The sequence below is a fragment of the Patagioenas fasciata genome, chromosome 5 (genome assembly GCF_037038585.1).
Source record: "Patagioenas fasciata isolate bPatFas1 chromosome 5, bPatFas1.hap1, whole genome shotgun sequence".
Classification (NCBI taxonomy): domain Eukaryota; kingdom Metazoa; phylum Chordata; class Aves; order Columbiformes; family Columbidae; genus Patagioenas; species Patagioenas fasciata.
Genome location: NC_092524.1, coordinates 497,881 through 602,206, shown reverse-complemented (window position 1 = coordinate 602,206; position 104,326 = coordinate 497,881). Strand labels below are relative to the sequence as shown.

The following is a 104,326-nucleotide window of genomic DNA, read 5'->3' as shown; positions in this document are numbered from 1 at the left end:
CGTTTTCTGTAATTAAAGCCCGTGCTGTGCCGGAGCCGCGGTGCAGCAGCCGGTGAACGAAGCTGTCCCGCAATCACAGCGGTTCTGGTTCAGAGGTCGCGTTGCTCTGGACTGTTCGCGGGGTCAGAGCAGCCCCGGCTCAAAGCAAAGAGCCAAACCCGCGGGCAGCGGCTGATCCAAGGCCTGGGACCAGGTGCCAGCCTGTCCCGCAGCGACATTCGCAGTTGTGGGACGTGGAGCTGAACCCCTGGAACAGTCACCCGGCAGCTCCGAGGAGCTTAAATTTAATTACCTTCAGGCAGCTAAATGCATCTAGAATTGGCTATCGGGGAGTGCACCGACACAGGAACGTCGGCTCATTCCCTGCGCACTCACCTGGGACGGCGGATGGGGTGACTGTCCCCGCCACGGTGCAGGGTCTGGGATGGCACCACGCTCAGGGGGTTTGGGGGCATTGAGCTCAGCCCCAAACTTCGCTCCCAGGAGCCTGCGGTTCACGAGCAGCCAGTGTCAGCCCCACGAGCCACCCCTGGGACTGGTTTAACTCGCAATGAGGCTTTTGAAATCCCAGAGCAGGACACAGGAGACCCGGGGCACCCGTGGGTACAGCCCCGGTGACCGGCCTCCCCACCTCCCTCCATCAGCAACTCACCTTGGCCAAGCCTGAGAACACCGAGTTTGCTGGTGCTCAGCAAAGCAAAATGCAGGTTCTGCCCTGGGGTGCACCATGCAGACACCCCAGACGCCGGGAGCTGGTGTCACCGGAGCTGGTGTCACCGGAGCTGGTGTCACCGGAGCTGGTGTCACCGGTGCTGGTTTCGCTGTTCCCCGACATCCCGCGGGCTGGTCCAGCCCTGGGAGCCCGTGCACCCCCCTGTGCCCGGCTGCCTTGTTTTTCTCCTTTCTTTCCTTTCCTTGTCCCCTCCCCTAGAGCCAGGGATTCGCTTTCCCGCAGGTTCAGGTGCAGGAGGTGGAGCAGCGGGAGGGGGCCCGGCCGAGCCCTCCCGCGGATCGGGGCGCGGAAGGGGCGGAACGGGACGGGAATAAACACGGCATTTAGAACACAGGGAAAATCAAGCACGGACCCGGCAGGTCGGGTCGGGTCGGGTCGGGTCGGCCCGGCCGGAGCGGCGCGGGAGGAGGCGGCTGCTGGGGTCCCGCGGCGCCGGGGGCGCTCCGCAGGTAACGCGGTTCTGCTCCGCTCCCCGTTACACTCGATGCCACCTTGAGCTCGCAGGGTTCCGGCAGGGTTTCGGTTCTGGCAGGGTTCTGGCAGGGTTTCTGCAGGGTTTCGGTTCTGATAGGGTTTCGGCAGGGTTCTGGCAGGGTTTCGGTTCCAGCAGGATTCTGGCAGGGTTTCTGCAAGGTTTCGGTTCCGGCAGGGTTCCGGCAGCGTTCTGGCAGGGTTTCTGCAGGGTTTCGGTTCCGGCAGGGTTTCGGCAGGGTTCTGGCAGGGTTTCGGTTCCAGCAGGGTTCTGGCAGGGTTTCCGCAGGGTTTCGGTTCTGGCAGGGTTCTGGCAGGGTTTCGGTTCTGGCAGGGTTTCGGTTCTGGCAGGGTTCTGGCAGGGTTTCGGTTCCAGCAGGGTTCCGGCAGGGTTCTGGCAGGGTTTCCGCAGGGTTTCGGTTCTGGCAGGGTTTCGGTTCTGGCAGAGTTTCGGCAGGGTTCCGGCAGGGTTCCGGCAGGGTTCTGGCAGGGTTTTGGTTCTGACAGGGTTCCGGCAGGGTTCCGGCAGGGTTCTGGCAGGGTTTCGGTTCCGGCAGGGTTCCGGCAGGGTTCCGGCAGGGTTCCAGCAGGGTTCTGGCAGGGTTTCGGTTCTGGCAGGGTTTCAGCCTCTCCCCACACGCATGCTGCTCCCCTCTGCTTCCCAGTCCCACTCAGCCTCCCAGAACCTCAACCTGCACCCCCCTGCCCTCCCCACCATCCCCATCCCCGGGGATGCTGCAGCCCAACCATCACCCACCACCGCCTGGTATCTGCACCATGCTCTGCTGCACTCGGAGTGACACAACCAGGGGGTCCCCAGCCCAGACATGCAGGAAGCGACACCCTCGGGCGCCCATCACCATTTTGTGCCCCGGAGCCTGCCCATGGCCAGCCCGCAGGCTGTCGGGGCTTCCTTATTTCCAACTGTCCAAATGAAATTACTTATGAGCAACCCCACCCGGGCAGGACCAAGTGTGCCCAGCGTGTCCCCACGGGCACAGACCCCTCACCACCCTGTGTCGCGTCTCCCATCCCTTCCCCTGTGAACGCTGTCTCATCCCCATCCCCTGCTCTCCTGTCCCTGCTGGGAGAAACCCAGTTAATACTTCAGGTGTAAATCCCTTCCAGCTGCTCAAGCGGAACGTGCTGTCAGCGGCCCCGCGTACCTTGACCCACAGTGTCACCCCACGCCTGGCACCGGGCGGCCGTGCCCAGTGGAGCGGCGTGTCCCCGCAGCCCAGCAGCGCTGGGACGTCCCTCCCGGTCACAGCAGCACCGGCGCGGTTCCTGCAGGGCCCGGCCGGCCCCGGCAGCTCCGCACCCACCCAAAACCAGTTAGCAGTGCAGAGCGCCACGAGGCAGCCGGAGAGGCTTTGAGCCCGGCCCAGCCGTTCTGCTGGATGTGTTCATGGTGGCGCTGCCTCTCGGGAGCACCGGGACCGTGACGTCCTTGTTGTTCCCACACCGTCCCCAGAGGACACAGCACCCGCACCGGGGGCTCTGCGGGTGCTGGGGGTGGAGGAGCCGCTTCGCCGTGTGCTCCCGCTGCCCCTTTCCACACTGCGGTTCCCCGGTGGGGTGCGGTGTCCTCCCGGGACCCCTCTTCCCGCGGGTATCACAGTGGCGTGGCCGATGGCACAATGCCAGCGGGGGAACAGTGCCGCCGGTCCCCCACACCATCCCCACGCTGAGTGTCCCAGCACGGAGCCCCACACCAGCCTGTGTCGCTATAAGTAAACCACCCCGCTGCTTAATTAGCGATGTCCAGGGGCAGGTGAGGCTGGGGGCAGCCCCACAGCCCCCACGAGTGCTGGCAGCATGAGGGGTCCCACTGAGCTCCCACAGGTGCTCACCACGGTGTCACCAGGAGCTGTCGCACCAAAACCCCCACGGCTGAGCTGTGACCGCAGCTCGTGTCCCCTCACTGGTCACTGGCTTGAGCCAAAGCCGCGGTTTTAATGGCCTACAGCCCCAGTTGGTCATTAATCGCCTCTGCTCGTAAATTCAAGGTGGGGGCAGCCAGGCTGCGAGCCGGCGCTTCATGGGGAGGGCAGGTGACACAGTGCCACCAAGCACAAGCAGGACACAGTGTGGCTTTACCCGGAGCAGCACCTGCTGTCCCCCAACCCGAGTGGCTGTGGGGAGCGATGCGGAGCGATGGGGAGCGGTGGGGACCCAGGGAGCCCGTGCCAGCCCAGCTGGGGCTCACAGAGCCGCCTGTGCCCTGTCCCAGGCCCAGCCCGGTGCAGAGGCGGGTGGACTTTGTCCCCGGAAGGCGCCGGGACGCGGGGCCCTCCCGAGTGCCCACGGTGGTGCCGGCAGCTCCCCGCTCACACCAGAGCCCGCCATGGCAGGTAAGCTGCAAACCCCAGACTTCCACCCGTTTCCAGCTGGGAAGGACCCAAAGCTCCAGTTCGCCCCACAGGGCGGGCGAGGGTCCGTCCCAGCCCCCAAAACCAGCTCAGCCTGCTGCAATCAGCCACTCGCTGCCAGACCCCCGCAGAGCTCGCTTTTCCGGGGAAGCCCGTCCGGCCGGGAGCTGGATCAGCTGCCCCAGCCGACCCCCTTCCCGCTGTGCCCCCAGACCTCTGCAGCGTGCCCCCCACGTTCCTCGTCCCGGCCACCAATGAGACGTGGGAGCTGGCGCTGGGGACGCAGGTGACGCTGAACTGCACGGTGCGCTGGGCCAGCGCCGAGCCCTGCGAGCCCGTGCCCGCCTGGAGCAAGGACGGGCAGTGGCTGGGCAGTGGCAGCAGCCAGGACAGCACCTGGTGAGGAGCCTGGCAAAGGTCTGTCTGTCCATCTGTCTGTCTGTCGAGGCAGATCACGGCATGGCCTGACCCATGGCCACCCCATCTCCCCCCAGGCTTGGACAAAACGCCTCAGAGCGGCTCCTGGCCAGCGTGCTGCAGCTCAACCTCACGCAGGACAGCGACTTCGGGGTGTTTGCCTGCTGGGTCAGCAACGCCACGGCCACCTTCACCCTGCGGCGAGCGGGTAGGGACGCGCTGGGGACAGAGACGGGACACCCGCTGCCCGGGGCACCAGTGGCAGCTCCGTGGGGACCGTCACTGCCTCCGGGCAGCGCATCGCGGTGCAGCCCTACCCCAAACCCACGAAACCTGTGCCATGGCCACAGGCCACACTCACCATCCCCCCGCGGTCCCGCAGGGGTGGCCGGGCACGTGTGGGCGGTGCTGGCCGCGCTCCTGGTCCTGGCGCTCCTGGTGCTCCTGGCCGAGCTCTACGTGCGGTGCCACCTAAGCGTGCGGCTCTGGTACCGCAACCGCTACGGCGAGCTGGAGCTCAACGGTGAGCAGGCAAGGGGGCTCAGAGGGGCGTCCCCCTCGGGAACAGCCTCCTCCCAGTGTCACACCCCTGTCCCCACGGCTGTCCCCAGACGGGAAGCTGTACGATGCCTACGTGTCCCACGCCGGCGCCCCGGATGACCGCAAGTTCGTCCACTTCATCATGAAGCCGCAGCTGGAGAACCGCTACGGCTACAAGCTGTTCCTGGACGAGCAAACCATCCTGCCCAATGCAGGTGGGGCTGGACCCAGGGGGTCAGATGGAGGGTGACACCAAAACCCTGACACCCTTTTGCTCGTAGAGCCCTCGGCGGACCTGATCATGAACGTGAGCCGGTGCCGGCGCCTGATCGTCGTCCTCTCGGTCGCGTACCTGGAGCAGGACTGGTGCAACAACAGCTTCAGGTGGGCGCAGCTCCCGCCCGCACCGGGAGAGGGGCCGCGGGCCGGTGCCAGCCCACCGTGTCCTTCCCTCGCAGGGAAGGGCTCTGGAGGCTGCTGGAGCTCTCCAGGAAACCCATCTTCATCGTCTTCGAGAGCCAGTACCGGGAGATCACCCACCCCGCCATCAGCCTGCTGCGGCAGCACCGCGGCGCCGTGACCCTGCTGGTGTGGCGAGCCGGCTCCATGGTGAGAGCTGAGCAAACCCTGTCCCGCTGGCACCCCCTTTCCATCCCAGCACCCCCAGTTCCAGCTCCAGCACCCCCTTTCCATCCCAGCATCCCCAGTTCCAGCTCCAGCACTTCCTTTACACCCCCAGCACCCCAGGTTGTCAGCCTCCCCGCAATGCGCTGGAGCTGCTCCTCATGCTCCTACAGAGCAGGCTGAGGCACTTGTCTTTAGGAGGCAATATTTTCAAAATCCAACCGAAACAGCCGTGGTTCTGGGTGCCCGCTCCCCAAACCCGCATGCCCAGGAGCCCCGGCCGAGCGGTGAAGCTTTGGCCCGTGGCTGCTCCGGCCATTTCGGGGCCGGGCGGGGAGCCGGAGCTCAGGAGCGTCCCGGCAGGTCGAGCCGGTTCCTCCGCCGGTGCACGGGCACGCTGCCACGGGCACGCTGCCACGGGCACGCTGCCATGCCGGGAGCGCTGCCCGAGCCTTGGCACAGAGCCCGGCGCTGGGGAGAGGCAGCTGAGACCCACAGAGCGCCCCCAGCCCCACTCGGCTGCCCGGGGTCCCCACGCGGCTCCTCGCCCCTGCAGATGCCCTCGTCAGGCTTCTGGAAGGAGCTGTGCCTGGCCCTGCCGCGCAAGGTGTCCTTCCTGGGGACCGTGGGGGACCCGCAGACGCAGCTGCAGGAGGACAAGGACCCCATGCTGATCCTGCACAGCAGCTACCTGGACAGCGCTGGGGACCTGCACCCAGATGGAGACCTTGGCACAGGTCCTTGTCCCCTGCGCCTTCTCCGGATGTGCGCAGGAGGTCACCTCTGGGCTCCGCGTCACCCTCCCGTGGCAGGCGGGACGGGTTCGCCCCCTCCCCAGCACTAAACCCGCCTCCCTGCTCCCCGCAGGCCTCCGAGGGTGGGGGTTCAGGAGCCCCAAGCCCCCCCGCATCGGCGGCCCCGGCGCTGCAGTGGCCGCGGCTGCCGGCGCAGCGGAGGACACGCAGCCCAAGGACAGCCAGAGACCCGAGATCGACGTCTCGGACCTGGGATCACGCAACTACGGCGCCCGCACAGACTTCTACTGCCTGGTGACAGAGGATGACGTCTGAGCGGGGCCAGGAAGGGCAGCGTCCCCGCGGGGCCGCGGGGCCGCAGGGACACAGGGCACGGCCAGAGGAGCCCGGGCGGTGCGGTGGGACCAAAGCCAGGGTCTCGGTGGAAGGACAGGAGCTGGCTCCTTGGAGCAGCTCGCTCTGCGCTGGAAAACCACCACCAGGGGACAGCCCGGCCCCTGGTGCCGGGGCACCCTGGGGTGCTGGCCCCCTCCCTCACCGTGGGCAGCAGGGACTCGTGTCCCGTCTGACGGACACATCTGGGATGGGGGATGCTCCCCGAGAAACACCGTGTTCCTGCCCCATCCCAGGGCTGGGAACCGCCCGGCGGGGCGGCTGCGGCACACTGTGCCCCCCAGAGCCCCCCAGCAATAAAACACTGCTGCACCCGGTGAGTCTGCTCCAGCTGCAGGGACCTGGGTGCCGCCGGTGGGTCTGTCCCCACCCTGGGCAGCGGGGCTGGCAGCGCTCTGCTGTGTCCTGTCCCCGGGCAAGTGTCCCTGTGCCGGTGTCCCCGCAGTGCTGGCCTGGAGCAGTGCCCAGTCACGGCGAGCGCGGTGTCACCGCAGTGTGAGCCCCACTGCACACCCGTGTCCCCTCCCGTGTGCCAGCTGAGCACGGGGACAGGTGGGCACGTTCAAGGCCTTTATTTCGGGGATGCTCAGGGAGTTTGTACACGGAGAGCTGGGGGACCAACCCACCATGACACCCCCATGCCGTCACACTGCAGGGGCCGCCCCAGCCCTGGATGCGGCCCCTCTGCCAGCGCTGCCTGGCGTCCCCCCACCCCCTCTAACTACTCAACCTCATTTCCCAAAAGGGCTGCGATGCCCCCAAGCACAGGGACGCCCCCCAGCACCAAATCCGCTGGCAAAGCGAAGCCACCCGCAGCCCCCCAGCCCCACTGCTGCCGTGCAGGGAGCGCACCGGGCACCAGGGACATCTCGCCACACGCTGGTGACACCACCCAGCACACACCAGCGCTGGCCCTGTCCCAGTCCCGCCCACGCAGCACTGGGGTCCCAGCCTGAGCCCCCCAACCGGGCTGCACAGGGACGGTCCCGCGGGGTGCAGGGTTGGGGACAGCGCAGCTCCGAGGTCCCCCGGCCCCTGGCAGCGGGGGCACAGCCTCAGCTCCCCCCTCACAGCCACCCTCCCCAGGCGTCCCACCCCCCGAGCTACGGCAGCCCTGTGCCCCCTGCACACCCGTGTGTGCAGGGACAGCCCACGGCGCACCCTGCACCCCCAGCACCCCGTGTGTGCAGTTCAGCGTGTCCCCAGCAGCACAGCTTTGCAGGACCCCCGCCGAGACAAGCCGAGCTTTGCAGCAGCTTCTAGGAACCCCTGAGTGCCACAGGGCTGTCCCCACCAACCGGGGTCGCAGCGGGTCCCCTGGCAGAGCCAAAAGCCGTTGCTGGGTTTGAGGCTGCGGCAGGAGCGTCCCCCACCAGGGACGGGGACGTGGCGCAGCGGGAGGCACAAGGGAGGCGGTAAGGACTACGCTATGGAGCGGGCTCAGCGGCGAGCGGTGTCCTGGGGCACGGCCGGCAGCAGCGCCCGGGGGTCAGGGCGGGCGGCCCGGGGGTGTCCTCACAGGCCGAGGAAGTCCTCCTTGCGGTACCCCTTCTGCAGGGAGACAGGCCACCGTCACACCAGGGACACCTGCACTGGCTCTCCCGCCCGAGGACATCCCCACCATGCTGGGCACTGGGAACGCCAACACAAACCCGCCCTGGTACAGACAGGGCCACGCTGTCCCCATTTTGGGCACGTGACTGTCCCCACCCCGCTGGCACAGGTGGATGATGCTCTGGGGACATCCCCAGCCCTCCAGGAGCGGGGCGTGTGGAGTCGGGGCACTTCTGGCAGCACTTGAGGGACGTGGCTGGCGGGGTGGAGCCCCTGGCCCTGACTCCTCTGGGATCCACCCTCGGGATCTACCCCGGGATCCACCCCGGGTCCCAGCGGCGGGGGAGCTCGGGGTACGCACCATCTTGAAGTCGCGGTGCAGCTTGGTGTACTGCCACATGTTGCCCAGGAGGCTGGCGGCTGCTCTGGAGGACTTCTCGTTGTCTGAGCTGGGACAGGGACGGCACAGTGAGGTTTGGGGGGTGCCCAAGGATGTCACCCAGAGGGGCCGGGAGGGTACACAGGGAGCTCCCACCTGTCCCTTCTCTTCTTGATGTAGAAGAGCTTCCTGAGGCCATCAAAGTAGACGATGTCGCGGGCGGCCATGGGACTCTCCACCACCAGGTTGTTGAGCACCGCGATGATGTTGACGATGACATCGGCGGGCGGTGCCTTGTCCCCCACGCTCCCCGGCAGCTTCTCGATCAGGTGGCTGACCACCTTGGTGGCTGGGGGGCAAAGGCATCACATCAGGGCTGGCGGCCAGAGCCAGGGGACAGGCAACAGCCTGGGGATGAACCTCACAGCCTCCTGGGGCAATGGGGGGACAGAGGGGGTCCTGGCGCTGCCCCCGCAGTCCCGGCCCCCCGGCACTCACACATCTCGTCCTTGTTGCGTGCATGGCGGGACAGGTTGCGGATGAGCCCGGTGAGGGAGCGGAGCTGGTGGTGGTCGGCGGTGCGGACGCGGTCCAGCACGGGGTTCAGGATGCGCTCCTGCTCCAGCGCCAGCCGGCTCAGCACACCTGCCCACTGCCAGGAGACACCCGCTTGGGGACACTGCTGGGACCACAGGCCACCTCCTCCCGCCCCATCCACCTCCTCCTCCTCGTCAGGGTGACCCAAGCCCATGACAGAGCCCAGGGAACGGCAGAAGATGTGCTTGGGGGGGTCAGTGGGACATGAGGCAAAGGCTCTTCCCCCAGAGGTGCTGGGCACTGAACAGGCTCCCAGGGAGGGGTCACGGCCCAACCTGACAGTGTTCAAGAAGAGACTGGACAACATCCTCAGACACACGGGGTGACCTGCGGGGTGTCCTGTGCAGGGACAGGGGCTGGACTCTATGACCCTTGTGGGTCCCTTCCAACTCAAGGCGCTCTATGACTCTCTGCCCAGATGGGGAGCAGCGCAACGGCCACGTCCCCACCCAGGGCAGGTTGGGACCAGCCCCCCCGGCACGGCTGTGCCTGCCCAGCTGGTGGGGACACCCGGAGGACAGGCCAAGGCCAGGGACGCCCCCTCACCCTGCGGTCCCCGGCGGTGATGTTCTGCAGGGCGCCCGAGGCCGCCTCGGTGGTGTGCTTGTTGAGCTCGCAGCGCTGCAGCAGCCGGTTGTAGATGCCGACGATCTGCGGGTTCCAGAGCCACTCCATGCCCTTGGGGTCCTTGGAGACCTCCGTGAAGGTGACGATGTCTGCGTTCAGGTAGTGCTGGGGTGGAGACAGCACGGTTAGGCTGGTCAGGGATGTTCCCTCTGCAGCACCCCTCGCTGCTGGTGTCCCCTCGTCCCCCCGTCCCTGGGCTCGGCGCTGGGCAGCTCCGGGCTGGCAGGGACCCAGCAGGTCACCCCGGCTGCGTCACACCCCGTGGCACAGCAAAGTGGGGTTCAGCACCCTGATTCACCCTCCGCTGAGCTCACCCGTGTGTCTCACCCATCAGCCGGGCCGGTGTCCACCTCCGCCCCAGCGTCACCTCCGCGCCAGCCGCTGCCCAACGCCAGCCCCACCCCGGTGACACGGCCGTGACGGTGCCCACCCCTCCCAGCTGCTCACCTCCCGCGCCTTCTTGCTCTGGGGGCTGAAGCAGCCCACCAGCTCGCCGGTCACCATGCCGCCGTTGCGCCGGTGGCCCTCCAGCCGCTGCAGGGAGGACGGGGGCATCTCGTCGTACAGGCGGTACGAGAGGTTGCGCAGGACGCAGACGGCGTTCTCCACGCTCTGCGGGGAAACGTGGGGCAGGGGTCAGTCCTTGTGCCGCCCGCCAGGGCATCTCCAGCTGGCGCGTCCCCTGGGGCTCTGCAACCAGAGCCACTCCAGTGACACCGGCGGTGGGTGCCCCACTGTGCCCAGTAAGCCCAGAAGGAGCCAGACTGGTTTTCCCACCGTCACCTCGAGATGTGCCTGTGCACCACGATGCTGCAGGAGGGAGGGAGCAGCACCCAGACCCCCAGCTCCCGGGCTCACCTTGTCCTCGGACTTGCCCACCTCCAGGGAGCTGTTGACGTAGTGGATCATGGCGTCCACCAGCCCGTGGCACTCGCGCATCTTCTGCCGGGTCTGCTGGCTGGCGGAGCTGAGGTTCCTATGTGGGCACATCATGGTGAGAAGGGGCTGCCCCACAGCCACCCCCTGCCCCTGGGCACCGCCACGGGGAACCCCTGTCCCATGGGGTCGAGCAGGCTTTGCCTTGGTGCACAAGTGCTGCAAGGGATGGGGACCCCAGAAACGAGCCCCGGGACCTCACTCCCCACATCTGCAGCACAGGGTGGGGTCTCTTCCTCCCCCCAGAACCTCACCCACAGCAGGAGGGCTGGTGCTGGCCCAGAGCAGGTACCTGAGGAAGCCCGTGGAGTTGTAGAAGATCTCCGCCTCCGAGGGGTTCTGCTGGATGACACCCGAGCCCCCCAGCCCAGAGAGGGGCACCAGGACCGTGTCCGTGAGCTGCTCCAGCGTGTCCCGGGCCAGGCGGTCCTTCAGGTTGTCACTGGAGGAGAGGTTCCACAGGATCCCTGCGCAGAGGGGATCCTCAGGCCCGGCAAGGTTGGGGGGCACATCCACCCCACTCACCTCACGGGGGGCTCGTGCTGACCCCCGCAGCCAGGAGCAGCCACGGGACAGGGTGAGTAACAAGGGCACAAAGAGCCCACCCCCATGGAGCGTCACCCCAGCTTTACTCATGGGGCGGGGGGACCAACGTGCCCCTCCTGGGGGAGGAGGACCCCTGCCCAGCCCGCCACCGTCCCCAACCTGTGACATTCTTGCGGAGCTCGTCATCGGGCTCCCGCAGCGTCCTCATGAGCTCGTAGATGCCGTTCTCCTCCACCAGCGCCAGCTTGTTCTCGGCGTTGTCGTAGATGAGGTTGCGCATGGCGCCGGTGGCATGGCGCTGCACCTCCTGGTTGGGGCTGTTGAACAGCTTCACCAGCTTGGGCATGGCCTGGAGGCTGCGGGCCTGGGGGGACAGCCCAGCGCGCTGGGAACCCGGCTGGGGCTCCTGCGCCTCCCGCGCCCCCCGGTGCTCCCCACGGCAGGGGGGCTGGGACAGCCCGTCCCCTCGCGCCGGCGCTCACCTGCTTCTTGGCGTTGCCGTCGCTGTAGCACTTGTGCTGGAGGTAGGCGGCACCGAGGACCTGCAGGTTGGGGTCGCTGGCGATCAGGTACTTCACCGCCGAGGGCAGGTCGATGTCGTCGAACCTGGGAGCCCGGGGAGGTGAGGGACAGCCCAGGCAGAGCCCCCCAGGGCTCCTCCACCACGTCCTGCCTCTCGAGGGGCCCCCCAACCCGCCTTCCTCCCCACCAGCACCCCTGGGGCACGGCACAACACACCCGGCTGAATCTTCTGCCCTCGTGCCCCAGGATGTGCCACAGGCCACATGCAGGACACGCTTGGGGGTCAACCCACACCATGGTCCATCGCTATGGGGCCAAATTGTGCCCGCTGTCTCACTCCTCCTCCCGCACCCCTTGCGGCAAGGGAACGCCAGACAAGAGATGGGGGTTCTGCCCTCAAACCGGTCAAGTGACCAAGGTGGGGACAAGGCCAGGCGGTGGCAGAGCAGCCCGGTGGCACTCACCCCCCTGCGTGGCGGCCGAGCAGCGTGCCGTGCCCGTTGTACAGCTCCATGGCGCGCTGGTCCTGCAGCCGCTGGCCCGACTCGGCCAGGCTGCGCACGGAGGGGGCGCGGGAGCTGCCGTGCTCCCCCAGCCCCAGGTAGGAGCCCCCCATGCCCGCCGCGGCGCTGCCGAAGGAGCCGGCGCTCAGCCGCGAGCGGTTGTTGCTCTGGAAGCGCTGCAGCGTGCGCATGGCGGGCGCGCGGATGGTGCGGCTCTGCGCCACCTCGCTGCCCTCCAGCCACTCCGACGGGGCCTTGGCGGCCGAGCCGGCGCTCAGCTGCCTCTCGAAGGTGTAGGAGCGGGCGAAGCCGCCGTTGCCTTGGCTTTTGTAGAGGGGCCGGTGCCCCAGCGGGTCCAGCTGCTCCGAGACGACGCTGTAGCGGTCGTCGGCCATGGCGGGGGGCGGCAGCGGCCCGTCGGCCAGGCGCAGCGAGCGCAGCGAGAGCGTGTCAAAGTTCTGCCGGGGCCGGTAGGCGCGCTCGTGGAAGGAGCTGGGCCGCGGGGAGGTGCTGGTGGCCGGGGACACGGCGTAGCCGGGGCCGTAGCCGCGGCCCTGTGCCAGCCCCCCGTTGCTGATGGTCGCCACCCGCTTATGCGAGGTGAGGTCCACGGCTGAGCGTGAGGACCAGCCGCCGCCCTTCAGGGTGCCAAAATCCTTCTTGGGCAGCGGCTGGTACAGCTGGGGGGAGAACACTGGGTTATGGGGTGCCCACAGCCCTGTTCCCGCTCCCCGCTGCAGGGAGAGGGATGGACGGAGCCAAGAGCCTCCCCTGGCACAACCAAGGCTGCAGGCAGCGGCTGCATCCCCGGCTGCCACGGCGATGGGCGCTGGGGCGGGGGACAACCCCCAGTACGCACCGAGGCTTTAGGGTCCAGGCCGTTGCTCTGGGAGCGGGAGCTGAAGGAGTGCAGGGCTGTGCCATACTGACCGCCTGCGGACCGAGACGGGGTCAACGTGAGACGGGGGGCAAGGGAACCCCTGGCTCATCCCCGGGGACCTGCTTTGGGAGCCATGGCGGTGTCAGTGGCACCCGGGGGACAAGGGAGCGGGAGGACGCTGCCTTCGCCTGCCCGCTGCCCACGGGAGCAGGAGCGGTGGCGGCCGAGCTGAGCAGTGGCCTCCCTGCCTTTCATCGTGCCCCGGCGGCGAGGCCACTAATTGCCACCTGGGCGGGGAGGTGGCGGCTCAGCCCGGTCCCCTCTGCCACAGCCGGATCGGCAGCCCAGGCACCCCCAGAACCGGACCCAGTTCCACCACCCGGGGACGGGAGCCCGGAAGGGACCTGGCCACCCCGCTGCGCCCCACGCCGCCCTCCCGAGGCCACCGACGGGGACAGCGAGGATGGGGACAGGGAGCGTGACCCACACCGGGCAGCCAGGGGTCTGGCAGCCGCGGCCAGGGAAGCGGCGCCGCAGCGGGCGAAGCGGCAGGGCGGAGGCCGTGAGCAGACGCTAAATGGAGGCGATTGGAGCCCGGCCAGCGGCGCCGCTCAAAGGCCGGGGAGACGGGGAGGGATCCGCCAGGCGGGAAAAACCTCCCCCCAGCCCAAAGCGGGGTGCAGGGACCCCATAGTGCAAATCACCCCCAGGGGCAGGGGGGAAACTGAGGCATGACCCTTGAGCGTGCTGAAACGAGCCCACGATGGGGTCGTGCCGCCCCGTCCCCAGCACTGGGGGTGCAGCAGGGGGCTCGGGGTCTCAGCCAGCGTGGGGGTGACCCCCCGGCCCCAAGCTGGGGCACAACCCAAACCCTGGTGCCAACCGAGGGCTCCCACCGCCCGTCCCGACACACGTGCCCGGGGCGCGGGGCGCTCACCTCTGGCGCAGTCGGCGTGGTCGGGGCCGTCGGGGCGGGCGGCCGCCTGTCCCCGCAGCATCATGCGGATGCGGACCTGCTCCTGGACGCGGGCGCTGCGCAGACGCTGGGCCTCGGCCGCCTCCCGGCCCCGGCCGTCCAGCTGCCGGTCCGAGGGCAAGGCCAGCGAGCAGACGCCGGCCTCGGGCTGCAGGGCCGAGAGCAGGAAGGGGTTGGTGGCGGCGGGGGGCTCCTGCATGGCTGCGGTGCGGCCCAGCCGGCGCGGCCGCCCTGCGCAGGTGAGCAGTGGCGGCTCCCTCGGCCCCAGGGAGGCTCCCGGCACGCCCCGCCGCCGCCACGCCTCGCCGGGAGGGAGGGGACCGCACCGAGCACCCGCCGACACCGTCACCAACACCACGACCGACACCGGCACCCGGGAGCGACCTCGCAGGGATGAGGGGGCGGGGGAGGCGGATGGCCCGGGGGCACCGGGGTGGTCGTACCTGCGGCGAGAGGCACCCCCAGGCAGCCTCCCCATTGCCCCCCAGAGTCCCAGGCAACCCCAGCAGTGAGCCCCAGATCTATACATGGCCACAGGGAAGAGCCCCAGACCCCGTGTTGTCCCTATGGCAAGACCCGGACCCCCAGCTGGTCCCCCAGCTGGTCCCCCAGAGCAGCCTTCTCACTGAGCCTCAGACCTCCACACTGTCCCTTCAATGGGCCCAAGACCCGCAAGCAACCTCCCAGGAGACCCCCAGATCCCCACATTGTCTGGCTAGAACTGGATCCCCACATGGTCCCCAGACCTCAACATTGTCTCTCTGGCAAGTTCCAGACCCCCACAAGGGCTCCCAGGAGAGCCCGGACCCCCAGGTGGCCCCACCACTGACCCCAGCCCCGGCACAGGGAGCCAGGCTGCCCAAGGGCCGGAGTGGGGGCTAATTGGTGGTAATTACTGGCCTGGCTTTCCCTGCTTTGCTTTTCAAATTAGCCGGAGAATTAAAAAACAACAACAGTAATAAGAAAGAAAAGGGGGTGGCTGAGCGCCGGCAGGAAGGAACGCGGGTGACTCAGCCCTGCCAAGGCACAGGTACTAATTAGGCTCGCCCTGCCCGCCCAGCCACCCCGGGCGACCCCGGCACGGCCGCGGTGCGGGACACCCCGTCCCCCAGCCCGCCGTGCTCAGGCCCGGCTCCCGCCATCCCCACGGTGCCGCCCGCACCGCTCCCCCAGCCCGGCTCGCCGTCCGAGCCGCTCGGTGCCGAGCCGAGCCGTGCCCGTCCCCACGCTGCCCGCGCTTGCCCGGCGGCTCGGAACCGCGACCGGGAGCCGGCCGTCTGAAGGCCAGCGTGGCGACGCGGCCCGGGCAGCGCGACCGGGCTCAGCGCCCAGCGTCACCGCTCAGCACCCGCCCGGCAGCCGCGTCACAGGCTTTGCCGCACGGGGTTTACAACACCCGGCGATGACAACGCCGGGATGGTGTTGACAGTGCCGGGACGTTGATGACAACGCCAGGGTGACTTTTGTGCTTGGTTAGGAGGTGAACAGGGCGGCTGTCCCCGCGGAATGTGCCGCCGTCAGCAGGAGCAGCGGCTGGTGCCAGGGCGGGGTGGCGAGAGCTGCGGGCGAGCGTTCTGGGGTGACCGGCCCCGCTTTGCTGGCCTCCCCGACCCCCGGGGGGCTGCAGACCTGGTGCCACTATCCCACCACACCTGGGGACCAATGCGGGGGGAACCCACCTCCCCACTTCCGGGGGTGTCCAAGAACATCACGGGTTTACCAGGAATGCCCCCTTAGCTTGGGGGTCACACCTGACCCCTTTGGGGTGCAGCACCCAGGGGTAACCCCGACGCTCCCCCTCTTCTCCCACCTCAGCACCCCCCCCGGAGCGTCGGCGGGTGCCCGGGTTTGGCAGCGCTCAGCGGGGCGCTCCCAGCCCGCATGAATCACGGGCTCCCCGCAGGAGCGGGCGGGGAGGGCGGTTCGCTCCCCGTGCAAGCCCGTGCCTGCCCCTTGTCCCCGTGCCAAACACCGAGGGGCGCGGGGACGGCCCCGGGAGCCCCTCTGTCCCCTCCGGGGCCCCCAAGCCCGCTGGCAGCCCCACTCCCCCAGGCTCTGCATCCCTTCCAAGCGCCCGGCCCCCAGCACGACACCACCCTGCAGCTTACAGATGAAAACTGGGGGGTCTTAGCAGAGTTTGGGGGGGTTCAGGCAGGTTTGAGGCTGAAACCGGCAGGACTTGCCTTCTACGTGGGTTGTTAATAGGGGAAGGGGTTGGGTGCAAGCAGGGACGCACCAGAATGCTTAAAAACCAGCAAAGCGTCACACACAAAAAACCCACAAACATCTGCAGCAAAACGGGGGGATTCCCCAGGGGTCTGGCCAGTCAGGGTGGCGCAGGGTTAAACAAACACGGCCTGGGGATCCGTAATGTAGCCACTGACTCCCCATCTCCCTCCGTGGGGTGACAGAGCCATGTCCCCAGGGAGACCCCAGCTCCTGGCTGCATGCTGTCCCCCCCCGCCCCTGCGCACCACCGAGTGCCTGGTCCCAAAACCGGGTCCCCAGGGCAGCCCGTGGCTGCCGCTGCCACCAGCGGTTCCAGCGGGGAGCGGCCGCGGCGGCACCGCACAGCCTGCCCACGGCGCACGTGCGCCAAGGGCCACGCCGGGGAAACTGAGGCACGATTTGAAACAGAGCGTTCGGACAAAGCTGCCGGACCCGCCACCCGCGCTGTCCCTCCCCACGCTGCACGGGGAGCGGTGGCAGTTCAGGTGCCACCAGGCTTCCCCGGGGACCCGCGCTGGGGACAGCTCCCCGATGGGCACATACCTGGCTGGGCGGCCCTGGGGGGCCGTTGCCCTGCAGCATCTCCGGGCAGGCGGGTGCACCCCTGGGTGCTGGCGGGTGCACCCCTGGGTGCTGGCGGTGCCCCGGCGCGGGGTGGGCGCTGGCGGCGGGGCGGGCGTGGGACCCGCCCCGGGACCTCGCCCCACCCGTCTCCTCCCCGGGGTGCGATGTGCGCTCCAACCCGCTCCCCTCGCAGCCACGCTCGGGATTTTGGGGCTCGGGGCGGCCCCGCCAAGCCCCTCAGCACGGCCGGGGTGTCGCGGGGGGCCTGGGGATCCTGCTGCCCTGCCCCGGGCAGCGCAGCCGCGTCTCAATCACCTCCGTGATGCTCAAAACCCCATCGGTCCCACCACCCCCACGGCCACAGTCCAACACGTCCCCCCCACTGCCTCCTCTGAGCCCCCCAGCACCCATGGGTGCAGCACAGAGGGTCTGGGGCTGCCGAAAGGAGCCGGCGGAGGGGAGGCAGGGCTGGGGGGGTAGGGATTTTGGAGCACGGGGGCTGCCCCGGGGGTTCGCAGGGAGCGTGTTTGGGTGCGTGGGACGGAGCAGGAGCCCTTTGAAGCCAGATAAGCTGAGAGGGAGCGTTTGGAACGGGCCAAACCAGTTTGGGGGCCGTTGCTTCCACCAGCACCGCAGCCCGGGCCCCACAGCGCACCCAAGGCTGGGGGGGCTGCCGGGAGGGGACCCCCACGGGAGATGACCTCCCAGCAGAGCCCAGTGTAGAGCAGGAGGCTGCCCAGGACTGGCGCTCTGAACGAGGGGACCTGCCTGCACCCCCTGCCACTTGGGGCTCCAACAACCGGCCCGAAGAGGGTCCTTGTGGTCCCCGCATGGTCCCTGTGGTCCCCACACAGGCCCCATGTGGTCCAACAACCACAGCTCAGCCGCTGCCAAAGAAACAAAACCCTCCGGCATTTTGCTGCCAGTGCTGCCCCAAGAGCCACCATCAGCCACCTCCAAATTGTCCCTGGGGTTTTGCAAGGAAACCCACCTGCCCGGGCTGGAGCAGCGTCCCCGGTGGGGACAGCACGGGTGGCAGCAGCTCCAGCAGCCCCTGCCAGCAGCCCCTCTGGCTGCGGCCGAGCCCGCTGCCCGCACCGGTGCCAGCGGCTGTGCCAGCTCAGCCGGATGGGAGCTGCCGGACACACGGTGCCTGAGGAGCGGCGGCTGCCGGGGTCCCAGCGCTGGCCCTGGGGACCGTGGGGCCACCCGCCCTGCCCGGCTCAGCCCAGCGCCAGCACAGCCCTCGCCCACAACAAAGCCATTCCAAAGTGCTGGAAATAACAGGCAGCGGGGCGAGGAGAGGAGAGGGAAAACACGCTGCCTGCCCTAAACTGTCCCCTCCCGGCAAATCCCGGGGCCAGAAGTACCAAATTTGGGGTAAAGAAATCCCCCGGAGCTGCAGATTATGGCTGTTCTCTGGTGACAAGCAGGCTGCTGAGCCTAGCAGCTCCATCTGCACCCCGCCAGCTCCATCTGCACCCCGCCAGCTCCACCCGCACCCCGCCAGCTCCACCCGCACCCCGCCAGCTCCATCTGCACCCCACCAGCTCCATCTGCACCCCACCAGCTCCACCCACACCCCAGCACCCAGAGGATGCTCAGACCGAGCCCGGCCGGTGCGGACGGGCAATAACACACTGCAGAGGAATCCCCGGGGCTGCTTCAGCTCCCCGCGCAGGGCAGCAAGGACGCGGTGGTGGCAGCCTGGGGGGGTCACAGGGACAAGGTGCCAGCTCAGGGCTCCCTGGCCCCAGGGGGTGTCAGGATGAGCCCCCCGCGGCGCGTGGGGCGCAGGCAGCTGCAGCACAGCCAGCTGTGGGGCGGAGGCTCAGCATCGCCTGCAAGCCCAGACCTGCATCTGCGCGTCCAACATCTGCCGCCGCCTCCTCACCGCACGGAGCGGCGAAGGGGCCCTTGCGACACCCAGGAGAGCGGATCCTCGTCCCGACCCGATATCCTCGTCCCACAGGGCTCTGACTTTCCCTCCCCGCTCATGGGGAGCGGCAAACACGTCCTGCCAGCCCGCACGGCCACCCGGCCCCGAGGGGCAGAGCCGACCCGGCTCGTCACGCCTGTGCTGCCGGGGACCGCGTCCCTGCCACGGCACGAGGTGATGGAGGGGAGCGAATCCCAGCCAAGACATCGATTTTATTTTTCAAGAATAAAAAAAAATCCCCAAACAGACAAAACTTCCTGAAAACAGCTTCCTACCTCATAATTTCACAGAAATTAGCTTGGAAACATCATTTGCTCTCCCCTGCTCCCGTACCGGCTCCGGGCTCTGCCCTTTCCCAGCCCACCCCAGTTTCCCCGGGCACAGGCAATGCCAGCCCGTCCCGCCCCGGGGCTCACAGAGTCACAGCAGCGTGTCCCCATGTCCCCATGGGGTCACAGCAGCGTGTCCCCGTGTCCCCGCGGGGTCACAGCAACGTGTCCCCGTGTCCCCATGGGGTCACAGCAGTGTGTCCCCGTGTCCCCGCGGGGCAGGGCAGAGCTGAACCCCTGCTCCCATCTGCAGGGGCTGCCTGGGAGGGGGCAGGAGGGTTTGGGCAGCCCCAGGGGCTCAGACCCCACAAAGGGCTCAGCGCCCGGCACAGGGACAGGGTGTGTTTGGGGGGTGACCCAACTGAAGGGCTGCAGAGCCAGCAGAATGCAGGCACCCCTCAGCCCTGGGACCACCACGGAGGCCTCACCCTCCGACCGCAGGATGCCCCTTGCCCTGCTGCTAATGAGTTAATAAATTCATTTCTGACTAAGAAATTAGACCCTTAAGAAAAAAATCACCACCCATTTTCACCCTCCCCGCTCCCCCCTCCCCAAAACGACCGCGGGTTGCGTACGGGCACCCTCCGTGCCGGCACCGAGCGTGGCGGCGGGGGTTGGGGACAACTGAGGACCGCGGTGACCTGGCTCCGGGCGCGGGGCGGTCAGTGGCCGGGCTCGGGGTGCTAGTCCTTGGGGGGCTTCTTGCTGCGGGCGTTCCACATGCCGCGCTTGGAGTGGTAGTAATGGTAGAAGTTCCTGAGACGCAAGCGCTCCACCTCCAGCCCGCTCTGCAGGACCCTGCGGCCAGATGGGGACACGCTGGGGGGACACGCTGGGGGGGACACGCTGGGGGGGACACGCTCGGGGGGCAGATGGGGGCCTCCTGAATCCCCCCCTCCCAGAGGGGCTTTGCCCCTTCGCCGCCCCAGCCATAAGCCAGCTGGAGGGAGGGGACAACGGCTGTCCCAGGGGATGTTCCCAAACCCACAGGACCAGCCCTGCCTGCCGGTTGGTGGTGCCAGGACCCCCAGCCTCACCCATCCAGGAGCTCCCAGTCCTCCCAGTCTCACTCATCCAGGAGCTCCCAGTCCTCCCAGTCCCACCCATCCAGGAGCTCCCAGTCCTCCCAGTCCCACCTGTCCAGGAGCTCCCAGTCCTCCCAGTCTCACCTGTCCAGGAGCTCCCAGTCCTCCCCGCCCCAGCGGTCCCGGAACTCCTCCGTGTTCATCCCTCCCACGCGGTCAAAGTCCGACTTGTAGATGCCGAAGAGGCCAAAGCCATTCACCTCCCAGTAGCCTGGGGGAAAGAGCAATGAGGCGAGGGGTGCGGGGGGACCCCAAGTCCCCAGGGTGTCCCCTCTGCCACAGCGGAGCCACAGGAATGCCCCGTCCCCATCCCGGTCCCATCACAGCTCCATCCCCATTGCTGCCGCCTCCATGGGGGTGCACCAGGTGACAGCCCAGTTTTGGGGACATCACACCCACCGCGCCTCAATCACTTTTGGGCTCAAATCCCATATCAGAGTAATGCTCATCCTCCTCCCTGCACAGCTGTGAACCAAACCACAGCCCCCTGCGGCAAGCGGGGACATGTCCAGCGGGACGGGCGTCGCGGCGAGGGGACGGGCGTCGCGGCGAGGGGACGGGCTCACCGTTGGGCTCCCTCGGGGAGCTGCCGCAGCCCAGGCGCATGACGATGGGCGCGTAGGCCAGCCGGCCCTCCACGCAGTGCTTGCGGATGCTGTCCAGGATGTTGGCGGGGAAGTGGATGTGCAGGTCACAGAGGAACACGATGCTGTGCCCGTCCTGCGCGAGGGGACAGACACCGGGAAGGGTCAGGGGGACGGGAGAGCCGCTGCGGCCAGGGCCGGGTCCTGCGCGCTCACCTCCACCGTGTCCACGCCAGCCTGCAGCCCGGCCGAGCGCTCGAAGTTCCCCGTGCGCCGCAGGTACTGGTACCTGGGGAGGGGACAGGGCGGTTGGTGCTGGTGACCAAGAGGGACATCACACCCACAAGGGGACAGGGACACCAGCGAGGACAGGAGACCTCCTCGGAAAGGGCTCAGGTGCTTACAGCTCCTGCCAAGGAGGTTTCTGCATCCCCAGCTCCTCCGTGTGGGAAACACATTTAAATCCCCAAAGAGGAGGAGAGGCATGGTGAGGTAGAGCACCACGTGGGAGCACCATGAGGACGGCACATCCCGCCAGGAGGACGGCACATCCCGCCAGGAGGACGGCACATCCCGCCACGAGGATGGAGCCCTGCAGACCCTGGGGGAGCAGGGTGAGACCAGAGCTCGTGGAGGGGTTACCGGGGCAGCCGGGCATCCCGCAGGGCCTTCTCAACGTCCATGTCGTCGCTGTCGAAGTCCACCAGGATGACGTTGAAGTTGGCGTCCTTGGTGGCCCCGTACAGGCGGGCCATGTCGGAGATGAACTGCTGGACCCAGCGGGCCTGGTTCTTCACTGCCAGACACAGCCAGAAACGTCCCTCAGGGGGTCCCAGAGCAGCCCCGTCCCCACCCAACCAACACCCCTCTGAGGAGAGGACCCTCAGCATCCCAATCACAGAATCATTTTGGTTGGAAGAGACCCTCAAGGTCATTGAGTCCAACCGTTAGCACCGCCAAGGCCACCTATAAAGCACGTCCCTGAGAACGTCATCTCCACGTAAAACCCCTCCGGGGACGGTGACTCCACCGTTGCCCTGGGCAGCCTGTTCCAGTGCTTCACAACCCTCTGCAGGAAGAAATTTCTCCTCACATCCAACCTAAACCTCCCCTGGCACAACTTGAGGCCATTTCCCCACGTCCTTATGAGCAGAGAGAACCTCACCCTCCAGGCCAGCCCAGGATCACCCTCCTCCCGCCGGAGGATGCCGAGGGCGGAGGGAGCAGCAGGGACGCGTCCTGCCGTCACCTACCGGGCACCACGAAGTGCACCGTGACGTCCTGCCGCCAGCTGAGCCGCAGGGGCCGGCACAGGACGGCTTTGCCGTAGGGGACGCTCCAGGTGCCGGGGGGTTGCTCGGTGGCCCCCGGGGCCGGCCCCTCGGCGTTGGCCTCGGCGCTGCTGTCCCGCTGGCCCTGGTGCAGGAGGACGTAGACGTACTCGGAGAGCCGCACCGTGCGCTGGCCCCGCTCCGCCAGCTCCAGCTCCAGCAGGTACCGGTTCCCCCGCGCCGTGTCCCGGCGCTTCTCCACGTTGACGATCCGCAGGAGGGTGTAGATGCTGTGGGGGAAGGAGAAGCACTTGGAGGCACCTCCACGGCAAGCGCTGCTCCCCACCACCCCGCTCACCCAGCCCCGAGGAGCCCAGCAGGCGAAGAAACGTCCCCCCAGCCTCCCACCCGTGTCCCCCTACCCGCCGTTCTTCTCGTTGAGCTTCTCCATGTACTGGGCCACCACGTCCACCACCTCGCTCTCGCTCAGCTGCAGGTTGCCCGAGACGTTGCAGCGCAGGTCGTTCCAGTCGGAGCGCAGGAGCTCGAAGTCCACCGAGCTGACGCTGAACGTCCTCTGCCAGTTGATGGAGTCCTCCAGCCAGCCCGGCTGCAGCTCCCCGGCCTCGTAGCTGTAGTCAGACACCTCCTCCTCCTCCCCTTCCTCCGGGCCCTTTCCCTCCTCCTGCTGGGACGCCGTCGTTTCCGACGTCTTCAGAAAGGACGTCACCCGCGTCCCCTCCGAGCGGGTGGCCTCAGAGGAGTTGTAATCGGTGGTGGCCGCTGTCCTGCCCGGGGCAGGCGTCGTGTCCTCGCGGGTCTCCCGGCTGAAGAGCCCCTCGGTGCCCAGGGCCAGGAGGCCGGGCAGCCCCCGCCGCTCCGTCGCCAGCCGGGACAGACGCTCCCACCTCCTGCCGCCCCGGCGCTGCGCAGCGTCCCTGTCCCTGGAGATGGTGCTGAGCAGCCAGGGTCTGCGGCGGCCAGGGGGGGCCCGGAGCTTGCTGGGGGCCACAGGGTGTTTCTGGGGGGCCCTGGAGCGGAGATGGACCTTCCTCAGAGCCTTGGGGTAGAGGAAGATGCCGGGGAAGGCTGGTTCCTGGGCCGGGGCTCTGCGCTTCCCTGGCTGCAGCCTGGTTACATAAACCTTTTCTGGGGCTTTCTGGGGCTTTTTGTCCTCCCTGGGTGCTGCAGCCTTGCTGGGACCCGGCGCTTTGGCTTTGCCACCGAAGATGGGAGCAGAGAGGTGGGGCTGGATGCTCAGCGCCCCGGCACGCTTGGGAGACGCCAGCAGCCCCAGCTCATCCTCCTCGCCCTTGCTGGGACCCTGCGGTAACCAGCTGAGCACCCGCCCATGGAGCTGCTCGGGCGCGGGGTCCGTGTCCCCCACGGGGACAGGCACGGTGACCGGGCTGGCGCTGGCCGGGCTCCACGCCCCCGCCTGCCCGGGTGTGCCGTCCTCGGCCCGGCCCTGCCGCTGCCCAAAGCTGTCGTAGTCCGGGTCGTCCCTGCCAGCCCCGGTGACCAGCGGCGCCTCCTTCCCCTTGGGTTCCGGCCCAAAGCTCTTCCTGGCGTGGGGAGCCAGGTCTGTGGGCTCCGGGCTGTCCGCTCCTTCCTCCTCCTCATCCTCATCCTCCAGGAAATCTTGGGAGTAAAGGCAGAGATAAACACCATAGAATCACAGAATTGTTTAGGTTGGAAGAGACCCTCAAGATCTTGAATCCAACCATAACCCCCTCTGTCCCTGCCCCATGTCCTGAGAACCTCCTGTCCGTCTGTCCAGCCCTCCAGGGATGGTGACTCCAGCACTGCCCTGGGCAGCCTGTTCCAGTGCCCCACAGCCCTTTGGGGAAGAAATTGTTCCTAAATCCAACCTCAACCCCCCCCGGCGCAACCTGAGGCTGTTTCCCCTTATCCTGTCACCCCAATGCTCTCCAGCAAGAGACGAACCTGCCGGAGGCTTCGGGGCTGAGCCAGTGGGAGTGCATGGGGCTGCTCGGGGACAAGCACAGCCCGGCCCCCCGAGCCCCCGGGCGGCTGGGGCCACCCTGGAGCCGCATCCCTGAGCGGGGGCTGCGGGCGGGATGCCGCGCTCAGCCCCTGCCAGCTGCAGGCAGAGCGGTGAGTGACTCACTGTCTGCGCCCAGGAACAGGAACGCTCGCTGGCGCGGATCCTCCTCCTCCTCATCCATCTTCATGTACTTGTAGAAACCAAACCTGGGAGACAGCGAGGAAAGATGAGGACCGCAGCTCAGGGAGGGGCCCGCACGGCGCGACGTGCCCGCACACACGCCAGCCTGCGTGTGCCGGGGAGGAACAGCTGCCCGGGCACAGCTGGATGCCGGAGCTGGGAGCGCTGCCAGGGCTCAGGCTGCTGCGTGCCCAGGAACGGGCCTGGAGCCAGCCCGGGTGGCCCTGCCGCGGGGACCGAGCTCGGGCACACGCGGCTGAGGACGCAGCACCACCTTTCAGCGCCCTGCGGACACTGCCCCTCCCGCCGCGCTGCGCCCCCACGCTCACTTCTCCAGGTAGAGGGGGGACTCCCGGTAGAAGCACTTGTTCTCCGTCTCCATGTGTGTGAGGCGCGTGAAGTCGTTGGGGTACACGAAGGAGAGGTAGACCTGGGGACAGGGGCAGGCTCGCTGTGGGGACACCACGAGCCGCGGACCCGTGGCCACCGGGGCGGCCCCTCAACGCCGAGGTGACCCCAGCGCCTCAAGCACCCCGCCGTGCATTAACCCAGCCCTTTGGGTCAAGCTGGGGAAGCTCAGCCTGATCCTCCACCCAGGGACGCTTTCCTCTGCATTTTAACCATTGGGGACCGGCCGTGCCCTGGGGCGGGGGCAGAGCGCTCGTGTCCCACTGCCACCCGCGGGAGCCTGACCCCGTCCCAGCTGACACTCACGAACTGCAGGCCCTGGTAGCGGGCGATGGGGAAATCCTTCACCACGTAGCTGGGGCTGTAGGCGCAGGGCACCAGCACGTTCTCCACGCGGGACGGCTCGATCGCCGGGGCTGGCGAGAGGCGGCGGTGGCTCAGCCCTGTCTGTCCCCTGCCACAGCCCAGCCTGTCCCCTGCCACCCCCACAGCCCAGCCTGTCCCCTGCCACCCCCACAGCCCAGCCTGTCCCCTGCCACCCCCACAGTCTGTCCCCTGCCACCCCCACAGCCCAGCCTGTCCCCTGCCACCCCCACAGTCTGTCCCCTGCCACAGCCCAGCCTGTCCCCTGCCACCCCCTCAGCCCAGCCTGTCCCCTGCCACCCCCACAGCCCAGCCTGTCCCCTGCTACCCCCACAGCCCAGCCTGGCCCCTGCCACAGCCCAGCCTGCCCCCTGCCACCCCCACAGCCCAGCCTGTCCCCTGCCACCCCCACAGCCCAGCCCACCTCACCCTTTGTGCCCAAACCGTCCCAACTTGTCCCCTGCAGTCCCCAGCAGAGGTGTCCGCCACCCCGGAGCTGGGTAGAAGGCAGGAGGGATGCTCGGGGTGCCTGTGACAACCAGGTCCTGCCTTCTTCCCTCCCAGATTTCCCCCGGACCGCGGCGGGACGCGGCCCCAGCCCCTTACTGAGGAAGAAGGTGTCCCTGGGGTCGGGTCTCAGCATGTCGGCCCCGTGCGCGTCCCAGGGGCGGCCGCCGCCGTGGCTGGCGGGGCTCTGCGGGATGTGCTCCACGTGGTTCATCTTCAGGGACGACTCGTCTGCGGGGGACGGGACAGGGCTGAGCCCCGGGGCACACGTTGTCCCAGAGCTCCCCTGAGGTGGCACCTCCAACCCCGCTGTCCCTCCTGGAGCCGCTCAGGATCGCGGGTTCCTCCTGCTCCCGGGGACACGGGCAGCCAATGCGTTTGCACAATGGCAGACCCCCTGGCTAATCAGCCTAACGGTGACTGCCATCAGCTAATGAGCACCAAGATTTCAAGGGTACAGCCATCTCAGCATCGCTCACCTCGCCCAGCGACAGGGCTGGGGGTTTTACCTCCCAAGGATACAGAACTGAGCCGCCAGCGCTCTCCCCGCGGAGGTGCAGGTGAACACGCATGAGCTGGGCTTGGCGGCTGCTCAGGGACGAGGGTGGCACAGCGGCCTTGGCCACCAGCCAGCCCCAGGCCCTCGCGAGGGAGGTCACCCTGCTCCGGTCACCGTGGCCGCACTCAGAGCCGCCTGTCCCAGCACCCACAGGTGCTCCTGCCCAGGGGCCGCGCGGGAGCCCCCTTTCCCAGCCCTGTGTTCTCCGCCTGCAGCAGGGAAAGGCTCCCCAGATGTCCCCAAAGCCGGGCTGCACCCCGGGAACGCCCAGGGAAAGGGAAGGGAAGGCGATGCTCATGCGCTGCTGGTGTCCCCCCGCCACGGGGATGGGGGCCCCACGAGGGAAGTGGCTTCGGCCCGGGATGCTGCTGTGCAAGTGGGAAAGAGAACTGGAAAGAGCTTCTCCAGCGCTGAGAGAGCGCGGTAGAATTTATCTGCACGTCACCCGTCTCACGGGCAGCTGCGTCAGCCAGCAACGCTCCTCCACCCCTGTCCTCCCAGCCATCCCGCGGCCGCCGGCCCCTCCCGGGTGTGTTTGATGGCCCCCCCGGCGCAGCGAGCGCGGGGGCAGGACCCATCTATCAAGCCCTATGTGCTGCCAGGGCCAGGGCAGGAAACAGAAGATCTATAGATTTAATTAAAGCCTGCGCCATCCATCCCCGCTCACACGACAGCTCCTCGTAGCTCAGGGCCGGCTGAGGGGCCGGGAGGAGGCCGGAGCACCAGGAGAGCTGTTTCTGCCACACGCCACCTCTGCATCGTGTTTTCAGAGGGGCACGGCACAGCCCCCATCGCAGCCCCGGCACCCCACGGCAGCGCTGGGGACTCGGGGTGCGGATTTCCCAGGATCTCGCCTGCCGCAGCGCCACGCGCGGCCCTTACCCGTGTACAGGGAGATGTAGGAGGAGTCGATCACCTCAAACTTCAAGCTGGGGAGGAAAACTCGCCACTGGAGAAAAATAAAAGGGGATGTAGGGTGAGTGGGAGCGGCAGAGGCTTGGGATGCAGCTGCCCCCCCAGCCCTTCAGCATCTCCAGCTCCAGAAAGGTGCCCGCGCTGATCGCAGCCCTGCACGGAGGGACAGGGAGCGGACAGACCCTGCGTGACACACGGTGACGGCAGACAGGGCCAGTTTGCATTGACTTGGGGGGTCTCACAGCCCCCACACCCATTTAACCACCCGCATTTTACACGCAGGTCTGGAGCCTTTGTCCTGACAAGCGCATCAACACCCGCGGGCAGAGACGCACCAGGGTCCGCTTTGTTGTTGTTTGTTTCTGCACATCTGAAAGGTTTCCCCCCTCCAGCAAAAACACATCTCCCCCATGGATTTGTTCTTCACGAAATGCAGATCTTATCTGGGCGATGGGAGATGGGATGGAGCAGGGCGAGGTGGGCGAGGAGGAGGAGGGGGGGCTGCCGATGGGAGATGGGATGGAGCAGGGCGAGGTGGGCGACGAGGAGGAGGGGGGGCTGCCGATGGGAGATGGGATGGAGCAGGGCGAGGTGGGCGACGAGGAGGAGGGGGGGCTGCCGATGGGAGATGGGATGGAGCAGGGCGAGGTGGGCGAGGAGGAGGAGGGGGGGCTGCCGATGGGAGATGGGATGGAGCAGGGCGAGGTGGGCGAGGAGGAGGAGGGGGGGCTGCCGATGGGAGGTGGGATGGAGCAGGGCGAGGTGGGCGAGGAGGAGGAGGGGGGGCTGCCGATGGGAGATGGGATGGAGCAGGGCGAGGTGGGCGACGAGGAGGAGGGGGGGCTGCCGATGGGAGATGGGATGGAGCAGGGCGAGGTGGGCGAGGAGGAGGAGGGGGGGCTGCCGATGGGAGATGGGATGGAGCAGGGCGAGGTGGGCGAGGAGGAGGAGGGGGGGCTGCCGATGGGAGATGGGATGGAGCAGGGCGAGGTGGGCGACGAGGAGGAGGGGGGGGGCTGCCGATGGGAGATGGGATGGAGCAGGGCGAGGTGGGCGAGGAGGAGGGGGGGGGCTGCCGATGGGAGAGGGGATGGAGCAGGGTGAGGTGGGTGAGGAGGAGGGGGGGGGCTGCCGATGGGAGGTGGGATGGAGCAGGGCGAGGTGGGCGAGGAGGAGGAGGGGGGGCTGCCGATGGGAGGTGGGATGGAGCAGGGCGAGGTGGGCGAGGAGGAGGGGGGGGGCTGCCGATGGGAGAGGGGATGGAGCAGGGTGAGGTGGGTGAGGAGGAGGAGGGGGGGCTGCCGATGGGAGATGGGATGGAGCAGGGCGAGGTGGGCGAGGAGGAGGGGGGGGGCTGCCGATGGGAGATGGGATGGAGCAGGGCGAGGTGGGCGAGGAGGAGGAGGGGGGGCTGCCGATGGGAGATGGGATGGAGCAGGGCGAGGTGGGCGAGGAGGAGGGGGGGGGCTGCCGATGGGAGATGGGATGGAGCAGGGCGAGGTGGGCGAGGAGGAGGAGGGGGGGCTGCCGATGGGAGATGGGATGGAGCAGGGCGAGGTGGGCGAGGAGGAGGAGGGGGGGCTGCCGATGGGAGGTGGGATGGAGCAGGGCGAGGTGGGCGAGGAGGAGGAGGGGGGGCTGCCGATGGGAGATGGGATGGAGCAGGGCGAGGTGGGCGAGGAGGAGGAGGGGGGGCTGCCGATGGGAGATGGGATGGAGCAGGGCGAGGTGGGCGAGGAGGAGGGGGGGGGCTGCCGATGGGAGATGGGATGGAGCAGGGCGAGGTGGGCGACGAGGAGGAGGGGGGGCTGCCGATGGGAGATGGGATGGAGCAGGGCGAGGTGGGCGAGGAGGAGGGGGGGGGCTGCCGATGGGAGATGGGATGGAGCAGGGCGAGGTGGGCGAGGAGGAGGAGGGGGGCTGCCGATGGGAGATGGGATGGAGCAGGGCGAGGTGGGCGACGAGGAGGAGGGGGGGCTGCCGATGGGAGATGGGATGGAGCAGGGCGAGGTGGGCGAGGAGGAGGAGGGGGGGCTGCCGATGGGAGGTGGGATGGAGCAGGGCGAGGTGGGCGAGGAGGAGGAGGGGGGGCTGCCGATGGGAGATGGGATGGAGCAGGGCGAGGTGGGCGAGGAGGAGGGGGGGGGGCTGCCGATGGGAGAGGGGATGGAGCAGGGCGAGGTGGGCGACGAGGAGGGGGGGGGCTGCCGATGGGAGAGGGGATGGAGCAGGGCAAGGTGGGTGAGGAGGAGGAGGGAGGGCGCTGGCAGCCCCGGCGCTCTGCTGGCACCAGTGCGGCTCCAGAGATTAATGAGCGCTTGGGAGAGAGGAAACCTTTGCTAAGGAGCCAACACCTTCCCCTCCCAGAGCCAGCCCAGCTCCAGAGCAGGCGGGTCCCATCTGAAACCAAGGGTGTCCCTGAGGGATAAGGAGAAAGGGACCCGCTCCATCATCCCGGCGTCCCTCCCACCCCAACACAGGGACACGAGCCAGCCAGGTGGCCAGGAAGCCCCGCTCTGCTCTGACACCTCCCGGCTCTCCTGGCCCAGGCAATGGGCTCCTCCAGGCAGGAGCCCCCAGGGGACATGTCCCCCTGTCCCCTCCGCCTGCTGCTCTGTAGGGGCCAGAGGGCAGAGGAGGGAGGAGACACGCAAAGCGTTTTAAGGTGCGTCAGGGAGGGCCCTGGCACCGGCTCCTGCCAGGACAAGCCTTGGACGGAGCCCGCGCTGGGGACATCCACTCACACCAACTTCCACGTGGTCCGAGCCTCGGTCGTCCTGTTTGTGGAGCAGCTCGAAGTAGTAACGTCTGGAGGCCATGAGGCTGCGGGGAGGGAAGGGGCCGGTTAGAAACCAGCGCTGAGCCATGGAGCTCCTGCCAGGGAACATCTCGGGGACCCTCTCTGTCCTGCTCACACACGGCTAAACCTTCCCTTCCCGGGGCGGCGTGATGGGGGCTCCGATTCCCCACCACTGCTGAGGAGCTTCGGGAGGCCGGGGGATCCCTGTCCCCACATGTCAGCTCAGAGTTGGCTGCGCCCCAGCGTCCCCAGCCCTGCGGACATGGGTGGTGCCGCTGCTGCCCAGCCCAGAGCCCCTTTGGGCAGGGAGGGTGACCGGGGTGTCCCCCAGGGAAGGGGGAACGGGGCTGCATGGGGCCAGCAGCTCCATCTCCCCCAACCCTGAGACGGGTCACGGGGAACCAGCAGCTCCATGTCCCCCATCTCCCCCCACCCAGGACACACTCACCGCAGGGGTTTGGACACCTGGGAGCTGAATTTGGTGAACTCCCCCGGCGCCGTCCACTCGGTGCCCAGCTGGGGAGGGAAGAGGGACTTGTGAGAGCACCGGGGACACCCGGGGCCAAGCGAACCACGGGCAAAGTCACGTAGGGACACTGCTCATCGCTTCCGAGAGCTGCTGCAGCACGGAGACTTGCAAAGAGGAGAACTTGCGGCAGCTGAAGAGCAGCCTTGGGTTTGGGACATGGTCAACGGGGCGCTGGGGACCCCAGGCGCACGCAGGTGGGTATCGGCACGCCGGGAGCGCGGCACCGAGCGGGACGCTCGCGGTGCGAGCCGGGCACCCATGGCTGGGGACGGGGGGGACGAGGACGGCGGGGGACGAGGACGGCACCTTGCCCACGAAGGCCGCCAGCCGCGCGCTGGACGGGCTCTCGTCCGAGCTGAGCCAGAACTCGGAGTTGTCATCCGATGCCACAGAAAACTGGAAATCCCCTGCGGAGCAAAGGAGAAGGTGACCAGGCAGGGACCCCGCAGCGCCGGGGACGCGGGCCCAGCCGCTGCCTCCTGTGGGACGGGAATCACGGACAGAGAGACAGGGGTGATGGGGCCACCTGGACCCCAAATGTGGCTCCGTCCTGACGGGATCAGGGCTTCGCCTCCCTTCGAAGCAACCAGGGAAAACGGCCTTTGCTCCAGGAAGCCCCTCCTAGTGGGAGCCAGGGCTCAGGGACTGTCCCCAAGAGCCGTTGTGTCCTCGTGTGGCCCCAGAAGGGGCAGGAGGCAGCTTCCCCACGCTGCCGCAGGAGAAGGGGCTCCAGCACTCACCATCCTTGAAGGGGTGGATGTAGCCAAAGATCCTCAGCCCGTAGTTCTTCCACTTGGGCGACACAGCCAGCTTCTTCACCGTGGTGCGGGTCTGCAGGGGACACGGGGACACGAAGAGTTCGTGCCCCGGCTCACAAGCACCAGTGTCACCGTCCCACGTCCTCCCGGTCACCCTGGGGTCTCCAGCACCAGAGGGAACAGGGAGGTCCCACCCCCACCCACCGCTCCCTCCAACCCCGCTCTGCTGGGAATCACCTGCCAGGGACTGAGCCCAGAGCCAGCGGGGACACACGGGGACCCACAGCACCCCTCAGGGACCCACAGCAAGTCATGGGGACAAACAGCACCCCTCAAGGACCCACAGCACCCCTCAGGGACCCACAGCACCCCTCAGGGACCCACAGCACCCTGCGAGCACCCACAGCAAGCCACGGGGACCCACAACGACCCACAGCACCTCACAGGGACCCACAGCACCCCATGGGTACCCACAGCACCCCGCGGGCACCCACAACAACCCACAGCACCCCACAGGGACCCACAGCACCCCACAGGGACCCACAGCACCCCACAGGGACCCGCTGGCTGGCACTCACGTGTGGGAAGAGCGGGAAGTGCAGGTTCTTGCGCAGGTGCCGGACGGCCCCCCCGCACCAGTCCTCGAACACGTGCAGGTTGGCCTTGCCCTTGTACTGCGGGGCGGGACGGGGCAGGGGTGCTCGCGCGTGCCCCCCAGGGACAGCGCCAGGGCAGGCGGACCGCGGGTGTCCCACCCACGGGTGTCACCTGCCCTGGCTCTCCCGCAGCGACACCCTGTGCCAGCCCCAGGACGCAGCCCTCCTGCTGCGGCGCACGGGGACAGGGGAGGTTGTCTGGGTACGGCACCAAAATCCTGACCCCGTCCTTCACCCATCCCACCAGCACCAGGATGGACCATCTGGAGGGGACACGCGGCCAGATGTCCCCTGTCCCCTCGCAGGCCCAGGAGGGGCTGACACCCTGACATGACCCCCAGGAGCTCATCCTCACGCACCCGGGACCAGGCAGAGCCCTGGGACGGTGACACAGAGCACGAGGGGGACGCTGGAGGCGGCTCTGGAGCTGCGGGGACACGGGGCGCCCACCGACGGGCGGGTGACTGCTCTGGGGACCCCCCTGCGCCGCCCCCCATCACCCACCTGCTGGCTCCAGGGCAGGGGCTGCCGGGTCAGGTTGAGGGGGCGCGGGGGGGCCCGGTCGGGGCCTCGGGCAAACCAGCCGTCCAGGTCCTGCCCCTCGCTCTGCGGGAACAGGGGGCGCGGGGTCGGGTCAGCCCGCGCCCCCACGGGGATCCCCGGATCCAAACGCCCTATGCCAGACCCCAAGCACCGCCGAACCCGGGGAACAGCGAGGGAAACGGGGCCGGGCAGGCAGGAGAGCCTGGGCAAGGCGTCCCGGGAGCAGCTCCCACATGTTCCAGCCAAACTCACTCCCCTTCCTCTGCTGAGGGGAGAAACCTCTCCAAAACAGTGACTTTTCTGTTCATCCAAAATGCTCAGCGCTCTGACAGGCGGCTGGAAATGGAACATCTTGGGCTCTGTCCCCAAAAGGGCAGGAGCGGTCGCTACATCTGCTCACGGGGGGATGCTGCTCTGCTCCCCGAGGGACAACACCGGTGTCCGTGGGTGAAGGGACAACACCGGTGTCTGTGGGCAAAGAGACAACACCGGTGTCCGTGGGTGAAGGGACAACACCGGTGTCCGTGGGTGAAGGGACAACACCGGTGTCTGTGGGCAAAGAGACAACACCGGTGTCCAGGGGCAAAGGGACAACACCGGTGTCCGTGGGCGAAGGGACAACACCGGTGTCCGTGGGCGAAGGGACAACACCGGTGTCCAGGGGCAAAGGGACAACACCGGTGTCCAGGGGCAAAGGGACAACACTGCCGGTGTCCGTGGGCAAAGGGACAACACCGCCGGTGTCCAGGGGCAAAGGGACAACACCGCCGGTGTCCGTGGGCAAAGGGACAACAGCACCGGTGTCCAGGGGCAAAGGGACAACACTGCCGGTGTCCGTGGGACACTGGGGAGTTTTTGATCCACCTGAGGGTCTCTGAGCAGAACCGGAGCTTGTGCCCCCTCCACCCCCGGAGCTGCTGTGGTGGCTGTGAGCTGGGCAGGGGACCAGGACCAGTGACCCCGGGTCCCTCCCTGTCCCCGTTACCATGGGCTCGTCCTCGCGGCTCTCGCTGGAGTCCTCAGCCCCACCGCGCCGTGCCGCTGCCTGCGCCGCCGGCCGCCTGCCCGCACCCGTCACCTCCCCGGGCCGCTCGCCATCTGCGGGGAGCGGGACGGGGTGACACCCACACACCACCCGCGTCCCCATCCCAGCGCTGCTGCCCTCACCTGGCACGGGGACACGCGGGTGCTGCCCCAGCCAGTGCTCCCGGCAGGGAGGGACCGAACCCGCGGACACATTGTCCCCAAAGCCCCGAGCCCCACACCAACGGCACCATCGCAGGCCGGGCTACCAGCCCCGCACACAACTTCGTTACCACGTGCTGTGTTAATTACCCGCAACCCCCGCTCCCCGCTGCAGCTCCCACCATCTCCTTGTGCTCCCGAGGGGCAGCTCGGTTGAAAACAAACTTCCTTCCCAGCGCTAAAATAACCAGCAGCCCCACCGGAACAGCGCACACTCAGAAAATGCACTCATTTTTTGGGGAGGGCGCAGCCCCTTTCTCTGCCACAGCAGCTGGGTCTCATGCTTTGGACGGACACCCCAAAACCAGGGCCAGACGGAGCCCCCGCCACACGCCTCCCGTGCCATCAGCATTCAGCGGCCACAACCAGCGCCACCTGGGACATGGCGGCACAGACCCCGTGTCCCCAGCGTGGGACAGGAAACTCAGCTCTGAAGCCCCTTCTGCAGCCCGGCAGCCCCGGCTGCTCCTGGCAGCTTCGGTTCCCCCTGCGCCCCTCCCCAGCTTCGCCTGCATCCCTCCATCCCACATCCCTCCATCCCTCCATCCTGCATCCCTGCATTCTGCATCCCGCATCCCTGCATCCTGCATCCCGCATCCCTCCAGCCCTCCATCCCTCATCCCTGCATCCCTCCATCCCGCATCCCTCCATCCCGCATCCCGCGTCCCTCCACCCCGCATCCCTCCATCCTGCATCCCTGCATCCTGCATCCCGCATCCCTCCAGCCCGCATCCCTCCAGCCCTCCATCCCTCATCCCTGCATCCCTCCATCCCGCATCCCTCCACTCCGCATCCCTCCATCCCTCCATCCACTGCCTGGCGCGGGGTGACGAGCTCTCCTTATCCCGGTCACACAACCCCCCCGTGCCACCCCTTCCCGAGCACAGAGAGCCTTTCAGCGGCTCCTCCTGCCTCCTCTGCCCTCCTCTTCCTCTCCCGCCCGCTGCCTCACCCGAACACAGCCCCTTTCTTCGGCGGAGCCGGGATCGCTCTGCAGCTCGCTGGAGCCGCTCCAAACCCTCAGCAGGCAGAGATGCCCCTCGCTCACGCTGCGTCTCCCAGCCCCTGCTAAGGAGCCCCCTCCGCAGCCGCTCGCTGTGACCTCGCTCTGCGCCCCCCTGCCACGTCCCAGACCTGCCCCCCGGGGACAGCCCAGACACGGTCCCCCCGACATGCTCTGCACATGGCACTGCGCGCTCCCGCCGGGCAGCGGCGGCTCTTGGCCAGCTCCATCACCCAGCCGTCTCCATCTCCCATCCGTGTCCAGCCAACACCCCTGGCTGCCGCCACTGCCAAACCAACCAGCCACCGACACCCCAAGGCGGCTGCTCGTCCCTGCCGTGGTCCCTCCGTGTCCCCTCCAGGACGCTCCCGAAGCTGCTGGGCTCCACCACGGCACGGCCGGGCTGCAGACGCACCAAGCAGCCGAGGGACCCAGCACCGAGGCCCCTTCCACACGGAGCTGCCTTGTCCCCAGCGCAGCAGGGTGACGGGTGACCCCGCTCGCGGCGGAGCATCGGCAGCTCTGCGGTTAACGGAGACTTCAAAAGAAGCCCCGAGAGGGGGAAAACAGCTCAGGAAATTAATTGACAGCAAATGCTCACATTAAAGGGGATGGAGAGTATTTTATCGGGTTGGTTTCTGTCTTTTTTTAGTGTTTTTAAAAGGACTTGAGCTGCCAGGTCCTGGAAGAGCCTCCGCGCTGGGGAGCGATGGGGGACGGGCGCTTTGCTCTCTGCTCCTTCTGCTGTCACCAGGGACACGAGTGCCAAAGCTGGCCCCCTGACCCATGTCCAGGGCTCCTCTGGGTTTTCGCTCTACTTCCAAGCCCTGCAGCTCCTACCTCCCATGGCTTCAAGGGACCTTTTTGGGGACCCCGGATGCCAGGGGGACGGGTGGCAGCCGGGCTGGGGACAGGTGCCACCACGAGGTGCTTCAAAGCCAAGTCATCCCTTTGAGGAGCCACATCTTTGCCTTTGCAGAACCCAAAGCAGCAGGGACGGGAGGGACAGAAAAGCAGCTCAGCCGCCCCACAAACCCGCTGCCCTTCCTCTTCAAAGGGCTCCTCCTCATCCTCGTCCCCACCTGCTCCAGCAGCCTTGACAAAAGGACAAGACCCTCTGTGGTTGCAGCGTTTCAGCATCCCAGTTAACAGCGAAGCGCCCATCTCAACCGCCCCGTCCCAAACGGGCGCTTCATCCCCCACCGCTCATGGGAAACGCGTCACCCCAAAGCTGCTCCCTCCTGCCAGACCCGAGGGACGGGTCCCCGGAGGGGGACGGGAAGGACACGGCTCTGCAGCAGCGACGGGCCGAGCCGAGCAAAGAGCATCGCACCCAACGGAGCCCGCAGCCCATCACTGCCGGGGCTCGCAGCGTTTTCGGGGGCGCTCGGACCCCAAAGGTCCCGCGCACCAGCGGTTCCTCTCCCAAAGCCCAGGGGTCACGCACACCCGACCGGGCAGCGCTGTGACCGCGGTACCGAGACGCCCCGCGGGGTTTGCTCCCGCTTTAGCCCCGAGTTGGCTTCGGCATCCTCCAGCGCCCCCGCTGCAAACCCCTCCCGAAATCTGCCTCCCGCCACCGGGAACACCCCCGGAGCCAAAGCACGGCCGCGGTGCGACGGCACCGGGAGCAGCACCAGCGCGCCCCGCTAGAGCCGCTCCAAAGTCGCACTGCCAGATTTTCCCCCTTCCTCCCTTTTTTACACCATTTCCCTCCCCACCTGGCACGCCAGCATTTCCGCCCCATTGACCCGGCGCGGTTTCCAGCCGGGAGAACACCGTAACGGCCTCATTATTTCAGATGAGGAATCCGTGTGTTCAATTAGGCAGAGAAGGGTAATTATCTACTTGTAGAAGATAAGAAAAGGGGGAGTTATTCTATCAGGGATGCAGCAACAGCGCGGTTCCCAGCCGAGTCCCCAGATGCTCCAGCTCCACGTGTGACGCTGGCTGGGCCGAGGGGACTTGGGTGGCCCCAAATAATGCCCTCCACATCCTCACTGAGCCCCCCAACCCCGGCAGACCCCGCCGGCGCTGCTTGGCTGGTCCTCCCCGCCTCACACCCCCCCGAGCTGCCAAAACCTTCGTGCCCTGCACCTTCAGGCTGCAGAAAGCCCATCTGCTTGGCGACACTGCCTTTAATGAGTAATTAACCTTTTCTTCATGCGTCCTGTGCCAGCTGACGCGAGCCGGGCAGCATCCTCAGAGCAGGTTCTGGTCAAAACCAAGAGTCCCCTGGGAACCTCAGACGCCTGCAGGAGCCGGACCCTGGCGGTGATGCCGCAGAGCCCCACATCCCCCAGCCACCCCGTCCCTCCGGGGACAAGCGTCCCCCTGTCCCCAGGGGACTCGGGGCCAGGACACACCAGAGGCCCCTCCAGCACAGCTCTGCTCAGCCCCAAACCCTTCCCTCCCTCCCCAAACCCTCACAAGCAGCTTTTTCTTGAATATGTATTTTTCTTCCTTGGATATGTATTTTTTTTTATTCCAGTATTTTTCCGACTGAAACAGCTCCTGGCTCCCCCACTCTGCTCTCTGCTGGGACCGGGGTCCATCCACGTGTGACCAGACCCCTCCGGCCTCCCCCAACCCCTCTGCATCACTGCCCTGCACAACCAAAACCAGCTGTCGGCAGGACCTGAACTCCAGCTCTGCCACAGGCTTGCTCAGGGTGACGGAAAATCCCCAAGCGAGGAGCAGCATCTCCTTGGAGTCCGGTCCTGGACAGCGGGGATGGGCAGGATCTGGCCAGCGAGGTCCAGCTTCCCGGGGAAGAGGCCCCTGGAGTAACCCCAAACCTCAGCAGAACCAGCAGAAAGTACCCCCGGGCCATCCTCAGCACCCCGATAACTGCGGGACACGGGGGCTGCTGGTGGGCAGCCTCCTGTAACTGGTGCCTTTTCCATTAAGCATCACCCTGCAGCCGGAGGGAAACCAAGCGGCACAGCCCCACACGCCCCCCACCAGGAGATGCAAAACCAGCCTCGCTTCCCGCTTCTCCCATTTGCATTATCCCCATTTCCCTGGTTTAACCATCAGGCCCAAAAAAGTGCAGGATCATGCTGCTGCTACAGCCAGAAACTTTGGGATTGCCGGCTGGGAGGCTTCGCCAGCCTCAGGAGCCGCTCTGACCCGCTCAGGAAAGCCGCTGCTTGCCTAAATAAGCACCAATCTTCATTTCTTTCCTATTTTTTTAGGACAAAAACCGCTAGGCGAGTTCAGTCCAACCTGAAATGTTACAGCTCAAGTTTCACCCGGCAAACATTTTGGGCGGTTTTGCACCACCCGAGCAGCCCAGCGAGGTCTGCAAGGGTAAAGCTGGGAGCAATTAACCCTAGAATCATAATTTTGGCTGGAAGAGACTCTCAAGATCATCGAGTCCAACCGTTACCCTAACAAACCATGAAGCCCCTAATTAACCATGAAGCTGAACCATAGGGTGATCACTGCCCCCCCGAGCACCCCGGATCGCTCCCCAGGCCCCAGCCCGGGCTGGCAGATGCAGGATTTGTCTCTGATGGAGAAACACGGGCTGAGAAAGTGTCAGGAAAGGACAGGAGGGCTGGGTTTGCCCCTTCCAAGCAGCGACAGTGGCTATAAATGGCCTTCTTTGTCACCGCAGCCAAGGCGGCGGGCAGAAAAACGAGGACAGAGGCGTTCACGGGGGGAGAATGGAAAACGCCCGACTGCTTCGGGGTCCCTCCCGGGGCTCCTCTGGTCACCCCAGTCCCGAAGGTGCATCGCCGGGGCCAGTGCCGAGGTGCCCGCCGCGGGGTCCCGCTGTCCCCAAACCCGCCCGGGTGATGGCGGCTGAAAGCTGCCGTTGGGACGGGGGTCCCTCCCGGGGGTCCCTGCCCCGCGGGCGCGGGGTGACGGCGGCGCTGGGGGATGCTCTGGAAGCCCAGAGCGGCGGGGGGCACCCACCACCCTTCGGGGGCCCAAACTCCACCGAGACCCCGTACCGCGGGGTGATGGGCCGGGAGGGGCCCCCCGGCGCTGCCCCCGGTTGACGGGGGGGTCGCCCGCCCCCCGCCCCGTTACCTCTGCCGTAGGCGAAGGGGAGGCGCAGGGCGCGGCCCTGGCGCACCAGGCTGATGTGGAGGTAGGTGAACCAGACGGCGAAGGTGAGCAGCACCAGCAGCAGCAGCAGCTTCAGCTGCTTCCGGAGCTTCTTCACCGGGAGCCGCGGCATCCTGCCGCCCGCATCGCCCCCGCCGCCGGCCTAGCCCCGGCCCATGGGGCCCCCCGCCCAGCCCGCTGGTTACGGGCCGGCTGCGAGGGCAGCGGGGCGGCGGCGCGGCTCGGCGCGGTGCCCCCCGGCCGCCCGGTGCATCGCCATGGCCATCGCCGCCGCCCCGGCGCGCCGGACCCGCGGGCGGGGGAATGAATGAACGGGGCTGCGGCGGCCCCGGCCCGCCACGCCCCTTGGCCCGAGCGACGGCACCGCCGGCCAATCACAGGGGGCTCCGCGCGGGCCAACCGCCAATGGGTGCCCCGCGGGGGAGGAGCCCGCAGAGGCGCCGCGCGTCTCCACGCCAACGGGCCGGCATCCCCGCCAGGCGCCGCGGGCGAGGCCATGCGGGGAGCGGGGGGTGACCGTGTCGCCGTCCCCGTCTTTGTCCCCGTCCCTGCGCGGCGGGAGGGCAGGGCGGCAGTGGGGCGACAGGGGAAGGGCTCTCCGTGCCGCGGGGCCCGGCGGGACGGGTGGCGGCCCCTCGGCGGGGCCCCACCCGACCTTGACCCCCGCGGCGGGAATGGTACGATCCCGCGCGGCCGCCGCACGGGCTGCGGGCCCGGTCCGGTGCGCCGGGATCCCACAGTGCGAGGATCCCTGATCCCGCCTGGCTGCGTGCAGGGATCTCCCTGCTCCCTCCTCGCTTCGGGCAGGGAATCCCACGGGAATAGATGCAGGGATCCCCGGATTCCCCTGGCTGGGTGCAGGAATCCCGCGGGGACTGAGATCCCGGGATCCCCCTGGCTGGGTGCAGGGATCCCGCGGGGACTGGGATCCCGGGATCCTTCTCGCTGGGTGCAGGGATCCCATGGAGTCTGGGATCCCAGGATCCCCCTGGCTGGGTTCAGGGATCCCGCGGGGACTGGGGATACCCGGGATGCCCCGGGGCCGAGGCCGCTTCTGCCCTCTAGAAGCCGGGAAGCCCAAAGGCTGCAGCTCGCCCTGCGCAAAGCCTAACAGTAATTAACAATAAGACTCAATTTTGCCATCAGCGAGCAGGGCCCCGAGGCCGGAGGGTCACGGACCGCAGTGGCAGGGCTGCTCCGCGGTGACAGCCCGGCGCTCCCGGGCCACACCGACACCGGCCACAACTCACTCCCCGCTGCTGGTTTCGGCCTCCGCACCGCGCTGGCCCGAACCTCCGGCTGTTTTCCTCCTTTCCCGCTCCACAAGCTGGGGCAGCAGCTCCTCCTCGCTGCGGCTTGGGGCTGGGACAAAAACACGCCGGAAGCCAGTTATTAGAGGAAAAAACACATTCACAGCTGGGGAAACTAGAGGGCACCAGTTCTCTGGTTTGCATTTCCCTCCACTCCGCTCCCTTACAGATGTGGAAGGTTAATCAGCTTCTAATTAAGCCCAATTAAGACAAACAGGTGGGGAAAGTGGCAGAGCAGGAAGCTCGGTCCCGGTTGGGAAACGAAGCCGCACGGAGCCCTGCAGCGGGAGGAGGAGGAGGAGGAGCAGGAGGAGCAGGCCGGGATGAAGGGGATCTCTGCACAAGGCTCTCCGTGCAGACACTGAAGATGCGTGTCTGGGGAAATCAAGCAGTTATTTCCCCAATTTTTGCAGCTGTCCAACGAAGGCTGCGGGTCCGGCACGGCTGTTTGCACAGCCTAAGGCCAGGGGACCGAAGTTCAGCCTGTCCCACCCCACCAGTGGCCCCGGGGGGCGGGAGCTTTGGGAACGCTGGCAGGGTATCCCGAATAAAATTCATGACTGGCTTGTGCCAGGGGAGGAGAGAGGCTGGGGCACAAAGTACAGCGGTACAAGAGCAAATATCCACGCACACGCGGTGTCCCAGCCCAAGCGGGCACCCCCAATGTGGCTTTACACGGGTTCTGAAACCCTTTAATCGTTCAGGTACATGGTAACTCCACCAATCATTTGCACCCTCACCACCAAGTACTAACCCTAGTAAAACTTTGCAAAGCAACCCTGTTTTTTCAACATTCTTGCTGTTTATCTATTAATCCAGCTGTCACTAGAGTCAGTCTTGATGGAGTTACTGATCTATGATGTCAGATAACGGCTTCAAACTTGTGTCAGGGGTTTAGGACGCTGGTGCTATCTTGGTTGTCCCTGCTATCTTTTGTCTTTCATGACAGCTTGAAGCTGCTGAGAAGCAATCCCCATCTTCCCAGGGCCGGGCTGTCCACTCCTTTGTTTCATTTCAGCATGAACAATCCCAGAGTTGCCAGTAAAATTTTATTACCTGATTATATTACAGTATATAATGTGATTTAAGACATATTAAGTTAATATACTGTCAGACACTGCCTGGTATAATAGGGAAGGCAATTTTCCTAAGGGGTCAGTGCCCTCGGGGAGCACAGGGAGCTGGCTCGGGGCTTTTCACGGGTCCCAATTGATGTCCCCAACAGGTGGCACCTTGCAGCCTCACGCCATATTTGTGGGCGACGAAGTCGGAGCCAGGCTTGTGCCCCGCTGCAAGAGCAGAATGCACTGCTGGGACCCCAGGGAGGGTGACAGAGCAGGGGGCCCGTCCCGCTGCTGACGAAGCCACTCTCCCCCCCAGCAGCGGGATTTTGGGGTTCCACAGGCCGGCCAAGCCCGAGCCCTTTGCCCGCCACCCCGCTGCGGTTCCGGGAAGGAAGCTCGTCCAGACCCTGCGGGAGCGGCGATGGCTGTGCCAGGGGCCGGCGCTGCCAGAGCCCTTCTCCCGCAGCCACAACCCGGCGGCCGGGCCGCGGCCCCTCCGCTCGCACCCCAAGTCCAGCCTGCGGGGAGGAAAAGGGGGTCCCAGTGCCTTGCGGGGGGGACCCTACTTCGAGTTTCCTCACCAAGCACCCCGAAACGCTCACGGCTGACCCCAGCCCGCCACCCGGGTGGGGGCGAAGAAGAGGACCGGGAACGGGGCAGGACAAGAAGGGGACAAAGCAGGGGACAAGGAGCGAGGGGAAGAAAAGAAGCGGGGGGGAGAATTGGGCAGAGGGAGGGCGGGGGCTCCCCCTGGGCACGGGGACCGGACGGGGCTGCTCCGCCCCCGGCACAGCCCGCTCCGGGGAAACGAAACCGGGACCGAGCTCCCGCCTCCCGCCCACCCTCCGCTCCGGCCGCCGGCATCATGGAGCGGTCGCTGTCGCTGGGGCCGCTGCTGCCGCCCTACGAGCCGCTGCCCGAGCCGGGGGAGGCGGAGGGGCTGCCCCCCAGCGTCGTCGTGCCCGTGGAGCCCCCGCCGCCCCCCCGCGACCACCTGGCCTGGTCGCTCTGCACCGCGCTCTACGGCAACGTCTGCTGCCTGGGCTTCCTGGCGCTCGTCTTCTCCGTCAAGGTGGGAGCACCGGGGGGAGCCCGGGGGGCACCTACACGGTGGGGGGGAGAGGTCCCGGGGACCCCACCGAGCCCCCGACCATGAGGTACTACATGGAGCCCCCAGAGCCCTGACCCTGGGGTGCCCAAAGCACCACCCAGAGCCCCTATGCACCCCCAGAGCCCCCACAGGGCTGGCAGAGCCCCCAACTCCAGCGAGACCCATGGATCTCCCAGCGTCCCAACCCTGGGATGTCACCTAGACCCTACAGAGCCCCCATGGAGCCCACAGAGCCACCAGCCCCAGGGAGACCCATGGACCCCATGGAGACCCTATCCTGGGGTGCCACATGGACCCCACAGAGCCCCCATGGACCACACAGAGCCCTCAGCCCCAGGGAGACCCATGGACCCCACAGAGCCTTGACCCTGGGGTGCCCAATAGCCCCTGCCAAGCCTACAGTGCACAGACCCCCAGCCCCCTGAGCCCTGGCTGGTAGCTCTGGGGAGGGTGGGGGTTTGGGACAGCGGGGGAACCTGGCACCCCAGGGTTCTCCTGGTGTTTTGGGGGGATCCCAGCCCTGCACAGCAGCTCAGGCTTGCACGGCCCCTCCAGCACCTCTCCCGCCCGGCCGGAGCCCCCCAGGGCGTCCCCCGACCGCACTGACTGTCCCCTCCACTTCCCCCAGTCCAGGGACCGCAAAGTCCTCAGTGACTACAGCGGGGCGCTCAGCTACGGCTCCACCGCCAAGTACCTGAACATCACCGCCCTGCTGCTCAACATCTTCCTCGTCATCCTCATCATCGCCCTGATGGCTACCGGCGCTTTTGCCACCATGAACTTCTACTACCACAAGCAAGAGCAACCAGAATCTGTCTTCGGCCCCACTTAGGCCTCCCCCTCACGTCTGCCAGCAGCCCCCGGCGCCCCTTGGAGCGGAGGGATGTCCTCCACGCACCCCCAGAGCCTGCGGGGTCCTGTCCCCCTTTCCTCGCTGCTCAGAGCCCTGCGGAGCCCTCTCTGGAACTGCTGGGGACACCCCCTGTGGCAGGAGCCGAGCACCCCAAAACTGGCTGTACCAAAGAGGAGGAGCTTTTCCACTTCCCGACTGTCCTGTAGCCCTAAGTGCCTCTAAGAATAATCCTAAGCACAAGTGCCTTGTTTGGAGAAAATCTGGTTCAAATAAAGGTTTCTTACACTTTTGCCCCTGGCTCAGTTTCGTTTTGACAGGGAGTTGTCTGGGGTCCCCGCACCCCGACTCGACCAGCTGAGAAATGGTGTCCGCCCTCGGGACACGCCTGGAGAGGGAAACTGTCCCTCCGCATGGAGTGTCACCGAGAGGATGCTCGGGGATGCGCCAGGACAGCGACCCCGGCTGCTCGAGGGGAGGGAGCATCGGTATGGGGTGCAAAATGCTTGCAAGGCTCACCCCAAGCACGGGGGTAGAACCTCATCTTTGGGGTGTCACCGGGAGCACCCCCGCCCTCAGCGACCCACAGGAGAGGGGCAGAGCAAGCAGAGCTGAAAGCAAACTGGATGTTTGCACAAAGGGCTGGAGCAGGACGAGCTCGAACATGACGGTGTGCAGCCACATGCGGGCAGGGGGCCGGAGAGCTTCCCGAGGGGGAGCTGTGGGTGGTGGGGATCCATCCCCAACCGCCTCGCTGCAGGAGAGAGCTGCACGGCTCAGCCCTGGCACCGCCGGTGATGGGGACAGCAGCTGGGTGATGGAGACATCCAGAGGGTGATGGGGACACCCACTGGGTGATGGGGACAGCAGCTGGGTGATGGGGACACCCAGAGGGTGATGGGGACACCCACTGGGTGATGGGGACAGCAGCTGGGTGATGGGGACACCCATGGGGTGATGGGGACACCCGCGGGGTGATGGGGACAGCAGCTGGGTGATGGGGACACCCATGGGGTGATGGGAACACCCACTGAGTGATGGGGACACCAGCCGGGCAGGGCAGCATTTAGGGTGAAGCAAGAGGGTGACCCCCCCTCTCCCACCCTCCAGAGGTTTTCCAGCACGAAGCCTGCACCCGTGCCCACGGGCAGCGCTCCGTGCCGCCGGCACCAGGCACCGGGCTGCGCACTCCCCAGGCACCCGGGCAGGACCTCGCGAGGAATCCGGCTGCAGCCCATCTGGCAGAGCCTCAAGTATGGAGCCGGGCTGGCCGCCCCCTCCCCGGCGTGCCGGAAGCCCGGGCGCTCCTCGTCCTTGGCCGGCTCGGGTCTTTGGGGCTGGGGCCCCGCAAGGATGGAGGAAATAAAAACGCGCCTTTTTTTCCTCTCCCCGAGAACATGAGGATCCTGCCAAGAAGCTGCACTCATGAGTAAGATGTCAGAAATCCCACCCGCAAAACACAACGGTTAATTGTTGCAGGATCCCTGGCACAAACCTCCTGGTGAATCATTTATTCCTCCGCCTCTTCCCGTAAGAGCAAGCAAGCACGTGTCCCCTCTCGCAACCGGGGCCGCTCGCTGCCCGCGGGCCCCCGCCGTGCCCGCCAGCGGGACACTGGGTCAAACGCCCCCTCCAGCTGTGGGGACGAGAGGTTTCCTAAAAGGACAGCGAACCCCTGCTCAAAAACATCGCCCTGACCTTTCCAACTCTTGGCCGCTGCGGCGCTGGCAAGAGCCGCGTCCCGTTACACAAGGGGCTGGCGGCGCGCCGGGGCTGCGCTGGCTCCCCCGCACGCTCCCCGCTCTGCCTGCCCCCGAGCACAGCACCGGCACCCGGCGTGCTCTGCACCGATCAGGATCCGGCGTGCTCTGCACCGATCAGGACCCAGCGTGCTCTGCACAGACCACCAGCACCCAGCGTGTCCTGTCCAGAGCCCTCGGGCACAGCGCTGCCCGGGGACACACTGCTCAGCGGGGCTGGCACAGGGGTGCGGGCGCACTGTCCACCCCCAGCAGCTCTCACCCCTCGTGCACCCGCCAACACACACAGAAAACCCCTGGACACATCTTCCCAGGGATGCTCTGCAGCCCGAAACCCGACAGGGTGGTCCCAGTCTGATATCCCTGTGCAAAGCAGGGTGGGGAGGGAGAAGCAACTCCCCACCCTCCGCACACCCCAAAGGGTTTTGGGATGGGGATGTCCCTCGATGCCGGGTGGGACGGCGGGCACAGGGGGGCTCTAAAGCTGGGAGAGCAAAGCCCTTTTTCTGGGGTAAATCCACCCGATTCGGGGGCTGCCACCCCACAGTGGGAGGGGCAGAGCCATGGTGCTCCGAGGATGCAAACAGCCTGTTTGTGCTCTTACGGCAATTGCTTCCGTCTGTTGGCAAGCGGCCACCCAGCCCTCGATCTCCTGGCCACGCTGCCAGAAGCCAGCACTCAGGCCGGTGCCAGCCCCTGGAGCTGTGTCACCCGTGTGTCACCCGTATGTCACCCCACGAGCCGCTCTCCCCCCAGCCGGTGAGACCCCACAGTCCCATGCTCGCCCTGCAGGCCCATGTTTCACCCCCGTGTTTCACCCGTGTTTCACCCCTGTGTTTCACCCGTGTTTCACCCGTGTTTCACTCCCGTGTTTCACCCCCGTGTTTCACCCCCGTGTTTCCCGCACCCTCCCTCTGGTGAGGGACCCAAATCCGCCACCAGCCACATCCCCGTCCCAAGCAGCCCTGGGGACCCGACCGCCTCCCCGAGGGGCACCTTCCAGCAGCAGCAGTGCAGGTTGGACTTTGTCTCTGCTTTCTGACATCTTGTTTGTTCGGCTGCAAGGGCAAATGCACAAAAAAGCTGGAAGCACAGTCAGGGGGTGGGAATTTCGGTGGGTGACACCGAGTGCAGGTCAGTGAGACGCGAGCTGTGATCCCGCCTGTGCTGGGGCTTTGCGGGAACCAGGATCCCCGAACAGGTGCTTGGAAATGATGGAACCAACCGGCTGTGCTGGGTCATTGTGGCTGCTGGTTGTCCCCAGCCAGGTTCCAACATCATGGTCCCTTTGTCTCCATGTGAGCCAGACAAGCCGGGAGTGTCCCATGGAGGGACCCTGCCACCCCAAAATGGGGACATCCCCACTGGGCTCCCACCAGCAGCTTTTTCAGCAGCACCATACACCAGGTGTTGGGGCTGGAGGGCAAACTCTCCCTCTAAATCCTCACCCAGCTCCACCCATCATCCATCCATCCATCCATTCATCCATCCACCCATCATCCATCCATCCATCCACCCATCCACCCATCCATCCACCAATCCATCCATCCATCCACCCATCCACCAATCCATCCACTCATCCACCCATCCACCCACCCATCCACCATCCATCCATCCACTCATCCACCCATCCACCCATCCACCCATCCATCCACCAATCCATCCATCCATCCATCCATCCACCCATCCACCCATCCACCCATCCACCCATCCATCCACCCATCCATCCATCCATCCATCCATCCATCCACCCATCCACCCATCCATCCACTCATCCACCCATCCACCCATCCATCCATCCACCCATGCATCCATCCACTCATCCACCCATCCATCCATCCACTCATCCACCCATCCATCCATCCATCCACCCATCCATCCACCAATCCATCCATCCATCCATCCATCCATCCATCCATCCATCCATCCATCCATCACCTTGCCCATTCCCACCAGCCTCCCTGCAGTGATTCCTTAATTATCACCATGGCCTAAGGAACCTCCTTAACCCAACAAGCAGCCCCACGCTGTCAGGGAAGTAGATGAGGAAAAAACAACAAATCTTTGATTGCCGTGGGCTGGGGACAGGTGGCGCTGGGGGCCGGGACTGCACACCCAAATCGCCGGGACAGCCGAAAACCCGCGCGGGTGACTGACACCCTTGTTCTCCTCCCGACACAACCTTCCGCTCTCCCTCAGTGGGAAAAAACACATTTCTCACAAAAGGTCAGGGCTGAGTTTCCTTTTCTCAGCCTCTTGCCCGGCCTCCAGGAGCCAGCCCCTGAACAGGAAGGATGTTGATGTTTGTAGCTCTGTGCCCCGGTTGTCTTTTTATGCGGATGGTTTTTACCTCCTTGCTGCTGCCCCAAAGCTTGTTTCTTTCATTTTCCACCCCATAACCTTATTTCGGCAACCAGAAGGCGCTGTCACAGCTGCAGGACCTCGTCGGGGGTGCTAAAACCAAAGATGGGGAAAACCCTGGAAACTCAACATGCAAACCCGGCAGCTGAGTGCCCCCCACTGCCCCACGGGCAGAGATTGAGCTCTCAGCGGGGATTGTGGCTGGGGAGAAAGTTTCGGGGGGCTGGTGGGGACAGTGCGTCCCCACTGTCCCCACTGTCCCCACACGTCCTCGCTGTGACTGAGTAACCGGAGCAGCTCGGCCCTGCCCCGACCTGCCCGCGGCAGAGATCGCTTCACAGCCCGAGAGCACAAAGAGAAGAGGAACGGGTGGGGCACCTGCCCCACGGCATCGCCCGCCCCACGGCATCGCCCGCCCCACGGCATCGCATCACCCGCCCGACCGCATCACCCGCTCCACAGCATCCCCGACCCACCGGCATCCCCCTCCGCCTGCCCCTCCAGCCACGCCCGGGGCTGCGGCTCTGCCCCCAGCCCGCCCGGAGCCCGCGGCCCATGCGGGGGAGCCCCCAGCCCGCCCGGAGCCGCCCCCCCGCAGCCCGCCCGGCAGCGCCGCAGAACCCGCCCCGGTGCGCTGTCAGTCGGGGGGGCCCCACCCCGGCAAACCCTTCGTCTCGCCTATAAGAAGCTCGGGTGCCCGTGCCCCCCCGCTCCTCCCCAGCAGGGCTGCCATGGAGAGCTACCCCCAGCCCGTCGGCATCAACATGCAGCCCTACGGCAAGAACGGGGCAGGGACCCCGGCCCCCGCCTACGGCCCCCCCGGCACCGCTGGAGAGCGGCCAGAGCCCGGCCCGCGGGACTTCGTGCTCTGGTCCCTCTTCAACACCCTCTTCTGCAACCCCTTCTGCCTGGGCTTCATCGCACTCGTCTTCTCTGTCAAGGTGAGGGGAACTCACCCTCAGTCCGCCACCCCCCGCCCGGCCGGCAGGTCCTGCCTGCCCTGCCAGGGCTCCCTGACCCCCCGTGTCCCACCCCGGCTCACCCTGTCCCACCCCACCAAATTCCATCCTGCCCCACCCCGGCTCACCCTGTCCCACCCCACCGAATCCCACCCTGTCCCACCCCACCGAATCCCACCCTGTCCCACTCCAGCTCACGCTGTCCCATCTTGCCCCGAGCTGCCCCCAATAGCCCCGTCCCCACCTGGCTCCCCATCCTTCTCCCATGAGATGTCCCTCCTGCCATGTCCAGCCCCACCATGCGGGTCCACACCCAATGTCCCCGGCAAAGCCACCACTTGAGGGCCACCTGTCCACTTGTTGCTTTGGGCAGGGGGACAGGGCAGAATGGTGGGTCTGTCTCTCCTTCCACTGACTCAAGTGAGCCCCAAACCATCCCCTGCCAGGGGGACAAGGTGGCAGCCGGCTCCTGGCCCCCTCCCGCCACAGTCCCCACGCCATCGCAAGGCTTCGCTCCTACCCAAGACAGAAACAGCTGCTCCCTGTGCACTCTTCCTTCCTTACCTCGAAAGCGAATCATTTTTAACGGGCGTCCTGGGAACGGTTGAGCAACACATGTCGGCACCGTGTTGAGTGCCATGTGGGCTCTCCCGAGCAGAGTCCCCTCCTCTGCCCGCCGCCCCGCACTGCCACCCGGCCCCAGCACCACTGGCAGCCTGTCGCCGGTGTAATTGCTTTTATAAAGCCATTAAGAAAGTGCTTTCAGGCTGCTGAGAGCTCTGTTTCTGTTGCCTTGGAGTGGGCTTGGGGGGGTGCAGTGCATCCTGGTGCCAGGCTTCGGGGAGGCCGGCTGCTGGATGGCAAGGGGCACCGGGATGTCCCATCGCCCCCACTGCCACCGCCCTGGCTCGTGCCATTTCACCGCCCGTCTCCCTCTCCACATCCGCAGGCCAGGGATAGGAAAATCGCGCAGGACCCGGCAGGTGCCGGCAGCTATGGGAGGAAGGCCAAGCAGCTGAACATCGTCGCGTTCTGCCTGGGCACCGTGGTCACCATCATCTGCCTCGTGTTTCTGGTTCAGAGCTACAAGATGATGTTGGAGTCAATGGAACACCACTGACCCCATCCCGCCGTGGGGCAGCGGCACCAGGGCCTCATTTTTCCTTCCTCTCCACCTCACTCATCCAAAACCCATCTGTCTTGTTCGTGGGGGACACAGGTGGCTCCCACGGGACCTCCCTCTTGCTGCCACCAAACGAGGGGGTGTCCTCAGGCACCCTGCTGCTGCACCCCGCCTGAGACAGCCCCCTCCTGCGTGAACCCGCGGCGTGAGCTCACAGCAAATAAAGCTCCTCCCTCACACTTCTCCGCGGAAATGTCGTGCTTTGTGCTTTTGGGAGGCATTATTCCCCCACCGTGGGCTGGGGAAACCCCCTAACTCAGGTGCGCTCATCTGAGGCAGAGTAGCAGGAAAGGGGCTCAGAAAGGGGTGCCGTGTTGGTGCTGTGAAAACACGCGGGCCCTCCCGGGCTCCTGCGGTGTTCAGACACTGTCCCCCAGCCCCTTTCCTGCGCTGCGTCCTGCCCGTGTCACCGACCGTCCCGGCGGAGCTGCCGCTGCGGGGCGGGCTGCACCCCGGCCGAGGGACCCGGGGCTCAGCGGCGGGGCCGGGGGTCCCACCTTCCCTTGCCCCCGCCTGCCCCTCATTCCAGCACCCTGAGACCATCTGCCAAACCCGCCCCCGGTGCTGCCCCCGCTCGCTGGCGAGGGAGCGGCTCCCCAAGGGAGAAACCGGGCTTCGGAGTCCCCCGCGTCCCCAGCGCTGCCCCCCAGCCGGCGGCGGAGCGATGACCCAGCGACACGGGTGGCGGTGCCGCCCACCGAGGAGGGGACAGACCCCGGGGTGGCCCCGTGCCGGAGCGGGGGTGTCCGGCCGCCCCCCCGCCCCGGACGGGCTCAGTTTCGGTTCGTCCCGCTGCTGCCGCGCCCGCTCCGGCCCCGCCGCGTCCCGGCCATGAAGCCCCGGCACGGCGAGGTGTCCATCCCGCTGCAGCCCCCCGGGCGGGGCGCGCCCCCCGCCGCCGGCCCCGCCGAGCAGCCCCGGGACTACGTGCTCTGGTCGCTCTTCAACGTGCTGGCGGGATATCTGCTGGCCTGCCTGGGCTGCCTCTGCTTCCCCGCGCTCGTCTTCTCCATCAAGGTGAGGGGGGAGCAGGGACCCCCACCCGCCGGGATCGGTGCCCCCGACGCGGCCCGACTCTCCAGCCAGCTCCTCCCGGGACCCCCAGCCCAGCCCGGGCCCCAGAGGCAACCCCGACCCGGGACCCCCAACCCAACCCCTGCCACACCACCCCTGCACTGAGACGCCCCCACCCTGCCCCGGGACCCCCAGCCCAGCCCCTGCCACACCAGCCCTGAGCTGAGGACCCCCCGACCCAGCCCCTTCCCTGGCCAGGCAGCGCCCGGGACCCCTAACCCACTCCAACCCAGACTGCTCCCACAGCTCGGAACCCCCTGAGCCCGTGCCCTCCCGGGCCCTCCCTGTGCGCCTCCCACCCCAGCTCGTCCCAGACCCCCCAATCGGGTCGCCCCCAACCCAACCTGGACCTCTCCACTAAGCCAGGTCCCCAGACCCAGTCTCCCCTGTCCCAGACACCCTCGATGCCACCGTGCCCTGGGACCCACCGATCCCCACAGTCCATCCCACCACAGGAGCTGGGACTGGGGTCAGGGGAGCAGGCAGTGTGGTGTCACCCCCTGCCCCGGATGTGTCCCTGAGGTCCCAGCACCATCCTGTGGCCACCCCCATGCCATGCCAAGGCTCCAACCGATTCCCTCCCTTGCTGAGCTCTCCCTGTCGCCCCCAGGCCCGTGACTGCAAGGTGCTGGGGGACCTGGAGGGTGCCCGGCGGCACGGCGCCCGTGCCAGGGTGCTGAACATCATCTGCTCCCTGCTGCTGGTGGCCGTCGTGGTGTTCACTGTCATCGCGGTCATCGTGGTCACCATCTCCGTCACCTGATGGCCACCTGGCCACCAGCCCGCTTGCTGCCCCCCCGCCAAGCATCCCCGCTGTGGGCGCGTGGTGCAGGGTCCCTGCTGCTGCACCGCGGGGTGTCCCAGCGCATGGAGGGGTGGGCCAGGCTGGGACGCGGGGCACAGCCCCCTCTTGTCTCTGCTGAGCTTCACGGAGGGGTGACACATGTATAGGTCACCGTTGCCACCAGTAAAGCTTGTCCTGCCAAAACCCCTCACCTGTCGCTTTATTCCCAGCGCGGGAGGAGAAGAGGGTCCTTGTGCAGCTCAGTGCCTCCATCCCCCCTGCGGTGCAGAGCGCTGCCAGCCCAGATCTCACACGAGCTTCTCCCTAAAAGCTAAGGCTTGGCAGAAGAAAGAAAGGAAGGAAGGAAGGATGATCTGCCCTGCTTTTCTGGCCACACACAGCCCCTCCACTTCCACTGCGGGAACCCCGTAGAAGTAGCGCTCCTACGTGTTGTTGCTCAGTTCCCGTTCAGTGCATCCAGCAGCCCCAACGCGCTGCAAACGAGGGATCCTCCCCGCCGAGGCCACCAGCAGGGACGGGGCTGGAGGTGTTGGTGCGAGCCAGCGCGGGGCAGACCCCGGTACCCGGGGGCCGCGTCTTGGTGACGGTCACTGGGTTTCACAGTCACCCGTGGCTCGGTCCTCCCGGCGCGCTCAGCCTCTCCCTCGGTGCCGGAGCCGCCTGTGCTCCTGGTGGTGAAGGGCTGGGCAGAAAAATCCCACAGGCTGGCAAACCCATTAGTTTCTCCAGCTCCCAGCCAAGCCCGCCTGACAACCGCAGCTCTGGAGGGCTGTAATTTCCCCGGGTTATATATAGAGGGGCCGAGGCCGTGCCACGGGCGAGCGCTATATAACGGGGCTGCCCCGCGCGCCCCAGCCAGGCTGGTGCGGCAGGAGAGCCGGGGGGTGCCGCTCTGCGTGGCCATGGACACCTCCTACCCGCGGGAGGACCACAAGCGGGGGTCGTCCCCTACCAACCCCGTTCCCCCACCGCCCCGCGACCACCTCGTCTGGTCCATCTTCAACACCATCTACATGAACTTCTGCTGCCTGGGCTTCGTGGCGCTCGCCTTCTCCGTCAAGGTACAGGCGCTGAGCGGGGTGGGGACCGCGGGGTTCCCGGTGGGGATGGGAGCGGGAACGTTTGGGGTCACCCGTGAGCCCTCCCCACACCGATGCCATGCCATGGACGTCCCGAGGAGTCATGGAGCAGCTGAAATGGAGGCACCGTCCTGAGCAGGCACACAGCACCCCACTCCTGGGAGGGGGGACAACAGCCCAACACCTTCCCAAGGTTGGTGGCAGGTGACACCATCTCCTGGCAAAGCTCCCATGCCTTCCCCACCACCCATCAGCAAGGCTGTGAGACCCCTCTAGCTGAGCATGGCCCCCTCAGTGCTGCCACCACCTGGGACCAACCCCATCTCCCCAGAAGATGCTGGGGGGCTGCGGTGGCCCCGGCCCCTCCACCTGCCCCTGGCAGGAGCAGCTCCGGCCGGACCGGAGTGAGCAGAGGGATGGGGAAGGTGAGGGCTGAGCCAGCGAGGATCCCGGAGCAGCAGGGAGGAGCAGAAGGGCAAAACCCAGCAGCTAAGACGTGGGGCTGGGTGAGCAGGGGCACGTGGAGCCAGCGGGTGGGCTGGGATGGACGGACAGAGGGCTGAGATGGACAAATGGCCACCCCCTTGCCTGGCAGGGAGCCGCTGGCCCCGTGGCACTAAGGGCTAAAGGCTGTGAGGATGCTGTGCTGAGGGAACACGGGGAGGGGACACAGGGAGGGGACACGGGCAGCCCGGTCACTGCCGCCCTTGCTCTCGGCTCTTGCAGGCGCGGGACCGCAGAGCAGCCGGGGACGTGGAAGCCGCTCGGCAGTTCAGCTCCAGGGCCCGGTGCTACAACGCGCTGGCCACGGCCGGGAGCGTGCTGCTGCCGCTGGCGCTGGCCGCGCTGGCCGTCACCGGCGTCATCCACCTGGCCCAGCTGGCACACGACTCCGTCGGCTTCTTCACCTACCAGCTCGGCGGGAGCGACGACGAGGACAAGTGAGCGCCGGGCCAAGGGCTTGCAGAAACTCCTCCGCGGGGCTGGGCCCCCCCAGAGCGGCCACTGGCCCAGCACGACCCACCCATGGCCACAAGCTCTGACACCCGCCGGGCAGCGTGGGTGGGGGGATGCAGCCCCCAGGCTTCTCCCACCCCCCCGCCGCGTTCCTGCACCCCCTGCCCCACGGTACCCGACACCCCCGGCTGCTTTGGGCAGCTGGATAATTGGTGTCTGCCCCAGGGTTTCACCTCCCTTTGTCCGGTGTGCAGCACAGCATCCTCAGATATTGAGCACAGCATCCCCAGGTGTGCAGCACGGCATCCCCAGATGTGCAGCACGGCATCCCCAGACGCGCAGCATGGCATCCCAGGTGTGCAGCACGGCATCCCCAGATGTGCAGCACGGCATCCCAGGTGTGCAACACGGCATTCCCAGATGTGCAGCACGGCATCCCCAGATACTGAGCACACCATCCCCAGATGTGCAGCACGGCATCCCCAGATGCGCAGCACGGCATCCCGCAGCCCTGGCGATTTCTATTTAAATCATTAAACCGTTTCACCTGCTGGATGTCTCCTCTATGTCTGTGCAGTGCAGCGGGTGCTAAGGGGACAATTTAAATACAGATTGTTTTGCTCTGATCGTGCTTTTTGCAGCCGGGAGAAGCAATAATCTCCTAAAACAGCCCCAGGCCCCCAGGGCCCTCCCACCCCTGTGCAGAGCAGCTTCTTGGCCCCATGGGGACACACTCGGGCAGATGAGATCTCATCCCCCAAGGGCAGCGGAAACCTGCAAACTCATTGCAGGAACGCAGAAGTGCCCCAGCAGGTCCCAGGCAAGGACAGAGGGGACAAGCAGGGGACACAACCCCCCTGTGCTGTGCTGGCCCTCCCCAGGCCAGAGCCGGCTCGTTTTGGCAACCGGACCAAAAGGGCGCCTTTTGGGGGGGAACACCATTTCATGCAGCCAGGGACCTGGCCCAGAGCCCGGCTTTATCCCCCAGTCCTGGTGCAGCCCCCAGGGCTGCTCTGGTGGGGCGAGGGGCCGGAGGGTCTGTCTGTCCTGCCCTGCTGCTGGGAAGCACTGCTAATTAGGGGTTTGACGAGGCTGCGGGGCAGCCAGAGTAATTATAAGGCAGGGGAGTTGCTCCGACTCCTTCCCTAAGTGTTCCCACATGCTGCCGGCCACGGGCTTTTTATAAACTGCGGGGATCCCGCCCAAATTCCTGGGGTTTGCCGGGGGGACAGGGAACGCCTTGGACCCCCCTGTGCTGCCACCCAGGGCTGTTCTGGCAGGGGCAGTGGGGAAAGGAGGCACCAAACGGCCCCGGAGGGGACACAGCAGGGGATGCTGCGGGGTGCAACACCACCTGCTGCGGGGTGCAGCACCACCTGCTGCGGGGTGCAACACCACCTGCTGCGGGGTGCAACACCACCTGCTGCGGGGTGCAGAGCTGGGTGTGGGTACTGCATGCTGTGGGGTGTAGGGCTGGGTGTGGATACCGCATGCTGCGGGGGGCAGAGCTGGATTTGGGCAGCACATGCTGCGGGGTGCAGAGTTGGGTGTGGGTACCACGTGCCCCATTTGCAGGTGTGCGTGGGCACCAAAACCGCCGTAAGAGGACACAAGGCATGGCTCTTGCTGCCGAGCTGGAGGGGGCTCGGACCCCAGAGAAACACTGCACTTGGCAGCGTGTGGTGACGCTAATGACAACCGGTGCCAGGGCTGCCTGCCAGAAGGGCCTTCACTGCAGACTGCTTGGAAAGACAGAAGATAACGTCGATGAGGGGGTAAAACAACGATCGGGATGTTATGCATCAAATAACCCAAAAGACAAAGAGCACACAGAGTCCCATGGGGTGGGCGGCTCGTGGCACCGCCCGGGACCCCCACCCTGCGCCCCGCGGTTACCTCCCCGCCGACAGCCGCTCTGCAGCCCGTTCCTGCTGTTAAACCCGGCTCAGCCCAGGGTCAGGGTGTCTCAGCGGACGCCCTCTGAATCCAGCCGGCCGCCGTGGGGAAGGAGACGCTCTGCCCTGCAACAGCAACCGCCCGCCTGAGCGCCGCGCTGGGCCCTCCGCAGACCGCGGGTGTTCTGGGGAGCGGGGGGGACACCGCACCTTCCCGCAGGGGCCAGCGCTGCCCCGACGCCTCCAGCACAGCTTCCAGGGGACACGCCGGGGGCTCCCGGGCGCACGCGGTCACTCGGATCCTGGTCTGTCCCCCGGCCATGGTGAACTGCAGCTTGTTGCCCAGGTAGGAGACGCCGGTGAGCGTGAGCCCGCTGATGTCGGGGGGAAAGGCCGGGTCGAAGCGCAGGCTGGACCTGGTGATCCTGCAAAGCAGGAGCAGCTCAGCGGGCGGACAAAGCGGCCATAAAGGACTTTAAAGGGCTTTAAACTCAGCACTGCTCTGGGTGCTCCTTCTCCAAAAGATAAAAATAAAGCAAACAGTTTGAATCCTTTCTCTGAGCCCTTACCAAAGTCAGAGCCCCTCTGCGTGTTTTAGCTTTGGATGAACAAAGACAATGGTCACTGTTATCTCCTACTTAAATCTCAACAAGAGAGAGACCGGGGCCCTCATCTCCCGCCTGCTGAGCGCCTCACCAGACCACAGAGGACTCAGGAGAGGCTCCGGAGCCTGGAGAGCCCCAGCATCAGGGCAACGCGCCCGGCCCGGGGGCCGTGAATGTCACCCCGACATCTGGGAAAGCTGGTTGGAGCCCCAGGGCCCGTGGCTTGAGCCTGTGCCAGCGGAGCCCGAGCCGGCACACACGGAGCGCCGGCAAAGCCTCGGGCGCCACAGAACCTGAGGCTGCGGTTTCCAGGCGGGAGCACGGGCGCTCACACCCCGGCCCAACACGAAACCGGCGGGTTCCGCAGCAGCTCCTGACCACACACACAGAGCGAAAACACATGGTTAGTGCTGGGAGAGCTCGCCGAAAATCAAAAGGCTCGTCAGTCTGATCCATCCTCAGTTAAACTAAGAATATGCTCAAGAGGCTGTTGCTTCAGGGTGGAAACCACTCGGCTGCCTTGGGTACCAGACGCAGCTTTAAAATTATATAACATGAACAGCTGAATGCTTTTCCTAAGCTATTTTAGCACCGTGGCCCCGCCAGCCGAGCCCCTGCGTGTGTGCGCGGGGTGCACGTGTCCCTGCGCCACCTCCCGAGGGGACGGGCTGGAGCCACAGCCCAGCCCAGCGACCGGCACGGAGCTTCCCAAACCGTCCACCAAGCGCCCCGCTCCACGCCTGCTCCCCGGCTCTGCAGGGGCACAGTCCCCGGCGGCTCAGCGCGGCGGCAGGGGACCACAGTGTACCACGTGCAGGACCCGGCCTCCCGCCTGCCTGCGAGGCCGTCGTACGGCCTCCCTCCTCAATCCGTTCACCAAAGGGCCAACACTGGTGGATCGCAGCCTTTGAGCTTCATTCACACTTAGTAAAGAAACCAAAGCTGCCACCACCTACGGAATGGGCAAGTCTGGATGTGCTTGATACACCGACATAAAAATGATGCTGGCTACCTGTCCTGAGGTCACACAGAGATGTCCCTCGTCACTGAGGGTGCTCGGGGCTGGCGCAGCTTTGACTCCGGTAGAAGCCAACAGCTTTCAACACTGACTGAGCAGGAGGAGAAACAGACCAGAGCTTTTCCACTTCTGAAACCCCACCAGCGACCAGCTGCTCCAACAGCCACAGCTCACCCACAACCACTAATGTCCCTGTTTGTCACCTGGCAGAAGCTTCGGAGGATGTTCTGGATGCTGCAGGTTCCTTCCTCCAGCTAAACAGTCAAGTTCCAAGAGACGCAGCCGCTTACAGGCTGAGCTACACGGGAGGTCTCACCTGAAGCCGGTGCAGCCGAAGAGGACGGCTTGCAGGAACCCGCCCATGCCCGTCAGGAAGTTCACAGCTCCTGACCCGTCCGCGTTCTCCACCCAGATCTGCTCCGGCGAGATAAGAAACGGCTCAGTGCTGGCACCGGGACCCTTCGCACGGCTACGTGTCTCTGAGAATGTTTGTCACTGTCATGGGGCTGCGGGGCTGCAACGGCCGTGCCCCGCTGCCCGTGCTGGTGTGGGGCGGCGGGAGGGCCCTGGTGGGTCTCTCGGCATCACCTCCGTCCCCGTCCCAGCCCCGGCAGGGAGCAGGTTCTCCTCCTGCTCTTTGGGAGCTCACAGAGAAGAGACGGAGCGTGTGGCTGCCTCGTTCAGTGCAACAACCCAGACCCTGGTGACCGCAAGGGCAGTCGGCACAGGCTCCAGCCCCAGTGGTGGGACCTGCTGGGGATCAGGTGAGACAGAAACAAGAGGCTTTTGTCACGGGGAGGCAACCGCGACACGCAGCTGACCTTGAAGGGCTCGGTGATGTTGCTGAAGCACTTGTTGAGCTGGCTCTGGGCTCTCTGCAGCTCCTTCAGCTCCAGCCAGCCCACCGCAAACATGCTCTGAGGAGAGAGCGCCGTCCCTTCACCAGCTGCGGTGTCCCCAGGGGTGACCGCACAGCAGAACCTTCAGAGCGGCAACGCAACCGGCATCTTCCGACCCAGCGCAGGCACCTTCAGCGCCCACCCCCAGCTCTGTGCTGCCCCTGGCCCCTCAGAGCGGGTCAGATCCCAGCTGGGATGGAAACAACGCCGCCGTGGGTCACCCCCACCCCAGGCTCTGTCCCCTCCTCACCCAGGTCATGGCCGGGCCGTCCCGCGCGGTGACGGGCTCGTACATCTCCAGGTCGTTTCTCCGGACGTCGGGGCTCATGGGGTGCATCAGCGGGAAGCCCAGCAGGACGACGTCGGCTTGTTTGACGGGCTCTCCTGGGGAGGGTGGCTCAGGGCACGCATGCCAGGAGCTGGCAGACATTGTCCACGCACCACGAACCCAACCCAGACAGAACCCCGCTGAGAACAACCGATGTCACACCAACGGGAAGGCAGCGGAACCGCAGGGAGGACAACCCGTCGCTGCCCGGCCAAAGGCACAGCAGAACGGCCGCTCGAGGGTGGTGGAGGCAGGACACCGACACAGCCGTGGGGGCACCCAGCTGGCGTCACCTGAGCCTCAGGTGCAGAGGAACAGCCCCCAGGAACCCGCACACCTGCCCTGCACCACGAGGAAGGGGACACCGAACGGGAGCTTCCACTGCTGCCCCCCGCTCACCTGGGCTGTACCCGTCGTACTCGGGGTGATATTGCTTCTCCGCATCAAAGGGCACTTTGACTTTCTGGGCACAGTCCGCCCATTCCTCTGGCACGGGGATCAAGAAGTCCCGAGCAACGTCAGCTGCAAAGTTTAAGCTGCAAAGGAACAACGGCTTGTGTCAGGCACGGGCACCTGCGACCCTCGGCGAGGGAAGAGGAGAAAAGGAACAGAAAGAACTGACTGAGCCAGAACTGCCAAGAAACAGCTGCTCTGAAAGAGCACGGGTCACGGTGCCAGCCTGCGGTGACAGCTTTCAGCGCTGGAGCTGGGACCCGCTTCCTCCGGCTTTGGGTGTCTCCAGCGGGCTCACTGTACAGACACCCACAGAGCGCAGGGAGGGGAACCCTCTGAGAAGTGGAACCCCCCTCAGCCTCACGCGGACGCCTGGAGGGGGCAGAGGAACCGCCACGGGCCACCCGCGGCTCGGAGAGGCGCGAAGGGAGGGGAGGCGAGGCAGGGCAGACGAGACGGGCCGGGGCTCCGCCACCCTACCTGCGCCGCGCCACGGCGTTGGTGTACGCAGAGTTGTCAACCCGCTCGTGGTACTCGTCTGGGGGCATGACGCCTGCGGGGGGGAAGGGGCGCTCAGACAGCAGCACGGCCGAGGGCGGGCGCTTCGTGCCCCTCCTCACGGCGGGACGGCACACGGAAGCCCTCCCGCGGCGGCGGCGCCCACGCACAGGTGAGGCTCTGCCTCTGCCCTGGTGGGGTCCCGCGGGCGCCCCGGTGCAGCGCTCAGCAGAGCATCGGTGCGGCTCGGGAAGGAGAACCAAGCTGGTCCCAGCGTGGGCTGACGGGCAGCAGACACCCCCAGGCGCCCCCGCGCTGCTCGGGTGCCGCGACCCGCAAGCCACCCGTCCTTCCGAGTCATTCGGCCACTCACACCAGCAGCCCTGAGGGCACCAACGCGTGTGGCATCGGCTCATACCCCACGGAAGGGGACACTCAGGGGTGTCCTGTGAGCGGCAAGGGCCTGAGAGGAAAACCAGCAATACCAGGGTATTGGAAGAGAGCTGAGCGTCCTGTCCCGTGTCCACACGGACCCAACCACCACCTGTGCGATGTTGCAGAGAGCAGGAGCCTGGCGAGCCTGTGTGTCCTGTCCCACCCTGGCTGGAGGAGCCGGGAGCTGCTCACAAACCCTCCCCACCGGCGGGTCCAGCGCCGCACAAGTACCTGTGATGTGGTAGCAGCGCTCCGCCTCGCTCCACACCATCCTGCTGCACCAGTACTGAGCCGCGGCTGCCACCAGCTCCCAGCCGCCCTCCCGGAACAGCTGCTGGTCCTGCAGCGGGACAAAGCCACGGACAAACACGGCGTGAGGACGCTGCGCCCAGCCAAGCCCAGCAGGACAGGAGCTCCAAGGAGATGGATGTAGCAGGAGAAAAGCTCAGAAGACTGGCCTGGGTTGAGCTAACAGGATGCTGAGCGGCCCATGAGGAGCAAGGACAGAAGAGACAGGGCTGAAGAGACCCCGGGGTGGAAGCAGCAGCTCTGGCCGGAGCAGACAACAGCAGAGTTTCTCTGGGAAGGGACAGGGCAGTCAGCAGGTGCCCTGCTGGCCTGGCCACCGGGCCGTCCGGGTGGCGCAGTGCCCTTACCTGTGTGGTGCAATAATACTGCTCAAAGGCCATCAGGACGTCCCCAGTGATGTGGATCTCCTGGGCTCCGTAGATCTCCTCAGGACAGACTTCCCGGCCCGTGGCTGCACTTTCCCAAGGGAACTTCGCACCCTGCCAGGAGGAGACATCCCCGAGGAACTCGGCGCGCCGTCTGGAGGTGACGTCCCCAGCCCACCGCGCTGGTCACAGCCCCGGCTGCAACCAGAGCCAGCGGGCAGAGCAAAGCCCAGCGTCCTCCTGGGCGGCGGCAGCTGGATGGCACCGTCCTCAGCCCAGCGCCGTCCCCACCTTGTAGCCTTGCTCGCGCGCGTTGTGCAAGGCTCCCTCCAGCCGGCGGACCCGGTACTCCAGGATGGCGCGGGCGGCTTCGGGGTAAAACAGCAGAATGTTGGGGAACATCCAGGTGTCCTGGGAACAGCCAAGACGGTGAGACGGCGGGGTGGGCTGGTGGGGCACCCAACTGCACCCGGCCCCCCCAGCTCATTGAGTTCACGCCAAACCGATGCTGAAAAGCCGGATGTGCCCGCCACAGAAAACGCTTCTGTCTTTCCCACGGTTCGGGCACAACGGGGCCGGCTGACGGCTCCGGGGCTGGGGGCGCCGGGCAGGTCCCAGCCCGCCCTGTCCGAAGTGGCCGCAGCGGTGGCCACGCCCCGCGCTGGCCGCCCAAGCCCCTTGGGCGAGCACCCCGACCCACCAGCCCCAGCCTGCGCCGCGGGGGGCTCTCCCAGCCCCTCACCCCACGCAGCAGCTCCGGCATCCAGTTTCCATTGGGTTTTGTGTCCATTGCGAGGACAGCCCCGGGACGGAGCCGGGCTGGGCAGGTGACGCGGGAGCAGCAGGAGGATGGTCCCAGCGAGAGGCCGGTGCTGAGCTGTCCCTGCCCAGGGTGAGCAGGAGACCCAGCAGCCCCCACCTGAGCCCTCTCCCCATGCACAAAGCCCCAGGCCCCCGCGCACCTGGTCCCAGAAGACGTGTCCCCAGTAGTCCTCGCCACGGGTGCCGTTGGACAAGCCGCCGGGGCTGATGCCGTGGAAGGGGAAGCCGGGGCTGCCCTGGGGGGGGATGGCGCTCAGCAGGTAGTAGAGCCCCCCCCGGAGGGCTTTCCTGAGGGCCAGGGGCCCGTCCAGCTCCACGCCGCAGCCGTCCCACCGCGCGGCCCAGGCGCGGACGTGCGCGGCGTGCAGGGCCCCAGCGGCCGCCAGCGCCAGCCCCGCGCCCCAGCTGCGCTCGGCCTCCTCCCGGCTGTCGGCCACGGCCGTCAGGAACTGCCAGCACCGCTCCCGCTCCCCCTCGGGCAGCGTCAGCGCTCGGGGCACCGGCGTCCAGAGCATGTGCACGGTGGGACGCGGCCCCCCCGGCACCTCGGGAACCAGCGTCTGTCCATAGACGTAGCTGGAGGAGACAGCAATGGGGACAGGGAGACGGACTCGCGCGTGTCCCCATGCGAGGGACGTCCCCGCCGCCCAGCACCGGGCTCCGTTCCCACCGAGGACGGGGCTGCCTTGTCCCCAGGCTGCGGCTCCGCTGCCGTCCCACCCCATGGCGCAGGAGACGGGGACTGGTACAGCTGGTCCCCAGCCCCAGTAGCCATCGTTAGAGGTGACCTCCTCCAGACTCTTTTCTCTGTAATCACATCCAGCCCCTGTGGCCTTTCTTGCTCTTTTCCATGCCGATCTAAGCAATAATTCTGGAGCTATAACTAATAGAAATGTTTCCATACTTCACTTTGGTTTTCGCTACACCTGCCCGGCAGCAGCAGCTCCGCACGGCCCCCGCGGTGCTCCGGCTCTCGCCTCCTGGTGCCGTGTGCTCCCTCCCGCTGAGCAGGGCGGCTCGCGCCAGCCCGCGGTGGGCGAATTCAGGGCAAGGTCCCCCCGACCCAAACTCACTGTGCCCCCTGGAAGTCCGGTCCGTGCTTCAGGTCCAAGTCCTGGCTCTGTGGCACGAAAGGCGTCTGGAGCTGGACCGTGATGGGGCGGGTGGCGCGGGCCGAGCGCCGGATGGTGATGCTGAAGGCCATGAGGTGCACGAGGGAGTGGTGAGCGTAGAGCTGCTGGGTGGCCGTGCAGTCCGCCGCCTGCAGCACGTGGCTGAAGGTTCCTGCAGGCACAGCGGGACACGTCAGCCTCTGGAACCACCCGGGCCCCGTGTTCTGCCCCACACTCCCATTCCTCCCCTGGACTCCCATTCTGCCCTGTCTACTGGTTCCCGCTGGTAAAGGAACCACATTCCCAGGTCCAGGTCCGAGCACAGCGTTTGACTGATAACACTGTTAACACCCTGAATCTGGCCAAGCCGCCAAGGAACTATTTGTGCTATAAAACATTTTATCAGGCTTTGTGATCCAAGAGCGTTTGCCGAGCCCGGCTGCAGCAGGGATCGAGAGACAGTCTGAAAATCACGCTGATTCTCACGAGAAAGGGGAATTTTGCACTTGCTCCAGCACAACTTCAGGAGAACGGCAGCCCACAGGTACACAGAGCGTGGGGAGAAGGAAGATGGGACCTCGTGGAGGACGCAGCACAGGCAAAGAGCCTTTTAGTGTCTAGCAGAGGGTCCCCAGCAGTTAAAGAGCCGCAGGTGTCTGAGACGGAGCTGCGGGAGGGGGCGCCGGGCCGGGACCTGCCCCGCCGCGCACGCACCTGTCCGCGTGTCCAGGGTGAAGGTCTCGGCCGCAGGGGCCCCGGGCAGCCCCATCCTGACGTTGAGCGGGCTGGGGACGCCGGCGCGGTGCGTGTCCCCCGCCGCCCCGTTGTAGACGCCGTTGAGGTGCAGGACGTCCCGGTAGAGCCGCGTGCCCAGGCAGGCGTTGGTCAGCGTGGGCAGCAGCCGCGGGTCGGCGGGCAGGGCCGTGGCGGTGAACACGGCAGGGTCCCCGCTGACGTCGGCCATGTCCCCAACCCACCTGCGGAACCGGGACAGAGGCGGCTACAAGGGCTGGACGGCCAAGGTCGCTTCTCCGGCTCCCCCTTCCCCTTCTGCCGCCCGGTCCGTGCCGGGAGCTCCCAGCTGCCCCAGCACGGCACGGCCGCCTTCCCCCCACCCTCCTCTTCCTCCCCTGACACTGAATCCTCTGCCGTGGCCTCAGCGGCCCCACATGCACTCCCTGCACCCCACTCCTGCCCCTCCGCCCGAGCCGCGGTACCGGCTGTCTAGTTCATCCATGTATATAAACATACAAAGAGATATTTATACATGATGTATAAACGTATCCGTTAAAAACATACACGCACGCAGAGCACCTTGGAGAAGGCAGCTGTAGCAGTGCCTGGCAACGCTGAGCACTAAAACAACCCAGAAACAGTGAAACTGAGGCACCCAGGGGCTCGCAAGGGGCTGCAAAGCCAGCGGGGACACAGGGCACGCGGATCCCCAACGTCCCTCCCCACGGCAGCGGCTGCTCAGGGCCAATTGTGAGAAAAACCCTCCCCCCGCTTTCAGAAAAGTTTAAACACAACAAAATAACAAAACCCAGGTTGCGGAAAGTGGGGAAACCCGCTCTTGCCTTGGGCGTGGGGCTGAGCCGAGCGGGGCTGAGCCGAGCGGGGCCGAGCTGAGCCGGGGCCGAGCTGAGCCGGGGCTGAGCCGAGCGGGGCCGAGCTGAGCCGGGGCCGCGCCGCTGGGACGGAAGTTGCCCAATGGAGACAGAAGGAAGGAAATCACTTTTTTTCCCCTTCCTTAAGAAGACGCCGATCCTGAGCCGCCAGCCCTTGCACGCAGCTGCGCGCCCGCCGGGCTCAGCGCCCGCACGGAGCAACCCGGGCTGCTCCGCGGGACGGGAACCGGGACAGCAGACCGTTTGCGATGATTTATCACCGAAGAGCCGCCTGGGAGGGCAGCAGCCCCAGTGCAGAGCTGCGGCCGCTCGGTGGCGAGTCCCACAATGGTCAAAATGCACCCCGCATCCCGCCTGGGGAGCAACGGCCCCTCCACGGCACCGCCACTCCCCACCCAACACCACACAGCGGGTGTTGATTTCCAGGTAGAAAAGCACGGCTGTGCCGCAGGTGGTTCAGCTCGTTCCGGGCAGAACGGACCAAAACCAGGCGTTCAGAGCTCCAAACATGGTTCCCACCTCTCCTTTCTCAATGAGAGGATCCTGCTCCTCACGAGCAGCAGCTGCTCTGGGTGAGGGCTGAGCCGGGGGACCCACCAGGAGACCCACCGGCAGCACTGGGGGACCCACCGGGAGACCCACCGGCAGCACCGGGGGACCCACCGGGAGACCCACCGGCAGCACCGGGCTCCCCGCGCCCCAGAGCAGAGACCCCGTCCCGGCTCCGGCGTGCAAAGCGCAGCCTCTGCGCACAGGAGGGCGCTCCCCGCCGGCTGCCCCCGCCGCACACCTCCTGCAATGTTCCTGTGCGGAAAAGCCCCCTCTCCCAGCAGCCCAGCCTCCCGCAGCTCCGCCGCAGCGGCCCCAGAGGAGCTGGCGGTGCTGTGAGCAGAACTGCGGGTTCCTGGCAGCATTTTCGCCTTCCCACCCGCACGGTACCGTTTCCTCACGGGTAAGTCAGGCCATGAGTTTCTCTACGAATCTCAGGGGCAATCCATTAACCACACCTGTCCCCTAGCGCCAGCCGCTCCTCCGGCTTCTCAGACACTTTAATTAGTCCTTTAGCTCCTGGTCAAAACAAAATTTCCTTTGTTCCTCAAAACCAGGGTTATTCTCCTCGTATTAGGAGCAAACACAATCGAGCCTTTCACAGCTGCCCCAACCAACGTAAGAGTGAAAGGTCACCAAGGGGGAAAGCCCTGGAGAGCCCGTTGCCAGCAGCAGGTGCGGGCGAGAGGACTCGGCACTGCTTTCACACCTGAGCAGCCGTCTCTGGTCGATAAACACGTGTTTGAGCGGTCAGGGGCTGTGCAGCAATCGTGCCGTTTCTAAGGTAAACCCCACACCTTTCTGAGACAGCTGTTCTGGGAAAACGGCTCCGAGCAAAGACAAGACCCGGGTTCACCCGCAGGAGAGCCGGATGCAACCCGGGAGCTGCCAGGAGGACGCTGGGAGGAAGGCAGGGACCCCAGCGCTGGGAGGGAGGGCTCGGCAGCCCCTATGAACCTGGCAAACCTGCAGAGCTGCTCGCAAGGGAGAGCACGGATGGGTCGTTCAGCAGAGCGGGCGCGTGTTGGGGCTGAACGGCTCCGTTCGTCCCACTGAGGAGCGCCCGCCCGTCCGAGCAGCGAGACCCGGGATCGAACACCATCAAACTCCATCAGACACCGCCAGCAGGTCCCGCAGCACCCGGACCGGCCGTGGCTGCTGGACAGACAGACAGACAGCACAGAAGGAGCCCGTGGGTTCGGGTCTGTGCAAACACTGAGGCAGGAGGGAGAAGGCAGCGCCCTGCTCGCTGCCGCCGGGGCAGCCTGGGCACGGCGCGCTGCGCTCCGAGGGCCACGCGTTCGGAACGGCCCGGGAGAAGAGGTTGGTTCTGCAGCAGAGCAGCACGCAGGGTCCCACCCGGGACACGTTTGTGACCCCACAGCGCGGGGGGCTGGCGCTGCAGAGGGAAAACAACAAAACACCCGTGGTTATTAAAAGCCCAACAAGCAGTGAGCAATTAGGGAAAGCGCTGCCTTTTAAGGGCCTTCCTGGGCCGTGCCCGCGGGCGGGCAGCAGGCCCGGTGCCCGGGGGGGCAGCGCTGACAAACCCGGCAGCTGCAGCCCGGCCGCGGTGACACCGACGCTGCCACCGCCATGAGGGGCTTCCAGGGGGCCGCCCGGCTGCTGGTCACCGCACTGCGGACCCCGCGCGTCCCCCGGGCCGGGGTCACCTCCAAACCGCCCGAGCACCCCCTCTCTGCGGCTGTGAGTACCTGGGGCTGCAGGGACGTGAACCCCGCTGTGGCACAGCCAAAGCGTCTGGTTGGGGTGAAACAGAAGGGGAGGGGGAGAAGGAGGAGGAGAGGTGGCCGCAGGCCCCGCTCCTCCCTTGGGGCTCCTGCTTCCAGCTGATGTTATTTCAGCCCCTTTTTTCACCTCTGGGGTTCAGGGACCCTGCTGAGGGTCCCCCAGGCCGGGCTGTCCCAGGGCGCTGAGCTCAGGGAGGGGGTGACAGCCCCTCCAGGCTGGCACAGGGACAGACGCGGGCCCTGTCCCCCTTCCATGGGACACTCACCCCAGCAGAGCCAGGCGCGGGTCCCCCGTCATTCCTCCCCCTGGGGACGGTCCCCACCAGGACAGCAGCTGCCCCGGCTGTGGGACCCCCCAGGCTGGAGAAAGCAGCTCTTCCCCAGAAGGGCTGGCGGGTGTCACCCCCGCCTGTGTCTGCGGGGCTCACCCCTGCTGCCTCCCCGGGGTCCGCAACAAAACGCTTCACGAGCCCGGAGACTCTTTCCAGCCAAATACAAGAAGTAGGGTGACAGTGCAAGGGGTTAAGTGCTGCCCGGCGCACCAGAAATAGAACCGGCTGCTCCTGGTTGCAACTGACACCCCAAAGTCATTTGAAAGTCGGCACGGCTGCTTCTGGAGCCACAGCTGCTTCTGGAGCCACGGCTGGGCTGACGGGCACGGGCTGCCCTGGTTTACCAACGCGCACCGGGACAGAAAGCGCGATGGAGCAATCCAGAGAGCGAGCGAGCGGCTCGGTGCGTGCCGGTGGCTCCGCCGTGCTGCCCCGAACCGCCCCCCCCGGGCGTCCGTCCCAGCGCCGCGGGCTGGAGGGAGGACAGACCACAGACAGGAGCCCCTGACCGCGGCAAAGCTTCGGGTGGCACTTGTTACTGCAGCTTTGACGTGGGGAGGGTTAGGAAGTTACTCAGCTTGAAAACAGAGTCTTCCTCCTTTAGAAAAGGGTGAAAGCGATCTTCGGTCCGTGTTCAACGTGAGCCGCTGGCACGTTCCCACAGACCCCCGGGGCTGCGAACGCGCCATCCTTGTCTCCCCCCCGCAGGAACAGGCCATCGCGCTCTCCGTCATGGCCGTGTGCTTCCTGGGGCCCACGGCCTGGATCCTGGCGCACGTGCACCACTACAGGAGCCACGGCGACTAACGGCGGCCTGCGGGCGAGGGGCGAAGAACCTCCGAGCTGTCCATTAAAATGCACGTTAGCATCCGGCGTAACGGCTTCTTGGTTTTGCTTCAGCCATGTGCGTGTTCATGGGCTGGATCTGCAACCCCGCCATCCCAGGGCCGTGTTCCTGGGATGGATCTGCAATCCTGCTGTTCCACGATGGATCTGCAGTCCCACCACCCCAGGGCCGTGTTCCTGAGACAGATCTGCAATCCCACCGTCCCAGGGCTATGTTCCTGGGATGGATCTGTAGTCCTGCTGTCCTGGGACGGATCTACAACCCCGCTGTCCTGGGACGGATCTACAATCCCGCCGTCCTGGGATGGATCTACAATCCCGCCGTCCCAGGGCCCTGTTCCCGGGGAGGGATTTGTAACCCCGCCGTCCCGGGGCCGCGTTCCCTCACCCCACAGCAGGCTCAGCAGGGCACATTTCCCACCCGAGCATTCACCCCGTAGAGCTGCAGCGAAACACAGGGCAGGTACCAGGGAGGCGCTCACAGCCGCAGCAGGGGCAACAACAGAGCTAAACCCCTTGAGAGAGCACTGAAAGGCCGTGACGTTTTAAGGGTCTGCAGGCTGGGTGCCGCGCGGCCGACTTCTCTGCCCCCACGAGCCCCCACACCCCCAAACACACACATTTCCTGCATTATTTGTGTTGGGGAAGCAGCCGGGCAGCCCCCACTCGCACACACGCAGGTCTGGGCAGCAAACACTTCCAACCTGGAAAACCCTCCGAAACAACCATCCCAGTTCACCCAGCTCGGGCTGACTGCAGCAGCCAAAACCCACACCCACCCAGGGAACCGAGCCAGATGTGAATACGACTGCTCAACTAGAGTGACCGCAACAAACCTCGGTGGATTAGCCCCGGTGCCGTTCGCTGGCACCGCCGGAGGGGCATTAACTGCCCAAATGGACACTCCGGTCATCCCCACTTCAGATCCGCAGTTGTTTCAAGTTCCCCATGTGTGCAATTATCTTCCATTCCTAGAAAGGCAGCGCGGCAGCAATGGGGCAAAACAATGACGTGACAGAAAGGTTTTAAAGTAGCCATTAAGAGGCAAAAGCAGAAGCAAAACTCATTGTCTCAGGCCTGATTTGGGCCCTTCCAGTCAGTAACGCTCACCCACTCAGTGTGAGAAACGGAATCGGGGCTACGGCTTCCCATACACAACAGGAACTTGACAATGAAGTACAGACTGAGATATTACACACTAAGTAAATTGCATGCTAATCCCTCTGGTGATTAACAGCGTTCAAACCTGCTGTTCTTGGACAGAGGGTTCTTGCAACAAGAAGCTTGATAGGAAATGTGTTTTGAAATGGATCAGAGGCTCAGCCGCAAACGCTGCAGAGAACAAACACCGAACTACAGAAAAGGGAAGGCAGAGAAGTTTATTCCAGCAATGCTGCTGCTCCTCGCTGGAGCACAAAGTGTTTGTACAGCCACCCCCAAGGGTACAAAACACACCCACGGCCACGCTGGCAACCCTTTGGTGGGGAAACGCTCCCGCTGCTGAGCGCCCGGGCAGGGGACGGGGGATGTTGCGGTGACGCTGCTGCAGGGCGGGGGTCCCCGGGGAAGGTTGAGCCCCTGAAGGGCGATATCCCCAGCAACACCCCCCAGTCAGGCACCGCTCCAGAACGTTCTGCACAGGAGCTGCTGCTGCCCCTTCCCCAGCACGGAGCCCCCACACCTGGATCCCCCGCAGCAGCCGGGTGACAAGGTGACAACCCAGCCCCTGCAGACGCAGCTCCAGGGCCGGTGCCACCCACGCGGGGACACGGGGACTCCCAGCACCAAAGGGTTACGCAGCAAAAGGCCACTTACAGCTGGCAGCGCGTCAGCGGCCGCTCTGCCCCGCGAGCGCGGCGGTCGGGGCAGCCCGGCCTACGTCAGGATGTCGTGCGCCTGGTGCTCCACCAGCATCTCCATGCTCCGCACGTCCGTGCACCAGAACTCCAGCCGGTCCTTCATGCCCTTGATCTGCGAGGGAAACACCAACACTCTTCAAGGAGAAACACCCGCGATCCCCAAAACTGCCCAAAACCCCACACACCCCCGGGAGATGCCGCTTAACCAGGAAAAGGGCAACATTTAAACTGAAATGCACAAAAGGAATTGTTTGAGGTTAGTGTTCCACGTACTGATTTTCCCTTTGAACGGTAAGGGCTCCCCATACACTCTCCTGAACTGTTTGTGATGAGGACGAAGTGGAGCAGCTCAGCGCCCCTGTCTGTCACCCTGACCTGCTCCCCTCTCCCCAGGCCAATGCGCCACCTACGACCCACAAACTGCAACATTGCGCTGCTCGCGCTTCGCCCTGGAGCAGCCCCGCAGGGCCCTGCATCCCCCGGCAGCCCCAGCCACCGCAGCCGTGCTCCACAGGGGCGCTGGGGCTTTCGGACGCAAAGCGCCACTAACACCCCACTCCATCTCCCAACAGGTTTCTAACTACGTACTGCAAAACACACACAAAACACACCAGCCACCACAGGAAGGGCCAAAGGCAGCGTGAAAAGAGGAACAAGGAGAGGCTTGTTCCCTGAGCCCCTCCAGGAAGCACCAAGGACACCAGTGCTCTGTGACCCTTCCCAGTTCCCATTTCAATTTCCAGGTCACCTCACATGAAACCCACTTCACGCGGCCTCACCTGCTGTAAATCCAACACGCGCGGCTGCACCCACGTCATGTGCACCCTCTTGTCCACCTCGTCGATACTGCCCTTCACCAGGCCGACCGAGAGCGCCTTCATCACCAGCAGCTCCACCTGGGGACACGAAACGCGAGTCAAGGAACAACTGAGGATGTCCCAGTTTCCCCTGAGATGAATAAAACTTTTAATGGCACCAGCCTGGGGAAGAGTGCTCCCCGCACACACCAAATCCACGAGCGGCTGCAGCCCCTCTCACATCCAGGCTATTCAAGGTTTTAATCCTGCCCTTGGAATCAACATCTAAATATACAGATTTTCTGTAATTTAATATCTAATATAGCATATTTTCTTCCTTTTCTCCAAAACCCTAGGAAGCACAAGGTAACTGGAAAAAGTCAACATGGATTTACTACGTGTAAGATGTGCCTGACCAAGACAATTGCCTTTCTAAATGAAGTAACTTGCTGGGTGGTTGAAGGGAGCGCTGTGGCTGCTCTGCACCTTCCTTTCAGCAATGACGTCAACAGGATCTTGCACATCCTGCTGACAGGCCGGTTAGCTACAGAAACCACCACAGGAGGAGTGGAAAGTCTGCTCTGATGGTAGTGGTTAGTGTTTGAACAGGCTGGCCGCAAGTAGCGGCTCGCTGGGGGTTGATACTGGTCTGATATTATTTAGCTGTCTTTCCTTATCCCCTGGGAGCAGGACTGTCCAGACGCTTTCAGAGCCTCAGAACCTGGACGTTAATTAGTTTGTCTAAAGCTGAACTCACCTCGTTCACGGTGACTTTGGCACTCTTGGCGATCTCGTCAAAAGTGAGCTGTCTGTGATTGGCGGGCCGGGTGAACGTCATCTGAGTTCACATAAACAACACAAAACAGTAAGTGCCCAACAGTTGTTTCTTCTGACAGCACACACAGCTCCCCTCGTACTGCCCGCCAAGCTCCCACCTGCATTTCTCATATTTAATCAAAATACTTCAACACAAAATGCATTTACATCCGCAGAAAGGAGCAGTGCCGCTCCCTCCTCCACACCTACTGCCCAGCAGACTTCCTGGGCAACCACACAATCGACACAATCGACATCATCGACATAATCCCCAAACAAAGCAGCTCAGTGCGTGTGAAACCCCGGAGAAAACCCCGTGCCTATAGATGGCAAAATTCATGGTGAAACACTAGAAGTGTGATACACATGAACACACAGCCTGGTATGTGGGTGTGTACAAACACGCACTGTGCTTCGGGTGACTCAATACTCCAGTTTTTGAAAAAGATCCAGGGCCACAGAGATTTATACACCAGGATTATTTGGTCACAAAGAACCAAAGCCTTCAAGTGACAGGAAAGAAACTGATTGTGTTTCCAACCAGGGAAAGGTTATCAGCCCTTAGGAAACCGAGATTCTAACTGTGTTTTGGAAATCCGTTACACCGGAGCACACCTGACGAGCTTTCACTGCAGACAGCATCCTCAGGGTGCAAAGCTTGCCCTTGCCTTCCCCACCTCCCCGTCTCGCCCCGAGCAGCACGCACGACCCAAAACCACGCAGGAGCGGCACAGCACGGGCTGCTTTCCGCAGCGTTTGCCTGTCGCGCCACCCAGAGGCAGCGCTTGCAGTCAACAAGCAGCGACAGCCGCGAGTTTCTGTAGCACGAGCAAACGCCACAGCCCATGGGGAGCAGGACATGCTCCAGAGCCCCCGAGGCAGCTGGAGCGGCCCCTTGGCCACCCCCACCACGTCCAGTCCTCACCTCCATGAGACACAACAGCTGAATCTTCTGCAGTAGCAGCGCCTCGTTCGCAGCCAGGTCTGGCTGTAAAGGGATAAATAGGCTCGTTATTACTTTTGTTCTCTGGCACAGCCAGTGCCGTTAATGTCCAACACCCCCAGTGTCCTCAAGCCCTCCAGCATGCAGGGAGAAGTGCTGTTTTACACTGAAGCAGTTATTAAAGGCACTATGGAAATTCCACAAGAAATTATCTTCCTGGGCAGGACCGCACGACAGCTTTGTGTTCCCCCTGGATCACAAAACATTTCTCTTTACTTCTTTCAATCAACCGGACGCAGAGGGAAGCCAAAAGAAAACTAACGATATGTACTGAGGAAAAAGAAACATCACTATGCTATGATTAAAATTGCACCAGAGCAGGAGTTCCGATGGTACACGTCCGCAGAACCTGTGTGCTCTGCAAATACTGCGCCCAGGCCTCAGGCAACGCAGCGACCCCTCCGCTCACCTGCTGGCCCCAGGCCGACTTCAGCGCCTGGAACGTCTCGACGTTGCCACTGTTGAAGGCGTACAGGGTGTCGATGAGCCACTGCCGGTCGGTGTTCCGCAGGGACTCCAGTACGGGGTGCATGAGCTGCAGGAACCAGCGGGGCAGCGTGAGCTGGGAACGTCGGCTCCGGCTGCTCAGCGAGCGACGCAGCACACACTTACCAGCTCCCCGAAGTTATAGACGCCTTCGCCCAGGAGCCCCGCCAGCCCCAGGGTAAACGCTCTCTCCTGCTGCTCTGAAACTGAAATAAACCACAACAAAGAAAAAACCTCAGAACAACAAAACTAGTTGGGATGCAGCAGCAGCCTGAGCCACATCAGCCCCTCCCGCACCCCCTCTCTGCGATGTGTTAAACCCCAGCCCTTCTCACCCTTGCCCAAGCCTCCAGTTCAGCAGAACCGCAGCAGCCCCACAAAGGGGCCACTCTCTGAATCTCTCCTGAAGATTTTTGGGCACCAGAACAAAGTGTCCATTCTGGCGGTGACTCCTCGCTCCAGCCAGACCCTGGCCCAGCTGCGGCAGATTCAAAACTACGTTGGGAAAACCTGTTCTCTGCCAGCACATCTATTTAGACTGAAGGGATGAAAATCAGAATGAAAATGGGATGTTCAGTGCTTGGTAAAGGGAGTTACCTGGCAGATCTTTAACGTCGATGCAGCCCAGAAAGCGCAGAGCATCCTTGTAGTAGGAGGCGTGGTTCCCGATGGTCTGGTAGTACTTGCTGGAGAGGTCGTAGAAGCGGCTGTGGACGGAGGTGACGCCTGGGAGGTTGTTCAGCATCTCCTCCACCTCCTCGATGGTCTCCTGGGGAGGAGGAGGACCCGTCAGGGACAGGTGAGGGTGCGGCTGGCACCCCGCGCTCCCACCGCCAGCCCACAGCGCTCGGGGCTCCAGGGCACACCCGCGCGGCAGCAAAGCGGTCGGACCATGGGCAAAGCCACAGCGCTGAAAACAAAGCAACGGTGCCCTCCTTTTACAGAGCACTTAGGTGAAAACAACACACACACCCTGTAGCTATACATACACACACATGTGCTTTATATGTCCTTATACCCATCAAAGCCCAACTTAGTGTTTAGGAGACACAAAACTGCACTGCATGAAAGAACCTCACCCTAGGTTAAAGAGAGAGCGCTAAAAAAAGCCAAAAGATGCAACAAACAATGCGCTTAGCACAAGAAATGATACATGACTATCGTTAGCAGCTCGTCAAGCAGCATAAACACCACTGAATTCCTGAGGCCCTCCGAGCTGCAAACGGGAACATATCGAGATATTTCTCCCTCTCCTACACACACCAGAATCGTACAGACGCTCCAGAGATGCGGCCGCAAGCGCTACACGCGTGCTTTTACAGCCTGCAAGATGTAAAGCAGAACTGCGGCTCTGCCTGGGGATCCCCGGAGCTGCAGATCGCTCCTCTTCTCATTTAGACAAGCACAGACGCAGCACGGCTGCGCTGGAGTAACTGCCGAGCGTCACTGCTCCAAAGTGCCCGCGCGAGCGAACTGCTCGAGCCGCCACCTCACCTTGGTGACCTGCAGGTCCCCGATGTTCAGCTTGAGTGCGCCGATGGCCGTTTTACACAGAATGACGGCTTCGTCGCTGCTCTTCACCTGCGGGTACACAGAGAGCTGTCACCCTCCCGGCCAGGCCGCGCTGGCTGTGTTCCCCTTGTTAACGAGTTCCTGTGTTCAAACACAGAGCTGTTCGGGAGAAAGGGAGCGGGTCTCCTCCAGCACGGGTTTGCACACACCCCCACACACACGCCGGTCTCCTCAGCCACACCGCATGCGCTCGTGCACTACACCATCCCTGCAGGCGGACTGCCAGACAGAACCACTCCGAAAATACCTTTTCTCGAGTCTTTTCCAGAAAAGTGAGCGCCACATTGGGATCTGAAACAGAGACAGGAAAAAAAGCAGCAATATCAGAAATTCCAATGGAACTAAACCTCAACCTAGAAACAGCTTTTTAGCGGACTTGTGAAGACTGGAACACATTTTTTCTCTAGCGTAACACTCAGCCTTCGAAGGCGCTGCTGCCACAGGCCGGCTCTCTGCTCACCAGAGAGCCACTGAACCTGCCGCTCTACGGAGCAGCAGCTGTTTAAACTTTTTGAGTTGGCACCTTCCCTTGGAATACACCGAGAGACAACAGCTCCGCGATGAAGATTTGTGGTTACTACGAACCAGCCGCATTTCCCAGACAGCAGCTGCTGAAAGCCCACAAGCAGCAGGTGGGGACACGCACCCGTCATCTGCCGAACCACGTGCAGGATGATCTCCACCAGGGACAGGGGGTTCACCCTGCAACACAAACCTCGCTGTTGGAACAGCCTCGCTCAGCAGCAGGTTCCCCCCGGACCCCCCAGCAAACACACTCACCGGTGCTCAAACTCGCTGATGAAGTTCTCGTACAGCTGCAGGTACAAAGATACGCACAGTCATAAACGGAGAAACCTCCCCGGCAGTGGGAAATAACCTGCGGAACACCTGAAGTGTCTGTGAACACCTGACTGTCCCTCCTACACCTGCAGTTGTAAACCCCTTGCTAGAAAAGGGAAAGAAAGATGTTCCCCCTGCACCTCTCCCCTCCTCAAACGACAGAGTGAATAAAACTAAACAATCATCTTGAGGCTTCTGAAATAGGCACATTTGGTTTTAGCAGGCATGTAAACCCCAGAAAGCCAAATTCACGTAGTTTAATCATTCTCCAGAATCAAGTTGCAGGCTGCTTACTTTTCTACTAGTACAGAAACACTGTCACTCATCCTCATTACAGAAAGACGAACCGCGTGGGGACAGCGGAGCACTTCACCTTGATGAGCCCATCGCCCTGGGCGAAGCAGGGGTCCTGCACGAAGTCCAACACCTGCAGCGTCAGCTGGTGCCACAGCCTGCGGGAAACAGAGGGTCACGCGGTCACTTCACAGGAACTTAGGGAACCAGCGGGTCGCTCGGTGAGTTCACATCGACCCGGGGAACCAGCGGGGCCTCGGGGAACCAGCGGGTCACTCGGTGAGTTCACACCGACCCGGGGAACCAGTGGGGCCTTGGGGAACCAGCGGGTCACTCGGTGAGTTCACACTGACCCGGGGAACCAGCGGGGCCTTGGGGAACCAGCGGGTCACTCGGTGAGTTCATACCGACCCGGGGAACCAGCGGGGCCTCGGGGAACCAGCGGGGCGCTCGGGGAACCAGCGGGGCGCTCGGTGAGTTCACACCGACCCGGGGAACCAGCGGGGCCTCGGGTCCCGTCACATCCCCTATGTCACCCCCATATCTGCTGAACGCGGCTGCCCCTGTCCCCGCGGTGACTCACGACAGGGCCGGATGGGAAGGGGACCCGGTGGCAGAGCCGCCCGCAGAGCACGGACACGGTGACCCCGGGAAGTCACCGGGACATCGGAGCCCACGGCCGCGCCCGGGCCGCCACACGATCGTTAAGCTACAGAGCGCAGGCGGGAGCTGCCCGTTCCCCCGGGGCTCTCCAGCCCCCGTCCCGCCCCGGGCCCCTCCGTGTGCCGGCCCAGCGCCGCCCGGCCCAGCGCCGCCCGGCCCGGCGCGGGGGGTGTGCGGGGCCGCAGCCCCCGCAGCCCCCGGGACCCCCGGCAGCGGCGGCCGGGCCGGGGCCGGGGCCGCCCCGCTCACTTCTTGTTGTAGAGCTCCTCCAGGCGGTGCCACACGGCGGGCTGCCCTGGGCCCGCGCTCTGGCTCTGCTGCAGGAACCCCGGCACGTCCTTCATGGCGGCGGCACCGGCGGCAGCGACGGGACCCCGGCCGCTCGCGCCCGCCGGAAATGCACACTCACTTCCGGCGCCGCGCGGGGCACGCTGGGTACCGTAGGGACACGCGGATATCGCCCCCCCCCGCCCCGCGGTAGCCATAGCAACGATCCCCCCCGGCCCGCTCCCCTCCTCGAACACCCCCCGAAACCTCCCGGTTCCCCCGGTTCCCCCGGTTCGGGGCACGGGCCGCCAGCCCGAACCGCTGCCGGACGGACATTGCGGCGGCGGGCGCGGCTACTCGGGGCATTGCGGTAGCGGCGCGGCCATGGAGCGGGGCGGCCGGCTGCTGGCGGCCGGTGAGCGCGGGGCGCAACCGGGGCCGCGGGGCGGGCGGGGGGGCGGCCCGGGGGTCCCCGCGCCCCTCACCGGCCCCGCGCTCTCTCGCAGCCTGGCGGAGCCTGTGGGAGCGCGGGCACTGGGACGGCGGCCGGAGCCTGGGGGGCCTGGCCCGGCGGGCCCGGGGCGCTGCGGACAGCGAGGGGACACGGGGACCGGCACACAGGTACCGGCACACGGGGACCGGCACACAGGTACCGGCACACGGGACCGGCACACGGGACCGGCACACAGGTACCGGCACACGGGACTGGCACACGGGACTGGCACACGGGGACTGTCATACAGGTACCGGCACACAGACAGGACTGGCACACGGGACTGGCACACAGGTACTAGCACACGAACTGTCACACGGACGGGACTGTCACACGGACGGGACTGTCACACAGGTACTAGCACACGGACTGTCACACAGGTACTAGCACACGGACTGTCACACAGGACTGGCACACAGACTGTCACACAGGTACTAGCACACGGACTGTCACACAGGACTGGCACACAGACTGTCACACAGGTACTAGCACACGGACTGTCACACAGGACTGGCACACAGACTGGCACACAGACTGTCACACGTGGAGCTGTCTCGGGGCAGAGCCCTCGGGGGATCAGAGTGAAAGGTCCGTGCTGACCTGGCATCGCCGTCCCAGGGCGAGCGCCTCACCCTGTTAGAAACTTCCTGACATTCGGGACATCGCAGGGTCTCCTGTAGCCCGAGTGCGGTGTAAATCAACCGTGAGACTCAGGAGTGCCGATGCTGCTGTTCCCCAGCCCCGTGCCCACCCCCGTGCAGAAGCCCCGCTCCAGATCCGCACAAGAAAACACAATGACGAGTTCCGGCTCCTGCCGCGGGTCAGACTGACGGCTGGGCTTTCTCCACGTTAAGCACCGACACACAGTCCTGCCCCGAAGAGCTTTCTGCACGGCTCTCAGGCTGCTTTCCCCGCGTGGTCTCCAGCTCCATCGTTGTACCTGCTGTGCTCTGTGTCCCCAGCAGGACCGCGGGGACCCGGCCGTTCTCCGTGGCCGCTGCCGCCAGAGCCCTTCTGGGCAGGGGCAGCGGGGCCGCGGGCGGGAGCCAGCAGCTCACCCTGCGCGACGTGGCGGAGCGGATCCGGCACAAGGAGTGCCGGCGCGTGGTGGTGATGGCCGGCGCGGGGATCAGCACCCCCAGCGGCATCCCGGATTTCAGGTAACGCCTCATCGCTTCGTTTGTGCTTTTCCAGGCCTGAGAGGGCCAACAGCTTCGCCTTCAATAACGCTGGTGCCCGCTTCTCCTCTCAGCCCCCGTTTTGTTGATCTGTGACAGGCTGGAGCAGGCACAGCCACACGCTCCGGGGCAGAGCCGGGCTTGGCCGCTCCGGGCAGGTTCTCTTCCCTACAGAGCCGGGCTCAGCCGCTCTGGGCAGGTTCTCCTCCCTGCAGAGCCGGGCTCGGCCACTCCGGGCAGGTTCTCCTCCCTGCAGAGCCGGGCTCGGCCGCTCCGGGCAGGTTCTCCTCCCTGCAGAGCCTGGCTCGGCCGCTCCGGGCAGGTTCTCCTCCCTGCAGAGCTGGGCTCGGCCGCTCCGGGCAGGTTCTCCCCCATGCAGAGCCGGGCTCAGCCGCTCCTGCAGTGACAGACAGCACGAAGGAGCCAGAGAAGCCAGGGCCGGGGGGGCTGCTCTGTCGCACCTCGGTCAGGCTCTGGGGTGGTGGCGTCTCGCCCCGCGTTCCTCCAGCCCCGCTCTGCTCTCCACAGGTCCCCGGGGAGCGGGCTCTACAGCAACCTGCAGCAATACAACATCCCTTACCCTGAGGCCATCTTCGAGTTGATGTATTTCTTTGCCAACCCGAAGCCCTTTTTCACTTTGGCCAAGGAGCTCTACCCTGGCAACTACAGACCCAACTATGCCCACTATTTCCTGAGGCTCCTGCACGACAAAGGGCTCCTGCTGCGCCTCTACACCCAGAACATCGACGGGCTGGAGAGAGGTGAGCTGGCCCTTCCCGCCCCTCAGAGATGGGGGTGAGGAGCAGAACGGGAGGCAGGGCTGGGGAACGCCCAGCGAATGCGGGCTCCGTGGTCCGGTCCCCCCCTCTGAGCTGGTCCTGTCCCCCGCGCTGCGTTCCAGCTGCGGGGATCCCTCCCGACAGGCTGGTGGAAGCCCATGGCACCTTTGCCACGGCCACGTGCACCGTGTGCCGAAGGAAGTTCCCAGGAGAGGACTTCAGGGTGAGTGCTGGCAGCCGCCGTCGACAAACAGGTTGACACCAGGAGGAGAACCTGCTGCAGGCCTGCTCGCGTGCCTGGTTTTGGAGGGACGTTGCTGCGGGGACGTGTTGCGGTTCTGGCCCCGCTGCCCCGTGACGCCGGTGTCGGGTGCTCTCGCTGCAGGGGGACGTCATGGCAGACAAGGTCCCGCACTGTCGCGCCTGCACGGGCGTCGTCAAGCCCGACATCGTGTTCTTCGGCGAGGAGCTCCCGCAGCGCTTCTTCCTGCACCTGACCGACTTCCCCTTGGCGGACCTGCTCTTCGTCATCGGAACGTCCCTGGAGGTCTGCGCTTCGGGCAGAGCCCCGCTCACGGGGCCGAGAGGGCTGGGGAGGAGAGAGAGGGCTAGAGAAGGCAGGAAACTGGGGCTTTGAGGTAAAATTTGAGGTGGCAGGATACGAAATGGGGTGCATGTGCTGAGAGACACTCTGAAAGCCTTGGGTGGGCACCTGGGAGTGAGAGAGGAGGCTGCAGCTGCCTGAGGGAAGGTCACCAGATAACTGGGGACATCCACAGCCTGGTCACAGCCGGGCGGCAGAACCGTTACACACCGCGCTGACGGGCGGGGTGCGCCGTGAACGCGCCGCGGCGCCCGCGGGAGGTGACCGTCCCTGCCCCGCGGGTTCCTGGCGCAGGTGGAGCCCTTCGCCAGCCTGGCCGGAGCCGTGCGCAGCTCCGTCCCCCGCGTCCTCATCAACCGCGACCTCGTGGGGCCCTTCGCCTGGCGGCAGCGCCACAACGACGTCGCGCAGCTGGGGGACGTGGTCGGCGGCGTGGAGACGCTGGTGGAGCTGCTGGACTGGAAGGAGGAGATGGAGACGCTGATGCAGAAGGAAAAAGAAAAGGTGGGAAGGGGCTCAGAGCCCCAGCTCCCTTCTGCACCTCCGCATCCCTGTTCCTGAGCAGTAACGAGGGGAGGCTCTGACTGCGCTGCCGCAGCCCCAGGGAGGCGCTGAGTGGCCGGACACGCGAGGAGCGGCGGGCAGGAGCGAGGGACTCGCACCCCAGCAGCGGTGAACCGTTAACTGCAGACCTGACGCTTTTCCCCGCTGATTTATTTCCCTGTGCTGTTGTTACATCCACAATCTTCTGAGATCTTCAGGAGTGAGAAATTGTAGGAGAGCGAGTTCTTAATTACTCCGAGTTTAGTGCTGTGCGGGCCCAGCTCCGTTGCTGCGTTGGGGCTTTGCTGACTCGCGTAGTGAGCAGCCAGTTCTAACAGATACACTGCCCACACGTGACTTCTTCAAACCAGGAGAAAATCTGGCTTCAACATTCCGAGTTTAGCATTCGGGTTATTCTTACTTTCATCACATTGTGGGGTCAGAGTGAGTAGGAATTCCTAGTCTTTCGGTAAGGTTTTAGATTTTTCACACAAGCCCTTCTGCATGTGTATAAGATCAACCAGCTCTTGATTCAATGCTTGTGCCGCTCTAAACCCCCAAGGGGCAAAGCTGGGGCAAGCGCGGGAAAGCCTGGAAACCAAACTCCTCCTGGCTCCGGGGTTTGGCCGAGCTGCCGGGGCTGGAAGGGTCAGACGCTCTCTGGTCTCTCTGTTTTCAGCTGGATGCGAAGGACAGCTAGGCCGGCGGCTCCCTGCGGCTGGAGAGCCGCCTCACCGCCACACGGGGCCGGGGCGGCAGCACGGACCGCGGCACGGAGCCGGGAGGAGGCGGTGGCCCTGCAGCCGCAGCTCACGGACCCGCGGGGGACGCTGGTGGCCCAGTCCCGCTGAGCGAAGCCCAGCGCCCAGCTGGGAACCGGTTCTGCCCTTGAAAGTGCTCCTGCCCGCGCCGTCAGAGCGGCCAATGCAGCCACGGGACTCTGCTCCCTCCTCATCGCCTCATTCCGGCGCCCGCTGGGACTCCCCTCCCTGGCTCCAGCTGTCACCCACCGCACACCGTTCCACCGCGTCCAGCCACCGGGAGCGGCCAAGAGCTCGTGGGCTCGCGCCAGCGGGTCAGACAAGCCAGGCGGTGCGGGTGCCATTGGGGTCTCCCTCTTCTTGAGCCGCACGGCCGCTCCGCAGGGACTCGGCCACCGTCCTCCCGCTGCCGCAGACCTGTCGAGGTGATTCTGCAGGTGCAATCTGTGCGAGTCGGGCGAGTGCTGTCCCCAGGGGCTGTCCCCAGGGGCTGTCCCCGCTCCTGCTCAGGAACGCCGGCCCATGCTGCTGGAAGAGTTTCAAATCACTACAGTGTTAATTATTTCATAATAAAAAGAGTTCTAATTCTTTTGCCGCTGTCACCTGAGGGTTTTTCTGTAAACCTCACACCTTCCCTTGAGTTTGAACACATTCTGTCCCCAGCAGCGCTCCTTTCGCAGGCCTGACCGCGTACCCAGAGCTCTGCCAGGGCAGCGCTAGAGCCCCAAAACACCGTCTGGTGGCTGTTGACAGGATCGGCAGCATTTGGACCCAAACTCTTGCGCTGTGACCCGGCTCTGGGGACGCATGCACAGCCCCACGAACGCTGCGAACACCGAGTTCGGTGCGCGGTGTCCTGGCCGTGGCCTCCACGGAAGGTTGGAACGAGTTCCCGCTCGGAGCAGATGTTTGTCCGAACGCGCAGTCCCGGCACAGCGGCACCGGCAGCGCCGGACCGCGCCAGGGCAGCAGCGGGCTGCGTTCCCGCTCTGCAGCGCGCCAGGAGCTCCTGGCACGGTGCTTCGCGGTGTCGTTAACCTGCACCGTTCACAACCCCGCTCCCGGTCCGGCCCCCGCGCCGGGGTTACCGGAGCGCAGCCGCTCGGTTGCAAGACACAGGTTTAAGCATGACCGAAAATGTAAATACGACAAGACGGGGAGCACTGCATTAAAAATACGCGCCCCGCTTTTCCTCGTGCATGGAAAGCCTCAGAGAGCTGTGACGGCTGAAAGAGATCAGAGGTTTGCGCTTTCACGTTGGGTTTCTTTGCAAATTACTTGAAAAAAACAATAAAAAGAAGGGAGAGCGATGCCCTTGGCCTGCAAAGCCCAGCTGCGGCCCGCTGGGGCTGCGCTGCTGTTAGCGGGCCAGGTTCACACACAAACCGCGCACCCCTGGGAGAGCCGGGAGCTTTAATCACTGCTGCTAGAGAACTGCGAACTCCTGAAGCACCGAGCTGCGCAGAGCAAACCGCAGCTGCTCAGGAAGCGGCACCAACCCCGAGCGCCCAGGCAGAACCTGCAGAGCCCCGCAGCCCCCGCAGCGCCGGAGCCAGAGCCCAGCGGACAGCGCCAACCCCAAGCGCCCGCAGAGCGGACACGGAGCAGCGCTGGGAGCAGCGCGCGGGAGGCCCGGGGTCGCGCCAGGACTGTTTGCAATGCTCAAGAGCTGTCACCTCGGCACGCTCCGTCCCCTCACACACGGTCCTGGTGCAGGGAAAGGTTCTGGCTTAGCCTCAGGAGAATGCTGCAGCTTTACCTCCCAAATAAAACTGCAAAGTCCAGGGTGAGGGAGCAGAACCACGAGCTAGTCAGAGAAAACCAGTATTTCCTTACTTGCTCGGAGCTCTCAGGTTGGAGGAACCACTGCCACGCGCCGTTTGTCAGGTTTTCTTTATTCTAGCATCACTTTTGCATTCCTACTTGTGACAGCAAGTTCTGGAACTCTGGTACATGAGACAGACTGGTGGATTGTCTTTAGAACAACTTCCTTTAAAAAGAGAAACCAAAGACAGGACAGCTCTAAAGCCGCAGCGCAGGACGGGGCCCCGGGCGGCGGTGCAGCGGGGGCGGCCGGGGCAGGGGCAGCAGCGCAGATGGCGGCTTTTCCTTCGGAAAGCGCTGGATGGGGAACGGCTGACACCAAGAGGTGAGCTCTGCGGCGCCGGGAACGCCGCTCAGCGCAGGGACGGACCACGGCGCTCCCGGCCGGCACCGCCGCGCTCCTGCCGCGGCCACCGAACGCGGGGCTGCCCGGGCTGCGCTGGGTGTCCACGCACACACCTGCTCCTGCGCACACACCCACGCCGGGTGTGCACAGACACCCCCGCGCTCACACCCACACCGGGAGAGCACAGACAGCCCTGTGCTCACACCCACACTCTGGGGGTGCACAGACAGCCCTGCGCTCACACCCACACTCTGGGGGTGCACAGACACCCCCGCGCTCACACCCACACTCTGGGGGTGCACAGACACCCCCGCGCTCACACCCACACTCTGGGGGTGCACAGACACCCCTGTGCTCACACCCACACTCTGGGGGTGCACAGACACCCCTGTGCTCACACCCACACTCTGGGGGTGCACAGACACCCCCGCGCTCACACCCACACTCTGGGGGTGCACAGACACCCCCGTGCTCACACCCACACTCTGGGGGTGCACAGACACCCCCGTGCTCACACCCACACTCTGGGGGTGCACAGACACCCCCGTGCTCACACCCACACCGGGAGAGCACAGACACCCCTGTGCTCACACCCACACTCTGGGGGTGCACAGACACCCCCGTGCTCACACCCACACTCTGGGGGTGCACAGACACCCCCGTGCTCACGCCCACACTCTGGGGGTGCACAGACACCCCCGCGCTCACGCCCATACTCTGGGGGTGCACAGACACCCCTGTGCTCACGCCCACACTCTGGGGGTGCACAGACAGCCCTGCGCTCACACCCACACTCTGGGGGTGCACAGACAGCCCTGCGCTCACACCCACACTCTGGGGGTGCACAGACACCCCCGTGCTCACACCCACACTCTGGGGGTGCACAGACACCCCCGCGCTCACGCCCACACTCTGGGGGTGCACAGACACCCCTGTGCTCACGCCCACACTCTGGGGGTGCACAGACAGCCCTGTGCTCACACCCACACTCTGGGGGTGCACAGACACCCCTGTGCTCACACCCACACTCTGGGGATGCACAGACACCCCCATGCTCACACCCACACTCTGGGGGTGCACAGACACCCCTGTGCTCACACCCACACTCTGGGGGTGCACAGACACCCCTGTGCTCACACCCATACTCTGGGGGTGCACAGACACCCCTGTGCTCACACCCACACTCTGGGGATGCACAGACACCCCTGTGCTCACACCCACACTCTGGGGGTGCACAGACACCCCTGTGCTCACACCCACACTCTGGGGATGCACAGACACCCCCATGCTCACACCCACACTCTGGGGATGCACAGACACCCCCATGCTCACACCCACACTCTGGGGATGCACAGACACCCCTGTGCTCACACCCACACTCTGGGGATGCACAGACACCCCTGTGCTCACACCCACACTCTGGGGGTGCACAGACACCCCTGTGCTCACACCCACACTCTGGGGGTGCACAGACATCCCCGTGCTCACACCCACACCCCGTGTTTGGGCCGACAGGCAGCTCAGACGCACACCTGCTGATGGAACGGTCGCACTGTGCGTGTAACTGTTGGACTCTATGATCTCAGAGGTCTTTCCAACCCAAATGACCGCAGGACTCCGTGCCCAGGCTCCGCGGGCTCTGCTCCCCCAGAACTGCCCTCGGGAACCGCTCGCAGCCCCTCTGCCGTCCCCCCTTCCACCCGTGTCCCGGGGAGCAGCTCCCCCACCCGCGCCCACGCTGCTGTCGGCACACAGGAGATGCTCACAGGTTACTGATCCCCGACGGCGGGACGGAAAGATCCTCCCACCCACCCTTCTCCCCACATACCATGTATTAAAAAACAAATCCTACTGCGAAGTCCTGGAAGCAATGTGGGGGATGAAATGTTGCGGCTGCTGGCAGGAGACGCGGCGGGGGAGCCGGGCCATGGAGAGACCGGAAGGAGCGGTGGCTGGGGGGCTGGTGGAAGCAGGAGGTGTTTCTGTCCCTGGGGGGCTGGTGGAGGCAGGAGGTGTTTCTGTCCCTGGGGCTGGTGGAAGCAGGAGGTGTTTCTGTCCCTGGGGGGCTGGTGGAGGCAGGAGGTGTTTCTGTCCCTGGGGCTGGTGGAAGCAGGAGGTGTTTCTGTCCCTGGGGCTGGCGGAGGCAGGAGTGTTCCCAGTCCTGGCTGTGGTGCTCCCAGAGGCAGGAGGTGTTCCCGGTCCTGGCTGTGGTGCTCCCAGAGGCAGGAGGTGTCCCTGCTCCGCGCTGGGTGCTGCCCCCCAAGAGCCCTGGCCCAGCACCAGACCCGGGTGCAGCTCCAGTTCTGGGGGTGCGGGGTGCTCCCCAGCGCTCGCGGTCAGTCCAGGCCCAGGTCCGAGTCGGAGGACGACCTCTCGTCGGCCATGTCGCGGAGGGCGTTCTCCATGGGGGCCAGGGTGCCGCTCGGCGTGATGCCCATGGGCTGGATGACTTGCTCCCTGCAACACACGTTGGCAGCTGACAGCGCAGGAACAGACACGCGGCAGCAGAAACTCGGGGCCGGTGGAAACCACCCGAGGCAGCTCAGAACAGCCCAGGCCACCACCAAGGGTCCCTTTCAGAAGTGGGGGACAGTTCTGGCCCTAAGCCCTCCCACACACCGAGGCGATGGCTGGAAGCACAACCCACGAACGTTGCCACTCTCAGGTTCCCTGGAACGGGCCCAGGTTTAGGGCCCTGCTCTGTGTTTTCAGAGGAAAACCGGCGCTGGCAGCGTTCCTCCAGCACACACAGTAAACGCGCTGCCTTCTCCCGCCCACCCTCAGGGTGCTCCAAACTCAGCTGCTGGTCTCGGGGCTCCTCTGTGGCACCTATTAATGATGCACAAAAGAGCAAGCACTCCTGCAGGGAAAGGACCCAGTGGCACTGGTGCCATCTGTCCCCACATCGCTGCTTCCAACCGAGCAGCTGTGCCAGAACAGCGGCTGCTGCTCCTGCCATTGCACCGAAGAGCTGCGCGGGGCTTGCTCTGCCTTCCCCCCAGCTGAAGGCACCATGTCCCCTCGTGTCTCCCCCACTCTCTTTTACAGCATTGGGGCTAGCGGTGGCCTCGGGAATCCCCTCAGAGACAGGACTGTGACAACGTAGATCACGGACACGCAGGTGCTAATGCAAACACAGAGTTTTCTAGTACCTGGACAACTTGTCAAACATGTTGACTAACTTCATGGCTTCATATTCCTTCTGCTCTTCAGTCATCCCTTCCATGGGGTTGGGCAGCTTCTCCTCGACACGACCCGTCACAGGGTTAATGCTGCAAGAAGAACAGCGATGGAGGCAAGGGAGGGAGGTCAACCAGAGGGGTGTGGAAGGGCTGTTTAAAAACCTCCCTCGCCTCCGCCGAGCAGAGAACACAGCGGCACGGCAGCCGTCGCTGCTGCTCATCTCCTCAGCCCCAAGCGCCACCGCGGTGCACGCGGTGCTTCCGACCTTTCTGTACGTCCCACGCACAACCACCCCCTCTACACACCCCCCCGTCCCTCTGGTGTGAGCGGCATCCCCATCCTACCTAACCCGCCACGCAGCTCTGAACCAGGAGCACAGGGCAGACAACACCTCTTCCCCTCCTTAAGCCAGGGGGCAAAAAGCTAACACAGGGGAAAAAAGGGCAAACACCAACCTGCAGACCACATTGAACAGGATGGCAGAAAGCAGGGGACTCGCACCCCTCACCTCACAAGAGGCATAAAACATAAATTACAGACACCCCGCTCGGGCACACCGCGACCGCAGACGCGCCGCTCGGGCACACCGCGACCGCAGACGCGCCGCTCACGCACACCGCGATTGCAGATGTGCTGCTCGCGCACACCACACGTGGGTCTGGTGCTGAGCGGGCCCTGCGTGAAGGAACCCGCGGGCTCCGGGGCCGTGCCCAGCTCCAGGGACCGAACGCACGCTCCGGTGCCGCTGCACCGCGAGCCGCTCAGCGCGGAGACGTTTCACCGAGGAACCGGCAGGGGTGGGAACACAAGGGCAAAGCGGAGGGTGAAGCTGCTGAGCAACACGGAAGGAAACGTGGTTGTGCAAGAGCAGGAGAAGGGGGATGGCGGGGAGGAGGATGAAGAAAGGGCAGAGCTGCAGTGGGATGAAGGTGCAGGAAGAGGGGGAGCAGAGTTCTTTACTTGGCCTTTGCCTCTTTGTACTCCTCGGTGTCCGTGTCTTCGTCTTCCGAGTACTCGCCCTCCTCCCGGCCGCCAGCCATGAGGCCTCGCGCCGCCAGCAGCCCGGCCGCGTTCCCGTAGCCCGTGTACTTCACAAACCGCGACACTGCCGGGACAAGGGGAGACACCGCCCTGTGCCTCCCTCCTGCCCCTCCAGCCACAGACACAGAAATGCCAGCGCTGCTTCACCTCAGAGGGAGCGAAGGGACAAGCTCCTCTCGGCTGCAGCGTCACCCAGCCCACACTCCCTCCTGTCCCCGAGCCCCAGGCCCCGCAGCTCACCGCTCTCCTTGCAGAGCACGAAGAGGAACTCTGCGGCGCAGTGCTTCACGTCGGTGTCGATGTGGGTCATCAGACGCACCAGCTTGTTGCGCAGCGAGTTCCCCACCTCCGGCCGGTTCCGCACGTCCCGCAGCGGCGGCAGCACCTGCGAGGACAGAGCGAGCGGTGACCGGTGGAGCTGGGACAGCACCGGCGGGTCAGACAGGGGAAAATGTCCCTTTGTTTTACAAATCAGCTAAAACTGATAATCCACAGAGTGTGAGAGATGTGGAAAAAATGCTGTGGGTACCAAGGGCCTCAACCAACGTATATGAGAAGCTGGCAGAGGGGTGTGTGTGGAGGACGGCACTAGCGGGGCGGTTGCTGCCCCTCTCCCAGCAGCGTCACTCGGCTGCGGGCTGACGCACCACGCACCTTGGCCTTGAGGAACTTCCTGGTCTGGCGGTGGACGCGGGCGCTCTCGGTCAGCAGGTTCAGCACTGGGGTCAGGCTCTCCTTCAGCTTGTGGCCCTGCGGAAGCGCCCACAGGACGAACAGCACGTCAGACGCGCTGGGCTCAGCCTGCCCGGCTTGTGGTGGAGAACGTGAGCACCGCCCACCAGAGAAACAGATGGAGACCGAAGCTCTGAGGCTCTGCCGCAGGAACTCGGCGCTGCACCAGCCCTCCTGGCCCTGCTCTCTGGCTCGGCAGCGCTGGAAATACTTGTGCGGGGCACCCAGAGCAGAGAGCTGCTGTGGTAAAATTCAGAGGCCCTTTGGAGTGACCCCAGGGACTGAAAACCACAGACAGCTTGAAAACAATGCAAATTCCGGCTTCCAGAAGCCACCACCAGGTCACTCTGGAGGGAAGCAGAGCACGGATATTTCCAGCACCCGGCTAACCCCTGCTCCACTGCTCTCACCACCGCTGCGCAGCCCCCAAAGCAAGGACCCAGTCACCTTCCCACTCAACTCCGGTTTGGTCCCACTGACCACAGGCTTTGCCTCTTTTACAAAGTGTGGCTCCCACACAGGGCTCTCCGAGCCGGCCGTGCCTCGCTGCTGCCCCGCGGCGCTGGGCTCCCCCGGCCCACCCGGCTCCTGCAGCCCGCTCACCCTGTCCAGGCGCCGCTCCAGGAAGCCCAGCAGGACGCTGACCGCGTCCATGTTGACGCCCATGTACTCCAGCGAGCCCGGCCGCACCTTGGGGGTCAGCAGCACATCCAGACACTTCAGGGGCAGGTTGCCCAGGAGGTTAACGGTGTGACTGAACACGGAAAAGAGACGCGAACGCAGGGTCACCCATCTTTGCTCAGTTCTTCAGCTCTCCAAAAATGAAAGTTCATGACCGACTTCCAAGAGCATGAGGACCCTGAGCTCCAAGCTGTCCTTGGGTTGCACCCCAAGCTCCTCACGCCACTGAAGGGAATAAATTAAACTGCTCTTCGGGTTGTTGAACTACTCACTGGGAGTGCAAAGGGACTTTGGTGACACTGAGAAACCCTGGATCTTGACACAGAGGCCAAGCAGGACCACTCTGGGTGGCCAAAGGTCCTTCTCCAGGTTCTCCTCCTGCATCTCTCCTCCTCCCTTTGCGGCCAATGCAACGCATTGCTTGGGATTCCCCTGACTACAGTTTTCTCGGGGACAGGACGGTGTCACCAGCTCCCAGCTGCCACCCCTGGACCAGCAGTGCTCAGCAGGGTGACACAGGCAATTTCTCGGCATGGCTCCAGGGACACACAGTTAATAGGGCCAGCCAGGGGCTCTTCAATTGCAGCACCACACACCTGCTCTGGCAAGCTGCCCACCGCAGCAGGTGGCACGGGGAGGCCTGACACGGGACACTGAGTGCGGCCCCCGCGTCGGGCAGGCTGGAGAAAGCACGTCCTCCCGCGGGCCGGGGACGGTGGCATTGCCACACGCGATGTCACCGCGGCGAGCAGGGCTGTCCCCGAGCTCTGGCAGGGCAGGAACCCGCAGGCCCAACCAGAGTCACCTGCTTGTCACCAGTGACCCCAGCAGCCACCAAAAGCAGAGATGTCAATGCCGAGGTCAGGCAGGACCTGCCTCCCAGAGACCTCAGGGCTGCGTGTGGCGGAGATGACGACCCGGTTGTCGAGCACAGACCTGTGGAACTCCTCCGTGCGCTCCTCTCCGTCAGCACGGATCATCAGGCAGTGCCGCAGCAGGGCACCCAGGTGCCGGTACAGAGCTGCGTCTTCCTGGCCCCAAAACAGAACATGAAAACCCGCATCAGGAAAGGGGCTTCTCCCCTTCCCAGAGCCCGCTGCCCACAGCCCAGCCCCCCTCCGGCAGCCCGGAGCCGGCAGCTCTTGTTTACATGGCAGTGAATCGTGTCAGTGAGACGGAACAATACCCAACCTTCACATTTTAATGCTCTGAAAGTCTTAAGGGTTAATAATGCATCACTCAGGCAGGGCGCTAGGGAGGAAGGTCTGGACGCGAGGCTCTTGCTACACACACCCAGGGCTGCACGAGGGCCCATACGTGACATGAGGAAACTCAAGCGGAGGAGAAAACCAGCAGCCAAACCTCAGCCAGCGACACGCGAATGGGGTGGGACAGCCCAGAGCTCACCTCGTCCACCTCCCTCTTGCTGGAATCAAAGGTGATGTTGAAGAGCACCTTCAGGATCTCCATGGCTCGCTCCGTCTCCTGCCGAGGCAAGGGTGGGAGAAGCGCCTCCTCGGTGGCGACCTCGTAGGGGTCCAGCCACTTCACGCCAAGGGTCAGCTCCAGGGTGTCCGTCATGAGGCCGATGCCCCTGAGCTCCTGCGCCAGCTGCTGGCGCACATCCACCCTCAGGGCTGTCAGCAGGAACAGCAGCCGCAGGTCGAAGAACTTCATGTCGTGGGGAAGGCTCCTCTCGTTGTACAGCTTGACGCGCTCGGCCAGGCCCACCACCAAGCGGGCTTCGGCTGTCAGCTCCTGCGCCCTGGGGCTGCTGAACACGATGTTGCAGAGACACTTGAGGGATTCCAGGATCACATCCAAGTCCGGGACCTCCCGGATGAGCTCCTCGCAGTAATCAATGCCAGCGTGGCGGGAGAGGGTCCTCAGGCCCTCCTTGGTGGCAAAGGGCTCCAGGCAGTGCTTGTCGCGGGACAGGATGCGGATGCTTTCCAAGCAGGTGACCTGGCAGGACGGCTGCAGTTCTCTTTCCAGGAACTTGATCAGCAGCTGGGCCATTTTCTGTGCAGATGGGAACAAGCAATGCCTCACACGCCAGCGCGTCCCGGTGCTCCCCGCCTCCCTGCCACGCTCTGCCCGGGCAGACGCACGCGCTGTCCAGGGACGGGCCTGCGGGCGGCTCTGGGCCACGTCTGCGCTCGGGAGGCGTCCGGCGCCGGCCTCTGACCCTGACCCAGAACCAGCAAGGAGCAGAGAACAGCACCGCGGCGAGGCGGACCTCGCTGCACCGCTCTGCGTGACGCCGGATCAGAGCGCGTGTCTCCCCACACACCGCAGAGCGACCCCGGACTGCAAGGTTTGCTGCCACCAGGGCTAATTGGCTTAACAGCCTAACCAGTCACACTTCGTCATAATCAAAGGACTGAGGGAAGGAATGAAGCAAAACTGAAATTCAGTTCGTAACGTGAGGCTGGCAGGACTGAGCGAGCTGCAGCCTCCCCACAAACAGCCTTCGGAAGCAAGAAAGCGCAGTCACTGCTCTGCTCCTTCTGTGAGAGGAGACAGACACAGGAGTCAAAAGTACTCAAAATACCCAAAGCCCCTGAGTGACTCAGGTTAAAGAGACCTCAGAGCGTGTGCCCAGGGCTGAACCTGCAGAACGGAGCTCCAGGCACCAGCTGGCGATGCGGGGTTGGGATCCCCCAGCACGCAGCCCAAGGAGCGGAGCAGCCCCGGGCTGACCATCGCGGCCTGTGCAGCAGCTCAGCGCAAGGCAAAGAGCCCAGACTTGCGAGATCTGCTCCCTCGTGTCAGGCTGTACCTGGGACAACTTGCTGGAGCAGCACAGACACAAGAGGTCCCGTTCCGCACCCGGCTGCCTGGCACACCTGCTGTGCTAACACAGCTGTTAGTGCGATCAAACAAACCGGACCACGAGGTCCATCCAGCTGGAAAATAACCCAGGAAAAGAACAAGAGCTATTCTTTAGTTAGACCAGCCCACCAGCCATGTGCAGCCACGCAAAGGTCTGTGCTGGCAGGAAAGAACGGCGAGAGCACACAGAACAGGCAGGAGCGTTCCTGTCCCCGAGCCGCAGCTCACAGCGGCTGCAGGTCTGTGACACCCGGCCTGGCCCAGGGCAAACCGCGCACCCACAGAGCCCCGCCAGGACCCTGCGCCGCAGACACCGGATCACACCTCCCGTACACCCGTGGCTGGGACTGCACGCACCACAGAACCCACGGCGCCCCTAATGCCAGAAGGATGCTGGTCCTTACCCAAAGCCACCAGTGACCGAGGGAAAACTAGAGCCAGATCATTCCCTAACTAATTTAACAAAAACCACTCATTTCTTTCCCTGTAGGAGCTGCCACCACAAATCCCTGCTGGACACGAGTACAGAGTAGCGGCAGATTCACACATCCGAGTAAAGAGCGTGCCTACCTTCCTCTCCTCCCGCTCCTCATCGTCAAAGGTGAAGCACTGAGATTTCTGTGGGGGTAAATCAAAAACAAAACAAGTAAGAGGTTAAAAAGCCACAAAACTCTTTGTCCCAGGCAGGGAGGGCGGTTCGGGCAGAAGGCAGCACAGGACATGCCCCAAAAGCCAGCGCACCTCCCCAGGGACAGTCCCCAGCGGCACGGAGCGGGACTCGCAGGGCAGGGAGTGCCACGCTGCCCGCACAGCTCAGTGATACCTGTGTGTTTGCAACAAGCAGCAAAAGCTCCACGGGAACAAGACAAAGGAAAACTTTCCTGCCACAGAGGTTTTTGCTTCCGTCCTGCCTTTTCTTTCCAACACCGTTCCTGCTTGGGTGACGCGAGCTACGTGCTTCACCACCCGGGGAAGGGATCTGGTTTGGGCAGCACAGAGGGGCCGTGCCCCCGGCCTGCAGCGCTGCCCTGACCCAGCTCCCTGCTGTTCCGCACGTCCCCGCTTCTCTTTCATCCTCAAAGCACACTCGTGATGACCCCTGTCCGCTGCCCTTGGCCGCGGGCTCCGCGGGGAGGCTGGAATGCAGCCCACAGCTCTGCCCATCTGACAGACGGACTGTCCGTAAATCCCGCGGCAAAGCAGGCACTGCCCGCATCCAGCATCCCAGAACAGCCGGTAATGCCCTGCTCAGTGACACCAACAAGCCGTGCCCACGCACTGCCCCCCTTGGTATTTACTGTTCCATTTCCTGACCAAAAGAAAGTGCTGTCTCCTTGTTACTTGCTGACAATCCTGGTGGTTACTGAGGTCTCTTCCCACCAAAACGATTCTGTGATTCTGTGAAGTCACTGAGTCTCTCTGCAGTTCCATAATCCTCTTTGACTGCTCCATTTCTAGATGGGCTAGCAAAACCACTGGCGTTCTCACAAGTTTTGCACACTTGATACATGGACAAAGGATCCAGCTGGAGGAATTCCACAGGCAAGGTTGTGTTTGATGCCTCCAGCTGGTTACACGCCCAGCTCCGTTCCACTCGCAGACTGTCCAGCCCAGCTCTGCTGCAGGCGCTCTCAGTCCCGCACTGTCCCTAACAGCGGCTCCTGCTCTGCAACATCCCCGTTTCAAAAGCGGCTGCTGGGAAGTGGCGCACGCTCGTGCGAAATGCTCGCAGGCTCTCCCCGCTGGCTCCACACCTGCTCAGGGACAGTGCAGAACGAGCCGCGGAGATCCCCAGGGCAGCCCTGCGCCGGCGGGAGCCCTCCGAAGGAAACTTCCCTGACAACCAGAGTCTATTTCAAAAGGGATTTACCCCCCCAGACAATCTGTTGCTACTTTAAGGCTAGAAACACTTCCATCTCTGCTTCCCAAACATTCTTGTTTTGATATTCTATATTTGTTATTTACTGCTTACTGTCAACTTTCAGATTAGGCACCTGCATCAAATTCCAGCAGCCCAGCCCTGTTCACCTCTCCTGATCTTTTACTTGCAAATGACGATGAGCATTTCACCTGCAGCTCCTCCCCAGGCCTCCTTTTCGCTACCTCCAAACCTTGTCGAACATAAAAGTTCCTCCTACTCCGTCTTCACACTGAGGTTTATTTCCACACCAGGTTTTTCCTTGGGATCTGGATAATAATTTAAAGAAAGAAATCCCTTCTACGTGCTTTACTTCCAGTACTCAAAGAACCAATATAAATAGAGGCTGCTTAGCTGCTTCCTAGCAGAACATCAAGCAATAAATCATCTGCAAGCAGCAGATGCAGCCGTCTGCGGCGTTTCCACGGCAGTGACGCTCAGAGGAGACAGACCGGGCGGCACAGAAGCCCCGATGCGGCGACCTCACTCACCTGGCGGTTGTAGACCTGCAGCACCTCGAGCACCGTGTCCTGCTCCCCGCTCTCCACCGCGGCCACCACCGTCCTCAGCTCCATCATCGCCACGGCTCGGCTTCGGCGAGAGGTGAAAGCGGGAGGAGGGGGCGAGGGGCTGCCAGGGCTCCCAGTAACCGCTCTTCATGCGGAGATGGGCCAGGGAGGGAGCGCGGTGCGGAACGGAGAAAGGGCAAAAAACAAACAGAAAAATCCCCGAGTGAGGTTCTCACACTGTTGCATCAATAAAAGCAGAGCAGATGGATAACCCCAGTAAAACCAGCAGCCAGCTTCCCCTCTCTCCCTCTAATCCTCTTCTTCCTCTTTGCTTTTCAATGTTTAATACATGCCCTCCCAGCAAAGCACTGGGGAAAGCCTCCCCCCCCAGGCAGGGGATTAACACAGAGCAGATAACAGCAGCTCCCCGAAATAGCTCGCTGCCTCCTCCTCCCCGCTGCCCTGGTTTCTGTTACCACACAGGAGAAAATAAACACAAAATACCCAGAAACACTCCTGTGGGGTAAAAAGGGATGGATGGGAAAGCCAGCCAGCCAGGAGAGGATCCTCCTGGCCGCCCCGGGGCGGAGCCACTTTCGGAGGTGATGAAGAGGAAGAAATGGTCGGGTTTTGTCGCAGCGCCGGATCGGGCGGTGCAGCAGACCCGGCCCCGCAGCGCACCGGCGGTGACAACGCGCGGGTGGGGCCGCCGGGCGACCCGGCTCAATCACGGCCCCGTGATAACAATGTAAATGAGCAGATGTGCTCAAGGACACAGCTGACGGGATGGTTCGGGCGCGAGTAGAGTCGTGCAGGTCCACAGTGCTGGAAAGCAGCTCCTAACGGTGGAAGGGCAGCAAACCTGAGCACCTGTGTGAGCACGTACGTCTGTGCAGCCTCCGTGTGGCCACGCACCGTGTCCCGCACCGCGACCAAGCGCTGGCCAGACCTCGTTACAAAAGCCGTGCTGGCCCTGGGCCCCGCGCCGAGACCCCCAGGTCACCCCCGGCTAGGAGGCAGCCAGCTGTGCAGGCAGATGTGCTCCCCGGGCCCACGGCGGCCGGCCCCGGGGACAGACCGGGCAGGGCGCAGCGTGTCACGCTGCCCAGCTCTCCGCTCCCCCGGCCCCTCCTCGCACGGCCCTGGCCTTTCAAAACCCCTCTCACCCCTGTTTCGGCCCCAAAAGAGCCGGGCGAAGCGCCGGCGGTACCTGCGGCACGTCAGTCCCTCGGAGCGGGCCGGGGCCGCGGGCTGCGCTGCGCTGGAGCCCGGCCCGCCCGGCGGGAGCGGCGGGCGGAGGGAAAGGAAGGGAAGGGAAGCGGCGGCACCTTCCTCCCGGCCGCCCCGGCTTCCTGCCGCGCTTCCTGCCCGGCCGGCCCCCGGCGCTCCCGCCGCCCTGCGCTGCCGCGGGCCGGGCAGCGGGGCCGCGCTCAGCCCGGCAGCGCCCAGGGGTCCCGGGGGAGCAGCGGCCGCCCCCCGCCCGGCACGGGAACCGGCGGCCGCGGGAGGGGCCGCCGTGCGGAGGCGGGGACCCGGGCGGCTCCGCCCGGCCAGGCGGGGCCGGGGCCGCCATGGCGGAGTGGGGCCGAGGTGAGGCCGGGGAGCCCCGGGATGAGCCGCGGTCCGCTCGGTACCCGCAGCCCGGCCTGGGCGCGGCGCCCCGTGGTGCCGGGCGGGGGGCGGCCCGGTGCTGCCGGGGCTTCTGACCGTTCGGGGCACGTTCCGGGTGGTTTTGTCAGGCGGGGTCTGGGAGCGTTTGGTGGCGCAAACCCCGGCGAGGCCGCAGGTGCGCGGTGGCAGCTGAGCGCCGTGGGGCAGCGCCGGCGCACGCGGGACGGGGGACACGCGGGACCGTGCGCACGCGGGACGGGGCACACGCGGGACCGGGCACACGCGGGACAGGGCGCCGCTCACAGCCGCTCCTCTCTCCCCAGGGCAGGGGCCGGGGGCCGTGGAGGACGTGCTGGACGCGGAGAACCAGCGCATGGCGGACAGCCTGGCCAGCAAGGTCACCAGGCTGAAGTCGGTGAGCTGCCGGCGGCCGGGCCGTCGGGTACCGGGGCTGCTCGCGGGGCCTCGCAGGAGACGCACCCTGCGGTCAATACAGGCGCCGTCCACACGTTAGTGACTCCTACCTGTTGGTGATAGAATGGCAGACTGTGACCTGTGAACCGCCAGGGACGGCTGCACCAATGTCCGCTTTCCTTCTGAGGTTTAGTGACATCTTCTGATGGGAGTGATGTGGGTTTGGGGCTCTCAGCGAAGGAGTTTTAGGCACAGAGAATATAAAAGCTGCACAGAGGGGTATCGCTAAGCGCAACTCCTCGGGAAAAGCTCACAGTGCAAAGGCAGGTAGATTAGTTCTGAAAAGTACACGTCTGTATATGAGCGGTGTTCCTAAAGCTACTTTGCTCCTACTGACATGAGATACTTTGCATTAGAGCTTAACAGAACTCAGTGACTCACCCGGTAGAAGGGAAGATTCAATTCCTGCTGTCGTCCCTCTGTGTTTAAATGCTCCTGCCCTATATATGAAAGTTGCAGAACTGAAAAAGTTCAACAGCCTGAAAGCGCAGTGAGAATCCTGCTCCTCTACAGAGCAAGCCTGTGTCTGTCGGAGCCGGGGCTGCAGCGTCTTGCTTTTCTAATGGTGTTTCACATTTTACCAGCACTACGTGTATTAAAGGTTCTCTCTGTAGTAAAAATTAATACCTGTTTCCTCCCTGATGCTGTGCAGCTGGCTCTGGATATTGACAAGGACGCCGAGGAGCAGAACCGTTACCTGGATGGCATGGTAGGGAGCCAACGAGATGGAAAAGCGTGACCTGAACGGGGGAAGTTTAAAGTTCGCAGGCAAAGTTAAATCCCGGGGGCTGGTTGGCAAACTAGGGCGTGCAGCTAAACCTGTGTCCAGTGGACTTCTTGCTATATAAACATCAGATCCCAAGCAGCTGCTGGTGTCACTTTGTCCCAGTGTATCCAGCACCTGGAGAGGGGCTGTTGGACACACCTCAGAAACGCAGACCCGCACTGGGACCACAGAGCTGTTCCTCAGCCGCTCCGTGAGCTCCGCAGCGCTGTGTAAATCTGCCGGGCTCTTCACCGCGGCACTTGAAACGCGAGCTGCTGGCACGCCGCAGTTCACTGCCGTCTTGGGAAGGAGCAAAGCTGACGCTCTGGGTCTGCTCTGGTTCTTTGCCGCCATGTTCTGTGATCCTAACATACAACACCCGATAAAACCAGAACCGCTTCCCGAGCAATCTGCTGCTCAAGCGTTGGCTGCTGGTGGAGACTCACAGTGCGCTGGGGAAAGGCCAGAACAGCAGATTCCTGGGTTGCCTGCTGAGGCTTTTTAGGAGGAAAGTGTGGATGTTTCTAGCTCGGAAATGGGAGGCTCTTGAGGGATCTCTTCATCTGTTTGTAATGCCTCCATCTTCGTTTTCTTCCCCCTCAGGACTCGGATTTTCTGAGCGTGACCGGCCTGCTGAGCGGCAGCGTGAAGCGTTTCTCCACCATGACCCGCTCCGGGAGGGAGAACCGCAAGTTGCTCTGCTCTGTCTCAGCAGGACTGATTGTTGTTTTCTTCATCCTTTACTATCTCGTGTCCAGAGCAGGGACTTGAGTTGTTGTTCTGCAGGTTTTACGGAACAAAAAGACGATTGACAGGCTTGTTCAGCACCTTTGTCCGTCTGCCCTGTGATGGAGTCTCTGATGTTCCAGACAGACCTTTCAAATAGTGTTTCCTTCCCCCAGCTCCTTGTCAGTGTTGGGGCTGGGCTCAGACATCTCTCTATAAAACAAGGATGTTTGATTCAAAATGGATTTTCGTGTATAACACGATTTTGATGTTGTTAAATGCTTACGTCTTTATCTCTTGCCTTGTTGTCCGTGTTTTTAAGGGGCACTTTGGTGTTCTCTCCCTTGCTGATATTTGGTATCAGGCTTGTGAGATGGGGCCAACAGATCCAGAGACTTGTCAATACTTGGAAGTTTAATAAACCCTGTCCTTGGGCTATCCTGGGTCCAGATCTGTGCTGTCCTGTGTTCAGCTGCACCAAACTGCTACCAAAATACCGCCCTACCTGGATTAGGTGTCATCTTTTCCACATATGGAGAAAAACATGCAGGGAAGGCAAGTAGAAAGGAGGCAGCAGTGACTTCCCCTGCTTCTTCCTGCTGCTCTGGTCCAAACCCTTTCTGTTCAAAGAACGATGGGTGAACTGATGGACTTTGGTTTGATTTTCTGACAGGAGGCTGCTGAACAGCCTGGTCTTCGTAACAGTGGCGGGTTTGGTTTCCTTTTACTGCTGTAAATAAAGCTCTGGTTTTAGAACTTTTTGCTTAAGTGTTTTTTTCCTTGTGCTTGCGTGTTAGCAAGGGTAAATACCCGGATCAAGTCACTTGGTTGTTCTGCTTGGACTGTACAGAACCTGCTCCCTGGGAGCCCAATTCCAGCGCTGTCCTGAGGAGCAGACCGTCCTCGGTGACGCGGCCTGTGGGCTGGGAGCAGCCGCTCCTGGTGGCTCCGCAGGCTCCGCCGCTGCAGGAGGTGCTGTTGTCTCCGAACAAGCGACTCTCCGAAGCTGAGCTGCAGAGGAACTGTCTTTAGTACCTTTCTGTGTCGGTTTGGGTACTAAATAGTCCAACTGTCCATCAGGGTTTGATTTGCCTTTGCCTTTCTCTGCAGAGGAAACACCGCCTGACCCTTGGAATTCCCCGGTGTCCCCAGGCACCCCGGACCCGGTGGGGTCGTGTGGCCCCGTGGGGACGGGGACCCAGCCGGTGTTGTGTGGGAACGAGGAGAGGGACACCGGGGAGGCAGGGGGCAGGCGAACCGCGGGGACACGGGGCCAGGGCCGGGGTCGCACCGGCTGCTCCCACCTGTGTTTCCCTCGGGACCCGGCGGGACCAGCCCGGCCCCGACCGCCATGACGGGCAGCGCGGCCGGTTGCCGCGGAGACGGGCACTTCCGGCGGAAGTGACGGTGCGGGGCAGGGCCGGAAGCAGCGGAGGTGCCGGCGCGATGGCGGAGGCGGCGGGGAGCGGGGCCGGGGGCAGCCCCGAGCCTGGCACCGGCACCGGCGGCGGGTGGCGCCGGCCCCACGGGCCGCTCCAGCGCTACTACGGCCCGTCCGCGGCCGAGACGGCGGAGGCGGCCCCGGACCCCGCCGACATCAACGGGCCCCACTTCGACCCGGAGGTTTTCCTTAACAAGGTGACCTTTGACCCCGCAGCGACCTTTCCCCCCGGCCGTGACACCCCCGTAGGGGACAGTCGAGGGGTTGGGGGGCAGCTGAGGGTCCCAGGAGGGCCCCAGAGAGCAGAAGAAGGCTCTGGAGAGTCATTTCCAAATCTGGGGGTGCATTCAGGGGCTGGGGGGCAGTTCTGGCTCCCCAGGTGGTAGCTGGGGCTCCGAGGGGGCAGTTGGGGGTCCTGGGGGGACAGTCAGGGGCGTGAGGGCAGCTGAGGATCCCAGGAGGGCTGCGACGGGGGTTGAGGCTCTGGGGGGTAAATCTGGGGCCGTGCAGTGGGGCTGGGGGACAACTGTGCGACCGCTGCCCCCCAGGTGCGCAGCGAGTGTCCCCTGGGGCAGCTGCTGGCGCGCGAGGCCGCGCTGGGCCGGGAGATCCGCGCCCTGGACAGCGACATGCAGACGCTGCTCTATGAGAACTACAACAAGTTCATCTCCGCCACCGGTGAGCGCCCGCGGGGGAGCCTGGGGGCACGGGGGCTGTGGGGGGGTCTCGGGTGGGCAGGGGATCCAGGCGTCCGGCTACTTCTCCCCAGACACCATCCGGAAGATGAAGGTCGATTTCCGGCGCATGGAGGCGGAGATGGACGACCTGGCCGCCAACATGGCCGCGATCAGCACGTCCAGCGCCCGCGTCAGCGCCGCGCTGCAGGACCGGCACCGCCGCGGCGCACAGCTCGCCGGTACCGCACGGGGGCGCGGGGGCAGAGCTGGGGTTAGGGGGTAGATCTGGGGCTTGGGGGGGCGGATCCAGATGCTGGCCCCACCCACATTTACTAGCCCCACCCCACTGTCTGGCCACACCCACATTTGGTAGCCCCAACCCAATGTCTGCCTTGTCTACATCTGCTGGCCACGCCCCAATGTCTGGCCCCACCCACATATGATGGACACACCCACATGTGCCAGCCACACCCAAATATGCTGGACCCGCCCCTTTTCTAGCCACACCCGCATTTGCCAGCCTGCTTCCCCGACTGGCCACACCTACATTTGCCATCTCCCCCCCTCCCATTTGCCATCCTTGCCCCCTACCTGGCCCCACCCACATGGGGCAGCCACGCCCCCTGCCTGATCCCACCCACATTGGGCAGCCCCGCCCCCTGCCTGGCCCCACCCACATTGGGCAACCCTGCCCCCTGCCTGGCCCCACCCACATTGGGCAGCCCCACCCCATGCCTGGCCCCACCCATATTGGGCAGCCCCGCCCCTGCCTGGCCCCACCCACCCCTGCCAGCCCCGCCCCTCCATGGCCCCACCAACCCTCTCCCGCAGGGGTGCAGGCGCTGCTGCGGAAGCTGCAGTCTCTGGTGGAGGTGCCGGGGCGGCTGCGGCGCTGGGCGGCGCCGGGGGCAGAGCCTGCACGGGCCCTGCGCTGCCACGCCCGCGCCCGCGCCGTGCTGCGCCACTACCGCCACCTGCCCTCCTTCCGCGCCATCGAGGACGAGAGCCACGCCATCATGGCCGAGCTGGCCCAGCGCCTGCGCGCGCGCCTCCGGTGCGTTCACTCTGGGGCCTGCTGGTGACAGCTTAGGAGGGTGTTTCACTCTGGAGACTAATGGCAGCCATTCCAGTAAACAGCCTTCTTGGTGGGATGATGCTGGTTGTGCTGTGTTAACTCTGAAACCTACTGATGCCAGCTGCAGGAGAGAGCTTTTCAAGGGGTTGGGGTGTTAAATCTGGACCCTGATGATAACAGCCCCCAGGAGCATCCCAGGGAGGGGGTTTTTTACCCTGGAGCAGACTGACAGCCCCCCGGGAGCCACCCCTTGTGCAGAGCCCGCTTAGAGCGAGGAATAACTCTGGCTGCTGCTGAGGGCGTTTGCCAGGTTCTGTCACAGGGTTTTAGTGATTTTTTTTGTTCATTATTATTGTAAACTCTGAGCCTACCGACGGCCTTTGGTGAAGTATTGTTTTCCTCTTTGCTTTTTCAATTGCTGTTTACTCTGAAGCCTGCTGATGACTCTCATTGCTCATTTCCATTTTCCTGCTGTGCGGCTGTTAACCCTGCACCCCCTGCCACCGCCGGTAACCCCTGTTCCCCCCCAGGGATGAGACCCTGGAGCCCAAGGAGCTGAGTGAGTGCGTGGAGATGCTGCTGCAGCTGGAGGAGCCGCCCGAGGAGCTGTGCCAGGAGTTCCTCAGCCACGCCGGCGCCCGCCTGGAGGCCGAGCTGGCGGCGCTGGAGGCTGAGCTGCCCCCGGCCGACCCCCCCTCCAGCACGGCCACCACACCGCCCCCCGCCTCCGACATCCTGGACTTCGTGGACCGCGGCAGCTCGTCCTTCGTGGGCACGCTGTGCCTGCTGGCCACCTCCTACCGCAGCCTCTTCCAGGGCCACCCCTGCGCGGGGGGCGGCCGGCTGGAGAGCTTCGCCGCCGCGCTCACCAACCGCTACTTCCAGCTGCTGGAGCGGCGGCTGGCGCTGGAGCGCGGGCTGGGCGACACGTCGCTGCTGGTGCGGGCGCTGGACCGGTTCCACCGCCGCCTGCGCGCGCTGCTGCAGCTGCTGCCGGCCGCGGGCGCCGAGCCGGGCGCCGCGCTGGTGGCGCGGGCGGCGCGCGAGCGGGTGCAGCGGTACCTGCGCGCCCTGCAGACCTTCTTCCTGGGCTGCCTGGGGGACGTGCGCCAGGCGCTGGCCGCCCCCCGGCCCCCCGGCAAGGAGGGGCCCGGCCTGCCCGACCTGCTGGCCACGCTGGCCGCCTCAGTGCTGGGCCAGCTCAAGGCCGTGCTGGCCTACGTGCAGCTCTTCACTGCCCGCGACGTCGCCTTCGCCAGCCTGCCCTACTTCAAGGTGCGCTGGGGGTGCTTTGGGGGACCCTGGGGCAGTTTGGAGGTCCCTGGGGCGGTTTGGGGGGTCCCTGGGACAGTTTTGGGCTCTCTTGGATGGTTTGGGGGTCCTTGGGGCAGTTTTGGGCTCACTGGGGCAGTTTGGGGGGTTCCCTGGAGTGTTTTGGGGGGCTCCCTGGGGCAGTTTAATGCTGGGGGGGGGTGTTTGTTGCGTTCCCAGGGCTATTTTTGGGCCATGACCCCCTTTCCAGCACAGGGAGAGCTCTGCATGGCGGTGGTGCATGGGGGACTGGTGGTGGTTTGGGGGATCCCTGGGGCGGTTTGGGGGTCCATGGGGCAGCTTGGGGGTTCCCTGGGGCAGTTTGGGGGTTCCTTGGGCTGGTCTGGAGCTGGGGTGTCTGGTGGGTTCCTGGGGGTCACGGAACCATGACCCGCGTTGGGTACAGGGGGAGTTCTGCGTGGCGGCGGTGCGCGAGGGGCTGGTGGTGGTTTGGGGGTTCCCTGGGGCAGTTTGGGGGTTCCTTGGGCTGGTCTGGAGCTGTGGTCTGGTGGGTTCCCGGGGGTCGCTGGACCGTGACCCGCGTTGGGCGCAGGGGGAGTTCTGCGTGGCGGCGGTGCGCGAGGGGCTGGTGGTGGTTTGGGGGTTCCCTGGGGCAGTTTGGGGGTTCCTTGGGCTGGTTTGGAGCTGGGGGGTCTGTTCAGTTCCCGGGGGTCGCTGGACCATGACCCGCGTTGGGCGCAGGGGGAGTTCTGCGTGGCGGCGGTGCGCGAGGGGCTGGTGGTGGCCTTCCTGCGCTGGCTGTGCCGCACGGCGCGCGCCTTCGCCGAGAGCCCGCCCGAGCGGGGCGCCCCCGCCGCGCCCCCCGCCCTGCTGCTGCTGCTCGCCCGCCTCTGCCTGGACTACGAGGCCACCACCATCAGCTACGTCCTCACCCTCACCGACGAGCAGTTCCCCCCCCAGGTGAGCCCCACACTGCCCGGGGGACCCTGCCTGTCCCCAGGGGGTCACGAGGTGGCTCTGTGTCCCTTCAGGATGTGGTGATAGGTACTGTGGGGCATTGGGACCTTCCTTCTGTCGCTGTCCCCCAGAACTTCCCCCGGTGGACCCACAATGGTCTGATTGTCCCCAAAATGGCCCCAAGGGGACATCAAATGTCCCCAAGTTCCTCTGTGACCCAGTCAGGACGTCGTGGTGGAGGGGTGTGTGGAGGTTTGGGGATCTTCCTGCTGTCTTTGAGTGTCCCCAGATGTGGGGTGGGACACCAAAACATCCCCCAGCCCCTCCCTGTGGCCGTCCAGGATGTGACCCTGGGAGTGGCAGCGCACATGGAGGGTCCTCACCTGTGCCAGTGTCTCCCAGATGTCCCCAAGGGGCTTCTGCATGTCCCCAAGTCCCCTTGGATGCCCCAAGGATATGGGAAAGGCAGCAATGCTGCGTCGGGGCAGCCCAGGGAGTGTCCCATGTGTCCCCTGATGTCCCTGTGCCCTCAGGACATCCCGTGGTGGAGGCACAGGGGACATCCCCACGTGTCCCCACGTCCCTTGTAACCCCCGACCACGAGGCCAGTGGGGACAGGGCTGCGCGTGGAGCTGTGGGCAATGTCCCCACGTGTCCCCATGTCCCCTTTCCCCAGGACGGGGACCCGGCGGTGACGCCAGCGGCGGAGCTGTGCGCGGAGGCGCGGGCGGCGGCGCAGCGGCTGCTGGACCACTACGTGCAGGTGCAGGGGGCGGCCGTGGCCCAGATGCTGCGCAAGAGCGTGGAGACGCGCGACTGGCTGGGCACCGTGGAGCCCCGCAACGTGCGCGCCGTCATGAAGCGCGTGGTGGAGGACATCACCGCCATCGACGTCCAGGTGGGCGACCGGGGGGTCCCCAAGATGTCCCGGAGGGTCCCTGGAGAGGCCCTGAGGTCCCTGAAGGGGCTGGAGGGAATCCCCAAGGTCACCATAAGGTCCTTGAGGCTCTGGAGGTGGTGAGGTGGAGGTCCCTGGAGGGCCCCGCAGGGATCCTCGAGGTCCCCATGTGGTCCTTGAGCATCCCTGTGGCCCCAGAAGGGTGTGGGAGGGTCCCAGGGGCTCTGAGGGACCCTGGGTGGTTCAGAAGGTTCCCAGGGGATCTGAGGGACCCTGGGTGGTTTGGGGCGGGTCCCAGGGGGTTTTGGGGGCTCCGGGTCCCAGCAGCGGTTGTGGTGCCGCAGGTGGGGCAGCTGTTCGAGGAGGGCGTGCGGCGGGCGCAGAGCAGCGACTCCAGCCGACGCGCCTTCTCCGTCTACAGCAGCTCGCGGGCACCCGGGCGCTACGCCCCCAGCTACACCCCCAGGTCAGCCTGGCTCCCCAAACTGTCCCCTTATCCCCTGATGATCCCCATGGGCCTTGTGTCCCAGGATTGTCCCGTCTGTCTGTCCTGCGACCATCCCCGTGTTCCTGACTGTCCCCACACCCACGTTCTGTCATGTTCCTCTGTCTTTGCGTCCCCAAACCATCCGTGCATCCCGTGACCATCTGTGTCCCCGTGTCTCCTGACCGTCCCTGCCCTCTCCTCCCCTGGCTTTCTTGAGTCCTTGCCTGTCCCGTGTCCCTGACTGTCCTGGTGTCCCCAGTGCCCCCATGGACACCCACCTGCTCAGCAACATCCAGAAGCTCTTCTCCGAGCGCATCGACATCTTCAGCCCCGTCGAGTTCAACAAGGTGAGGCCAGGGGGACATCCCCATATCCCCAAGTGTCCCCAAGGTCCCTGAACTGCTCACCTCCCAGCTGTCTCGTGTCCCCGCTGTCCCCGTGGCGCAGGTGTCGGTGCTGACGGGGATCATCAAGATCAGCCTGAAGACGCTGCTGGAGTGCGTGCGGCTGCGCACGCTGGGCCGGTTCGGGCTGCAGCAGGTGCAGGTGGACGGGCACTACCTGCAGCTCTACCTCTGGCGCTTCGCGGCCGACGAGCGCGTGGTGCAGGGGCTGCTGGACGAGGTGGCCGCCAGCGCCGCGCACCGCTGCCTCGACCCCGTCCCCATGGAGCACAGTGTCGTCGAGCTCATCTGCGAGCGCGGGTAGGACGGGGGGGCGCGCCGCGGGGCGGGGCGTCACGCAGGGGACACGCGGGGACGTGGGACGTCTGCGTCACCCTGGGACACAGCCCAGGGGGGACACTTCTGGGAGGGGAATGTGTCTTGGGCCCTGTTATGTACCTGGGGACAGACCTGTACCCCGCAAATCCCCACGTGTACATGGGGACGCTCCGTGTGTCCTCCCCAACACAGCAACACACAAGGATGTCCCCTGTCCCCTCACTGGGTCACCCCGTGTCATCAGCCCCCTCCCTGAGCCATGGTGACACTCTACATTGTCCCCCCACCCCGGTGACACCCTCTATGTGTGCTGACACCCCATGTTGTCCCCACGGCCCCAGTGACACATTGTGTCATCCCCCCACCTCAGCGACATCCCCTCCTGCCTGGGAGCTCCCTGGGCACAGCCCTTTGTCACAATTGGGGACAATAAATAAAATATGTGTGAGCTGCACCTT

At 64.8% G+C, this 104,326-nt stretch overlaps 13 protein-coding genes and 1 long non-coding RNA gene across 25 annotated transcripts; 9 read left to right on the top strand and 5 right to left on the bottom strand.

Moving 5' to 3' along the window:
- The first annotated feature begins 1,073 nt into the window (after window positions 1-1,073).
- SIGIRR (single Ig and TIR domain containing) lies at window positions 1,074-6,622 on the top strand. 2 transcript variants are annotated; one of them, XM_065839757.2, is made up of 10 exons: window positions 1,074-1,182; window positions 3,438-3,558; window positions 3,789-3,975; window positions 4,071-4,201; window positions 4,376-4,516; window positions 4,605-4,748; window positions 4,815-4,917; window positions 4,992-5,142; window positions 5,714-5,894; window positions 6,025-6,622. In XM_065839757.2, the coding sequence occupies exons 2-10, from the start codon at window positions 3,552-3,554 to the stop codon at window positions 6,225-6,227; spliced, it is 1,248 nt and encodes a 415-aa protein (XP_065695829.1). In that variant the 5' UTR covers window positions 1,074-1,182; window positions 3,438-3,551; the 3' UTR covers window positions 6,228-6,622. The 2 variants fall into 2 exon arrangements, with proteins under 2 accessions (XP_065695829.1, XP_071664771.1); XM_071808670.1 differs by lacking the exon at window positions 1,074-1,182 and having other exon boundaries at window positions 3,150-3,558.
- Window positions 6,623-7,391: 769 nt separating this feature from the next.
- On the bottom strand, window positions 7,392-16,667 carry PKP3 (plakophilin 3). 2 transcript variants are annotated; one of them, XM_071808669.1, is made up of 14 exons: window positions 16,598-16,667; window positions 13,787-13,973; window positions 12,829-12,902; window positions 11,931-12,649; window positions 11,427-11,550; window positions 11,104-11,308; window positions 10,691-10,865; window positions 10,321-10,438; window positions 9,910-10,074; window positions 9,382-9,567; window positions 8,737-8,890; window positions 8,395-8,587; window positions 8,221-8,308; window positions 7,393-7,856 (listed from the first exon to the last, which is right to left on the bottom strand). In XM_071808669.1, the coding sequence occupies exons 1-14, from the start codon at window positions 16,634-16,636 to the stop codon at window positions 7,821-7,823; spliced, it is 2,463 nt and encodes an 820-aa protein (XP_071664770.1). In that variant the 5' UTR covers window positions 16,637-16,667; the 3' UTR covers window positions 7,393-7,820. The 2 variants fall into 2 exon arrangements, with proteins under 2 accessions (XP_065695658.1, XP_071664770.1); XM_065839586.2 differs by lacking the exon at window positions 16,598-16,667 and having other exon boundaries at window positions 7,392-7,856; window positions 13,787-14,889.
- Window positions 16,668-18,749: 2,082 nt separating this feature from the next.
- B4GALNT4 (beta-1,4-N-acetyl-galactosaminyltransferase 4) lies at window positions 18,750-38,664 on the bottom strand. 2 transcript variants are annotated; one of them, XM_071808667.1, is made up of 20 exons: window positions 38,342-38,664; window positions 33,038-33,150; window positions 32,014-32,115; window positions 31,432-31,527; window positions 30,836-30,926; window positions 30,402-30,502; window positions 30,015-30,082; window positions 29,511-29,589; window positions 26,734-26,800; window positions 25,392-25,523; window positions 24,729-24,838; window positions 24,344-24,444; window positions 23,958-24,040; window positions 22,249-23,467; window positions 21,809-22,116; window positions 21,198-21,351; window positions 20,772-20,844; window positions 20,538-20,691; window positions 20,023-20,182; window positions 18,750-19,684 (listed from the first exon to the last, which is right to left on the bottom strand). In XM_071808667.1, exons 1-19 carry the CDS (start codon window positions 38,490-38,492, stop codon window positions 20,052-20,054), a joined length of 3,333 nt encoding a protein of 1,110 aa, XP_071664768.1. In that variant the 5' UTR covers window positions 38,493-38,664; the 3' UTR covers window positions 18,750-19,684; window positions 20,023-20,051. The 2 variants fall into 2 exon arrangements, with proteins under 2 accessions (XP_071664768.1, XP_065695561.1); XM_065839489.2 differs by having other exon boundaries at window positions 20,056-20,182; window positions 38,342-38,662.
- A 2,880-nt stretch (window positions 38,665-41,544) lies between these two features.
- LOC136102249 (dispanin subfamily A member 2b-like) lies at window positions 41,545-43,008 on the top strand. Its single transcript, XM_065839202.2, has 2 exons — window positions 41,545-41,826; window positions 42,494-43,008. The coding sequence occupies exons 1-2, from the start codon at window positions 41,620-41,622 to the stop codon at window positions 42,695-42,697; spliced, it is 411 nt and encodes a 136-aa protein (XP_065695274.1). The 5' UTR covers window positions 41,545-41,619; the 3' UTR covers window positions 42,698-43,008.
- A 4,172-nt stretch (window positions 43,009-47,180) lies between these two features.
- Window positions 47,181-49,157, top strand: LOC136102250 (dispanin subfamily A member 2b-like). Its single transcript, XM_065839203.2, has 2 exons — window positions 47,181-47,777; window positions 48,745-49,157. Exons 1-2 carry the CDS (start codon window positions 47,568-47,570, stop codon window positions 48,913-48,915), a joined length of 381 nt encoding a protein of 126 aa, XP_065695275.1. The 5' UTR covers window positions 47,181-47,567; the 3' UTR covers window positions 48,916-49,157.
- A 221-nt stretch (window positions 49,158-49,378) lies between these two features.
- LOC136102251 (interferon-induced transmembrane protein 5-like) lies at window positions 49,379-51,040 on the top strand. The gene is made up of 2 exons (XM_065839204.2): window positions 49,379-49,995; window positions 50,663-51,040. The coding sequence occupies exons 1-2, from the start codon at window positions 49,810-49,812 to the stop codon at window positions 50,813-50,815; spliced, it is 339 nt and encodes a 112-aa protein (XP_065695276.1). The 5' UTR covers window positions 49,379-49,809; the 3' UTR covers window positions 50,816-51,040.
- A 719-nt stretch (window positions 51,041-51,759) lies between these two features.
- On the top strand, window positions 51,760-53,444 carry IFITM5 (interferon induced transmembrane protein 5). Of its 2 annotated transcripts, XR_010651427.2 has the most exons (3): window positions 51,760-51,918; window positions 52,663-53,183; window positions 53,249-53,444. XR_010651427.2 is itself a non-coding variant. In XM_065839201.2 (2 exons), the coding sequence occupies exons 1-2, from the start codon at window positions 51,760-51,762 to the stop codon at window positions 52,879-52,881; spliced, it is 378 nt and encodes a 125-aa protein (XP_065695273.1). In that variant the 3' UTR covers window positions 52,882-53,444. The 2 variants fall into 2 exon arrangements, 1 of the variants encoding a protein (XP_065695273.1); XM_065839201.2 differs by having other exon boundaries at window positions 52,663-53,444.
- A 1,217-nt stretch (window positions 53,445-54,661) lies between these two features.
- PGGHG (protein-glucosylgalactosylhydroxylysine glucosidase) lies at window positions 54,662-63,461 on the bottom strand. Of its 5 annotated transcripts, none has more exons than XM_071808664.1 (14): window positions 63,210-63,457; window positions 62,347-62,609; window positions 61,594-61,804; window positions 60,661-61,096; window positions 59,990-60,109; window positions 59,681-59,812; window positions 59,256-59,364; window positions 58,572-58,644; window positions 58,038-58,174; window positions 57,561-57,694; window positions 57,233-57,328; window positions 56,728-56,825; window positions 54,999-55,204; window positions 54,662-54,914 (listed from the first exon to the last, which is right to left on the bottom strand). In XM_071808664.1, the coding sequence occupies exons 2-14, from the start codon at window positions 62,594-62,596 to the stop codon at window positions 54,850-54,852; spliced, it is 2,067 nt and encodes a 688-aa protein (XP_071664765.1). In that variant the 5' UTR covers window positions 62,597-62,609; window positions 63,210-63,457; the 3' UTR covers window positions 54,662-54,849. The 5 variants fall into 5 exon arrangements, 3 of the variants coding, with proteins under 3 accessions (XP_071664765.1, XP_065696223.1, XP_071664766.1); XM_065840151.2 differs by having other exon boundaries at window positions 54,999-55,213; window positions 63,210-63,453; XR_011739216.1 differs by lacking the exon at window positions 54,662-54,914 and having other exon boundaries at window positions 55,083-55,204; window positions 56,615-56,825; window positions 63,210-63,460.
- A 1,792-nt stretch (window positions 63,462-65,253) lies between these two features.
- On the top strand, window positions 65,254-66,765 carry LOC136102687 (uncharacterized). Its single transcript, XR_010651462.2, has 2 exons — window positions 65,254-65,516; window positions 66,601-66,765. It is a non-coding gene; the product is annotated as an uncharacterized lncRNA (long non-coding RNA).
- Window positions 66,766-68,092: 1,327 nt separating this feature from the next.
- On the bottom strand, window positions 68,093-75,483 carry PSMD13 (proteasome 26S subunit, non-ATPase 13). Its single transcript, XM_065839977.2, has 13 exons — window positions 75,318-75,483; window positions 74,485-74,563; window positions 74,052-74,086; window positions 73,918-73,973; window positions 73,519-73,562; window positions 73,194-73,280; window positions 72,297-72,468; window positions 71,826-71,905; window positions 71,623-71,748; window positions 71,136-71,198; window positions 70,152-70,232; window positions 69,377-69,493; window positions 68,093-68,709 (listed from the first exon to the last, which is right to left on the bottom strand). Exons 1-13 carry the CDS (start codon window positions 75,410-75,412, stop codon window positions 68,614-68,616), a joined length of 1,131 nt encoding a protein of 376 aa, XP_065696049.1. The 5' UTR covers window positions 75,413-75,483; the 3' UTR covers window positions 68,093-68,613.
- SIRT3 (sirtuin 3) lies at window positions 75,471-78,973 on the top strand. Its single transcript, XM_071808663.1, is given in 9 exon segments — window positions 75,471-75,750; window positions 75,842-75,956; window positions 76,683-76,702; window positions 76,705-76,765; window positions 76,767-76,988; window positions 77,535-77,767; window positions 77,908-78,008; window positions 78,171-78,332; window positions 78,684-78,973. Coding segments are annotated over 9 exon segments (1,212 nt in total). The 5' UTR covers window positions 75,471-75,719; the 3' UTR covers window positions 78,951-78,973.
- Window positions 78,974-81,569: 2,596 nt separating this feature from the next.
- RIC8A (RIC8 guanine nucleotide exchange factor A) lies at window positions 81,570-94,919 on the bottom strand. 4 transcript variants are annotated; one of them, XM_071808660.1, is made up of 11 exons: window positions 94,898-94,919; window positions 92,745-92,907; window positions 90,906-90,953; window positions 88,908-89,522; window positions 88,437-88,531; window positions 87,423-87,573; window positions 86,742-86,837; window positions 86,328-86,472; window positions 86,007-86,151; window positions 85,016-85,135; window positions 81,570-84,320 (listed from the first exon to the last, which is right to left on the bottom strand). In XM_071808660.1, the coding sequence occupies exons 2-11, from the start codon at window positions 92,829-92,831 to the stop codon at window positions 84,200-84,202; spliced, it is 1,623 nt and encodes a 540-aa protein (XP_071664761.1). In that variant the 5' UTR covers window positions 92,832-92,907; window positions 94,898-94,919; the 3' UTR covers window positions 81,570-84,199. The 4 variants fall into 4 exon arrangements, with proteins under 4 accessions (XP_071664761.1, XP_065695287.1, XP_065695286.1 ...); XM_065839215.2 differs by lacking the exon at window positions 94,898-94,919 and adding an exon at window positions 93,973-94,147; XM_065839214.2 differs by lacking the exon at window positions 94,898-94,919 and adding an exon at window positions 93,929-93,951.
- Window positions 94,199-97,095, top strand: BET1L (Bet1 golgi vesicular membrane trafficking protein like). The gene is made up of 4 exons (XM_065839217.2): window positions 94,199-94,352; window positions 94,697-94,788; window positions 95,500-95,556; window positions 96,217-97,095. The coding sequence occupies exons 1-4, from the start codon at window positions 94,334-94,336 to the stop codon at window positions 96,382-96,384; spliced, it is 336 nt and encodes a 111-aa protein (XP_065695289.1). The 5' UTR covers window positions 94,199-94,333; the 3' UTR covers window positions 96,385-97,095.
- A 660-nt stretch (window positions 97,096-97,755) lies between these two features.
- On the top strand, window positions 97,756-103,981 carry VPS51 (VPS51 subunit of GARP complex). The gene is made up of 10 exons (XM_065840031.2): window positions 97,756-97,977; window positions 98,329-98,458; window positions 98,550-98,696; window positions 99,289-99,511; window positions 100,063-100,807; window positions 101,546-101,764; window positions 102,438-102,659; window positions 103,004-103,125; window positions 103,406-103,493; window positions 103,594-103,981. The coding sequence occupies exons 1-10, from the start codon at window positions 97,786-97,788 to the stop codon at window positions 103,852-103,854; spliced, it is 2,349 nt and encodes a 782-aa protein (XP_065696103.1). The 5' UTR covers window positions 97,756-97,785; the 3' UTR covers window positions 103,855-103,981.
- Window positions 103,982-104,326: the final 345 nt, after the last annotated feature.

Bases quoted from the DNA above. Each gene is read 5' to 3' on its own strand.
- B4GALNT4 (XM_065839489.2), bottom strand. From the start codon at position 38,492: ATGCCGCGGCTCCCGGTGAAGAAGCTCCGGAAGCAGCTGAAGCTGCTG. The intron at 23,468-23,957 runs GTGAGTCACTCA...TTTACTCCCAAG, and splicing joins CCTGTTCCTGGGCGCAGACA to ATTTCCTGGAGGATGAGGAT. The intron at 20,183-20,537 runs GTGAGCCCGTCC...TCTTTCCCCCAG, and splicing joins CTCCCCGAGGGAGCCCAACG to GCTACTGGGAGGTGAATGGC.
- VPS51 (XM_065840031.2), top strand. From the start codon at position 97,786: ATGGCGGAGGCGGCGGGGAGCGGGGCCGGGGGCAGCCCCGAGCCTGGC. The intron at 99,512-100,062 runs GTGCGTTCACTC...GTTCCCCCCCAG, and splicing joins CGCCTGCGCGCGCGCCTCCG to GGATGAGACCCTGGAGCCCA. The intron at 100,808-101,545 runs GTGCGCTGGGGG...CGTTGGGCGCAG, and splicing joins CCAGCCTGCCCTACTTCAAG to GGGGAGTTCTGCGTGGCGGC.
- LOC136102250 (XM_065839203.2), top strand. From the start codon at position 47,568: ATGGAGAGCTACCCCCAGCCCGTCGGCATCAACATGCAGCCCTACGGC. The intron at 47,778-48,744 runs GTGAGGGGAACT...CCACATCCGCAG, and splicing joins CACTCGTCTTCTCTGTCAAG to GCCAGGGATAGGAAAATCGC.
- IFITM5 (XM_065839201.2), top strand. From the start codon at position 51,760: ATGGACACCTCCTACCCGCGGGAGGACCACAAGCGGGGGTCGTCCCCT. The intron at 51,919-52,662 runs GTACAGGCGCTG...CGGCTCTTGCAG, and splicing joins CGCTCGCCTTCTCCGTCAAG to GCGCGGGACCGCAGAGCAGC.
- BET1L (XM_065839217.2), top strand. The intron at 94,789-95,499 runs GTGAGCTGCCGG...GATGCTGTGCAG, and splicing joins AGGTCACCAGGCTGAAGTCG to CTGGCTCTGGATATTGACAA. The intron at 95,557-96,216 runs GTAGGGAGCCAA...CTTCCCCCTCAG, and splicing joins ACCGTTACCTGGATGGCATG to GACTCGGATTTTCTGAGCGT.
- SIGIRR (XM_071808670.1), top strand. From the start codon at position 3,246: ATGGGGAGGGCAGGTGACACAGTGCCACCAAGCACAAGCAGGACACAG. The intron at 5,143-5,713 runs GTGAGAGCTGAG...TCGCCCCTGCAG, and splicing joins TGTGGCGAGCCGGCTCCATG to ATGCCCTCGTCAGGCTTCTG. The intron at 5,895-6,024 runs GTCCTTGTCCCC...TGCTCCCCGCAG, and splicing joins AGATGGAGACCTTGGCACAG to GCCTCCGAGGGTGGGGGTTC.
- PKP3 (XM_065839586.2), bottom strand. From the start codon at position 14,354: ATGTATAGATCTGGGGCTCACTGCTGGGGTTGCCTGGGACTCTGGGGG. The intron at 12,903-13,786 runs GTGAGCGCCCCG...CTCGGTCCGCAG, and splicing joins CCACGCCGACTGCGCCAGAG to GCGGTCAGTATGGCACAGCC. The intron at 7,857-8,220 runs GTGCGTACCCCG...GTCTCCCTGCAG, and splicing joins TGCACCGCGACTTCAAGATG to AAGGGGTACCGCAAGGAGGA.
- RIC8A (XM_071808660.1), bottom strand. From the start codon at position 92,831: ATGATGGAGCTGAGGACGGTGGTGGCCGCGGTGGAGAGCGGGGAGCAG. The intron at 86,473-86,741 runs GTGCGTGGTGCG...CTGTCCTCGCAG, and splicing joins GGAAGTTCCTCAAGGCCAAG to GTGCTGCCGCCGCTGCGGGA. The intron at 84,321-85,015 runs GTACTAGAAAAC...CGTGTGTTGCAG, and splicing joins ATGTTTGACAAGTTGTCCAG to GGAGCAAGTCATCCAGCCCA.
- PSMD13 (XM_065839977.2), bottom strand. From the start codon at position 75,412: ATGAAGGACGTGCCGGGGTTCCTGCAGCAGAGCCAGAGCGCGGGCCCA. The intron at 73,974-74,051 runs GTGAGTGTGTTT...TTTGTGTTGCAG, and splicing joins ATCAGCGAGTTTGAGCACCG to GGTGAACCCCCTGTCCCTGG. The intron at 71,199-71,622 runs GTGAGCGGAGGG...ATCCCTTTACAG, and splicing joins AGTCGGCCTGGGGCCAGCAG to CCAGACCTGGCTGCGAACGA.
- PGGHG (XM_065840151.2), bottom strand. From the start codon at position 62,596: ATGGCCGACGTCAGCGGGGACCCTGCCGTGTTCACCGCCACGGCCCTG. The intron at 61,097-61,593 runs GTGAGTTTGGGT...TGTCTCCTCCAG, and splicing joins CCGGACTTCCAGGGGGCACA to CTACGTCTATGGACAGACGC. The intron at 54,915-54,998 runs GTGCGGTGTCCC...TTGCTGTTGCAG, and splicing joins GCGCTGGCCCCTGCGGGAAG to GGCAGAGCGTCTCCTTCCCC.
- LOC136102251 (XM_065839204.2), top strand. From the start codon at position 49,810: ATGAAGCCCCGGCACGGCGAGGTGTCCATCCCGCTGCAGCCCCCCGGG. The intron at 49,996-50,662 runs GTGAGGGGGGAG...TGTCGCCCCCAG, and splicing joins CGCTCGTCTTCTCCATCAAG to GCCCGTGACTGCAAGGTGCT.
- LOC136102249 (XM_065839202.2), top strand. From the start codon at position 41,620: ATGGAGCGGTCGCTGTCGCTGGGGCCGCTGCTGCCGCCCTACGAGCCG. The intron at 41,827-42,493 runs GTGGGAGCACCG...CACTTCCCCCAG, and splicing joins CGCTCGTCTTCTCCGTCAAG to TCCAGGGACCGCAAAGTCCT.